Source organism: Delphinapterus leucas, chromosome 14 (genome assembly GCF_059928025.1).
Source record: "Delphinapterus leucas isolate spDelLeu-1000000601 "Yukka" chromosome 14, BTC_Dleu_Yukka2, whole genome shotgun sequence".
NCBI lineage: Eukaryota > Metazoa > Chordata > Mammalia > Artiodactyla > Monodontidae > Delphinapterus > Delphinapterus leucas.
This window is the reverse complement of record NC_143142.1, coordinates 75,785,706-75,929,884: the sequence shown is the minus strand read 5'-3', so window position 1 is coordinate 75,929,884 and position 144,179 is coordinate 75,785,706. Positions and strand designations below refer to the sequence as shown.

Sequence of the window (144,179 nt, the reverse complement as noted above, 5' to 3'; positions counted from 1 at the left end):
GCTGGATAGGAGGATGAGCAATGCTACATTGCAAAGGGTCGAGCATACTGGGCTGGAAGGAATTCATGGCCATTAAATAATTTACCACACATTAGCACCAGGCATAATGATTAGCATATGTGGGGGTGGATTTCTGTTGTGACAGGATTGGTTCTCGTAGTTGTCAACATTTTGACATCATGTCTCTGATAACCTGAAGTCCTTTGCCCAGCCCAGCCCAGCCAACTGGTCAGCCTAATGCATTGTCATTTGAGAAAATGCTCTAGCCTGAGTCTGGACTTGCTGGGGAATAGAGCTGGCTCCAGCTCTCCTGACATGGGTGGCACTTTCTATATCTCACACTGCTGATTTGAATTCAAACGCTTGATCTCCTTAGGGCTCATTAGGATTGGCTGTCTCAGACTTCCCTGGTGGCGCAGTGGTTAAGAATCTGCCTGCCAATGCAGGGGACACGGGTTCGAGCCCTGGTCTGGGAAGATCCCACATGCTGCGGAGCAAGTAAGCCCGTGCGCCACAACTACTGAGCCTGTGCTCTAAGAGAGCCCATGAGCCACAACTACTGAATCCCACGTGCCTTAGAGCCCATGTTCCACAACAAGAGAAGCCACCACAGTGAGAAGCCTGTGCACCGCTGTGAAGAGTAGCCCCCGCTCGCCGCAGCTAGAGAAAGCCCGCACGCAGCAAAGACCCAACACAGCCAAAAATAAATAAATTAATTAATTTAAAAAAAAAAAAAAAAGAATTGGTTGTCTCTGGGCGTTACCCATTCAGCATTTTGTCTGTGTTCAAAATTTCAGCTTAAGAGGAACTCTCCAAATTGCACAGACTTGATGGGGTTTCTTCTTTCAACAGCCTTCTGTCACTGGTTTTGTGTTTTGCTAAGAAGGAAGCTTGATTCCCCTCCTTTCATATAATAAAGCGTAGGATTTTCCCTATGGGTCTTAGAGCAACAGAAGCAAAATTGTTATGAGATCAGATATTTGAGGATTCATGTAAGAGTTTTTTGAGCTAAAACTATGCTGAGAAAAGAGATTCCAATCAACACAAATTGATTTTCTAGGGAAAAATTGTTCATATTTTTCTCTTCCTTTTTTGTGTTTTGACTATAGATTTAACTCACGCCACATGGGGCAGGACATGCTTTGATTCTGTCTAATGCAAGTCTTGTTGGGAACAGAAAATAAAGTTGGATACTAAAAAGGTGTCAATACTCTAATGGATGAGAAATGAATAAGTTCTTCTGGTGCAGTTACCATGTCTTATTCATCTTTATGCCTGCTGAGATGACAAGCCCAGTCACTTGTACATGGTAAATGATTGATAAAGGTTTACTGAGTTGAATTATTACAGACAGGTGGATCTTGGGATCTGATGTGTGCTCTTAATCTTTTGAGATGATTGTCAAGGACAAGCATGAGACTTTTGGGGGAATGTGTATTCATTCTTACTTTTAGCTGTATTCCTGAAGGTTTGCACATGGTTATTTATTCAACATGGGATAAAATCCAAGGACATAGTTCATTTATCTTCTGCTTTATTTAAATTAGACTTAAGGAAATCTTACTCAGCTTACTCCATTACTGATAAATAACTAACATACTCAGAAAAGGGACTTAGGTACTGGGGCAGGGAAGGGCTAATTCAAACCAGGTAGACAGATTTCTTTTTGGCTGTGCAGCATGTGGGACCTCAGTTCCCAACCAGGGATTGAACCTGCGCCCCTGCATTGGAAGCACACAGTCTTAACCACTGGACCGCCAGGGAAGTCCCAAACCAGGTAGACTTCTAATATCTTAGTGGGTACCAAGTACTGCAAGCACTTTACATTAGCAATTATGGAGTAAGTTTTAAATATAGCTCTGTCTTGAAGGAGTGAGCTGGCCAGATCAGTGATTGGTTGTTTCTGTAACTCTTATAAGAATTAACTTTTCCCCATTAAACTTATGGCCAGCAAACAACACTGCTTCCTATAAAACTGGAAACAGTGCTAGTGACGGTCATCCTTGAGTAAATATGTAGCAACATGAAGTGGATGATGCAGACTGGAAGCTAGTGGTCACTTCTCCACGCAAGATTTATTTTCATTGTTTTTAGGTGAGAAAATAGATGTGAAGATTTCTCAGACAAATCCGGTTTATTGGAAATACAAATAATTGCTCCCTTTGGTGTACTCGGAAGTGCAGCAGTGGTTGCTTGATAGATCATGAGCTGACATTACATTTCCAGGATGGAGTGCTGGCCTTTACGGGAGCCTCAGAGGAAAAGGAGGCTGAGATTGAATAAGGCTGCAAAAGAACTCACTGCTGAGACTCTCACCTTTGTATATAAATTTTAGGACCTTTAATAACATGAAATGGTCTGTGTACATTAAAATTTCACATGAGACATTTGCTAGCTGTTAGACAACCAGGTGAGTAAGGATAAAGAGATGAAAAACACAAGTTAATGTATTTTACAGTTTATGAGTTGATGTGAGGCATAGAAGATGCTGCAATTTGCTTTGAAGATCATTCTTTGTGACTCTATCCCCTGCTTTGACTTTATGCATACAAATGCATGTACAGTTTTCAAAAATGAATCCCATGTTTATAGCTCTGTCTATTTAGGTTTCTTTTTTCCAAGACCCCTTCCATTTAGAGGAAAATGGACAAGGCACAGAGAACCTTGCTGTGGAGGCACAGGTGGGAGAGTCAGGGTTCCTGTGGAAGGGAGCTGGGGGGAGAGGAACGATCCTGAAATAAAGAGGGCAAGGAGAAAGTGGGGGTGGGTTGCAAAGAGATGGGAAAGCATGATCAGGTGTGAGGTCAAGTTCAAGGTATGAGGCCAGGCTACCTGGGTTTTCATATATCCCAATCACTCTTTTTTTTTTTTTTTTTTTTTGCGGTACGCTGGCCTCTCGCTGTTGTGGCCTCTCCCGTTGCGGAGCACAGGCTCCGGTTGCGCAGGCTCAGCGGCCATGGCTCACGGGCCCAGCCGCTCCGCAGCATGTGGGATCTTCCCGGACCGGGGCACGAACCCGTGTCCCCTGCATCGGCAGGCAGACTCTCAACCACTGCGCCACCAGGGAAGCCCTCCCAATCACTCTTGATCCTGGGTGCAGCAAGAGGACATTCTTTCTGAAGCTCTTCCTCTGGAATTTTTGGGCAAATGCAGATCTCCAACATATTTGTCTCTGCACCTGGAATCTGTCCTTTGAGTCTACCTGTGGGCAAGGCAGGTTGCTTGGACAAGTCTAGAATAATCCATGATCAAGGTCAATCTATGTATTTCTGTCAGGGCAACAGATTTATTTCATTTGTTCTGGTAGATGAGAGAAGAAGGAAAAAAATCCCATTTTAATGCAGATGCATACGTAAAAAGTTGTACTTGAAGCAGGAAGCGATTCCCAAGAACAGCAAAGCCCAGTTAGACCTTTGTGCATTTCTTTTTTATTTTCTAACAATCCTGAGCGTTCTTTTAAAGAGAAGAAGGTAATTACTTAACTAATTCAGAATGATCAGAGAAAGTAATTCTAGGAATAATAATAATATCTAACATCTGATCAGTGCTAATATGGGCCAGGCACTGATCTAAGATGTTAAGTCTTGACTCCTCTACACGGACCTATAAAACCGGGAGGTATAAATAGAGACCAAAAAGGCAGGTAACTGGGCAGTTCTGTTTTCTGCTTCCTTTTTTTTTTTTTAATGTTTTTTGGAGAATCTTTTCCAAAAATCTGAAAACATACAGTTCCCTTGGGAGAGGTCCCGGCAAGGTCTAAATGGCACTCCTTTTTATGAACCTTATAAAACACAGCACTTACTATATTAGCTGATGTAGTGAACCTGCCAAATTTGCACTCATGTGCCAGAACATTTACCAGCAACCCCTTAATTACTAATAACAACGCCTCCGGGTTTGTAAGCATCCTGAAGCTCACTTGCTCTGCCTCTTTCTTGTCCTTGTTTTGTTATCTCCATTCTCTACTAAGTGAGACAGAGATTTTCTTTTTTCTTGCATTTGGAAGGGATGATGTTTGGGTGGGGTGGGACCCAAAAGAGACAAGAAAAAGAAGGAGAAGGAGAGGACTCCACCAGTGTGGGAGCACCAGAAATTGTGGGCATTTAAGCTAAACAGGCAGAGTCAAGTGGTCATATATGAGGAGAGCCTGAGCTGCATTTGGGATGACTTTGGGGGCCTTTACATGTGAGGCTGATTTGTATATTAGCTTCCTATTGCTGCTGTAAAAAATTACTATAATCTTAGTGGCTTAAAACAACACAGTCTTATTCTTTTTACAGTTCTGGAGAATGGAGGTCTGAAATGAGTCCTATGGGACTAAAATCAAGGTGCTGGCGGGGCTGGTTACTTCTAGAGACTCCAGGGAAGAATTCGTTCCTTGCCTCTTCTTTGACTTGCACATCTAATCTTCTCTCCTCGTATACTCTATAGAAATGTGAGGGTTAAATTGTTCTACTGTTTAGAAGTGTGTACCCTCAGTTACATAGTTCTCACGTACAAACCTTAATCACAGAATTACTAATCTTAGGAAAATCTTCCCACTTTCTTTGGGAATACTAACAGCTGTGAGTCACCAGAAAGATGGCCAGGAAAGAGGAGGTGGCTGGGTCCCTGGGCTCAACATTCACTGGCACATCGGTTATCTCTGTCCAGCAGATGAGCCAAGGCATCCTTCAGACAGGAAACAGGATGTTGGTGGGTGGCCCCGAGGAGTGCACAGACTCTGAAGCAGGAAAATTACAGAACAATGTGGAAGCAATCCAGTAAGGGAGTTTCTGTGATCAGGGCCACAGCAGCACCAAGAGGTAAAGACTAGTTTCTTCATGCTGCCAACCTATCCCACTACTGTCACCAGCCACGTTCTAACTTGCAGGCTATACTTACTGCCTCTTTTACTGCATTGTTTAGCTCTTGAAAGCTGGCTTCCATCACCACCACTTTACTGAGATGTTCACTCATCCGCTTTCACAAATGGTCCCAGCTTCCTTAAAAGCATGGAATGCCAATCGCTTACTCCTTTGAGATTAATTGTTACGGGCTGAATGTTGTCTCCCCAAATGATATGTGAAGTCCTAACCTCCAGTACCTATGAATGTGACCTTATATAGAAATAGGGTCTTTGCAGATGTAATCAAGTTAAGGTAAGATCATTAGGTTGGACCCTGATCCAATATGACTAATGTCCTTACAAGAAAAGAAACAGAGACACAGAGGGAGAAGATAGCTATGTGACGATGGAGGTAAGATAGGACGAATGCTGCTGCGAGCCAAGGAACACCAGAGATTGATGACAACCACCAGAAGCAACAAGAGGCAAGGAAGGAGTCTTTCCCACAGGTTTCACTGCTGTTCAGGGAGACACTGCTTTGGGAAATGTCCCTGGAGCTCTCCTTACTTGCTCCAAGTATTAAATCCTTTCTTCTCTTGATCTTTGGCTTGGTTGTGTCTATTGGCTCAACACCCATCAAGAGGTGAACCCAGTTTTCAGGTAATAGAGGGAGACACCTTACAAATGGAGACTTCCTTTAAAAATGTAAATTTGTATGTTTTGTCTTCAGAGCTTCTCTTGTGTCTATTGATTATTAAATAATCAGCTCACAATAATCCTTATGCTAAAGAGGCATATTTTGGAGTGACATGTTCTGGTCTCCTACTGTTCTCCTTGTGCATCTGAACATATTGATTGGCTCCACCAGATACAACTATAATATGCTCTTGATTGTTCAGATTAGAAGGGCATCAACAGACATTTAAACACAAAGGAAAATGACCATTTGAAGTGAGCTTGGTTAACATTTGGGGAAAATCTGTCAAAATTTGCAGATTTCCCCCTGTTTTATGTAGGCTCAGGAGTGTCCACTCATAATATTTGGGGATATCCTGACCTTAATCCACCAGGGTGAAACTGAGCAGGACCCTGTGAGGTCCTCTGGGCTACAAATCCTGTCCATCTCCCATTTCCTGTTTGTAGGAAATAGGCTTCTTTCAGCCTCTTAGACTTTCCCTGAGTTCCAAAGGGCAGATTAAAACGGTTGCCAATCAGGGAAGGGAGGGATTTCAGAAACAATAGTGCAGCCTTGTGGCAGGGTCCCGGTTCCTCCTGAAGGAATATTCATAACAATACCTTTGAGCTCTTCTGCAGGAACTAAGGCCCTCACCCAGGTGGAGGCTGGTAACTTCAGGCTGACCACAGGATTCCTGAAACACCACCCTGTTCCCTCCCCACCAACCAATCAGAAGAAAGTCACACACCCTGCAGCCCTCACCCCAAATTTTGCCTATAGAAACGTTTCAGTTTGTTTGACCTCCCTGTGCATCGGGCACAGGAACTTGTGTTCGGTAACAAGGGTACTGAAGGGGAACAGGATTTGCCACCCCAAAATATGCCTCTTTGGCATAAAGATTATTTGGGGCTGTTATTTTTTAAAAAACAGCAGACTCAGGAAAAGCTCTGAAAATTGAGTAGAAATTACCCTTTTGTGGGAGACATTTACATTTACAAGAAAATCTCCACATGTAGGGGTGTCTCTCCATACCACGAGGAGAAGGGTGACTAAATCCCTAGCAACTCTTATCCACTGAGAAGGCAAAGACTTTGATTTGCATAACAACCATGACCTTGTTACTTGTTACCATCCTATTCCTGGTCACCTCCCATTAAGAGGACTTCCTCTACCCCTCAACATCTTTTTTTGTCATTTGCTAAGGATGGTATTTAAGCTCCTGGCCTGGGCCATTTCAGGGACACACTCAGTTTTGTATACAGGCATACAGAAGGTATACTAAACTTATGTTTGTTTTTCTCCTGTTAATCTTTCTTTTATTGCAGGGACATCTCCACCAAAAACCTAGAAGGGTAGAGGGGAAATTATTTTTCCTCCCCTGCAGTACCTTCTGCCACTTCATTTTTTTTTTTTTTTGACTTTTGTAACTGAAATACATACTTTATTTTGCGGAAGCTAATTGCTTAATCTCCAGTCCTTCAGCCTTTAAAACATGTTTTTCTCCATCAAGAATATGGTACCCCAAATAGCTCCCTTTGACATTTGGACTATTTTGAGTTAAAGGCCATTAAGAAACAGTAGACGCAGGGAAAGCTCTAAAAACAGGCATAATTTACTTATCCTTTTGTAAAGCCTCCCCATCCTGCACCCGGGGGAGAAGGACTTTTAACATATCTTCAGTGGAGAAAGTACCTACTTAAGTCTGCATAACACATCCCACTAAGCAACCCTTGTTGACAGTACTTTTACTTGTCACCTACCCATAGCTTGCCTCTCCCACCTAGAAGTCCCAAACCCCTTTTCCTTTGTTTAGCCTAGGATGGTATATAAACCTCAGTCATCTGGCTGTACCATTTCTTTGTGAAATCCCATGCAAATGTATACACATAGTTAAATGTGTTGTTTTTTTTTTCTCTTGTTAATCTGTCTTTTATTTTACTATTATTATTATTTTTTTGGCTAAGCTGCAGGGCTTGCAGCTTCTTAATTCCCCAACCAGGGATTGAACCCACACCCTTGGCAGCAAAAGCACAGAGTGCTAACCACTGGACCGCCAGGGAATTTCCAATCTGTCTTTTAACAGTTTTGTCCCAGCCTATGAACCTAAGATGGGTAGAGAAAAAAAATAAGATTTTTTCCTTCCCCACAAAACTACCCAAAGCTGCTTGATTTTTCACTCTCTCCACCTCTCTCCCCTCTGTCTTGCACACCAGACTGCCAGCAAGTGAGCCTGGAGGTGAAGCAGCTGGGATTCTCCAGTTAAAGTGTTGCTGAGCATGAGAAGGGGCTGTGAAGAGGCAGGGCACAGTGCCCACCAGGAGGCTGGGAGCTCTAGAACCCAGATGTCCTGGGAAATGAAGGAGAAATAATAGGCCGCTCACACTTGCAGCCAACCAGCCTGGGTGGTATTCTTTGAAGGAAAGCACTCAAAAATCCCTCCTGGGGCCAGACCAGTTTGACAAACTGGAGATTTGGGTGGCCTGTCTGCTCTTTGGGGGCAACCTTGGGAAGCTGAAGAAATCAAATCAAGGCCTCAGACCCTTTGAAGAGTTGCTTCTTCACAACTCTCATAATATTCATGCAAATGCTGATTAAAAAATTCGATTATGTAACATTAAAAATGTCACAATGATCTTCCTTTGATAACAGCTTCAATTGGGGTGACATATCAACCTGTGATAGAGTCGATAGGAAGGATTTTGTCCCTGTTTCTGAAGTAAAAACGGGTATAATCTAAATGTACCACCTACTTGTTTCTTAGTATAATGAATTTTATTTTAAATGTAAATTGGATGTGTTTATAATAAGAGCCACTCGTTTATGTATGTTTTCTGCTAAAGCAAATAAATGCAACATTGCCACTGTTTTCTTTGTATTTTTTGTCAGAATGTTTCAGGTTTAGATTTCTCACCCCAGGGGAACAGGGGTGTGTGTACAGGGACATTTGACAAAATTGGTTTGCAAAATTAGATGAGTGTGCTTCCGAACACGGGAAAGTTTCCCATGTTTTTTCTTGTTGTGAATTGGGAAGCCTATGTTTCTGAGCCTGGGCAAACCTCCACTTTGCCAAATGAAAACACACACAGGCACACAGATAAACACAATTTTTTAAAAAGTTAAAAGAAAAACAACAGGAAGGCCAGAAGCAATCTAATTTCAGTAATATTTTCAGTAAATTAATGGCTCGTGTTTGTGGCAGCAGACGCTTGGAAAAGATTGAGCTGACAGATGGGCACAAATAAAGCCACGGGAGAACTGGGAAGGATGATAAATATTATCTGCAGGCCATTTTTATCCCCCTTGTTAATTAACCATCCTGCTCTTCTACAACAGCTACTCTTATTTTTCTCTTTGCTGTGAAATTCTTTCATTTCATATTGCTTTCTTTCAAACGTTCTCATATTTCCCTCCTGTGTTTTTTTTTCTATACCAAACCTACTTCGATTTTCAATCCTGTGTTCTTTCCACTTTTCCTACAGTGAGGTTTTTGCAGGGGAGAAAGCAAGGACATTTCCTTTACCTCTTGTCAGCTTCCTAAGTATTTTCTTGCTATTACTGTCCAACAACTTTCCAGCCCCAGGGAATACAAATTCCTTCCCTTTTCTATAAATTGTTGTGTGCTGCTCTCACTACCCATCGCTAAAAATACAGCACGGCGTTATTGGTCTCTCTCTCTTGTTTCCTCTTAGAAGAATTTTACAAACGAATTAGTTCTGCCCTGTTTCTTTTAATGGTTTATGTTTTCTGATGTCCAGTTTGGCAGCCGGGCAGGGTGATTTAGCTGAAAGAACATGGGCTTTGGAAACCGCCAGCCCTTGGTTCATATTCTGGTTTTGTCTCTTACTGACTGGATGACCTTGGGTAAGTTCTTTAGTCCTTCTGAGCCAGTGTCTTCATTCCAGTAATGATTTCCACCATCTGAGTTTGCTGATGGGTCTCAGGGAGACATGGTACATATATCATCCAGCACCTCCTTTCACTTCTTTGATAGCAGAATGCTGGAAGGATATGGCAGTCAAGGGGGCTTTAGGTCAATTATGACTTTCTCTTCTGCAGAGTTAATATCTTCTTCTTTTCCTTCCACAAAAAAGATAAAGTTTCTGAATCAAACGAGACCTTGCTGTTTTTTGAAAAGCTTTAACTGGGTTCAATTCCTTAAAAGGAATCTTCTTTGGCCATAGGAGACTGGATTTGTGGTCACATGGTTCAGCAGATATCTGGTATACCTCCCCCGGCATCCTTACTCTCCTCTTTTATTTCAGCTCTCCAGGGGCTCTGGGAAAGGCGTTAGAGAGAACAGAAGATAATGCTGGGATTCTCCTTTCTGTGCAGCAGCTCAGGAGTGGTGGAAGGTCAAAGAGCTATAATGAAACTCACTGAGGAGTTGTCTAATTTGAATAATTCAGATTTCAAATAACTATCACTTCCTTAGAGACACCTTACCTGATCATATGATCAAAAGTAATTTCCTCAGTCACTCTCTAGTCATCATTCTGCTTTATCATCATCACAGCACCCAGCACTATCTGAAATTACTTGCTAATTTATACGTTTACCCATCTGTCTATGTGTTTTGTTTATTTCCTCCACTGAAATGTTAACTCTATGACAGCTAGAAACCTACTTATCTTACTTTCTGTTATAGCCTGGTTGCTTGCAGCAGTGTGTGACGAAACTAGGCACCCAATAAATATTTGTTACACAAATACAGTAGTTAGGCTACAGATATCACTAAAATGTTGGAAATCATCCTGACAGCTATCAGTGAATGAATGTAGCAAAAGATCCTGTTTAGGCTGGGCTTAGTTAATCTTAAGCTGGTTTGTTTATTGTCTGCAGGTGGAGTGGGTGTGGCAAGGCAGTTCTTATTAGATGTTAACTGCACCCTAGCTTAGCACAGTGATATACCCAACTGTGACATGACTCTCCAGAAAGAACCAGGCAGCAGTTAAAAAAAGTTTTATTTATTTCATGGAGCAGCGATTGACACACTGATCATTCCTCCCTATTAAAACACCTTCTGGGACTTCCCTGGTGGCACAGTGATTAAGAATTCACCTGCCAATGCAGGGGACATGGGTTTGATCCCTGGTCTGGGAAGATCCCACATGCCACGGAGCAACTAAGCCCATGAGCCACAACTACTGAGCCTGCGCTCTAGAGCCCGCGAGCCATAACTACTGAAGCCCGTGCCCTCTAGGGCCTGTGCTCCGCAACAAGAGAAGCCTGCGCACCGCAACGAAGAGTAGCCCCCGCTCGCTGCAACTAGAGAAAGTCCACGCACAACAACAAAGACCCAACGCAGCCAAAAAAAAAAAACATGTTCTGAGCTCCTCTTCTAGAATACTGTTCTCTCTTTACTCTACATAACTTACCAGCACCCCATTTCGATATCCTCTGCTGGTTTTCTTCATCTCCCCCCACTTGAATCTCTTCTCTATCAACATTCATTTTCAGGTGATCCATCTAGTCATATAACCTCAAATACTTTCCTATTTCAACAACCCTCAATTTTATATCTTCAGCCCAGACATTTGAATTCCATACAAGTATTTCCAAATACTCCTGCGATAGCTCCACTTGGAGCTGGAGGTCGATTGCATTAATATCCACACCCTTTGTCATGTGACTTTACACTTTCTCTCACTTAAGAGGCAAGGTCCATACACTAATATGTATAAAATGGGTAACTAATAAGAACCTGATGTATAAAAAAATAAATTAAATAAAATTCAAAAAAAACCAAAAAAGAGTCAAGGTGTATTCTTCCTGCCACCCCTGCTGAACCTGGGCTTAGCCATGTCACTTGCTTTGCCAGACGAATGAGGCAGAATTCATGGTGTGTAAGTTCCAAGCCTACCCCTCAAGAGTACATGTGTCTCTTGGGCTTCGCCACTGCCATGAGAAGTACAAGGCCAGGTTAGCCCTCTGGTCCCAAGAGGAGGATGAAGGGCTTAGAGCATAGCTTCCCAGCTAAGAGGCCTCAACCAAGCCAGACAAGAGCAGATGCCCAGCTTACCTGTAGACAGGAAACTTGCAGACAGGTAATGAGTGAACCCAGCTGACATTAGATGTATGCAGCCTAAAGCAGCTAATCCTCATTAACCACCAGTACTATAATAAATGACTTTAATCCATTGAGGTTTTTAAAAAAAATAATTTTAGATATAATTTGTGTAGTAAAATTGCCTATTCTTTTGTTTTGTTTTGTTTTGAACAAGTAATTTATTCATGCTGGGCCTCAGTTTCCTCATCTGGTTTTTTAAAATTTACTTATTTATTTTATTTTTGGCTGTGTTGGGTCTTTGTTGCTGTGTGCGGGCTTTCTCTAGTTGTGGAGAGCAGGGGCTACTCTTCGTTGCAGTGCGTGGGCTTCTCATTGCGGTGGCTTCTCTTCTTGCAGAGGATGGGCTCTAAGTGCTAGGGCTTCAGTAGTTGTGTCACGCAGGCTCAGTAGTTGCAGCACATGGGCTTAGTTGCTCCGTGGCATGTGGGATCTTCCCGGACTAGGGCTCGAACCCATGTCCCCTGCATTGGCTGGTGGATTCTTAACCACTGTGCCACCAGGGAAGTCCCCAAATTACCTATATTTAAAGGTATAAGTCAATGAGTCTGAGTATACATTGTATATATATTGTCTCACCATACACTGTATAATGAGACTATATATACATTGGTGATCAAAAATGTCCATTTCTTAAGGGCAAGGATGTTACTTTGTTACTGTTGGATCTTCAGGGCTTGAAAATGAGGTAAATCAAGATGGAGTATTAATAAGTATATAGCAAACTACTTAATTTTAGAATTTTAAAATCAATATTGTAATTTTTGATAAACAGAGAAATTCTGAATGTTCTCTACACTTGGAGAATAATATGTTTAAAATGTTAATTTTCTGGAACAGTTCAAATGTTCAGTAATAGAGGAGAACATCCGAATGTTGGGTTAGAAAGCAGCAATTACAACTGCTTTTTGAGCATGACATGATATACTGATATATAAATATGCTCTGGAATGCTTTTTTTGAAGTGGAATAAAAAATGGTACATGTAATATTAGTAATGGAAAATATAAAAGCAACAGAAAAAGGAGGGGGAAAAACATGCCACAATTTTAGAAAGCTTACTTCTTAGCAGTGGAATAATGAAATTATTTATCTTTTTCTTCATGCTCTGGAATTTTTCACATTTTCTATAAGTTTATTTTAAAATAAGCTAGTATATCTCCAGTTCTAGTGGTAACTACATATTTGTTCTTCCATTTAAGAAAGAATGCTAAGTTTTTTCCAAACCATGTAAGGCCCCTAATACCTAGATTGGCATGCTTCCCTCTGTTGAGAATGACTGTAATTAGCTCACTTGCTATTTACAACCACCCAAGGAGAGGAGCCGGATGGAGATTAAAGCCATCACTTGCTGATACTGAAGCTTGGGCTCAGAGGGAGGGACCTAAACCCCCTCAGTTGGACAGCAGCGACTGAAACACAGACCAGGGCAGAATCAAACACAGACTATGCTTTACCCTAAATCCATACCCCTTTTGAGAGACGTAGGAGGAGAAAGGTGCTGGGAGTGAACCTGCATTTTGAGTGATCTTTATTCTGTGGTGAGCATGAGCCCTGCAATTCCTGCCTCGTAGACGCGATAGAGATGAAATCCTTCCTAAATGACGGTGTGTCTCTTCTATCTCTTGAGTCTGTACATTAGCCACCATGGACTTTGATGAAACATCCTTTTCCCAGTTCCCTCTACTACCCCCTGGGGAGGAAGCCCTAGGGGGTATGTACACTTGAGAGCATCAATGTAAAAATCCCAATAAAATCTTAATTCAGGTACAAAGATAAAAATACATCAATCATGCCAAATTAAAAAAAAATGTCAAGAATCATGTAATTTAATTGCTGATGAGCAAAAGGAATATTGTAAACCTGTCTACAGTTTTATAACATGGTTGCCACTTTAGCTGGTAAACAGAAATATCAACCTGGCTTTGCAGGAGTCTCTAAACCATGCTGTTGTTTACATGCAATGGGACTCCTGCAAGTGATTTTTTTTTTTTTACTATTATGCTATTATTTTAGCATTCGCTGTTATTATCATGTAAACTATTTTTAGGACCTATAACAGTGTCACTCAAGTATTCATAAAATAATGATGTTAAGTGCTCACGCTGAACAGTGCGTCCCCATATCAATAACTTTTGAGGGGAAGATGCCAAGAGGAAGAGCAAACAACTATGATGAAACATGGTGCAGTTGATATGGGAGACAACTCTGTGGAATATTAGATATAACGCTGGGGACAGGAAAAGCGGCTTTAAAGTACAAATACGTTACAACTTGTAAATGTGCTCTGAGAATACATCTGTCTTATTTTATGTTTATTCCCTTGAGAAAATCTTTCTTGAATTATGCAAGGTCTTGTAAGATGCATCCTTTGTATGAAATAAGACCTCCTCACACTTTTATAACCAGAAATAATCCAACTTTTAAAAAAACGTGCTGCTGGCACTTAAATAAACAAGTTCCAGGTTGTCCTTTTAATAGGAAAACTGCAGTTTTAGATTATATAATCCATCAGTTTGAATTGCTTAAAAGTGCTTAGCAAAGCCCCATGTACAAATAGGTGTAAAGGAAACTTTTTTGGTGATAAGAATCGGGTAGTTAATATTTTCAAAGCATTTTGCTCAGACATGTGAAGAGCTAAATTAATTTCCTTGAAATGCCTAGAAGAATGCATAGTTATTAATCTAATTCAGCTTCCTATTAATGCAAAACTCACTGAAATGTTACAGTGTAATGGTCAGCTGTCGAGATGATTTATGTCATTTATTATTTTTAAAAGGAGGGATGTTTTGCATTTTTTTTATTTCCATGTGATAACCTCGGCAGAATGAAATCCCATTTCTAGTTTCCACAGTGCAATAAAAACAGGTTTGGCTTTTCAAGTTCAGCTGTGTGATTTGTGTGTGTAGTTTCAATTTGTGACGTGTCAGCCAATGAACAGCTGATTTAATAACAGTTAAGAACCTCCACTACACAGGAATGACTGAAGTGATGTTTCCTGAGATCAATAGTATTGCTGGTTTTACCAAGGAAATAAATCATTTTACCACAAGGTTGCCAAAAGGCAAGGGTTGTTTTTGATCAATGACACAAACCTATGCAGCCTTTGGAAAGACCATGAGATCTTAGACTATCAATCAAATCAACTTTAATTAAATCTCATTTAATGGACTACTGCCTAATAGAAAGAACATTTAAAAGAAAGTCATAGAGTTTCCCTGGTGGCGCAGTGGTTGAGAGTCCGCCTGCCGATGCAGGGGACACGGGTTCGTGCCCCGGTCCGGGAAGCCGTGAGCCATGGCCTCTGAGCCTGCGCGTCCGGAGCCTGTGCTCCGCAACGGGAGAGACCACAGCAGTGAGAGGCCCGCATACCGCAAAAAAAAAAAAAAAAAAAGATAGCAGTTGTCTGGGTCGTATTCTCATTTGAGGCTCCAGTGACTGCACACCAATATTTAGTAAATATTTGTCGAATGACTGAATATGAGTGAACAATAGGACACTGGGTTAGAAGAAATCTAGTTTAGGCACCTTAGGGGTAGAAGGCACGGAAAAGTAAACGCCTAGCAAACCAGTTTTTAAAATATTATGGTTAAGATTAATTTCCTCTCCTTTATTCTTGATCCTTTTTCTACTACCTTTATTTAGACAGAAAGTGAAATGAGAACAAATGTACCAAATCATTGTTTCGTATCTGATCATTAATTATCATTTATCCAAAACATTAGCACTGTAATTTAGCTTCAGAATGACTATCATGATAGCAAATCAGGAAATGTATCTATAATAATAACTTTACTTTCCTTCCAAGTTCATTAATTTTAAAATAACTGATATACATTCATATGTTAACATTTTTAAAAAAAGATATCCAGGGAAAAGTTAACCTGGCTCTCACCCCTGTGTTCTAGTTCCCACGCTGCAATCCCTAGATATAACCACAATTCCCAGTTTCCTATGCAGTCTCCTAGTTTATCCCTACACAAAAACATATGTAGTTATTGTTTTTTAAAAATACAAACAATATATTATTTTCATTGTTGCATATAATTGCATATAATTCTCATTGTTCTTTGTCTTACTCTTTTATTTAAGATACAATTTAGAGATTATTCCATTTTACTGAATACAGAGCTGCCCCATTTCTTTAACAGCTGGGAATTATTCTATTGTAACACCTATGATAGCTTGATCTTTTCTCTATTGATACATATTTAAGTGGTTTCCAATTATTGCAATTACAAATAATATCATTTTATACATGGGAAAGTATAACTGTAGGATAAAGATCTAGAAGGGGAATGGTTACATCAAAGAGTATATGGATTTGTAATTTTGACAGACAATGCCAAATTGCTTTTCTTGAAGGTTGTACCATCTCCACCCTTACCTGTAATTGCTGGTCCTCAGTGACAATTCCCATTATTGGTATGAATGTTGCTATCTTCTTCGAGCTTCTCCAATAGTGTGTTATTAAACTTTTTATAATTTGCCAATCTTTTAGGTGAAAAAAACAATCTCACTGTCATTTTAATTTGCATTTCTCTCTCTATGGGGGAGGTTGAACATCTCTTCCTAGGTTTAAGAGTCATTTGCATTTCTTTTGCTGGGAACTGTTTGCTCTTATCCTTTCCCCGTTTCCCTATTAGGCTCTTTTTCTAGTTATTGTTCATTTGTTAGAGTTTTTACATATTAAAAAAAATTAGTGAAAATTATTATTGCTGACAGTGGCTGGCTAGAGTTAAGGCTGCTGAAAAAAATTCATCAAATTACACTATAAGAACTTAAAATTCATGTCATTTTCCTGTTTCTAAAATGAAGATGTATTTAGAAACATACTTATTTCTAACAGTGAAGACGTATTTTCAAACCTACAGTAATATTCAGATTCTCTAAACAGTAACTGATAAATACGGTTAGTGTTAGTGCCTAAACGTGCAATTTACAAATACTGAGTGTTCAAGGACATCTTAGATTATCTAGTTCTGTCCTCCCAGTTAATAGGTAAAAAAACGAAAGGCAAGAAAACTTGGTCCTTTGGCTGCAACTAACAAGAAGCCTCAAGAAACCTCAGACTCACTTGCACGGTAGAAAACGTATTGGCTCCTTTTAAAGGAAGACCAGAGTCAGTGCAGGTTTTAGGGATGACTGATCCATCCAGCTCAACAGCATCATCAGGGACTCAGGTTATTTCCCATCAAAGGGTTATTGCCAATAGCAATCCAGGTACTGTTTCATTGTCCTCCAACATCAGAGAGAACGGCTGCTTCTGTAAAGTCTCTTAGAAGAACGAGAACAAACCTTACAAGAAGTCCACTACAAACTTCTTCTCATATCTCACTGGCCCTTTCTAAGCCACATGATCCCACTGAACCAATCATTGGCAAGGGGATCTCTCAGGCTTGGACCAATCAGGACTACCCCTGAGGGGGGGTCGGGGGTGGGGTGGGGTGGGGGTCAGATTAGCTTCCAGTGAGACGGGTGGGCTGTTAGGGAGGGACTGGGTGCCCAAACCAGATCAGGAGTCTAAGTTATGTGTAATGTCATGTAAAATGGCATTACTGAATGTCTCATCGTTGTTTTAATTTACAGGTAGCAAACACACACACACACACACACACACACAATAAAGATTCACTTGAAATCTGTATGTCAGTGTTCTCCAGAGAAACAGAATCAAAAGTGTGTACAAACACACATAGACACACACACACAAAAGGAATTATTTTAAGAAATTGGCTCCGCTGTGACACTCAGCAAGACTGAAATCTGTAGGGCAGAGACCAGCATGCTGCAAACAAAGGTAAGAGTTGGTATTTCTGTCTTGAGACAGAATTCCTTCACCAATAAACCTTAGTATTTGTTCTTAAGACCTTCAACTGATTGGATGAGGTGCACTCACGTTATCCAGGGTAATCCCCTTTACTTAAGTCAGCTGATTGTAAATCTTAATTACATCTACAAAATATTTTCACAGCAGCATCTAGGCTAGTGTTTGACCAAACTCCTGGGCACCATAGCTAAGCAAAGCTGACACATAAAATAAACTGTCACATAATCTTTATTCTCCAATCTTGTTTTCCTCAATGTTTTTAGCTCAAATCTCCTTGGAGTGAGTGATGTTGATATGATTTCAGAGACATAAACCTTACAGCAAAGGTGTGACCACCGTAGAAACTACAGGAATCATTGTTTTTCATACTAGCCCACAGCATCTGTGGATATATCCCCGCAAATAGATGGACTCCGCCCAATTTTACAGATGAGAACAATGTCCCACTTACACTCTGATTCAGATTTCTCCTATAGTGTTCTGCTGTGTGGAGGGGACCGGAAGAAGGTTTTTCTTTCGTGTCTGCAGTAATACTAACGCAATCCATGATCCAGCAAGAGCGCCAAACATCAGGACCCAGGCTCAGAAAGATAAGGGAAAAGAAATCAGGATTCGAAACATTTAACTGTGTGTTCTATCTAATAAACCACTCATCCGATGATGATGGTGGTGGTGATGGCAATCCACTCCGTTGACAGCTCCTGTGACTATGTACAGTACTTTTTGGGCATGCGGCTAGACAAATATTCTGGAGCAAGGTATGGGATTTTAGCCCAAGCATCTCTCAGACTATTCAAGATCTATTTTGAGTGTTACTGTGTAGTTATTAGATTGTTTTAAAAATCTTTTTCATAATCAGAGATTTCTCTCCCTTTCTGAGAAGGGGATAATTTTAGCAAGCTGGTAATTCTTGTTTTTACATGCTGTGATAGCTCTTGTTCATCTCAGAGTTTAGGAAAGTTTAGGCTGTTTCTACCCAAAGAACCACTCCAATCCAGTGGCTTAACCAGAAATCATGGAATTAGTTAGTACTCTTAGGAGGCGAAAACAAGCAAACCAAAAAACCAGTCCTCCATTAATTCTAATGGAGAGTTTTGAGTGAAAGGCTCCTGACTGGCTCTCAGTGCTTCATCCTGTCTTATCTTAGAACTTTCATTCTAATTCACTGGAGACAAATAATACAGGGTGGTGGTGCATGGGTATGTTTACAGGAGGGTGTGGAGAGAACAAAGGGACTTTGGGGCACAGCCAAGTTAGTGCAGTTTGGGAATTCTTGCCTGGTGCAGAGCCAGCCCTAATAGTTTCCTTCCTTCATGTATTTTAACAATTAATTGTTAAAACAAAAATAAATAAAGGTGACTGTTTTCCCTCGCTGGTCGTGTCTCAGATCTGGAAGCCCCTTTATTCTCCTTTATTGGGCCCCCTTAGCACCGCACTGGATGTCTCCCTGGGAAGGGACAAGGTCCTGCTATGTCAATTGGTTATCAATCACCCTATTTTATTTTTCTATTTTTAATTTAAAAATTCATTCGTTCATTCATGTTTTGGCCGTGCTGCACAGGCCTGCGGGGTCTTATTTCCCCAACCAGGGATTGAACCCACGCCCTCCCCAGCGAAAGCGCGGAGCCCTAACCACTGGACGGCCAGGGAATTCCCTATCACCCTATTTTAAGCCTGGAATGGGGGAGACGCTGCTGACAGGGCCAGAGACATTATTTCCACCTCCTGATGAATCTGAGCCTTTGTCTCTTCAATGGAAAATCTTCCAAAAATACTCCCTGAGAATTTTCTAGGCATTATTGTCCTCATAGCATGCATTGCTGATGGGAGACTAATTGTTTTTGAACATCTATCCTGGCTTGTCTGAAAGAGATAAAATGTTGGAAGTTGGGCGTGCTGTGACCCCGTCTTCCAGGCTCCCCACCTGCTGGTGCAGTGCTTCTAGGCTGCAGGTGTTGGAAGCACAGCCCGCGTCCGCAGGACGTAGCTGGGAGGCGGGGCGGTGCCGACCACAGTGAAGAGACCACGGAGGGGGAGAAGCGCCCTCCTGTGGCCGAAAGTAAGACTGCCCGCAGAGAGAGGCGCGCCCACGGCGCGCGGAGGAAATGTTTTCTCTGCAAATGCCCTTTCCTGCGGATGGAAACAAGGCAAACCCAACCTTCAGCCTCTGCTGCTCTACCACCTTGACTTCCTCTTTCTCAGATAGGAGAATGATGGACGCTGGGGAAGGAAAAGAAAAAGCTAAGGATTTTTCCTGTTTCGGCTTTTGTCCCCCTTCTCCCCACTCTACCTCCTCCCAGCCCACTGGCTGACCCAGACCTTCTCTGGATACCACTCTCCCCTGTTTCGCCTCCTTGTCTGTCATAAGTGTTATTTCATTTTGCCTCTCAATGAAGTAAGTGGTTCATTTACCTGCCTCCTCTTCCAGATGGTATTTCCTAGAGGGCACAGGTCACATCCTAGTTATGCATGCATGGGGCATTGCATACTCCATACAGTATGTGCTGAAAATAGGCTCGTAGCACATCGAATGGAAGAAAGGAATTTCTTGGTTATCTGGGGAGAGTCCTGTATGATTGTCTGATTGCAAGTTAGGGTTGTCAGTCGTGGTGAGCCAAGAGCACAGGCTGATTTTAAATGTTGGTTCTACCAACTCCCTCAGTGGACTTAGTTTTACACAACGTCCTAGCTCATGTGGTTTCATTTGAAACATTCCTCTTGCCTTCGAAACAGCTGAGTGAATTAGATGGGGTGAATGTGACTATCCTTATTTTTATTTTTTTAAATTTTATTTATTTATTGGCTGTACCATGTGGCTTGCGGGATCTTGGTTCCCGGACCAGGGATTGAACCCAGGCCTTCGGCAGTGAGACCACGGAGTCCTAACCACTGGACCACCAGGGTACAATCCTTATTTTTAGATAAGAAAAATGTTCAGAAAGTGCAAGTGACTTGCCCAAGGTTGTCTGGACAGTGAGTCACAGCTCAGACTTGGCCCTCTTGCCTCTCTGCCCAGAGCTCTGACATTCTTCATCAGGCTACCTTTCAGGGCTCATGCCATCTGGGTAAGTAAATGACCTCCACGTTCTCACCCAGGGTCCTCAGTGAGTTGGGGTAGCTATCTTTCCCCATCACATTTGGTCCTATCCCCAGCGGGCTGGTGACTCATTGAACATATGACATCGGGCAAGTCATTAACCTGTACCTACATTTCAGTTCCTTCATCCTGAAAATAAAGATGACAATAGAGGCTAGCTGCCTCAAATGGTGTGAAGATTAATGAGACCATGCAGGGAAGTGCCCTAAGCTTCTGGGATGAAAGGCTTAGCAGAGGTACAAAGTCTAATTATGATTTCTTAACAGTTTCAAAGGAGCCTCTGGGAAGGCTAGTTCTTCCTTCTAAATTTAGAGAGGATGCCTATGTGCGGTGGAGGCCCTTTACTTGTAGTCCCAGCAGTCTGCTTGTGCTGGTCTTGAGGGCTCTGCTCTGATCCAGCAGCTCTACCCTTGATCCAAGGTCTACCCTTGGATCTCATCAACAATGGATGCTAGAGGCCTCCAAAGGCACTGCCCCCATCTTCCATGCGCATAGGAAGGAACAGGAGAAATCTATACATCAGATGGGCATCTTTAACTTTAGGTAATCCGGACACAGCCTTAGTCTAAGGGAAGGCACGTAGTTAGTATAGATCAACAAGGCTATAAGAAGTCTGCTGGGACATTTCAGGAAAGGTTTTTCCTCCCTGGTAAGAGGAAGGTCCAGAAGAGAACCTGTCCTAGCCCTGTCTTCGGCTTCCTGCCCTTGAACCAGTGCAAGATCTGATCCTTGGAGCTACTGCTGCCATCTTGCAACCTGAGAATTGTAGCAATATTGACCTTGGCAGCACTGAGTCACTGAGGCAACATGGGAGTTCTTATTTGTGAGAAAAAGAAATCTTTGCTTAGGTCACTGTTAGTACACCTTTCTGTTACTTAGGGACATAGACTCCTAAATGACACATGGCCATATCCACCACGATGTGGGCCAGGATGAGGGGGTAGTTGTGGATCTCTGACCTGAAACGTTACTGTAGAGGTTTTGGAACACTGGATTTTACACGGATAATCTTTGGCTTTGCTCACTTTATACCCTGTTTTGATTTCCTGCTGGCCATTCTCTCCCCCAGCTCCTCTCAAATGCTCTATCCTGAATGCGGAAATAAAATCAGCGTGAGAGCCAGCTTCCAAAGAGTGGGGAGGTGAGCTTTGTCTCTGCTCTTTCCCAGCCAGATATCCAGAGCCCCTCACGGCCCTGACTCCCTACCCTGTTCTCACCTGTGTCTATGCCTCCTGGTCCAGGCATGCCCTCCCTCATGCAAACCCCTCTCTCTCTCTTTTTTTTTGGTTGCGCCGAGTGGCTTCTGGGATCTTTGTTCCCCAGCAGGGATCGAACCTGGGCCCTTGACAGTGAAAGCACAGAGTCCTAACCAGTGGACCACCAGGGAATTCTCCAAATCCCTCTCTTTCATGTCCTAGTTCTTCAGAGCCATAATTGGGGGTGGCGTAGTGTGTCACCTTCACCCGTGGCACCAACATTTTCACATAGTGGAGATGATTCTAGGCACAGTTGACCCTCTCACTGCCCTTTTCTGTTCTCTTCTTTCCTCTACTCATAAAACCTTTCAAGCATCTAGTGCTTTCTTGCTGTTCAGTGGGGTACCGCTCTTAACTCTAAGGGACTCAGTTGTCTTATTTCTGAAATAGGGAGCACAGTGTTCTGTCTGATCAGAGATTGAGGAATCTTTACTCTCTTTTGGGTGCTCTCTGGCTCTACATTCTGGATATATAGACCCAGGCACCATCAGAGCCCTTTTCTTCCTGGCTCTGCAAAAATTTCCATCACTTCTGTGCCCTCATCAATGCTGCAATGGAAAAAAAAAAAAGTCTTGATAAAGAGGGTTTATCTCCCTCAGGTTATTTGCATTTTGAGTAAGGACCTGTAGGGGAAATGCTGAGAAGTTAGAGACCTTTTCTGGAACCCAATGTGAACAGTCAACTACTTTATCTTTATGACCAGTCTCTTCCTGTTCCGGGTATAGGAAAATCCACGGGCTAGCTTTCAGTTGATTTTCCCTTGTTTCAGATTTATGGTGGATTAGGGCGCCCAGAATTAGCTAAGGCCTTCAACATTTCATGATTAGTGGTGGAAAGGAAATAATAAGATGAAATGCTCGTCTCAGGAAGCCGTAGAACTTTGAAAGCAAATACACATTTCCTAGCCACCTCTAGGGAAGGGGCCATCTTCCTGAGACCTGTAGGAAGCTAACAGATACTTTCAGATACTTAAAGGAATGATAAACCAGCTGAGCTAATTAAAACATCCCCCAAACAACACAACTCGGGAAGATTAATGCTAAAAGATTAATTTGTCTGTAAGGGATATGATTTCAAATGATAAAGTTGACTGAAGAAACTCGCAGGCATTAAGTATTTTGGGAGAAGACCTTCAGTTGGGTTCCTCTGTGTGTGAGACAGAAATCTGTGTTTTGGTTGCATTTTAATACAGTGAAACTTAGTCCTCACTAGATTGAAATTTGCTAGTTCTTAGGTAATTAGGGCTTTTTGCCAGCCAAAATGAGCAAATTGGCTTTGCCATATGCTTGGAAAGAAAGTCGAGTATATGTGGAAACCAGCAGATACCTTACCTTGGTGCCAACTCATTGAGGTAAATAGCAAATGAATAAATAGAAATTCTGTTGAGGGATGTGGTATGTGTACACAGTCATTGATGACACAGCTATAAGCACATGGAGTCTCACTTTTGCAGATTAATTTTTATTTTTGCTTCTTAAGTCTGGGGTTTCTTGTTTTGTCCTCATTGATTAATGATGGTCTATTACTTCAAACACCCCAAGTCTGGCTCTGGTCGTTGACTGTTCCATTGGTTGCTCTGATGTAATCATCGATGGGAATGACATTAATGGACCATGGCATAGTTGACACCAATGTATGGATGGTCTGATTGGCTACCAGAGTGACCCAGTTAATTGTCAGGTAATTGGCCATGAAGTGAGCCAACACTCACAGACTTAGTAATTCAGTTTTCCTAAATCACTGCTTAGTATGAGATGACAGGTGCAGAAAGAAAAGGAGTACTATCCAATGTTTGTCCTATACTTTTTAAAACAAATATAGTGGAGGCCTTGTTGTGGGCCAGGTGCTGTGCCAAGTTCTGAGAAGGTGTCAGAGGAGGGATTAGAAGATAAACAAGAGAGGGGATCTTCAAGATGGCAGAGGAATAAGACGTGGAGATCACCTTCCTCCCCACAAACACATCAGAAATACATCTACATGTGGAACAATGCCTACAGAACACCTACTGAACGCTGGCAGAAGACCTCAGACCTCCCAAAAGGCAAGAAACTCCCCACGTACCTGGGTAGGGCAAGAGAAAAAAGAAAAAACAGAGACAAAAGAATAGGGACGGGACCTTAACCTCAGGGAGGGAGCTGTGAAGTAGGAAAGGTTTCCACACACTAGGAAGCCCCTTCACTGGCAGAGACGGGGTGGGGGGGCGGCTGGCGGGAGGGGGAAGCTTCGGAGCCGCGGAGGAGAGCGCAGCAACAGGGGTGCGGGGGGCAAAGCGGAGAGATTCCCGCACAGAGGATCGGTGCCGACCAGCACTCACCAGTCCGAGAGGCTTGTCTGCTCACCCGCCGGGGCAGGCGGGGCTGGGAGCTGAGGCTTGGGCTTCGGAGGTCACACCCCAGGGAGAGGACTGGGGTTGGCTGCGTGAACACAGCCTGAAGGGGGTTAGTGCGCCACAGCTGGCCGGGAGGGAGTCCGGAAAAATGTGTGGACCTGCCCAAGAGGCATGAGACCATTGTTTTGGAGTGCACGAGGAGAGGGGATTCAGAGCACTGCCTAAATGAGTTCCAGAGAAGGGTGTGAGCCGCGTCTATCAGCGTGGACACCAGAGACGGGCATGAAATGCTAAGGCTGCTGCTGCAGCCACCAAGAAGCCTGTGTGCGAGCAATTACAGAAAGAAGAACAAAAAACCCCCAAAGTTAGCAGAAGGAAAGAAATCATAAAAATCAAATCCGAAATAAATGAAAAAGAAATGAAGGAAACGATAGCAAGGATCAATAAAACCAAAAGCTGGTTGTTTGAGAAGATAAACAAAATTGATAAACCATTAGCCAGACTCATTAAGAAAAAAAGGAAAACACTCAAATCAACAGACTTAGAAATGAAAAAGGAGAAGTAACAACTGACACTGCGGAAATACAAAGGATCATGATAGATTACTACAAGTAACTATATGCCAGTAAAATGGACAACCTGGAAGAAATGGACAAATTCTTAGAAAAGCTCAACCTTCCGAGACTGAACCAGGAAGAAATAGAAAATATAAACAGACCAATCAGAAGCACTGAAATTGAAACTGTGATTAAAAGTCTTCCAACAAACAAAAGCCCAGGATCAGATGGCTTCACAGGCGAATTCTATCAAACATTTAGAGAAGAACTAACACCTATCTTTCTCAAACTCTTCCAAAATATAGCAGAGGGAGGAACACTCCCAAACTCATTCTACGAGGCCACCATCACCCTGACACCAAATCCAGACAAAGATGTCACAGAAAAAAACACTACAGGCCAATATCACTGATGAACATAGATGCAAAAATCCTCAACAAAATACTAGCAAACAGAATCCAACAGCACATTAAAAGGATCATACAACATGATCAAGTGGGGTTTATCCCAGATATGCAAGGATTCTTCAATATACACAAATCAATCAATGTGATACACCATATTAACAAACTAAAGGAAAAAAACCATATGATCATCTCAATAGATGCAGAAAAAGCTTTTGACAAAATTCAACACCCATTTATGATAAAAACCCTCCAGACAGTAGGCATAGAGGGAAGCTTACCTCAACATAATAAAGGCCATATGTGACAAACGCACAGCCAACATCATTCTCAATGGTGAAAAACTGAAACCATTTCCTCTAAGATCAGGAACAAGACCAGGTTGCCAACTCTCACCACTATTATTCAACATAGTTTTGGAAGTTTTAGCCACAGCAGTCAGAGAAGAAAAAGGAATAAAAGGAATCCAAATCGGAAAAGAAGCAGTAAAACTGTCACTGTTTGCAGATGACATGATACTATGCATAGAGAATCCTAAAGATGCAACCAGAAAACTACTAGAGCTAATAAATGAATTTGGTAAAGTAGCAGGATACAAAATTAATGCACAGAAATCTCTTGCATTCCTGTACACTAATGATGAAAAATCTGAAACAGAAATTAAGGAAACACTCCCATTTAGCAGTGCAACATAAAGAATAAAATGCCTAGGAATAAACCTACCTAAGAAGACAAAAGACCTGTACGCAGAAAACTATAAGACACTGATGAAAGAAATTAAAAATGATACAGATGGAGAGATATACCATGTCCTTGGATTGGAAGAATCAACATTGTGAAAATGACTATACTACCCAAAGCAATCTACAGATTCAATGCAATTCCTATCAAACAACTGATGGCATTTTTCACAAAACTAGAACCAGAAATCTTAAAATTTGTATGGAGACACAAAAGACCTTGAATAGTTAAAGCAATCTTGAGAACAAAAAACAGAGCTGGAGGAATCAGGCTCCCTGATTTCAAGCAATACTACAAAGCTACAGTAATCAAGACAGTATGGTACTGGCATGAAAACAGAAGTGTAGATCAATGAAATGGGATAGAAAGCCCAGAGATAAACCCATGCTCATATGGTCACCTTATCTTTGGTAAGGGAGGCAAGAATATACAATGGAGAAAAGACAGCCTCTTCAATAAGTGGTGCTGGAAAAACAGGACAGCTACATGTAAAAGAATGAAATTAGAACACTCCCTAACACCATACACAAAAATAAACTCAAAATGGATTAAAGACCTAAATGTAAGGCCAGACACTATCAAACTTTTAGAGGAAAACACAGGCAGAACACTCTATGACATAAATCACAGCAAGATCCTTTTTGACCCACCTCCTAGAGAAATGGAAATAAAAACAAAAATAAACAAATGGGACCTAATGAAACTTAAAGGCTTTTGCACAGCAAAGGAAAACATAAAGAAGACGAAAAGACAACCCTCAGAATGGAGAAAATATTTGCAAATGAAGCAACTGACAAAGGATTAATCTCCAAAATATACAAGCAGCTCATGCAGCTCAGTATCAAAAACACAAACAACCCAATCCAAAAATGGGCAGAAAACCTAAATAGACATTTCTCCAAGGAAGATATACAGATTGCCAACAAACACATGAATGGATGCTCAACATCACTAGTCATTAGAGAAATGCAAATCAAAACTACAATGAGGTACCACCTCACACCAGTCAGAATGGCCATCATGAAAAAATCTACAAACAATAAATGCTGGAGAGGGCGTGGAGAAAAGGGAAACCTCTTGCACTGTTGGTGGGAATGTAAATTGGTACAGCCACTATGGAGAACAGTATGGAGCTTCCTCAAAACATTAAAAATAAATCTATCATAGGATACAGGAATTCCACTCCTGGGTATATATGTGAAGAAAACAAAAACACTAATTTGAAAAGATACCTGCACCCCAATATTCATAGTAGCGTTATTTATAATAGTCAAGACCTGGAAGCAACCTAAGTGTTCATCAACAGCTGAATGGATAAAGAAGATGTGATATATATAATGGAATATTACTCAGCCATAAAAAATAATGAAATTTTGCCATTTGCAACAACATGGATGGACCTGGAGGGTATTAGGCTTAGTGAAGTAAGTCAGACAGAGAAGGACAAATACTGTATATTTTCACTTATATGTGGAATAGAAAAAATAAAACAAACAAGTGAATATAAGAAAAAAGAAAAAGAGAGAGGGAGAAGATGAACAAGATATTGCTTCTGATCTTGGTAGGGATTATTTGGCTAAAGAAGAGTTTAGACCCTGTACCTATTTTATTCAACTCAGAAAGAGTCTCAGAAAGCACTGAGGTTTAAAATGCAGGAATGTGCAGGTCATCGTGTAAAGACACATGGTAAAAATGTCAGGCAGGCTGAGGAATGGTAGAAAGTATAGTTAAAAGTCACTGTAGTATTTTCTTAGTGTTGCCGTAACAAAGTACCAAAAACTGGGTGACATAAAACATCAGGACTTTAATCTTTCATAGTTCTGGAGGCCGGAAGTCCCAAATCAAGGTGGCAGCAGGGCTGGTTCCTTCTTGGGGGTCCAGAGGCAGTATCTGCTTGTGCTCATCTCCCAGCTTCCAGGAGTTGCCAACATCACTTGGCGTTCCTTGGCCTGTAGCTGTGTGATCCGATCTCTGCATCTGTTGTCACATGGCTACATTCCCTCTGTGCGTGTCCATCTATGGGCACAGTGCTGTTTTATTCTTTAATCTTGAAAATGTGTGCTGTTAATTTTGAGAAGAAATGGAAAAAAGATGAATTGGTCAACAAAATCCACTCTTACTCATGGTAAGAAACAACCAGGGCACATGTATTTTGGAGGAGGCATCCGTAGTCATCATGCATACCAGTCATACCAGTTGGTTAATTCCTCTTCTTAAGGGAAGTTAACAGTTTTTGTCATTGTCATGTTAGTCTGGATAGGCAAAATTATACTGTGGTAATAAGTAACTCCAAAATCTCAGTGATTTAACACTGTGAAAGTTGGTGTGTCTGTCCTGTGACAGCTCTCATTTCAGCTCAGGCTACAGGCCAGCAGGAGGACCCTACTTAATACGGTCACTCACACCTAGGCAGAAAGAGGTTCCATTTGGCACAGACTTCAAAGATCACTGCAGCAGGAAGGGGCAAGGAACCGGCAAATCCCACACTGGCTGTTACTCCTGCTTATGTTTCCTTAGCTCAGTGCAGTCACGTGGTCGGATACAACCGTAACCTGATGGAGAAGTTCAGACCCATGTGTACCTAGACGGAGGGTAATTGGAATATTTGTGACCTGCCCCAATGTATACCACATTGAGATGCACATTTCTTCAGCTCCAGAGTTATTACCCGTTGATATTACCATTCTTTTCAGTTTGGGAGAGGGTGAATTCTCCCCTGCAGGATGGAACTTTGGCCAAACAACTGAATACAATGCTGAGCAAACTCTTAGAACGCGGCCATGTGTAATAATGCCATTCATAAGCAAAGACTTAGAACAGAACGATACAGGATGTATGGTCATCCCTTGAATAGTCTTATGATCAGTATTCAATAATTTAGGCTCCCAAGTGTGCTAGTTAATATAGAAGTTATAAAAATAATCTATCTACTAAACTTGCTATTTATCTAGTTTATCTATTTAGGCTTTATTAGAAAACTTGGCCAAGGATGACCAAGTAATAGAATTAATGTGAACCTCATGTAGATGATCACATTTCTCCTGTGTTGGCATTTTTTAATCTAGTTTACTTTTGGCTAGAGGGACCCTATAGAAGAGATTTCTGTCTATGCTGTTAAGTTCCTATTTCTGCAGCTTCAAGTGTCTTTTTGCTTTTTCTCTTTGAGATAAAATGAGAAGGTTCCATCATTTCCTTTTCCTTCAAAAGAAAGTGTTTAGTCAGGAGGGAAACAAACCAACTAGGATGATGCTAAAGGATGATCCCTAATCAAGTTATATTTTAATGGAGTTTGAAGATTTACTGATGGACTCAGTGAGGATGGCAGTGAAACGGAAAGAGAAAAAATAAGCTCTAGCCTTACATTTCAAGAAGTCAAAAATCTGCCTTTTTTTTTTTTTCTTCAAAATAAAAGGATTGCACTGGAGCAATTTCCACTTTTTCTGTTCTACATCTGCAACAAAAGAATAACTTTGAATAATGAACAGCCTACCTTCACAGTAGGAAACTAAGCTACGGAAAGGCTCTCAATAATGTACTTAATAATTATAAGTATGAGCAGGAACTGACCTTCCAAGATGGATATATTATTATTCACTTTACCTGCTCACTGTCACAGTGGATGCTGTCACCGAGACTGTGACTAAAAGCTCTGATCAAGACATCTCTGCCAAGTCCCATAAATAATCTGTTTGCCCATTGTGCCTGAGGTGTACATGGCATATGCTTAGATCCATGTGGGAATCTGGATGTGATAAGTGGCTTGGAGTTTACAGAGAATTTGTACCCAGTTTGTAGGTAAGGGACACACTGTAAATATGGCAGTGTGCCAGTGTTCTCCAGAAATAGCCTCCCGCTCCTTTGAGAGGAGATTAACCTGGGTTATGTAAGGTTCCTGATAATGAAGTCCTCTCCAATGATATCTATTTTTTAAAAATCTTCACATAATAGTGAAATACACATACTTTCTGGAAAGAACATAGGACTGAATTTCAAAAGCATGATCACTCCCTATTTCTCAGATGATGCTTGTCAGCTGTCCTTACCTGGTTTCACTGCCCACTTGAAGGCCAGTATTCAGTTCTCTAGGGTTTAATGTAGACGGGATATCAACAATCAATGGTGAAGGATTATGCAGAGCTCCTTACATGTTATAGCTCCCAGAGGAACCAATGGTATCAACATCTGAGGTGAGTGTTTCACAAATGGCTCTGTGTTCTTTTCTGGTTTTAGGTCTGTGCTCTGCTCATGTTTTCAACATGATCATTAGTGTAAAAGCACCTGGCACTGTGCCGGCATACAGTAGGTGCCCAATAGTTGGCCACGACCTTCTCCTTCCCTTTGCTTCAGCTCAGCAGCAGTGACGTCTGCCTGGAGCATGCTGATGAGGCCCTGAGTCCCCTCTTGGGTGTAACTAATATTCATCCTCAGGTAATGCCCTGCATTTAAGAATCTCATCTCACACCAACCATCATATAGTCCAATAGCCACAGTCCCAAGAAGTCATTGGCAAATGTAAAAATTTGAGGTTGATGAGGCCAGTCCTGGAGGTAAACACGGGGGCAGACTGTTGGTGCCCTGCCCTCCCCCAGTAGGCTAGTGAAGACTAGCAATTAGGATGAGTGAATTTCACTGCATATGGGCCTGGCAGGGAAACACAGAGGATTGTATCTGTTTCCCGGGGGCAGCAGGGGAATATCAAGTACAAGAGACAGAAGGAAACCACGCAGCCTGCTCTTTGAAGGTTCATTCTTTCACTCTGCTGTGCAGCTCTTCACTCGCAGAGTCATGCCAAGGGTACATATGCTCCGTATGGCGGGCGAGTGGGGGACACCTCTCTGAATGCTGTCCTTTTGCTGGGCTGCCTGAGGACCAATGGGCACTTAGCACCGTTTTCAGCAGCTCCTGCCTTCTCTGCTTTCTCTGTAACCTCTCTGCACCGCCCACATCAGTGGGGTCATATGAATGGAAGTGTCTCTTCTCAGCCATCTGGTGATTCATTCTTCCCTCCCCCTTGCCTGCAACTGTGAGAGCTGCTTGCAGGCTGCCAAGTCAGCTGGAGAGTTCTGCTGCTGCCTGAGACCTGCCAGAGAGCAGGGCATCTTCAGAGCCCTCTCCATACACTCCAACCATGTGCAAAGGCTGAGTCGAAATAAAAAAAGATCCTGCAAAACGAACACACTAATTAGTTAGTTAATTAATTAATAAGCAACCTGGTGTGTGGATGTGTTGTAGATCCAGCCAAAGTGACAAGGACATGTAAAGGGTTCATACTGAGTTATTTTTTATATTAAAATAGATCTTAAAAAATGTATTATATAAGGCTTCTATTGGTTTCCTAGGGCAGCCAGAACAAATTGGTTGGTTTAAAACAACAGAAAGGTATTCTCTCACACTTCTGGAGGCTAGAAGTCTGAACTCAAAGTGTGGGCAGGGTTGGTTCCTTCTGGAGGGAGAATTTGTCCCATGCCTCTCCCTAACTTTTGGTGGTCGCTGACAATCCTTAATACTCCTTGGCTCGTAGATGCATCTCTTCGATTGTCTGCCTCAGTTGTCACATGGCATTCTCCACTCTGTGTCTCTGCTTCTGTGTCTAAATTTCTCTCTTATAAAGACACCAATCATTGGTCCAGTATGACCTCAAGTCCATTTGATTACATCTGTAAACAAACATCCTATTTCCAAATAAGGTCACATTCACAGGTACTGGGGGTTAGGACCTGAACATATCTTTGTGGCAGACACAATTCAACTCACAACAAAGGCAATGCAGTAAAAAAATTGATAGCCTTTTTCAATAAATGGTTCTAGAACAATTGGATATCCATATGCCAAAAGAGAAAAGAAAAACAGAGCTTCAGTTCATACCTAAAAATCTACAAAAATAAATCCCAAATGAATTATAGACCTAATGTAAAACCTAAAACCACAAAAGTTCTAGAAAAAAAACATGGAAGAAAATATTTGTGACCTTGGGTAGGCAAAGATTTTTTTAGAAATGACACTGAAAGCACAATACAAGAGAACAAACTGATGAATTGGGATTTCATCAAAATAAAAAAACTCCTGCCCTTCAAAAGACATTGTCAAGGGAATGAAAAGACAAGCCACAGACTGGAATAAAAATCTTTACAAAGTCTGTACCTGATAAAGCTCATATCCAGGAAATAAAAAGAAATCTCAAAACTCAACAATAATGAAACAATTAAAAATGGGCAAATACCTCTGGGTACTCCACCAAAGAAGATATTTGGATAGCAAATAAACATGTGAAGAGATGCTCAGCATTATTAGTCATTAGGATATTACAAACTAAAACCACAGTGAGATACTACAACATTTCTATTACAATGACAAAAATGAAAAAAAAACAGCCCATACCAAGTATTGGTGAAGGTGAAGAGGAAATGGAACCCTCATATACTGCCGGTGGGAATTTGAAATGGTAAAAAGACTTTGGAAAATAGTTTGGCAGTTTAAAAAAACCAAAACAAGAACTGAAAACATATACCTACCATATGACTCCAGCCATTCCACTCCTAAGCATTTATTCAAGAGAAGAGAAAATATATGTCCATACAAAGACTCACATGCAAGTGTTCTTAGCAGCCTAACTTGTAACAGCCAAAAGCTGCAAACAATCAAAATGTCCATCAACATATGAGTTGTTATGGACTGAATTGTGTCCCCCTCCATGCCCCAAATTTATATGCTGAAGCCCTAACCTCTAATGTGACTGTATTTGGATTAAGGAAGTAATTAACTAAGGTTAAATGAGGTTACATGGCTGGGGCACTAATCTGATATGATTAGTGTCCTTATAAGAATGGACACCAGAGAGCTTACTTGCTCCTGCCACCATGTGGGGATACAATGAGAAAGTGGCCATTTGAAAACCAGGAAGCAAGTCCTCATTGGAATCTGACCATGCTGGTATCCTGATCTTGGGCTTCCAGCTTCCAGAACTAAGAGAATATAAATTTCTGTTATTTAGGCCGCCCAATATATGGTATTTTATTTTGGCAGCATAAGCAAACTAATACGTGAATGAATAAACAAATTGTGGTTTATCTACACAATGGAATACTGCTTATCAACAAAAAGCAATGAACTGTTGATATACACAGTGGCATGTATGATACTCAAACTAATAATGCTGAGTGAAAGAAGCCAGACCCCCTCCCCCATCCTCCACACACAAGAAAGAGTATACTCTGTATGATTACATTTATATAAAACTCTAGAAAATGTAAACAAATCTACAGTGATAGAAGGCACACTGGGGGTTGCTTGCAGTTGGGGGAGGTGGTTGGCAGGGATGGGTGAGAGGTATTACAGTAGGGTATGAGAAAACTCTTGAAGGTAACAGATATATTTACTGTCTTGAATGGGGTGATGGCTTCATGGGTGTATACATATGTCAAAACATTAAATAATATGCTTTACCTGCAGTTTATCATATATTAATTATACTTCAATAAAAATATATTGTGTGCCTTTTATATATCAGATATTTTGCTAAGTATTTTCATGAAATACTCATTTATTTCTGAAAGTAGTGCATGGTAGGGATAAAACTGAATTTTGGAGAATAATATACCTATAAAACAAGAATGTATTCTATAGAGAGGAGGGGGAATGGAAGAGAGAAAAGAAATGGTGAATGGAATCCAAAGTGATTCCTGGAATAGAGGAAGGAGGCAGAGTAGAAAAAAGGGAAAGACAAGATAGCTGATTGGGGACTTCCCTGGTGGCGCAGTGGTTAAGAATCCGCCTGCCAATGCAGGGGACACGGGTTCAAGCCCTGGTCCAGGAAGATCCCACATGCCGCAGAGCAACTAACCCCGTGCGCGACAACTACTGAGCCTGTGCTCTAGAGCTCGCGAGCCACAACTACTGAGCCCACGCACCACAACTACTGAAGCCCGTGCACCAACAGCCCGTGCTCCGCAACAAGAGAAGCCACCGCAGTGAGAAGCCCGTGCACCGCAACAAAGAGCAGCCCCCGCTCGCCACAACTAGAGAAAGCCTGCGTGCAACAATGAAGACCCAAAGCAGACAAAACAAAAACAGAAAAATAAAAAAAAGATTGTCGTTTTATACCACTAAGTTTAGTGTCTTTTTATGCAGCAATGGTGGTAAAACAGTTGATATGAAGAAGGGGAAGAAGTGGAAATAATAAAAGAAAAGCTAGTATCCAAACTTCCTGAAAAATAAGAAAAGACTCATAGGTAGTTTTACTAGCTTTTGGAAGTGTGTCCTCTCAGAGAAGTGGTCTAAGGTTTTCTGGGATGGAAAGTAGCCCTTGTCATCATGGGTACCAGGAAGGTGGCCTCAGCGGCTAAAATGTTGGAGTGGAAGAAACAGCCCCGTCATCAGTCATATGGAATCCTTACAAACCAAAAGTATGGACAAACAAATGGGGTAGGATTTGCCAGCTTCCCGTCCCAGGAGGAAAGATTTAAGAAAAATTGTGTTTTTGGTTGATGTTGTAGTTAATTACACATACTATAAATTAGTACTCACAATTTTTGCACAACATGAATCACAAGAGACAGATATGTCTCATTAGTAGGTCATTTTAAAAAGAAAATTCCTTGATCTAATTTTGTCCATTCCCTGTACCAGAACCTTGACCCTCAGGGTCAAGCAGAAGCCTCCCAAATCCAGGTATTTACACATAAAAATATCTTGAAAGTTCTTTATTATGAAGATGACAAATGGATTTGAGAATGAGTCCATCTGCGAAAAGAACTGCTTGCAAAGTGTATCCTGTGCTCATGTATTTCCAGCGCTAGAAAGGAAATACTGGGAATTTTGACATCAAGGTTTAGTTCTCGATCACTAGTAAACTAGTAACAATGCATAGTCAATGTGCCTGTACTGATTTTGGCTTGTTTGAATTCGTTATCAGGATTTATAGATTCTTTCTTGTGCAAACTACTCCCTTCTTTGCCTTTGCTATCTGCCATGTTGGGATATTCTGCTTTTATGGTTTAGAAAATTCATTGCTAATCTTTATCTTTGCTTGTGTTCTTGTTCAGAATACAGTTCCAGACAAAGTCTTATCAATTGATTTCCACAGATGTTCCTTTTCCCTCTAACATAAATTAAAGGCTAGCTGCCTTTAAATAAATGGCTGGATAATTTTACAGCTCTCTTTTTTAACCTGATCACACTGCATTCTGTCTGGTGGCAATGATGTTTTATTTTCAGATGAACCAGCATCTGTGGTAAACTGTGGCAGTGGAAAGGGAATTCTAAAACTCATCTGGAGGGAAGAGTCTCTATTAGCTTACAGTGTGAGTTGAAATGGATCTCCTATTCTGTGCTTCTCTCACACTTCCTGTATCACACCATTAAACATCTTCCCAGGGACCAGAAGCTCCAGGAGATTCTGCTTAATCACTTCATGCCCAGTATCATGGGGGGCCACATTTGCAGGATGTGGGGCAATGATAATCCCCTGTGGTTAGGATAACAGCTGTTCCCAGTTTTTAAAACAAGCAACACGGAGTGAGCTAGACAAAAAATTATCCTCAGGGCTAGTGACAGAAAAGAATGTTATAATGGTCAATTTGCCCACATTCACATAACTGGTATGTTGTAAATCCTAGCTTGGACTCAAGTTCATGTTTTTTCTTTTTCTTTGCTAAGTTTATTTATTTTTACATCATACTTTACCCTCAAAGAGCATGTATGAGAGCTGCCTTTCATGGAGGAAAGGGTTAGTATGCTGAAGGTTGAAGATGAGAACTTGCCTAGCTATTAGTGTACCACGTAATAAAGCGTGAAGCGCATCCTGCTGGTTCCCAGACATCCATTAGCCTTCTCACATGTTTCTGCCAAACTCTCCTTTTACTGGAAAAGAGATTCACAATACTATTCTACTGATGGGGTAGGCCCCAGTGCAATCTAATCTTTCTATATTTGAGAAAGCGTGACCATATACCAAAGGTTCTCAAAGCGTGGTCCCTGGACCAGCAGCATCAGCATCACCCAGGGACTTGTTAAAAATGCAAATCGCCCCAGATCAACTGAATTAGAAACTTTGTGGGTAAAGGCCCAACAAGCTATAGTTTAACAAGTGATTCTGTTCCAAGTGATTCTGACACACATTAAAATTTGAGAACCTTTAACCGAGACACTCAGAAAACTATTTTGTTCACAATTTGTTCCCAATGGTGAGGATAACTGTGTAAAATATCCTTTAATAATACGACGTCAAAGAAAGAGATCCCTTCCATCATGTACCCATTAAGCACTGATTAAGTACCCACTCTTAGCTACTGTGGGGAAAGGAAACATGAATAAAATATGGCCCCAGTGTTCTGTGAGCTCATCCAGTATTGACAAGATGTACATATTTTTGGTACATATTTGATTTGCCAACAGAACAGAGATGAAAGTAGCACAGTGGCCTGCTTCATTGGTGGCTGTGTGCAATACACTCTCACAAAACAAAAAAAATATGGGCTAAACTCACTATTGTATTGCTGGTGTTATCAAACCATCCTTTGCTCTTTTAAGGGATGGGGAAATGAAAAATATTCATGAAAAGCTTTACAGCTTTACAGTTTAAACCATACATTCATCTGATCAGTGACCGAAATAGAATGCACAGCCTCATACTTCTGTGCTGTTGTCTTTGTTTTATGAATGAGCCCCAGCCCCAAGAACCTGAGACTAGGTCAGGATCACGAAACCTTACCTGCTCAACAATTAAACACATGTGCAATAGACTTTCCCTTCTATTTAACTTTTATTAAAAGAGATGCTAAGGTACTGAGATGCAGTACATCATATTTATTACCAAAATTATTAACAAATATACAAAACTTATACATGTAATTTTCTTACATCCATTCTCTATAATACTGATTTGTGTTCAAGTAGGTTATCTACAGTATGTAAACATCCCTTGAATTGACCTCACACAGATTAGGAAAGCCCTCTAACCCATGCTTTTATCAGATACTTCTTTTTTTTGGCTTTCATTTGTAGAATCTAATCTTCACATTTGGCACATGGAAGAGACATCTACGGTGCAAAAGAGGCAGATTTTCTGGTTTCCTTCTGAATAATTTTGCAGGGGCACAGTTAAAGAGCTGAGAGAACAAGAGCACTCTTACTCCATGGAGGTGGATTTGTTGTAACGCCAACAACTCTTGGTTCAGCCATTAAACTTGAGCTTAAAGTCAATGCCTCTTCCTTCTCCCACCCCCCTGCCCCACCCCCCATGCAAGGTCAATTAGGCCTTAACCTTGTCTTAAAAGTATTAAAAGAAATTCCATCCATCCCAGAACAAGTAGGTTAATTTCACCAAGGAATAATTTTTCAGTGTTCTTTTATGGGGGTTGGTTTGTGCAGTGTGATAAGCCAGCAAAATTTTTAAATGGAGAAAAAAACATTATTAAAAATAAAAACAAAAAACGGATAGGAGAGTAGAACTTTCTATTTGCTTTCAACTGCCACCTCTGCAATGAAAAGCACAGCCTCTCTGAGGTGGCAAAATGACCAAGTGAAAGGCGGAGAAAAGTCAAGCCCGCCATACTTAACCTTGGACTCCACGCCTTTGAATACAGTATCACAAAAACTAAAAAAGAAGAAAAGGTCATTGGAGATTCTGCCCCCCTCTTCCTGTGTTTCCTTTTGATTATTTAACTTAATCTAACCAAGTAAAGCTGATTCAGAGAGAGCTCCGCTCGCCCGCTCCCCCCGGCAAACTCAGTCTCCAGCAGTCTTGCTCTTGCGGTTGGCGGCGCCTCTGCCGCGAAGCCTCCGCCCCAGAACGGCCGGGTTTGGCCGCGCGCCGGCCTCCCGGCTTCCGTCACCACAGGGGCGCGGGCCCCTCCGACGCCCCGTAGAGCTCCGCCAGCTTCCGGAAGCGGGGTCCCCAGTCCGTCAGGAAGTCGAAGCTCTGCTCCGAGTCTGAAGTGGCCGACTGCAGGGAGCTTAGAGACCCGGCGACTGAGCCGTCCCCCTCGAACATGTACGTTTGCAGGGAGTCGAAGGGCGCGGCCCACAGGTCCATGTCGGCCTCGTAGAGTTTGGCCAGGACGTAGCTGTGGACGGTGCTGTTGACGGCGCACGTCTGAGGCACGTAGCGGGAGAGGCTCTCGATCTCGGGCAGCATGTCCTGCCGCGTCTTGGAGGCGCCGCCCGCCTGCGCCTCCCGTGGGTTCCACATGGCTGCGATGTCGAAGGCCTCGGTGTCCTCCTCGCCACCGCCCTCGTCGTCGTAGCGCACGATGTTCTCGTGTATGTTCTCCTCGTCGTCGATGATGTATGGCTGCTTCCGGTGCCTCCGCATGGACAGGATGAGCAGCACCAGCACTGCCGGAAACACAGAGGACCGGGTGTTGGCGGAAGAGCCCCGGCCGTGTGGGCCGAGACCAGAGCTCTTGAGTAACACAGGTAGGGGAAGGGCTGTCTGGGAGGGGAGAGCAGGGGCAGTGTTTGGATATGTGACCTCACAGGGTCTACCCTCTTCTCACTCTTCCTGCACTGTTGGAGAGTCTGTGGGCGAGTGAACGCTACGTGACATGATTCCACGTGGTTTAAGTAGGAGTTGCATGTAGAGGCTCTGCACACACCTTATCGCTTTGAAATGTGTGTGCGTTTGTACACCGAGCCACCCAGTGTAACATCTCATTAACAGAGCACGAAGCCCTGTGGCCCCGTGGAGTATATGCTAAGGATCAGATCATGTTTTCTGACTGCGTAAGGACGAATACGTGTTTCTCCATTATAATGTGAAAACCTTACTGTATAGGTGGAATCCTGCTTTTTTACATTAGCCTCTCAATAGGGTCCTAGTTTGTAAATATACAGTGGACCCTGGAACAACATGGGTTTGAATTACTGGGGTCCACTTAGCTGTGGATTTTTAAAAATAAATACATACTGCAGGACTACTGCAGTTGGTTGCTGCAAATGCTGAACCCTGGATACTGAGGGCCGACTATAAGTTATTAACAACTTCAGGGCAGGTCTAAGCCCCTAACCCCACCCCACCATTGTTCAAGGGTCAATTGTGATCATATATTAATTAAATGAGTATAGACACATGTGTTAAATATGAGCCAAAGTCTTAGTCTTTCTATGTTTTCTCCAAAAAATAAGAGAGCATAAATGACCATCTTTGTCCAGTTAACTCAGATTCCTCAGAAAAGCCTTCCATTAGAAAGGAGGTTGTGACTTTCTAGATCTAAGGGTGTTCATGGAAGAGAGGGAATGAACAGTGACATTTTATGTAATTTCATCATGTTATCAAAGACGCACCACACTGTTAGATGTGCCCTTGCAGGTTTGGATGAAAGTTTATCCCAACGTTTTTTTTTTTTTTTTTCCCCCAGGATGTGTTCACTGGGGTTTAAAGGAGAGATGGAGGTAATCCCATTGAACCATTTATCTCTGTGAGTAAAAATGTTTTCCAGGAAGTGTGTTGAGATTTTGGCTGTAGAACTTTTTTTTTTTTTTTCTAGCATGCTTTGTTACAGCTGGTGAACGGTGACAGCTAGACAACGCTGCAAAATAAGAGCCCAGTTTATCCAAGGGGTGGGGGGGGGAATGGAGTACAGTCATATGCCCAGTAAGATTATGGACTAACTTAAAAAAATAACAATAATGGTTTTTTAAACTTGAATGTGGAATGTACTTTTTGTAAATTGCAGTGAATGATGTTAATACATGATATTTTCCTGAATAGCTCGGGTGACAAAATGCACACAAAGGAAACAGTTATATACTCTTGTATTTTATCTCTGTGCAAAAATGTAACTCATAGGCTAGAGGACTATGGGATTTCAGAGAAGTGGACTAATAGGACTTTGATGAAGTGGGGGCTTGAACTGGGCATTGGAGGTTGGGGTGTGATTTGGATGGATGCAGGGTGGAGAAATGGGATTCTGAGTGAACTTGCTGTGTTTGTGGGATTCAGTAAGGAGTTACTAAACTCAAATATTTTTTAGACATTATCTGAAGCAAAACGGAAACAAAGTAGAATATGACATGATTTCTGTTTTTACAGGCATGCAATCGAAGGATATAATAGACATTAATGATTAATATCAAACAGGTGGTGATAGGACTATCATAGAGCTGCAAGAGTTTTGCAGAGAATACAGAAGCAGGGCCAGTTAATTCTTCCTGGGGACCTGAGAAAACCTCCACACAGGTGACACTGGAGTGCTAGGTGTGGTATTTCAGAAAATGCTGGGAAGCAATATTAGAAAAGTCTTTGAGTTTGTACTGGAAAGAATTCTGGTGATATAGAATTAGGCAGTTTATAGAACTCTGAAAAAAATAAAGATTGCTATGTATCTTATTTTTAGGTAATCTTATTTAAATATCAAGTATTATATAACCCCCTGAAAATCAAGTTTTGGGAAAAATGATCCTATTCAGCTGAAGGGCTTCCCTGACAGAAGAGAATCAGTTCTAGGGATGTTTATTCTTTAGTATCTATAGGCACAGTGCATAGGGCCTATGAGGTTTTCTAGGAACTAGATACATATTTGAAACATGGAAAAAAATCCATAGTCAAAATTAATGTGTTAATATAATTATCCACAAAATGTAGTATTTCTTTGACAAATCAACTGCAGTTCAGTCTTACTCAGTTTTATGAATTATATTTAATGTGGGATGTACACTGTTAAAGTGAAAGTGCCTAAAACTCTGAGGATTTTATGACAGCTTTGCTCGGTTTAGGTGCTGAAAACTGTTTATTCTGCGCAATTCCAAAGGCAAGACATAATGGGTTTGGGAGGCACAAAATAAATCGCCCCTTGCACACCGCTTCTAACTTGAGAGCCTCTTTGTGCCAGCCTCTTTAAATCAGTCCCCCTGAAGTGGTGGCTTCTTCTACTGTTCGTGGGCTAGGGTGAACTCATAATGTAGACATTTCCAAAGATAGAAGTAAGGACAGCCAGACTGGAAGTTTCTCCTAGGAGCAAGTTTCTTCAAAGGCCTCTTTCAGGGTGTCCTGTTATGCACTCAAGGACTCCCAGTGCCACCTTATGGACACTCAGGGAATTGCAAGAGGTTTTATTTGTCAGTACAGAAAGGGACCAGAAGCCGTAACAATCCTCTCTGATCCAGGGATCCAAGGACTTTGAAAGGTTACTTCTTTATACTGTTCTTCCCTTCATGTAGCACTGAACTACATGAAGCATATTCCACAGACCTACTAGAAATTCAATCAAGCAACTGACGTTTTAGTTAGACCTTCTTTCTTTGGTCTGACTCAGTCTCTTGGTTTGGAGGTAAACCTGGGATCAGGGCTTAAATTCTAATTTTAATCCTCAAATCTTTACTTTTTTCCCTTACTAGGATTTCTTCCATATTGAATAATATTACTATCTACTAAGTCTGCTTTTCTCTAAGCAAAATAAGTATGCTGTGAATTATTTCAGTCAGAAGAGTTGGCAGATATGTACAGATAGTTTTTTGGTTTCAGGAATTGGTTTAGATGTTTTACTGTTTGTTTTGAGTGTGGATTTTGAGGATAATAGCATGAATGGCCTTAGTACAAGGGAGTTGGGAGCTGCTTTGCAGTATGACTTTAGATGAAGAGGAAAGGATCCCCTATCCCAGTAGTGCTCTCCCACTGGCCTGTCATCACATCTTTATTTCACAAGTAGAGGCAAACTGACCCTGGTTAGAGGCCACGGTACCCAGGGACGGGGGGTGCTAACGCCCCCAAACAGCTTACCCTCCCAGATATCCATGTGGTTCACTCTGCCACTTTTCAGATCTCTGCTCAGAGGTCCTCTTATCAGTGAGGTCCTCCCTGACCACCCTAGTTAAACTGGCACCCACCCCTGTCTCCTGTCCTCTCAGGACTCCCTGTCCCTCTTCCCTTCTCTGTAACACTTACCACATCCTGAATCTGGGGATGAACATTTGGGGGAAAGGCCGTACTGCTCAGATACAGGGATGTGCAATGCGGGGCCTGCCTGTGTTTCAGCCCTGGCTCTGCAACTGAGATTTGGCCTTGGGCCCGTCACTACCTCTTTGTGATTTAGCTACTACTTATCTGAAATGAGGGGGTTAGAAGAGGTGATCATCATAGCCTGTCCAAAATTATTATATAGGTTCTATGATGTCAAAATGAACTTGCCTTATTTTGAATTAAGCTCTGTGAAGGCTGGGGCATTTCTGTCTTATTAATCCCAGCACCTAGAAAGGCAGCCTGGCCTACAGTAGATGGTTGATAAATATATGTGCTTTCATTTGGCCACAGAGGCCATGAGTTCCTTGAAGGAGGGGACTGTCTCCAAGTTCTTTACTTTTTCCCAGCCTTACTCTCCCACCTTTTCAATAAGCATGGTGTGGAAAACCAGTTCTGGCCAGCTGTGTCAGTGTGATAACGGAATGGTATCTAAGTAAGCAGGACCCCACAGAATGGAGAGGAGCCACTTACTCACCTAAGAGGACAAAGATGCAGGCCAGGATGGCAATGAGGGCGCCGCGGCTCAGTCTGACTGGGAGCATGTAGGCTTCGGGGCTGCAGGACAGGACGTGGCCATTGTCGTCACAGCTGCACACCTGGATAGTCAGCGTGCCCGTGCTGCTCAGCACCGGCTGCCCATTGTCCGATATCAGGATGGGCAGGTAAAAGACACTCTGCTCCTGCTGCCGGAAGCCAGACCTCCTAGTTAGAATCCGGGCAGTGTTATCTGAAGAAGACAGGGGTTCCGGGATCAAAAAAGCAGAGAGAAGAGGAAAATGAAAGAACCAACAAGAGAATTAATTTTTTGGATTGAGGAAAGCAAGGGGGCAGGAACTGGGTGGGGAAGGAGAGAGAAGGGACAGCATGCCCTGGAGGCGGTTAGCTACAGCCACCGTTGGGTTTTTTGGGATCAGCAGTTGGATTCAGAAACCAAGATTTTTGCTTGCTTCTAGGGAAAACCCTGAGGCCTTTTTTGATAGTCTGTCTTACCCTTTGTGACAAAGTGTCCAGGGCAAACTGTCAGACTTCAGATCTAACTGAAATGTCCCTGGGGAAACTTGACGGAAATGAACAGTCACTGGCGACTTGTGGTCCCTGTTTGTTCTGGCTCAGCAGCTTTCCAAGGCCCTGTGCTGCTTTGTGCCCCCGGGAAAAGAATGCTGAGGAGCCCACGCGGCTGTGGCACATTGCTTATTTTTGCCACTTTGGCTGGAGTTCGAGTCTTCTGCTGTTTACTTTTATGCCTCTGAAATGCAGTCACCAACTCCTGTGCTTTCTGATGAACCTGCTCGTTTAGCAGAAGCTTATTTGAAATCCCCTAATCATGACACACCCTGCTGTTTCCCGCTAATTGTTGGTCTACGTTTAAGCAATTAATATGAATTTGGTGAACATTCAATACTCGTTTTTTCCCCCAGTTTTAAAGGGGATTAGCAAAATTGTTTGGTATGTTTCCACAAAGCTGATGTGTGTGTGTGTGTGTGTGTGTGTGTGTGTGTGTGTCTGTATTTATATTTGCCTAGTGTAATGTTTTGGGGTCTTTTTAAATCTATGTTCTCAAGTTTTCTTGAGTGGGTTTGACTTATAAATCAGATATATTTTCTGGAAAGCTGGTATCTTTTTCAGCAGAGGGAAAGTTTGAGAGATGTGGTAGGACGTATAATCAGTGACAAAGCTAACGTCATCAGTATGGAAGGTCCTCTGGATGTGTTTCACATTTCACAGGGAAGAGTCTAGAACTTCACAAAAAATTCTGAGAGTCTAGCCAAAGTAAACATTATTCAGACCAATATCAATATTTCTGGACATAATAAAGGATTATACTTTTCTACCCTCTTGAATTTGGGCATGTCTGTATCATTTGCTTTAGATGATGGAAATGAGCAAAACTGATTCGTGTCACTTCCGGACAGCAGCATGTATCAATAATAGCTGGTATGTTATTCTTGTGCTCTCTTGCCTTGTTGTAATATATGAAAGAACATTAGAGATGGAGAGCCAGGCAGCCTACACCTGGACAGCTATCCTTGGTCGCCAGACCCACAGTCAGCTTTATGTGAGCAAGAAATTAACTTTAGTTGCGTTAAGCCACTGAGATTTTGGTGTTGTTTTTTCCTGCAGCCTAACCTAGCCTATTCTGACGAATACATAATTCCTTAATTAACTTTTCCACCTCCTCCTCCCCCTGTTTTATCATGAGAGCAGTTGTTTTTTGAGTGCTTATGTGCAAGGTATTTAGACTTTACATGCAGTATCTCATTTAATCTTTACCACCATTTGGTGAGATAGTGATAATCTCACCCTTTTACAGTGAGAGTTAAGGCCTAGAGAGATTATGTAATTGGTTCAAAGTCACTAATTTAGTAGAAGAGCTGGGATTTGAACTCTGGTCTCTTGACTCCAAATACACACTCCTTCCATTGTGCTGTGTATCCGCTTACTTAGTTTTGTAACATTAATGTTGAAAATTATTCAGCTAATTGAAATCTCTTCCTACTTTGGTACAGGCCTTTTCCCTCTTATTTCCTTCTCAGTGGAGAAAGATAGCAGTTGGTTACCAGCCTGAAGATTATATTCATATTTCCACCTACCACACAATCCATCTTCTTTGCTGTTTTCCAGATTTAATAGCTAAGTACTAGTAATTTTGCTTCACAGTTTCAGTTTCGTTTTGTTTTTGTCAGAAGTAAAGTTTTTCTCGAACAGAAATCTTTTTTATTTTTCATTTTAATCAAGGGCAGTTCATCAGACTTTGAGAAAGCCGGAGAAGAGCTGAATTTCATATAAGTATTACATTATGCCTACTATGCATCATAGATTTCTTGATCTCAGAATTATTTAAGATTAAGAAAAAAAGATCAGAGCGTCACATTGCTGAGACTAGTCCTACAAAGGAGCTGGCAAAATTTAGCCACTTGCAAAATTTTGTTGAATATTATAACTGGAGCTTGAATAACCCATTTGGATATAGTATCCAGGGTGACACAAAAATTTTGTGTGTGTGTGTGTGTGTGTGTGTGGCTAAAACAGGAGGTCTCAACTTTCAGTCCCAATTTTAATACTTACTCTCTATTCCATGGGCCATTTACTTTCTTTCCTTATCTATCAGATGAGACAATGAGAATCATCAGAGGCATTAGTAACTTTCTTAAGACCTTAAAGGATTATTATAAATATCAAATAAAGCAAAGTATGGGAAAATGCGTGTGAAACTGTGAAGTATATGGACAATCCTTTTCACAATGCTTTGGGGATTAAGAAAGGCTTTACTTGAAATAGTGCACTGTTGTGTTCATAAATGAATATCATGTTTTGGGCACGGGAGTTGGAGGGCTTGACAGTAGATCCACCACATCAGATGTTGGTCAGGATTTTTTTTTTTTTTTTTTTTTACCGGTACACCGGCCTCTCACTGTTGTGGCCTCTCCCGTTGCGGAGCACAGGCTCCGGACGCGCAGGCTCAGCAGCCATGGCTCACAGGCCCAGCCGCTCCACGGAATGTGGCATCTTCCTGGACCGGGGCACGAACCTGTGTCCCCTGCGTCGGCAGGCGGACTCTCAACCACTGCGCCACCAGGGAAGCCCCTGGTCAGTTTTTTAATGAGCCTCAGTAAAGGATACTCGAGGGATAAATTGTCATGAGATTAAGAATTCATTCTTTCTATTGAAGATGTTCCAACTTCCGTTTTGAAAAAAACCTTCCAAGAGATGAGCCATTTCTTTTTATAGTCATCAGGTTCCAGGGGCCCATATTTTTAAGGTATTGGCCCCATGAATTGGTGCCCAAAGTCATTGTTAAGAAATTAGCAGCATTTTGCTGTGTATTGTTTCTGTATTGATTCAGACAAATATCAGAGTGGAGGAATAGAGTGACACTTAGCTGAAAATTTGAAGAAACAGTATAATGTATTATTTTTTTCCCCAGGATTTCTACTATGAAACCTATCCTAGGGAATTCCTTGGTGGTCCAATGGTTAGGACTCCATGCTTCCACTGCAGGGGCAGGGGCCCTGGGTTTGATCCCTGGTCTGGGAACTAAGATCCTGCAAGCCTTGTGGCACGGCCAAAAAAAAAAACCTATCCTGAAGGGTCTGAAACAACGTTTTGCAGGAAGGGTTTCCAAGTGAAGCAGATAAATGAATAATTCAAAATTTGACCCAGTAAAAAATATCAGGATATTTAATTGTAGCACTTCTGTTGTTATAATTTATATTACTCTTCCTTTCAGAATTATCATAGTGATTTGATGTAGATGATTAAACAGATGACTAAATGCTTTCCATTTAGAAGAAAACAGGTTTGATATTCTCTAGTTTTAATAGCAGAATATCATGTGGGGTGGATTTAATACTTTAAGTCCCAAACAATTGATTTTTGGACTAAGACTAGGTATGCCTAAATCATGACTTTTTGTTACCCTTTGTTTAGATTGTTCTAAAGTGACAGAACTTTAGAATTGGAATAAAAATGAGGCCACCACAGCCCAGAGAAGTGATGCCCTCCCTCTCCAAGGTCAGACAGCTAGTTGGTAGCAGAGTTAGCAACATAAGGGGTTCACTTGACAGATTTAAATTATTTTTTCACCTGCTCTGACCTTTCTCTGAAAATCTTCTGGCCAGAGTACAGAAGCCCCTCCTTTCCCCATCTGTGCCCAATGAAGAGTGTGCTAGGTCTGTGAACTCCTTAGCTGGTCTGAATGCTTTTTGGAATAGAGGGGTCTATAATTCCATTCTAGCAAAGATGTAGAGGGAAGCACTTTCTGGAATAGGGAACCCCACCTGACTCTTCTTTCTGAATCATTCCAAAATAATAAAGTGGTTTCAGTGCCAGAACTACTGGTTGTGTTCCTGTATTTGTCCTTTGCTCTTAAGTAACTCAAAAGTTACTTAGCCTTTGTCTCCCTTTTGTTCTGGGAGCTTTCACTGTTTCCCCCTTTGATCCTTGCTTAGAAGTGTTCAATCAGGATTTTCTCCTTGGGCCTCTTTCTATCAGCTTTCTCAGATTCTTCCTGTAGTTAAAGAACATACAAACATGGCTGCTCTCTGTGGGGATGAAGGAAGCCTGTGTGCCTCACACAGTGTCTGGCCCAGAGCCTGTGCTCAAATGTTTGAGTGAACTGACTGACCGAGGAGAAGTTTCAGAATCAGCAGAGGACGTTCTTTGTCTTTGATGTTCTGAAACAAAACTTTAAAAGACCATACAAATTAACATTAATGTCTTTCGTGCTGTTAAAGAGCAGGTGACCTCTGACACTGTTTGCATGGTATAGTAACCCAGAGTTTCCAGCCCACGTTGTAGAAAAGCATCGGTAGCCAGCTGATTACCTTGGTTGTCCCTTACGGTGAAGTTGGGGTTGTTAGCAGCCTCAGGAGCCAAGCTGTAGTAGAAGTGCTGGCCATTGCGTGGGTCATCTTGGTCCACTGCGCTCACTGTCTGGATCAGCTGAGGGAGGGACATGAAATCAGGTGAGTAAGAGTCAAAAGAAAAGCTTCAAGGGCAGGGGGGATCCCAAACCCTGAAATCCAGTAGTAGATTGTTTTACCTAATGAGGACATCCTGAAACTTCCCTCGGCAGTCTCTGTGCCATCACACAGTGCAGAATTGAATTTTGGTTTATTGTTGGGCCTGAGTGTGTTAACAGGCACACGGTAGATGATACCTAAATGCCTCAGATGTTAGACATCGACATAACACACTATTCTCACCCCAGGTCTGGCCCCTTTTAGGCAGTTGAAACAGAAGACTTTGAGTGAAATAATTCTGGGATGCCACAAGGTCCTGCCTGTTTCCCAGTCTTTTTTGTCCCCTCGCCTCACCTTCTTAGCCTCACATTTGGGTTAATATTTCATGGTCAGATTGCTATGTTTGAGAGGCCTCTATTTAAAAATGACCAGTACCTAGTGGGAAGTAAGCAGACACTACATTGATTGTGTCAGCTTAATGGAAAACAGATGTGAGGGGATGGGTCCCAGAGCAGTCACTCTTTGTTGGCAGGAAGGGGAGCTAGACAAAGTGTAGAGCACAAGACCCCCAGGGTGGGCTTTATAGAACAGACTGGAGTCAGAAGCAAGGCTTGGGGCTGAGGAGAGGAAGAGGTAGAGTGGCTTCCTCTTGAGCTCTTTGGCCAAGATTTTGCCTTTTCCATGTGTTTTTCAAAGTCATAAGTTACCATGAAGGTTATGAAGATCAGGATGGAAAAGTTCCTAAAGAAAGCAGTGAGAAATAACACAGTTGAAACACTGGCAGGCAGACTGGGGGCATATAGAACATGTGTCGAAGGGGTGGTCTCCTTCCTGTGTGTTTGCTCTCTCGCCAACCAACGGCACAGACTCCCCCCACCCCTCTCAGGCCTGGCCCTGTAGACACCACACTCCTGCTGTCAAAAGCTGGCTATTAACAGGGTAGAAAATGGAACATTCAGGGTCAGCTGGAGGGCTGAGGTGGGCTTACTTGGTCTTTCTTTCTTCATCTGTAAATTAAGGAGGTAATGCTACCCTCACAGTATGCGGAAGATTAAATAACAGAGGGGAAAGCTTCCAGCGAGGGGCCTGCTGGTAAACATGGTGTTACTCAGACCCCCTTCAGTGAAGGACTTAATACCTTCACCTGTCAGTCTCTTTGGCGGTTGCCTCAGTTGCTGAGAGCCACCTACCCACAGTCACCACATTCTTCCAGGACAATCCATATCCCGTGACTGATGCGATAGTATAAAGCCTGGCCATCCCATTTCAACTCAGGAGAACCCTAGTCCTAGAACTCTTTGAAGTCATCCAGGGCTGTTAGTGGGTCTGCACTGCAGCTGGACTTCTCCTTTTGCCCAGTCTTGCAGAAGTTCTTCCCTTCCAAGGGCATTGGCCCCAAGGGCATGCCTTAATAAACATCTTAGACCAGAACTCCATCTCATTTATGCCTCCTGGTGAACCCAGCTGGCAGCGGGGCTCTGTTGAATCTAAAGGTCGGAGGGATGGAGTTGCAATAAAGGAGAGGGATCAGGAGAGCACTGAAGATAAATCTGCCCCACAGTCCAGCCTGGCGTCAATGCTGCTCATACACAAGGGTCACCCCACTGCCCCATTCCTGCCGAGACAAATCCTGTACATTCCGTCTTGCGCATGGTGCCAAACACGTGATGACATGTTTCTTCATGAATGTTATAAATAGGTGATTATGTATAACTTGGAAAACAGAAAGTCATTTCAGAACATCTGACCTATGAAATTGTATATATGTATATTGGTGAGGTGGGGACCTGAGGCATATGATGGGTTGGTTACAGGGCTTTAAAGAATGGGTGAGCGATGATACAGGTCGGGAGCACCAGAGCCTGCTCTCCTGGCCTCCCCTCTCCTGGCAGGTCCAATTTCATCCTCAGCCCTACTTGCCATTCAAGATTCTGCTCAGCAGGTTTCACGCCGCCCTCAGCCTGCACCAAAGACGTCGTCTGATTTCTTTCTGGGCTTCGTTTCTCCCTAAGAGGAAAGCACACATCCCAACTCGGCAGATACAAAGCTAATGACAGTGTCTGACAAATCTAACACAAGGAGGCCTGATTCTTCATAAACCAGACATACCTACTGAGCTGCGTGCTTTTGAAAATCTTCAAAACATGTCCTAGAGCCAAAATCAAAGAGTAGGGTTTACGTATCTTGGGCTAAAGATGACAAATATGACAGACTATGATAGACTTGTGGCTCACAGTCTGAACTTGAAGTCACAGATAAACCATGCTTCAAAGGACTGTATAATAAATAGACAATTAGAAGATAAATGTAGAAATGGGAGGTGTGCTTGTGTGCCGCAAAAACAAGAGAGGTGGTAACATGCTATTAACCTGTCCTTCTGGACTTCCCTGGTGGTGCAGTGGTTAACAATCCTCTTGCCAGTGCAGGGGACACGGGTTCGAGCCCTGGTCCAGGAAGATCCCACATGCTGTGGAGCAACGAAGCCCGTGCGCCACAACTACTGAGCCGGCACTCTAGAGCCCATGAGCCACAACCTAGAGCCACAACCACTCTAGAGCCCATGAGCCACAACCCATGTGCCGTAACTAGTGAAGCCCGCGCGCCTAGAACCCATGCTCCGCAACAAGAGAAGCCTCTGCAATGAGAAGCCCGTGCACCGCAACGAAGAGTAGCCCCCGCTCACCGCAACTAGTGAAAGCCCACACACAGCAATGAAGACCGAACACAGCCAAAAATAAATAAATGAATAAATAAATAAATTTATATATATAAAAAAACCCTGTCCTTCTATTCTGAAGCCTGTTAAGAAAAGAAATGTTTCACTTTGGGGAATGAGGGGTTTAATTTATTGTGCTACTATTACTCTTTACATGACAGATTAAAAATTAGTTTCTTGTCATATTAAAATATAAAGTATTATGTTTGTCATATTATAATGATAGTCTTATATAGTATAAAACAAAAAATTATGTATGGTGTTTCTATAATATATAAGTAAATTGTCATGTTACAATAAAAAAATCATTAAAGTCCCAAATCCCTTCACTCAAATCTCAGCTACCTTAGCACAGTAACTATTGCTGTTTTTGCATCCTGCCTCCCAATTTTTGTTCACATGCAGATACAGTTTTACATAACTTCAAGCATGTACATGTAGTTTCTATACCTCCTTTCTTATAATAACACAGATCATTTCTTATGCTGGAAAGTCTTCTTTGTAACTTTATTAGCTGCATAATATTTCAGGTCTTTCTAGATTAGAAATTCAATAGATATGGAAGTAGAATTATCTTAGACTTGTTGAAAAAAAATTTAGGCATGCTATAGACCATTGCACTGGGTTTCAAGAATCAATGGATGAGATAATTTAGATGAGAAGGACTACAGGACACATTTTTTTTTCCCCTGGAACAAGGGAGTCACTTTTTCTTTGAGAAGAATGGTGAAGATGTGTTGAGTCAATCTTTGGTGAGTTCAGGAAGCTAATAAAAGTTTTGGTTGTATAGAGAGAGTCTGTGCAGTGGGATGTTGCAGGAGAGTGAGAGAAGTGGAAGCAAAAGCTGTGTTACAGTCGGAAAGCCTGAATTACCAAAGCGTGTTTCCTTGCCATGTGCACCCAACGTCCCCAAACCGGAATCCACAGGACCACAAAATATGCTCGGAGGAAATACATTAGGGAGGACTGAAGAGTCTTACAAAAGCAGGAGCAGAAGAGGAGAGATTGCCTGTGATCTGAGGTATGGAAGGCTGGGCACGGGGTGGGCAGCAGCCTGACACATACATTAATAACGTGGCCATTCCAAGCACAGTTTGGATGTTTTTCAGTTACACCACTTGGGATTTAGTCAACCCAGTATTCATTTAGGTTTAAAAGAAGACTTTAAAAAAATACACAAATATATCTGAAGATTATGAAACTAAAGCTGTTTCAAATAAGTAGAAATTTGTTCCTTCAGATGCCTTTCCTCTCAAAACTTTACATGACATGAGTGGTACTAAGAAAATGGATGTTTTAATTGAGGGAGGGGAGAGTAGAATTACCTAGGTAATTCTGGGTAACGAGATGTTCTGAGAATAGGGCAGGCAGTCTGTAAACTTGCTGCCAGAAGGAAGGGAGGTAGGAAGATATAAAAACTAAACTTTCCTTACTACAAACACTTTCAAGGATGACCGCTAAAATGAGAAAAAGACTCTCCTTTTTTCTCCTGATCTTCATCTCCATGGTCCCTCATTTCCAGGACCCAGAGCACATGTTACTGCAATTGGTTCCATACAGTTCAGTTACAAGGTGGGTGACTACCTGGCTTCACAGGTGAGTAAGCCACCTTGATTCACAACCTTGTTTAGATTATAAAATGTAATGGAGGCTCGAAATAGTTGTCTTAACAAATAAACTTGCAACATGATATACAGAAGTTGGGGACTCTCTTTTGTAAACTTAGTTTCTGGAGTCTTACATTTCTTTGTTGACAAATCTGGTTATCTGAAACAGTCGTTTCCACATGTTGGGGGTTAACCCAGGTGCACCCTCACAGGCTGCCTTACCTGCCCTGCTTTGGCATTCTCACAGACAAAAGCTTCATAGAATCTGGGGAACTTTGGAGCATTGTCATTCACATCTAAGACTTTGATTGTGACAGGAACGCTTCCAACCTGGGAAGGATTGTCTAAAAGCACACACAAAACAAACAAATACCAAAGGTGAGGAGGGTTCAGAAATGCAAGAAAGCAGCTCTTTGTTGGAATAGGTATTTACCTCCTCATTCTGGTTTTTGAAGGAATGGATAAAGTACATGGAAATAGCAACACAATGGTGCAAGGGTTGCCTATTAAGAGTGTGGCCAGAACATAAGCATGGGCAGGACGAGTTTTGTGTTGGAGAGTGTGTGTGATATCAGGAGGTTGAGGGGAGGGATGAGACTCGGGGTCGGGGGGAGCAGGTATCGCAAAATGAATCTTAAAAAGAGGTTTTGAATCTCTCACTTGGCTCATGCTTCAGATTCTAGAATTGAAGGCAGGTCGCACCCTGAGCTGTGAGAGTGGCACCAACAAGCTCTTTCCCCAGGAACTATACTCGGCATCCAGCTGCCATATCATTGAACTGTGTCTGTGAGCATTTGTGCTTTTTTTTTGCTCATCCGTTAGCAAGATGTGTCCTAATGTAATTGCTTCTTTGTTTTACAACATTTTGGCTTACAAAAGGTTTCATAGGAACGCTTTACTTTTGGATAGTGGGAAAACCTGTAATCAGTTCTTTGAATTACTGTTTCAGAAGGTTTCAAGTTATTCATGGGATTACAGATAACACTGCACATTTATTTCCACCTATGGACTAAGGGAGATAGTATAGGACACACCAAATCTGTATCTTTGTCTGGGGTAGGAGAAGTTACTCGTAGTCACTTATGGGGAAATATGTCCTTTTGGTCTGTCTTTTGCTTGGCGTTACCACACAAAGATAATTTCACAGCCCCACTAGTGCCCCTCCTGCCTTTTTCTGTTTTGGCCACCATCCCAAGAAGACAAAATAGAAATCATAAGACACAGAAATTATGCATAGTAAATAATTGCATTAAACCTCAGAATGCCCTGTTCTTTTGGTTCATTGTTTTTCTTCTCTCTCAAGAATGTCTATTCTGTGTTTTTCCCCTGAATATTTCTATTGCTTGGTTACCAAAAGTGCTGCCATATTTACATTTTTTTCATTGTAACTTGGTGTTGCTTGTTTATACAAGGAATAATGAAAAATTCAGGAAAACGTAAGAATAAATGTGATCCATAGTCCTACCACCAGCGAGCTCCATTATATGTTATGTATTATATTACATGTGTCCAAACTCTCCAATACACACACACACACACACACACACACATACATACACACACATGCACTGAAATTAAAGAAAATAAGAAAGTTGAATTTAGAGCTTTAATATTTTAGGGCAAGATTATCCTGTATCATTGAAATATACTTTGAAAGCATGGGTATTAATATCAACATGATAGTCTCATTTTACTGTGTGGCTGTACCATAATTTATTTAATCAAACTCCTATTATTAGACATTTAGGTAATTCCCCCCTATTTTAAAATAACAATGCAGTGGACATTTGGGTACATAAATCTTTGTTAATATTTATGATTATTTCCTTAAGATAATTATTAAAGGAGAATTCTTGAGAAAAAGAGTATGAATATATTGGGGGATCTTAATACAAAGATTAGTTACCAAATTGCTCTCATGAATGGCTGTACATACTTCTGCCAATATGTTAGTATTTGTCATTTCCCTTAATCTTTCTCATCACTAGGTGTTATGAAAAATATGCAGTGTAGTCGTATATAACCTAATTTGTGTTGAGATTATAATAAATATGTTAATTTAGTTTTTGTTAGTTTTCAATTTTATTTTTAAGTTTATGTTAATAAATCTGTCTTTTGTTGTAAGATGTCTGAAATTCTTAAATGCATGTATGTGTATATGTATGTGTGTAATAAGGGTGATACGCTATAAATGTTTCCTTTCATCCAGTAATAATATTTTATACTATTTGTGCATTCCTAATCTTATTAAAGATTGAAAGCCTCCTAGAGTTCTCAGGAATTTTCCCTTTTCTTCATATAGAGGTGTAGCTCTTTGATTTAAGGATGCTATTTTTTGTGCTGCTTTTGCATGTTTTATTTGTGTGTTTTTATCTGTAGCACAGGATTAGGTATATAGAAGATCCTCAATAAGTATTTGAATTAATACATTCATTCACTTGCGTAAACCAGGATTTCCATTCCTTTCCATAAAGAAGATAATTTTTGTTTCAACAAGCTCTAGAAACTTCCACTTTCTCCAGTGCTTCTATTTTGTCACTATATGGAGAGAAGTTTTTTTGTTTTACTTACTCATTTCCATAGCAAGGACAGTGATATTATGCCAAGAAAACTCTTCTCGGTCAAGGGGTCTCGCAGTCATTAGGGCACCTGTTGTAATGTCAACATAGAAGAACCTTCCAGGGTCACTGCTTCTGTCAATGGAATATCTGCAAAAACAGAGATTACACACATTGTTTTATTTGGATAAGCATTCTGTGGCATATTCCATAAGAGAACTGAGTGCATGCCATGTGAAACAGGATAGTTCTCAGTTATGGGCACTTGGAAGACTGCATTGCTGTTTTATCTGTCCAAAAACCCTCCCCGCCCCCCCAAGAGAAATCCCCAAACACAAAACAACAACAAACTATTACTGCTTTAATTTCCTCATTCATAAAATGAAATAAAACAGGGTACCAAAGAGTTAGGGTAGTTTTACGCTTTTTAAAGATCAATTTCAGCTATTTAAAGCTTAAAACTGCCCTAAGACTTTTGGGACACTATGAATGTCCGCCCCTACATATCTTTGTTCAAAAAAAATTTTATTCAAATAAGTCCAGAAACGATAAATTGGAACTGGAAAAGGTATAGTTACGTGGTTCTGGTTCCTGTAAGTTGTATCACCTATTGAGAAGGAAAGATTTGAATCAGGTCTTTTGTAAAGATACTAATGACCTGCTGTCAAACACACTAACGGTATTTGCTAGATGGGATGTCCTTACCTATGGAATGTTACTAGCAAGATGGACCAGGTCTGTCTAGGTTGCTTATTGTAAAGAAGCCTGGAATTTATGAATTTATTGGGCGCAGCGTGCTGGAAAATGTCATGTGAGCTATGTAATTAATGGGGTATAAAAAGCAGATGTTCCGTAATCAAAATGGCTCCTTCTGTTCAAGCATTGCACTTCATCCTTTGCTTACACTTTTCATATTCAGTGTGGACCAACATGCATCCTTATACAGGAAAAAGAAGGATAGTTACAGGCACCTACACCTGACAGTTTCAGACCTATCTAGGGAAAGAATGCTTAGCTCATATTTTGCTGTTGTTTATATCCTTTGAGTCCTTATTTACCTTGATACTGTGTAAGACCTGTAATTCCTGTTGAATCTGATTTGGCAGTCTGACCCTTTGTATTATCTCACCTAAGTTGTCTTACCTGGTGTCCATATTAGGAGATTCACTAAGTATGGAGGGAGTCTCAGGCATCTGTATGTTTAAAAACCTTCATAAGGGATTTTGATATGTAGCCATGATTGAGAACCATCCTTTAGAATCTTATGTAGTCCTTGGTAATGGCCAGTAGTTATGATCGCTGCTGTTTATTGAATACCAGGCATTTTATAGCTTCTTTTTAAAAAACATACATATATTTTTAACATCTTTATTGGAGTACAGTTGCTTCACAATGCTGTGCCAGCCTTTGCTGTACAACAAAGTGAATCAGCCATATGCATACATATATCCCCATATCCCCTCCCTCTTTTTTTTTACATCTTTATTGGAGTATAATTACTTTACAATGGCGTGTTAGTTTCTGCTTTATAACAAAGTGAATCAGCTATACATATACATATGTTCCCATATCTCTTCCCTCTTCCGTCTCCCTCCCTCCCACCCTCCCTATCCCACCCCTCTAGGTGGTCACAAAGCACCGAGCTGATCTCCCTGTGCTCTGCGGCTGCTTCCCACTAGCTATCTATTTTACATTTGGTATTGTATATATGTCCATGTCACTCTCTCACTTCGTCCCAGCTTCCCCTTCTACCTCCCCATGTCCTCAAGTCCATTCTCTACGTCTGCATCTTTATTCCTGTCCTGCTCCTAGGTTCTTTAGAACCATTTTTTTTTTTTTTTAGATTCCATGTATATGTGTTAGTGTATGGTATTTGTTTTTCTCTTTCTGACTTACTTCACTCTGTGTGACAGACTCTAGGTCCATCCACCTCACTACAGATAACTCAATTTTGTTGCTTTCTATGGCTGAGTACTATTCCATTGTATATATGTGTCACATCTTCTTTATCCATTCATCTGTCGATGGACACTTAGGTTGCTTCCATGTCCTGGTTATTGTAAATAGTGCTGCAGTGAACATTGTGGTACATGTCTCTTTTTGAATTATGGTTTTCTCAGGGTATATGCCCAGTAGTGGGATTACTGGGCCATACGGTAGTTCTATTTTTAGTTTTTAAGGAACCTCCATGCTGTGAGAGTGGCTATATCAATTTACATTCCCACCAACAGTGCAAGAGGGTTCCCTTTTCTCCACACCCTCTCCAGCATTTATTGTTTGTAGATTTTTTGATGCTAGCCATTCTGACTGGTGTGAGTTGATACCTCATTGTAATTTTGATTTGCATTTCTCTAATGATTAGTGATGTTGAGCATCCTTTCATGTGTTTGTTGGGAACCTGTATATCTTCTTTGGACAAATGTCTATTTAGGTGTTCTGCCCATTTTTGGATTGGGTTGTTTGTTTTTTTGATATTGAGCTGCATGAGCTGCTTGTATATTTTGGAGACTAATCCTTTGTCAGTTGCTTAATTTGCAAATATTTTCTCCCATTCAGAGGGTTGTCTTTTCGTTTATGCTTTCCTTTGATGTGCAAAAGCTTTTAAGTTTCGTTAGGTCCCATTTGTTTATTTTTGTTTTTATTTCCATTTCTCTAGGAGGTGGGTCAAAAAGGATCTTGCTGTGATTTATGTCATAGAGTGTTCTGCCTGTGTTTTCCTCTAAAAGTTTGATAGTGTCTGGCCTTACATTTAGGTCTTTAATCCATTTTGAGTTTATTTTTGTGTATGGTGTTAGGGAGTGTTCTAATTTCATTCTTTTACATGTAGCTGTCCTGTTTTCCCAGCACCACTTATTGAAGAGGTTGTCTTTTCTCCATTGTATATTCTTGCCTCCTTTATCAAAGATAAGGTGACCATATGAGCATGGGTTTATCTCTGGGCTTTCTATCCTGTTCCATTGATCTATATTTCTCTTTTTGTGCCAGTGCCATACTGTCTTGATTACTGTAGCTTTGTAGTACAGTCTGAAGTCCAGGAGTCTGATTCCTCCAGCTCTGTTTTTCTTTCTCAAAATTGCTTTGGCTATTTGGGGTCTTCTGTGTTTCCATACAAATTGTGCAATATTTTGTTCTAGTTCTGTGATAAATGCCATTGGTGGTTTGATAGGGATTGCACTGAATCTGTAGATTGCTTTGGGTAGTATAGTCGTTTTCACAATGTTGATTCTTCCAGTCCAAGAACATGGTATGTCTGTATCATCTTTACTTTCTTTCATCAGTGTCTTATACTTTCTGCATACAGGTCTTTTGTCTCCTTAGGTAGGTTTATTCCTAGGTATTTTATTCTTTTTGTTGCAGTGGTAAATGGGAAACGCTCCCATTTCTCTTTCAGATTTTTCATCATTAGCGTATAGGAATGCAAGAGACTTTCTGTGCATTAATTTTGCATCCTGCTACTTTACCAAATTCATTGATTAGCTCTAGTAGTTTTCTGGTAGCATCTTTAGGGTTCTCTATGTATAGTATCATGTCATCTGCAAACAGTGACAGTTTTACTGCTTCTTTTCCGATTTGGATTTTTCTTATTTTGTTTTCTTCTCTGATTGCTATGGCTAAAAATTCCAGAACTATGTTGAATAATCGTGATGGGAGGGGACAACCTTGTCTTATTCCTGATCTTAGTGGAAATGGTTTCAGTTTTTCACCATTGAGAATGATGTTGGCGTGGGTTTGTCACATATGGCCTTTATTATGTTGAGGTAAGTTCCCTCTTTGCCTACTTTCTGGAGGGTTTTTATCATAAATGGGTGTTGAATTTTGTCGAAAGCTTTTTCTGCATCTATTGAGATGATCATATGGTTTTTATCCTTTAGTTTGTTAATATGGTGTATCACACTGACTGATTTGCATATACTGAAGAATCCTTGCATTCCTGGGATAAACCCCACTTGTTCATGTGTATGATCCTTTTAATGTGCTGTTGGATTCTGTTTGCTAGTATTTTGTTGAGGATTTTTGCATCTGTGTTCATCAGTAATATTGGCCTGTAGTTTTCTTTTTTTGTGACATCCTTGTCTGGTTTCAGTATCAGGTGATGGTGGCCTCGTAGAATGAGTTTGGGAGTGTTCCTCCCTCTGCTATATTTAGGAAAAGTTTGGGAAAGATAGGCGTTAGCTCTTCTCTAAATGTTTGATAGAATTTGCCTGTGAAGCCATCTGGTTCTGGGCTTTTGTTGGAAGATTTTTAATCACAGAGCTTGTGATTGGTCTGTTTATATTTTCTATTTCTTCCTGGTTCAGTCTCAGACGGTTGTACTTTTCTAAGAATTTGTCCTTTTCTTCCAGGTTGTCCATTTTATTGTCATATAGTTGCTTGTAGAAATCTCTCATGTTTCTTTGTATTTCTGCAGTGTCAGTTGTTACTTCTTCTGTTTCATTCTATTGATTTGAGTCTTTTCCCTTTTTCCTTGACGAGTCTGGCTAACGGTTTATCAATTTTGTTTGCCTTCTCAAAGAACCAGCTTTTAGTTTTATTGTTCTTTGCTATCATTTCCTCCATTTCCTTTTCATTTATTTCTGATCTGATCTTTATGATTTCTTTCCTTCTGCTAACTTTGGGGTTTTTTTGTTCTTCTTTCTCCAGTTGCTTTAGGTGTCAGTTTAGGTTGTTTATTTGAGTTTTTTCTTGTTTCTTGAGATAGGATTGTATTGCTGTGAACTTCCATCTTAGAACTTCTTTTTCTGCATCCCATAGGTTTTGGGTCATCGTGTTTTCATGGTCATTTGTTTCTAGGTACTTTTTGATTTCCTCTTTGATTTCTTCAGTGATCTCTTGGTTATTCAGTAGTGTACTGTTTAGCCTCCAATGTGTTTGCATGTTTTACACTTTTTTTTCCTGTAATTGATATCTCCTCTTATAGCGTTGTGGTAAGAAAAGATACTTGATAGATTTAAATTTTCTTAAATTTCCCAAGGCTTGATTTGTGAAACAAGATATGATCTACCCTGGAGAACATCCCATGAGCACTTGAGAAGAAAGTGTATTCTGTTGTTTTTGGATGAAATGTCCTATAAATATCAATTAAATCCATCTTGTTTAATGTGTAATTTAAAACTTATGTTTCCTTATTTATTTTCATTTTGGATGATCTGTCCGTTGGTGAAAGTGGGGTGTTAAAATCCTCTACTATGACTGTATTACTGTCAATTTCCCCTTTTATGGCTGGTACCATTTGCCTTATGTATTGAGGTGCTCCTATGTAGGGTGCATAAATATTTACAGTTGTTATATCTTCTTCTTGGATCGATCCCTTGATCATTATGTGGTGTCCTGCTTTGTCTCTTGTAACAAACAATTTTTATTTTAAAGACTCTTTTGTCTGATATGAGAATTGCTACTCCAGCTTTCTTTTTATTTCCATTTGCATGGGATATCTTTTTCCAACTCCTCACTTTCAGTCTGTATGTGTCCCTGGCTCTGAAGTGGGTCTGTTGTAGACAGCATATATACGGGTCTTGTTTTTGTATCCATTCAGCCAGTCTGTGTCTTTTGGTTGGAGCATTTAATCCATTTACATTCAAGGTAATTATCGATATGTATGTTCCTTTTACCATTTTCTTAATTCTTAATTGTAGGCCTTTTCCTTCTCTTGTGTTTCCTGCCTAGAGAAGTTCCTTTAGCATTTGTTGTAAAGCTGGTTTGGTGGCGCAGAATTCTCTTAGCTTTTGCTTGTCTGTAAAGCTTTTAATTTCTCCGTCAAATCTGAATGAGATCCTTGCTGGGTAGAGTAATCTTGGTTGTAGGTTCTTCCCTTTCATCACTTTAAATATGTCCTGCCACTCCATTCTGGCTCGCAGAGTTTCTGCTGAAAGATCAGCTGTTAACCTCATGGGGATTCTTTTGTATGTTATTTGTTGCTTTTCCCTTGCTGCTTTTAATATTTTTTCTTTGTATTTAATGTTTGATAGTTTGATTAATATGTGTCTTGGCGTGGTTCTCCTTGGATTTATCCTGTATGGGACTCTCTGTGCTTCCTGGACTTGACTGACTATTTCCTTTCCCATCTTAGGGAAGTTTTCAACTATAATCTCTTCAAATATTTTCTCAGTCCCTTTCTTTTTCTCTTCTTCTTCTGGGATCCCTATAATTCGAATGCTGGTGTGTTTAATGTTGTCCCAGAGGTCTCTGAGACTGTCCTCAATTCTTTTCATTCTTTTTTCTTTATTCTGCTCTGCGATAGTTATTTCCACTATTTTATCTTCAGTTCACTTATCTGTTCTTCTGCCTCAGTTATTCTGCTATTGATTCCTTCTGGAGAGTTTTAAATTTCATTTATTGTGTCATTCATCATTGTGTGTTTGCTCTGTAGTTCTTCTACGTCCTTGTTAAACATTTCTTGTATTTTGTCCATTCTGTTTCCACGATTTTGGATCACCTTTACTGTCATTACTCTGAATTCTTTTTCAGGTATACTGCCTATTTCCTCTTCATTTGTTTGGTCTGGTGAGTTTTTACTTTGCTCCTTCATCTGCTATGTATTTCTCTGCCTTCTCATTTTGCTTAACTTACTGTCTTTGGGGTCTCCAGGTTTGTAGTTCCTGTTTTTTTGGTGTCTGCCCCCATTGGGTCAGGTTGGTTCAGTGGTTGTGTAGGCTTCCTGGTGGAGGGGACTGGTGCCTGTGTTCTGGTGGACGAGGCTGGGTCTTGTCTTTCTGGTCGGCAGGACCGTGTCCGGTGGTGTGTTTTGGGGTGTCTGTGAACTTACTATGATTTTAGACAGCCTCTGTGCTAATGGGTGGGGTTGTGTTCTTGTCTTGCTAGTTGTTTGGCATAGGGTATCCAGCACTGGAGCTTGCTGGTTGTGGAGTGGAGCTGGGTCTTAGCATTGAGACGGAGGTCTCTGGGAGAGCTCTCGCCATCGCCGATTGATAGTACATGGGGCTGGATGGTTTCTGGTGGCCCAGTATCCTGAACTCGGCTCTCCCACCTCCGAGGCTCAGGCCTGACACCTGGCCAGAGCACCAGGACCCTGTCAGCCACACAGCCAGGTATGTGCGGAGTTTCTTGCCTTTTGGGAAGTCTGAGGTCTTCTGCCAGTGTTCATTAGGTGTTCTGTAGAAGTTTTTCCACATGTAGATGTATTTTGATGTATTTGTGGGGAGGAAGGTGATCTCCATGTCTTACCCTCAGCCATCTTGAAGGTCCTCTTGGGTTTAAACTTGTAATCACATTAATTTGTTAGATCTCAGAGGGGAGTCACTGCATGCCATGCAGGGCCACAGAGGAAGGTCCAGGTTTTGGTTGGGTGGCAAAGACAGGAGCAAGAGGAGACTCTAGGCCAGAGTCTTTAATGGGGTTTCTGAACTTGAGTTTACTGGTAAATAGCGGAGAAACTGCAATTCTAGAAGGCACAATGTTGCAAGTTACAGGCCAGTCTGTGGAGAGTTCAGGATGGGCTGTATTTATCTATAGCTTCTTTTTAAATTCTACAGGATCTCTAGGATGTAGGTATTATCTCACCTAACAGGAAACTAGGACTTAGAGAAGTTAAGTCACTTTCATACAGTTACACAGCTAATAATTTGCAGCTAACAGTAAGATTTGAAACATACATGTATTTATATATAAACTATTGTATATATAATATACAGTAAATTATATATAAATGATTCTGTTTCTTATATATTATATATATATAAGCTGTTGTAACATATTGGGTTCTAAATTCCATTTAAAGTTGCCAGCGGTTGCAAACAAACCTATTTTCAAAACAGAAATAGAGTCACAGATGTAGAAAACAAACTTACGGTTATCAAGGACGAAGCGAGGGGGGAGGGAGGGATACATTGGGAGATTGGGATTGACATATACACACTACTATATATAAAATAGATAACTAATAAGAACCTACTGTATAGCACAGGGAACTCTATGCAATACTCTTTAATGACCTATATGGGAATAGAATCTAAAAGAGTGGATATATGTATATGTATAACTGATTCATTTTGCTGTAAACCTGAAACTAACACAACATTGTAAATCAACTATAATCCAGTAAAAATTAATTTAAAAAAAGTTGCCAGCGGAATTCCCTGGTGGTCCAGTGGTTAGGACTCCGGGCTTTCACTGCCGAGGGCCCAGGTTCAATCCCTGATCAGGGAACTAAGATCCCACAAGCTGCGCAGCATGGCCAAAAAAAAAAAAAGTTGCCAGCAATTGCAGTCTCTATCTTAAAGTTGTTGAAACTGGGAAATACTGCCCATTTGATGGGAGTAAGTAGTTTCTTTACTTTAGTGCATTGTTTTTCAATCTGAAATAAATATGGTGGGTTGTGACTAGTGTAGAAAGAACATGTATATGTATGCCAGACTGTATTCCAGTAAGGGTAAATATTGATGGTAAAACTTTTGTTTCAATATAAATAAATAAATAAATACACACACACACACACACACACACACACACACACACACACACACACAGAGTATATACCAGTATATGTATTATTTGGTAAAGTATTTTGTTTTGAGTATTTATTTTTTCCTGGAGAGATTCAGGATGACTGTTCAGAGAATTAGGAATTAAAGGGAAAGTTTACCACTAAAGGCTGGAGAAGTTGGAAACATTTCAGTTCTAACTCTCCAAGTGTTGGGAAATTTAAATAAGTAAAGTAATACTTCTCTGTTCCTGACCCTGTTACTGTAGCCAGGCACTGCTCTAAACATCTTACCTGTATTGACTCATATAATACCTACAATAAACCTATGAGGTAGGTACTATTTATCATCCCCATTTTACAGGTGAGAAAACTGGAGCATGGAAAGGTTAAGACATTTGCCCAAGGTTGCACGGCTGGGAATCAAACCTAGGCATATGGAATGTATGAGATTGCTTAAGGAAACAAAGCCTTAACTCTTTTTTGAAGATAGATTAAGCCATGATAGCCGACAGTTGACTATTTAATAAAGAATAAACACATGCCTACAAAGTTAATTTAAAATTAACTGGAGCTTTTTTTTTTTTAGGTATAATTAGTGATTTAGTTGTAAAGTTTACTGGCTATTTTAAGATTTGAATTTATCTTAGAAAAAAAATTCTGGTTGGCTCCTGACAGTCTTTTCTTTCAGCTCCCCAAACAGGAGAAAAGCCAGCCATTCAGCCCACAGAGCTGTAACCCTGATGGCAGCTCTCCAAGTTGTAGGCATAATGCTGAGGGGAGAGGCAGCCTGTGAAGAACCAGCTTCCTGCATTCAAACCTACAAGGCCGTAGCAAACGTCACAGATGGTAGGGGAGATGGAATGATGGAAATAACTGACAGAACCCACGACAGTACTGCCGCTGACACACTGAGAGGAAACGCTGCAGGCCTGCCTCAGAGAAGCCTCCCTCAAGTGGAATTCCTTTTCCATTTCCCAAGCGGGGCCTGAATTGAGGCAATGATAGCATTCATTACTCTGAATGGGACGCTGGGCCAATTTTCAGGACTCAAGAGAACAAATTTAAAGGCATAGATACAGATAGAAAATGAGGAAATTGGGACACACTAGTGAATTATGTAGGTGGTTTTCCTTTCTCTAATCATAATATTCTCATATGTATAGGCATAACATACACATACAAAACTGCCTTCAGCCAACAATAGCTGGTGTTCGTTGAGCTCCCTGCTTGTTTACTTGGCTGAGGACATTCTCTGAATTTAGGAGTGATTTTGGAGGTAGGGTGTCATGGACAGGCTCCCTAAATCCATACACACTCTCGGAAGGCACAGGGGGACAAGCTGTTTCCATACGAGCAGGAGCCTATTTCAGTTGCCTGATGGTTCAGTTTCCTGCTTGCTAGAAATTCCTTGAGCATTTATTAAAAATTTAGGTGATCCAAACATTGTAGTTTTCATGTACATATAACTAAGTCTGGAGACTTAGTTTTGGGCTTTGCTAATAAATGATGACCAGCTTATATGCCTGAACACACCATAAACTTTCTAGAAATGAGATTATAAAAGTCCTGATAATCTTTTTAAAAAGTTCAGTGACCTTTTATCCATAGCATTTGAACCTCAGGTGGTATGTTGTGTTTTGGGTGATTTAATATGAATTTTCTTTTTAGGAATGTGAACCTCATTTATTTGTAACAAAAATGCACAAGATAGACAAGTGGCATATGGCATATTCAAATTATTTTTAAAAGAAAATAACTTTTATAGTATAAATAAGGAGAAAACAAGCAATTTGGTGAAAGATAATGTAGGAAAGTACTTTCCAAATGGGTTTATTAAGTAATAGCCAGAGATTTGACTTCTAGTTGCTTTTCCTTCTCAGAATCCAGGACCCCTGGTGTTCTGCTTGGCTCCAGAGACCATTCTTTGTTCCTGTGGGACAGTACAAAGGGTCAGAGACTCTATCTCACAATATGAATTCTGTTCCTTCTTTCCAGCCGAAATGCAGAGGGACGATTATCTCTAGTTATGATAAGTGGAATTCTGCTTTATCCCCTGTGCCTGAACGCTTATCGTGTTACCTCCAGGCCTGTGGCTGTTGCCTTGTTCTTGCCAGTTTCTCTTTCAAGACCTAGAACCCTGCCCTAGAATAAGCCCAGTGGACCCTGCTCTATGCCTCCCGCCTATTCACTCTTGGATTCCTCCTGACTGGGATGTATTGGACTACACAGGCACCCTACTCTAGACCTCCCTGATGTTAATTGCATCAGTGCCATGCCAGCCAGCTGACAGTTTTCAGTGGCTCATCATCTGAAGCAGCATTTTCGGTTAGCCAGACAGGATTCCCTCATTTTGTATCCTCATTTTGCTCCATGCCAGCAGTGGATCTAGGCCTGCTGGTGTTTCTCCTTCCTTCCTAGGTATGTGTTGAGATAATGACTTTAGTCCTGAATAGTGCACATTCGCTCTAGGGGTGTGTGTGTGTGTGTGTGTGTGTGTGTGTGTGTGTGAATTTCCTTGTTTCTTGACTGCTTTCAGTCTCTTTTGCTTGTCATTTAGTAGTGTGACTCCTGACAAAATCATTTTTCCAATGCTTACCATGTAGGAGTCCAGAATCAGAATCTGGAAAGAAGATGTGGAAGCATCCACTGGATATTCTGATTGACTCTTTTAGAAATGAGATCTGATTTTTTTCAAACTGTGCTTGTTTTATATCAAACACTTTCCCTCCATAAAGTTTTATTGTCTAGAGTTTTTTCCCACAGTAGTGTCTCTGATATGAATAGATTAATCAGAAGATAGATATATTTTCTTGGCTTCTGATATAACTATAATATTTATATTACAAATATAAATTTATAATAGAATTGGTTTCATTTGTGTTGTTGTTTTGGGGATAATATTCCACTAACTTCTATTATACATTTAGAAAGCTTAAGGTTGAAATATCACTTCTATAAAATTGTTACAGCTCATAAAGATTAGTTTTCTTCTAAAAATCAAATATCAGAATTCAAGCAAAATAATTTTAGCCATTTTAACGCCTGAAAATGTAAAAAGTTTGCTAATTGGTTAGAGGAAGCAGATTTCCCCCAGTATAGTTAAACTCAGGAGAGACCCATCTTTATTAGACTGCAAAAGCGCATTTTCATTAAATACAAAATGGCACCAGGTGAGGAAAGTAACCGGCTGACAGAAAAGGCTTTTGATGAATCAGGGTGTGTTTAAAATGTGCTATCTGCACTAAAGCCCTAGATCCATTTGTGTAGCTTTCAACAATTAATGTGACAGATGGCCTCAAACAGCCTTGGAATCCTGATCTTTTGTGTCAAGCTTCAGAGGCTTGGCAGTTGCTCTGGAAGGTTGAAGTGTCAATCTGTCCACCAGCGGTTTGCACTTTGGTTCCATAGTCAACAGGAGATGGCCATGGCTATAAGAGCAGCTCTCTACCCCTCCTGAGGGCGAAGCATCTAGGTTGGAATCTTGATGTTCAAAACATACTTGGGAGAGGTTGTTATGTGGGCTTGCAATAGAAAGCCAGTCTACATGGCATCAAAGCTGTTGACAACAGTAGTAGTTCCTGTGTCTGTTCTTTGTATGGTATATGGAAATATGTGTTTATATATGTGTTTTCCATTTTTTAAAGTAAAAAAGTCAAAGGTTCATAAAACTTAAAAGAAAGTACGGTAATCACCTTTATATTCACCACTAAGATTCAACGACTTTTAATGTTTTGACATCTATGTATCTGTCTATTTGGCAATATCTGGGGACTTTTTAGATTGTTTCCACTCAGGGGGTGCTACTAGCATTTTGTAGGTAGAGGCTAGAGATGCTGCTAAGCATTGTACAATACATTGAACAGGCAGCCCCCTCAACAAAGAATTATCCACCCCCAAATGTCAGTAAGGCCACAATTGAGAACTGAGAGGTGTGTGTATGTGTGTTGCTGAACCAGCTGACAGTGAGTTGTAGACATAATGGCACTTCATTTCTAAATAACATGAAAAGTCCATGTTATTTAAGAAAAAAGAATTTAAAGAAATAGGAGAGTGTCCAGAGATGGAAGAAGCAGAGAAAAAGTGCTAGAAAATTAGATATTAGGGAAGATTCCAGGATATAAGGATAAGGTGAAATGTGTAGAAAAACCTGATTGAGTTGTTGGTCACATCTGGATCCTTGGCAGAAATGATCTGTATGGTTGTTCCAATTGCCACATCTTCAGGTACCTCCACAAAATAAAAGCCAGGTTCAAACACAGGGGGCTCATCCACATCTTCCACACTGATGTGCACTGTGGTTGTGTCCTGAAATGGGCCTAGGTTCAGAAAACGCATTTCTAGGTGAGGATTGGCTCCCTCCACTTTTAAGGTGTAGCTTTTCTTGGTTTCAAAACTCAGGGGCTGAAAGTAATGACAGGAAAATAGATTAGTTAGGAGCATATACGTCAGGGTTCTAAAGGATGGATGATACTGCTGGCTAGTGGGTAGATTCTCAAATGCATTAAAATGGTGGAAAAGAGGCAAGAGGAAAAATAAGGGAATTTTTTCTTTTGTTCCATGGTTCTCGGAACGCGGGCCTCTCACTGTTGTGGCCTCTCCCGTTGCGGAGCACAGGCTCCGGACGCGCAGGCTCAGCAGCCATGGCTCACGGGCCCAGCCGGTCCGCGGCATGTGGGATCTTCCCGGACCGGGGCACGAACCCGTGTCCCCTGCATCGGCAGGTGGACTCTCAACCACTGCGTCACCAGGGAAGCCCTGTTCCACGGTTCTTGGTCTTAATGCCACTTTCAACAATTTGGGTAAAGAAAGTAAGGAGGATGCTAAAGGAAGCCATTTTGCTGATGAAGAAAGCCACTGAACCCTGGGCAGGGCTGACTTAACTTGTCTACTCTTTAATCAGCATGGTCATCTTTAGAAATGCTTGTTCATTTGAAAAGGTGTCATGATAATTAAGAGAGAGTTTGAGTTCTGTTTCAGCATATCCATACAACTGAGGCCTAGGCTTTTCTGTTTTCTTTGAAAAAACCCAGTTCTTGAGTACAAAGGCAATAGTGATTTTATTCCAATAAACTATCAATAAACACCTCACAAGGGTTCTCAAAGCACTGTGTCAGATCAATATTTGTGTGTTTAGTTTATCATAGACAATCTTTTTTAAAAACCTAATCTAATACCTCATTTTGCAATGAAAGAAACTGAGACTCAGCAAGCTAGCAGACTGGCCTAAGCTGATGTGGTTACGCTGTGTCAGAGTAGAAATGCTGCTCTTGATCTGTAAATTCCTCATTCGAGGCTCACCCCCAAAAGTTTAACTTTGTCTAATAAAACCCCATGCCATAAAATATAACTTTTTTGGTGTTTCCTTTTTTGGATCTGTCTCTACCTTCAGAATGTTTTATGTCAAAATAAATACAGCACTTTAGGGCAGAAAGTGGACTTGAATGCCATCTCAAGAATAATCCATTTGTGTTTCTCTTTTTTAACTGACAAAAATGTATAAAAGTTTAAAGCAACACTTACCTCAAAATATCATTAATAATTTAAAAAATGATGGAAACTCAATTCTATAATTACAGAGGATAGTGAAGCAGTTACTAAAGCTTAAAAGTCACATGTCAACTTGGTGATGACAAGTTTTTCTAGCTAAACATTTCATTCATTTGTCCCTTTTTCATAAAATGTGCTGAATGTCAGCACATTTCATGTTAGAAAGAGGCATGTGTCTAAGCAACTGGTTTGGTTTTGAGAAACAAACAGCAGTAGGAATTGCTTTAACTGAATTTGTTATTTTCAAATTCTAACAAAAAGTTTTTTGTTTCTTTTGTTGCTGTTGTTGGTTTACCACTGGTCCTGTATTTACTTAGCACCATACTTTGTACTCTTCGTTTCATGGAGTCCATCGTTCCCATTTGAACGAAGTGGCCATTTCCACCAGCCGCCCTGTGTCCGTAGTTCTTAGTCAAAAGGCAGGGTTTTCATAAACAGGGAAATCTGCCACTCAGGTTTCTATAAATTTGAAGGAATAGGTTTACCAGTTTATTTTATTTATACTACTCTTTTAAGTCTAGACATTTATCTTTCCTGGTAAATTACACTGTATTCTTTTAGAATTCTTTCCTTATGTAGAAGTAACCCAGAGTGGACACTGATTGTTTATGTTAGGTTTGAGCTAGGCAAAATATGTTGTTCCTTTAATTTTAAGTCATTTTTCTAATTTGGTATGAATTTTGTAAAAATTAAGATGTAACTTACATACATTAAAATTCATCTTTTTTAGTGTAAATTTTTGTAGGTTTTGACAAATGTATACAATTATATATGTGTCTCCTATGATAATTAAGATATAGAACAGTTCCATCACCCCATTATGCCCTGATCAGTACCTCTTTGTGGTCAGGTCCCACCCCCCTGGCACCCATTGATCTATTTTGTGTCCCTTTTACAAGAATGTCATATAAATGCAGTCATTCAGTAGGTAGTCTTTTGAGTCTGGTTTCTTTCACTTAACATATGCATTTGAGATTCATTCATGTCATTGTGAATGTGGAGTTTGTCCCTTTTATTGTCAAGTAGTATTCCATTGTATGGATGTACCACAGTTTGTTTATCCATCCTCCACTGGAGGTACATTTGAGTTGTTTCCAATTTCTGATGGTTATGAATAAAGCTACTATGAACATTTGTATACAGGTTTTTGTGGGAACATAGGTTTTCATTTCACTTGGGTAAATACCTAGGAGGGGGATCATAGGATTATTTGGTAAGCATATTTTAAATGTTATAAGAAACTTCCAAACCAATTTTCAAAGTGGCTGTACCATTTTGCATTCCCACCAGGAATGTATGAGAGTTCTGGTTGCTCCACATCCTAGTCATTGTTTGGTTTTGTCAAGTTTTTCTGGTTTTAGCATCCTACTGGGTGTGAAATGGTTTCTCATTGTGGTTTTGATTTGCATTTCCCTAATGCCTAATGATGTTGAGCATCTTTATATCTTCTTAAAGAGTTCTTTATATATTTTATATTAAAGTCTTTTATCAGACAGGTGATTTGCAAATATTTTCTCCCAATCTCTGATTTATTTTTTTACTCTTTTATCAGTGAAGAAAAGAAACTCTTAAAGTCTCATTTATCACATTTTATTTTGTAGATTGGGATTTTGGTGTCATATCTAAAAAAATTACCTAATCAGGGTCACAAAGACTTTCTTCTCTGTTTTCTTCTAGAAATTTTATAGTTTTAGTTTTTCACATTTAGGTAAATCATCTATTTTGGGTTTATTTTTGTAGCTATGAATCAAGGCTCTTCATTATTTTTTTTTTTGTATACAGACATACAATTTTTCTAGCACTGTTGAAAGACTAGAGCGAGTTTTTAATTATTGTTAAAATTTCTTTTTAAATAAGTTACTCAGTGATTTTTATATTATTTAAGATTATTGTCTCCCTTAAATAATTTTATTATTTAAAATTTAAAGAAAACATTGCCTTAAATACCCTAAACTTTAAATTGCCCATAATTGATATGAGTTTGACATTTCTGTCTAGAAAAGTTTTTGTACTTGTTTTTACATATTTAAATAGTAAATCAAAGAGTAGTAATGTCTGAGAACCCAAGTTAAATTCAAGAAATTTCCTAGAGTTGGAGCACGTAAAAATGAAGTTATTATATCCTTGAAAATTGAGTAATGAAGATTATGTTACAAAATAGTAATGCAGTTCCCCTAAGCAGCATTAATCATTCCCTCTTCTTTTCCCATAGCACTTTGTCTTACTTCCGTTATGGCTCTTCTTATTTTGTATTATAAATATTTCTTTCTGTGTTGGTTGCCTTCATGATACTAAAGGGCAAAGATTATGATTTAGTCAGATTTTTATTCCCCAGTACCTAGGGAGGGCCTAAAACCCAAAAATGTTGTTACACTGAGTAGTGCAAAAGTTTTTCAGTGTATTAACATGTATTGATACTAGTTGAGTGATGATATATACAGACTTTACGTTGCCATATTTCAATGATTTAAAGATACACATTTTTTTGTATTTTGACATTTTGGAAATAGGGTTGCTTCTCCAATTGATAGCATCCTATAATTGCTGCAGGCCCAACGAGAGGTAGGATGTAGTTGTCACCATTTGTGCTAGCCAAACCTGGTCAAAGTCGTTCATGTACTTCGGTTGTGTTCTGCACTTGTTGGTAATACATGTGTTGAACTTTACTGCCTTCTAAAACGTCTTCAGAAAGATTGTATTATGATTCAACATTGAAACAAAAGTTGCTGTGTAGGTAAAATGGTATGGAAACAATAGCAGGGAATAAATCTGATATTAGTGAAACAAATATGTCTGTGTCTGCAAGGGCTTTTCCAGTAACTACAAAGGAATGAGAAAGCATTGTATCATTCAAATTAGCAGGAGGTTTTTGTGTGTGTGTGTGTGTGTGTGTGTGTGTGTGTGTTTTAAGTGATATATAAAACAGGGATGTGTCAGGGAGGACCTTCAAGATGGCAGAGGAGTAAGACGTGGAGATCACTTTCCTCCCCACAAATACATCAAAAATATATCTACATGTGGAACAACTCCTACAGAACACCTGCTGAATGCTGGCAGAAAACCTCAGACTTCCCAAAAGGCAAGAAACTCCCCATGTACCTTGGTAGGGCAAAAGAAGAAAGGAAAAACAGAGACCAAAGAATAGGGATGGGACCTGCACCTCTGGGAGGGAGCTGTGAAGGAGGAAAAGTCTGCACACACTAGGAAGCTCCTTCACTGGCGGAGATGGGGGGTGGGTGTGGAGGGAAGCTTTGGAGCCACAGAGGAGAGTGCAGCAACAGGGGTGCAGAGAGCAAAGCGGAGAGATTCCTGCACAGAGGATCAATGCTGACCAACACTCACCAGCCTGAGAGGCTTGGCTCCTCACCTGCCAGGGCGGGTGGGGGCTGGGAGCTGAGGCTCAGGCTTCAGAGGTCAGATCCCAGGGACAGGACTGGGGTTGGCTGCGTGGACACAGCCTGAAGGGGGCTAGTGCACCACAGCTAGCCGGGAGGAGTCTGGGAAAAAGTCTGGACCTGTTAAAGAGGCAAGAGACCATTGTTTTGGGGTGCGTGAGGAGAGGGGATTCAGAGCACCGCCTAAATGAGCTCCAGAGATGGGTGCGAGCCACGGCTATCAGCTTGGACCCCAGAGACGGGCATGGAATGCTAACGCTGCTGCTGCAGCCACCAAGAATCCTGTGTGCAAGCACAGGTCACTCTCCACACCTCCCCTCCTGGGAGCCTGTGCAACCCGCCACTGCCAGGGTCCCGTGATCCAGGGACAGCTTCCCCGCGAGAACACATGGTGTTCCTCAGGCTGTTGCAACATTTTGGCTTCTGCCGCTGCAGGCTCGCCCCACATTCCATACCTCTCCCTCCCCCTGGCCTGAGTGAGCCAGAGCCCCTGAATCAGCTACTCCTTTAACTCCCTCCTGTCTGGGTGAAGAACAGATGCCAGAGGGTGACCTACGTGCAGAGGTGGTGCCAAATCCAAAGTTGAACCCCAGGAGCTGTGGGAACAAAGATGAGAAAGGGAAATCTCTCTGTGCAGCCTCACGAGCAGCGCATTAAACCTCCACAGTCAACTTGATGTACCTGCATCTGTGGAATACCTGAATAGACAACGAATCATCCCAAAACTGAGGCGGTGGACTTTGGGAGCAACTGTAGACTTGGGGTTTGCTTTCTGCGTCTAATTTGTTTCTAGTTTTATGTTTACTTTAGTTTAGTATTTAGAGCTTATTATCACTGGTAGATTTATTTATTGATTTGGTGGCTCTCTTCCTTTTTTTTTTATATATATACATATATATTTTTTTCCCTTTTTCTCTTTTTGGGAGTGTGTATGTGTATACTTCTTTGTGTGATTTTGTCTGTATAGGTTTACTTTTACCATTTGTCCTAGGGTTCTATCTGTCCGTTTTTTATTAGTATAGTTTTTAGTGCTTGTTATCATTGGTGGATTTGTTTATTGTTTTGGTTGCTCTCTTCTTTTTTTTAAATTACATTTTATTTTAATAATATGTATTTAAAATTTTTTTATGTTAATTATTTTATTATTTTTCTTTCTTCGTTATTTTTTTCTTTTCTCCCTTTCTTCTGAGCTGTGTGGCAGACAGGGTCTTGGTGCTCTGGCCAGGTGTCAGGCCTGAGCCTCTGAGGTGGGAGAACCGAGTTCAGGACATTGGTTCACCAGAGACCTACTGGCCCCATATAATATCACTCGGTGAGAGGTCTCCTAGAGATCTCCATCTCAACGCTAAGACCCAGCTCCACTCAGTGACCAGCAAGCTCCAGTGCTGGACATCCTATGCCAAACAACTAGCAAGAGAGGAATACAACCCCACCCATTATCAGAGAGGCTGCCTAAAATCGTAGTAAGTTCACAGACACCCCAAAACATACCACCAGACATGGTCCTGCCCACCAGAAAGACAAGATTCAGCCTCATCCATCAGAACACAGGCACCAGTCCCCTCCACCGGGAAGCCTACACAACCCAGTGAAACAACCATACCCACTGGGGGCAGAACCCAAAACAATGGGAACTACAAACCTGCAGCCTGTGAAAAAGAGACCCCAAAGACAGTAAGTTAAGCAAAATGAGAAGACAGAGAAATACACAGCAGATGAAGGAGCAAGGTGAAAACCCACCAGACCAAAAAAATGAAAAGGAAATAGGCAGTCTACTTGAAAAAGAATTCAGAGTAATGATAGTAAAGATGATCCAAAATCTTGGAAATAGAATGGAGAAAATACAAGAAATGTTTAACAAGGACCTAGAAGAACTAAAGAGCAAACAAACTGATGAACAACACAATAAATGAAATTAAAAATTTTCTAGAAGGAATCAGTAGCAGAATAACTGAGGCAGAAGGACGGATAAGTGACCTGGAAGATAAGATAGTGGAGGGCTTCCCTGGTGGCACAGTGGTTGAGAGTCCGCCTGCCAGTGCAGGGGACACGGGTTCATGCCCCGATCCAGGAGGATCCCACATGCCACAGAGCGGCTGGGCCCGTGAGCCATGGCCTCTGGGCCTGCGCGTCCGGAGCCTGTGCTCCGCAATGGGGGAGGCCACAGCAGTGAGAGGCCAGCGTACCGCAAAAAAAAAAAAAAAAAAAAAGATAGTGGAAATAACTACCACAGAGCAGAGTAAAGAAAAACAAATGAAGAGAATTGAGGACAATCTCAGAGACCTCTGGGACAACATTAAATGCACCAACATTTGAATTATAGTGGTCCAGAAGAAGAGAAAAAGAAAGGGACTGAGAAAATATTTGAAGAGATTATAGTTGAAAACTTCCCTAATATGGGAAAAGAGATAGTCAATCAAGTCCAGGAAGTGCAGAGTCCCATAATGGATAAATCCAAGGAGAACCATGCCAAGACACATATTAATCAAACTATCAGAAATTAAATACAAATAAAAAATATTAAAAGCAGCAAGGGAAAAGCAACAAGTAACATACAAGGGAATCCCCATGAAGTTAACAGCTGATCTTCCAGCAGAAACTCGGCAAGCCGGAAAGGAGTGGCAGGACATATTTAAAGTGATGAAAGGGAAACACCTACAACCAAGATTACTCTACCTAGCAAGGATCTCATTCAGATTCGATGGAAAAATTAAAAGCTTTACAGACAAAGAGAATTCTGCGCCACCAAACCAGCTTTACAACAAATGCTGAAGGAACTTCTCTGGGAAGGAAACACAAGAGAAGGAAAAGACCTACAATAACAAACCCAAAACAATTAAGAAAATGGTAATAGGAACATACATATTGATAATTACCTTAAATGTAAATGGATTAAATGCTCCAACCAAAAGACATAGACTGGCTGAATGGATACAAAAACAAGACCCGTATATATGCTGTCTACAACAGACCCACTTCAAACCTAAAGACACATACAGACTGAAAGTAAGGGGATGGAAAAAGATATTGCATGCAAATGGAAATAAAAAGAAAGCTGGAGTAGCAATTCTCATATCAAACAAAATAGTCTTTAAAATAAAAATTGTTTGTTACAAGAGACAAAGCAGGACACCACATAATGATCAAGGGATCAATCCAAGAGGAAGATATAACAATTGTAAATATTTATGCACCCTACATAGGAGCACCTCAATACATAAGGCAAATGGTACCAGCCATAAAAGGGGAAATTGACAGTAATACAGTCATAGTAGGGGACTTTAACACTCCACTTTCACCAACGGACAGATCATCCAAAATGAAAATAAATAAGGAAACATAAGCTTTAAATTACACATTAAACAAGATGGATTTAATTGATATTTATAGGACATTTCATCCAAAAACAACAGAATACACTTTCTTCTCAAGTGCTCATGGAACATTCTCCAGGGTAGATCATATCTTGGTTCACAAATCAAGCCTTGGTAAATTTAAGAAAATTGAAATCATATTAAGTATCTTTTCTTACTGCAACGCTATAAGAGGAGATATCAATTACAGGAAAAAAAAGTGTAAAACATGCAAACACATTGGAGGCTAAACAGTACACTACTGAATAACCAAGAGATCACTGAAGAAATCAAAGAGGAAATCAAAAAATACCTAGAAACAAATGACCATGAAAACACAATGACCCCAAACCTATGGGACGCAGAAAAAGCAGTTCTAAGATGGAAGTTCACAGCAATACAATCCTATCTCAAGAAATAAGAAAAAAGCTCAAATAAACAACCTAAACTGACACCTAAAGCAATTGAAGAAGAACAAAAAAACCCCAAAGTTAGCAGAAGGAAAGAAATCATAAAGATCAGAACAGAAGTAAATGAAAAGGAAATGGAGGAAATGATAGCAACAATAAAACTAAAAGCTGGTTCTTTGAGAAGGTAAACAAAATTGATAAACCGTTAGCCATACTCATCAAGGAAAAAGGGAAAAGACTCAAATCAATAGAATGAAACAGAAGAAGTAACAACTGACACTGCAGAAATACAAAGGAACATGAGAGATTTCTACAAGCAACTATATGACAATAAAATGGACAACCTGGAAGAAAGGACAAATTCTTAGAAAAGCACAACCGTCTGAGACTGAACCAGGAAGAAATAGAAAATATAAACAGACCAATCACAAGCACTGAAATTGAAACTGTGATTAAAAATCTTCCAACAAAAAAAGCCCAGGACCAGATGGCTTCACAAGCAGATTCTATCAAACATTTAGAGAAGAGCTAACATCTATCCTTCTCAAACTCCTCCAAAATATAGTAGAGGGAGGAACACTCCCAAACTCATTCTATGAGGCCACCATCACCCTGATACCAAAACCAGAGAAAGATGTCACAAAAAAAGAAAACTACAGGCCCATACCACTGATGAACATAGATGCAAAAATTCTCAGCAAAATACTAGCAAACAGAATCCAACAGCACATTAAAAGTATCATACACCATGATCAAGTGGGGTTTATCCCAGGAATGCAAGGATTCTACAGTATATGCAAATCAGTCAGTGTAATACACTATATTAACAAATTGAAGAATAAAAACCATATGATCATCTCAATAGATGCAGAAAAAGCTTTTGACAAAATTCAACACCCATTTATGATAAAAATCCCTCCAGAAAGTAGGCATAGCGGAAACTTACTTCAACATAATAAAGACCATATATGACAAACCCATAGCCAACATCATTCTCAATGGTGAAAAACTGAAACCATTTCCACTAAAATCAGGAACAAGACAAGGTTGCCCACTTTCACCGCTGTTATTCAACATAGTTTTGGAGATTTTAGCCACAGCAATCAGAGAAGAAAAAGAAATAAAAGGAATCCAAATCAGAAAAGAAGAAGTAAAGCTGTCACTGTTTGCAGATGATGTGATACTATACATAGAGGATCCTAAAGATGCTACCAGAAAACTACTAGAGCTAATCAGTGAATTTGGTAAAGTAGCCGGATACAAAATTAATGCACAGAATTCTCTTGCATTCCTATACACTAATGATGAAAAATCTGAAAGAGAAATTAAGGAAACACTCCCATTTACCACTGCAACAAAAAGAATAAAACACCTAGGAATAAGCCTACCTAAGGAGACAAAATTCCTGTATGCAGAAAACTATAAGATACTGATGAAGGAAATTAAAGATGATACAGAAAGATGGAGAGATATACCATGTTCTTTGATTGGAAGAATCAGCACTGTGAAAATAACTATATTACCCAAAGCAATCTACATATTCAATGCAATCCGTATCAAACTACCAGTGGCATTTTTCACAGAACTGGAACAAAAAATTTTACAATTTGTATGGAAACACAAAAGACTCCTAATAGCCAAAGCAATCTTGAGAAAGAAAAATGGAGCTGGAGGAATCAGACTCCTGGAATTCAGACTATACTACAAAGTTACAGTAATCAAGACAGTATGTTACTGGCACAAAAACAGAAATATAGATCAGTGGAACAGGATAGAAAGCCCAGAGATAAACCCACGCACATATGGTCACCTTACCTTTGATAAAGGAGGCAAGAATATACAATGGAGAAAAGACAGCCTCTTCAATAAGTGGTGCTGGGAAAACAGGACAGCTACATGTAAAAGAATGAAATTAGAACACTCCCTAACACCATACACAAAACTAAACTCAAAGTGGATTAAAGACCTGTATGTAAGGCCAGACACTATAAAACTCTTAGAGGAAAACATAGGCAGAACACTCCATGACATAAATTACAGCAAGATCCTTTTTGACCCACCTCCTAGAGAAATGGAAATAAAAGTAAAAATATAAGTAAAAATAAATAGGACCTAATGAAACTTAAAAGCTTAAACTTAAAAGCAAAGGAAAGCATAAACAAGCCAAAAAGAGAACCCTTAGAATGGGAGAAAATATTTGCAAATGAAGCAACTGACAAAGGATTAATCTCCAAAATATACAAGCAGCTCATGCAGCTCAATATCAAAGAAAACAACCCAATCCAAAAATGAGCAGAAGACCTAAATAGACATTTGTTCAAAGAAGATAAACAGATTTCCAGTAAACACATGAAAGGATGCTGAACATGACTAATCATTAGAGAAATGCAAATCAAAACTACAGTGAGGTATCACCTCATACCAGTCAGAATGGCCATCATCAAAAAATCTATAAACAGTAAATCCTGGAGAGGGTGTGGAGAAATGGGAACCCTCTTGCACTGTTGGTGGGAATGTAAATTGATATAGCCACTATGGAGAACAGTATGGTGCTTCCTTAAAAAACTAAAAATAGAACTACCATACGACCCAGCAATCTTACTACTGGGAATATACCTGGAGAAAAGCACAATTCAAAAAGAGCCATGTACCACAGTGTTCATTGCAGCACTATTTACAATAACCAGGAGATGGAAGCAACCTAAGTGTCCGTCGACAGATGAATGGATAAAGAAGATGTGGCATGTATATACAATGGACTATTACTTTGCCATAAAAAAGAAATGAAATTGAGTTATTTGTAGTGAGGTGGATGGACCTAGAGTCTTTCACACAGAGTGAAGAAAGTCAGAAAGAGAAAAACAAATACCATATGCTAACAGGTACACATGGAATCTACAAAAAAACCCAAGTGGTTCTGAAGAACCTAGGGGCAAGAGAGGAATGAAGATGCAGACGTAGAGAATGGACTTGGGGACATGGGGAGGGGGAAGGGTAAGCTGGGACAAAGTGAGAGAGGGGCATGGACATACATACACTACCAAATGTAAAATAGATAGCTAGTGGGAAGCAGCCGCATAGCACAGGGAGATCAGCTGGGTGCATTGTGACCACCTAGAGGGGTGGGATAGGGAGATTGGGAGGGAGACACAAGAGGGAGGGTATATGGGGATATATGTATACGTATAGCCTATTCACTTTGTTATATAGCAGAAACTAATACACCATTGCAAAGCAATTATACTCCAATAAAGATGTTAAAAAAATTAAAAATAAAACAGTGATGAGAATTCATGGCACCTTAGGTTTGATGAAATTCAAGTTTTCTGCTTTGTGCCCTGCCTAAGGGGAGAGTGGACTTGAAACAATTGTTTATGGTATGCTGGAAGATGGAAGACATGCTGAAGACGTAAGATCATGCTCATATAGAATAAAGAACATTCTGAAAATTGTATGTTTCAAGTTATCTTTGAAAAGCATTTAAATTAAGAGACTGAAAATCAATTGATTGATTACTTAAAAGCCAAAAAAGACCCAAAGTACTGGGTAGTAATCAGTGTGGTTTTATGAAGACCCAATTCTATCAATTCAACTTGATTTCTCTTTTTGAAAAAGTGTGTGCTTTTTTAGACAAATAATAGGCCTAAGGGAAATAAATCAAAAGCAGAACATTTCTTTCAATTTTACATGACATTATCAATGACAAAGTAGGAGGATGGGTGTGGATCAAGCATCTGAGTGAATGTTGTTCCAAAGGTATAGATTGAGCAGTCAATAGCCTCTAAAGTATTTATTGTACTTGACTTGTCCATCTACTCAACTTATTGACCTCTCTTTTAATTCCATTTTCTGGCACCTCATAGGTTCAGAAGAGAAATCCAAATGACCTTGGCAAAGTTGATACATGTTTTGATTAAACATGGATATAGTTTTAGCAATGACAGTGAAAGACAGTGTTCTGTCTTACGAGGCTTAATCTTTTTTCCTGGTAAGGGAGCTGGAGAAACGACATTTTGAGGTTCCTTTCAGATACAGTCTGTGGCCATACCACCCTAACCAATCTCATCATATACAAAATTATAATAGTTAATATTTTTTAAATTAATGGCTTATAGTAAGGTCTAAGATATATTCTAATAATTTGACATAAATTAATATTATTTTATTATTTAGAATTATATACTATTTAAGATATAAAATAAAATTTAAAATATATTGAGAACCTCAAAAGCTCTTCTTCTGATTGCTTAATTCTTTAAAGATAATTTTTGCATTAAAGAGATAATAATTATCCCAAACTCTGAGCTTTTACCTCGTTTATAGTTACCAGTCATGGTAGGCAATGTATTATTAATTTTTAGCTTGAGGCATGCCACATAATAGGGGAGTGTTCTTAATCTTATGTCATACAACAACTTGGTATTATTATTCTAGTCACCTTTTATAAAGTATTATTAGTTCTCAAAGAATATGAGTAAAATAAACTGCAATATTTAAATTACATCCAGATTTATATGATGGTTCCAAAGCCAGTGTCAGCATTTTGCACTGTTTTGAGGTCATTGTGTGCTGGTTATAAAGATTTCTGGTTGGAGGAATGCTGGATATATCTGTTCTTTTGCTGTACGTGATTGCACCTTAAATAAATAAGGACAAACATGTGAACTCTTCCCTTCTTCCTTTCTAAAGCAGTGTTAATTCAGCTCTATGGAACAGCATAGAGTAAAGTTATTATTGACACATTAACTTGTGCCACATTCTAAGTTATGACTTTGTTGCTTTTGTCAAGGTCATCAATGACCTCCCTGTTCTTAAAATCTGTGATTAATTTTCAGTGTTTTAATATGACCTTTAGCAGCACTTATCACAGCAGCACTTACAGCAGTCACTCTCTTCTCTTGGAAACAGCTTCTTTACACCTTCCAGGACACCACACTCTCCTGATCTTCCTTCTGCCTCCCTGGGCTCTCCTCCTCAGTCTCCTTGCTTGTTTTTGCTCTCCCTGACCTCGTCACGTTGGGCTGCCACAGGATTTATTTCAGTGCCCTCTTCTCCATCTGTGCTGGATCCCTTGGAATATTATTATTTTTTATTTGCTTTAAGTACCATTTATGACTCTCAAATTTTCAGTCCAGAACTCTTCTCCAAATTCCAGACTCCTATAACCAACAACTGCTATACATCTCCACTTGGGTGTCTGATAGACATTGCAAACGTAACATGCTCAGAACTGAATGCCAGTATTTCCCCATATCACTTAGTGCCATCTCTATTCTTTTTGTTGCTCAACCGACTCCTCTTTTTCTTTCATATCTTCATCCAATCTGTTAGGAAATCCTGTTGGTTCTACTTTCAAAATATATTCAGATTCTGACCAGTTCTCACCACATCCATTCCCAATACCGTAGACCAAGCCATCATCATCTCTTACCTTGATTATTGCAATAGCCTCTCAGCTGGTCTCCCTGTTTCCATTCTTGCCCCCTTATGGCCTTTTCTCAACACAGCTTACACAGTAATTATTTCATAATAAAAGTCCAGTGATGTCACACATCTGTTAAAATCCTTCAGTCCTCCACTTTAGTCAGATTAAAACCCAAAGTCCTTAATCTGCCTACAAGGTCCTAACACAATCTGTCTCCCTTGTTACTTTTCTGACCTCATCTCCTTCTGGTCTCCCTCTCCAGCCTTATAAACCCCCTTGCTGTTCTTGAAACAAGCCAGGCAGAGTCCCACCTCAGGGTCGCTGCACTGGCTGTTCCTTTGTCTGGAACACTTTCCTCAGTATTTCCAGTCCATTCCCTTGTTTACAGGGCTGCCATTTATGGTTCTCACTGAAAGTCATTTACAGGGCTCCTCCGAGGGTTGTGCATTGTCAGCCTGCCCAGCTCTGTGCTGTGACTCTGCCCACTTCAAGTCTTTGCATAAATGTGACTTCTGTGTGAGGCCAGTCACAAGCATGCAATTAAATTTGAAGTCATGTTGGCTCTTCTGATCTTGCTTTGTTCTATTTTACACCCCCTCCCACATAGCACTTATCACTTTCTAATATACAACTTTATTGACTTACTTGCTTTTTTTTTTTTTTTTTTTTCTGCGATACGCGGGCCTGTCACTGTTGTGGCCTCTCCCGTTGTGGAGCACAGGCTCCGGACGCGCAGGCTCAGCGGCCATGGCTCACGGGCCTAGCTGCTCCGCGGCATGTGGGATCTTCCCGAACCGGGGCATGAACCCATGTCCCCTGCATCGGCAGGCGGACTCTCAACCACTGCGCCACCAGGGAAGCCCTACTTGCTATTTTTGATTGTCTTCTTCCCCTTACTAGAATGTAAACTTCAAGAGGGAAGAGGTTTTCAGTTGTTTTACTTACTCTACATTAAATGCCTAGAACAGTGCCTGGCACATAGGTAGGCACTCAACAAATCTTTGTTGAAGAAATAATTTAAGATATCTTGGGTTTTAAGTTGTATTTGAAATAGAGGAGAAGGAAGATGAAATCAATACTTTTTAAAATTAATGTATTTTATCAGATATATTTATTAGGATGTTAAAACTTCAATTATTTTTAGGTTTTATCTTTCAGCTGAGTATGTCCATATGTGCTTTATGCCACAGAATCGATAGCTTACATTCAGAAAACTTGTTAACATACTATGAAAACTTATTAACTTATTATAACTCCTTACTATGAAGGAGTTCCAAGTGGTAACATCACTCAGCAGGTGTGTTTGATAAAGGCTTTCCAAGCCTGATTAGCATCTTTAGGTCTTTAAGTAACAATTTAAAAATTCCTGCGTGTTATTTATTGATTAATAATAATAGTATAGCTTGCTTTATTGTTGTTTATGGTATACTATGGTAAAAATGAGGTTGTTCAAATGCAGATATTGGTTAAGTCATTAACATCATTAGGGAATTAAGCTACAGCAGTTTTTTAAAGTGGCTAAGTAGTTAGCTAGGAGAAGTGACATATTTATAATACATTTTTACCATGACTTGGTACCCTTTCTGTAAAATGATGACACAGCCGGTGTTTACATGTAAACAAAAGGAGTAAGAGGCTTTTTTCTTAATGATAGGAAAGTGTATCAGAGGATTTGAAGCAATACATATCAATAATATAACAGTCCTTACTAATATTTCATACACATTCAAAGCCTCCATTGAAATGATTTGGAAAAAGGAGTTGGATTACCTTCTTCACAGTTATGATGCCGACTTGGAAATTGGGATCTGTGTTAATGTCGAATGCATCTGCACCATCTCCATCCACAATAGTGTACTTCATCTCTGCATTAATTCCTTCATCCAAGTCCTTGGCAAACACCCTTCCCACAGTAGAGCTAACCGGAGCTGATTCCAACACACTCATCTGATAATGTTCTGTGAAGAAGAGTTAGAACATGCATTTTTTGTAATCTGTTACTACCAAAAAAAAGCCTTTTCAGTATCACATCATGTCCACCATGCTGTGCAAAACATCTTTTTCATGGTCCAAAAGTTAAAACTTGAGTTTTACAGGTGAAAAAACTGAGATCCAGAGAGTCTGAGTAAATGTTATTGGGTCATAGCCTGTACTGGATGTTTGATAAGTAGGTGCCAAAATACCTTGATCATAATCCTAGGAGTAGGACAGGACAAAAGCAAAAATATTTCTCATCTCAGTGAATCTACCTTCAGAGTGGTAGGAAGTATCAATACCTTGCTTTCCAATCTTTTCTTCCTAATGAACCATTTCCCCAAATGTTAATTACTTCTGAGAAAAATAGAAAAAACATTGTGGTCACAAAGTATGTATTTACTCTGTTCACGTTTCAAATGCCCACATTTTCCTTTGTAGCCTGGCCATCATGCTGAATGCCTGTCTCTATGACCACCTGCCCAAATTTAATGGAGAACCAGTGATCTACAAAGGAGGACCAGCCATGGAGAACAAACTCCACCAGCTTCAATCTGTCCATGCACCTGGGACTGCCCATTGGCAGCTTCTTCATGGACAGATCTCTGATGCTTCTTGTTCTCTTTTCCAGAATAGAATGCCCCAGAGTTCTCACATATGTAAGAATCTCAGAGCCAGTAATGTTCTCCTTTTCAACTTGATATCCTGAATTCACTAATTCAGTTCATTTTTGTCTCCAGGAAGTAGTATTTTCATTAACTTACCTTCTCTGGGGCTAAACTTTTTGACATTCTTCATTATTTTGTCAGTCATAATGTGAATGACTAAATATTAAATCAAACAGTCACATTTTCAATATGTACATGGCCTCTCTGCTTCTAATATGCATTGCAATCTGTGGGGATGTGAACCTGGGAAGTCTGGGATGTGATGGCTTGAGTCTCACAAAGATTTGGGGAGGCTGACAGCACCCAGCCAGCTCACAGCACCCTCCCCTGCACAGGAGGAGAAATGATGACTGTTCTTTGCCAGTGTGAGCCAGGAAATTGCTAATGTCTGTACTAAACTGGAGGCACTTGGATTTCATGATCTCTTTACATTCACTTCCAAAGTTGTTGATGGATTAGACTTTTCTATTGCAGAACACGTTTGGGAAAAACAAATAATTTTCTCCAGGAAAGCTGTATGTTCTGTGTTGAAACAAACATATAATTTCTACACATAATGCATTATATTAGAAATAAATAGTCTGAGGTTTTGACATTCCCTTATATTTGGTTCAATTAAAGGTGACTGAGCTTGTTCAATATAAAATAGTAGGTGTGTCATTGTGTTGACACCTAATCAGTTATGATAATATTTGTGAAAAAGAAGGAAAGTGGGATTCCTAGAATGAAGAATCAGAAGATTAATAATGCCTAAGAGTTTATCCAAGGTAGGTTATGGAATAATGAGATCATTTAAACTTAGTTTTAGCAAATAAGAGAAATAATTAATGGTGAGATAAAGAAAATTTTTTATAAGTCCAAAAATAATGACTATTTTACTTTTTTTTTTTTTTTTTTTGCGGTATGCAGGCCTCTCACTGTTGTGGCCTCTCCCATCGCGGAGCACAGGCTCCGGACGAGCAGGCTCAGCGGCCATGGCTCACGGGCCCAGCCGCTCCGCGGCATGTGGGATCTTCCCAGACCGGGGCCCGAACCCGTGTCCCCTGCATCGGCAGGCAGACTCTCAACCACTGCGCCACCAGGGAAGCCCAATAATGACTATTTTAGAGGAAGCAGAGATAATGTGTGAACAATGTTTAGAGACACAGAGATTACTTTTATACATTTCCATTTTGTCTTCTGTGCAACATAGTCTGTGTTTCCACTTTATTCTAGGTTCTTCATTATTTAAAAAAAATGACAACTCAAAATGTGTGCTTTAGAATGGTGTTAAGATGTTGCCTTGTGGGGCAGGACTAAAACCCCCAGTTATCACTGTATTGTGTTATGCTTCTGTGAAGCTGCCGTGTTTGGGGTGATATTGAGACAGGCTGGGACCTGGGCCCCTTTGCTGCAGGGCTGCAGTGCTTGCACCTGGACACACCTCTCCTCCAGCAACAAAAGGCGGAGAAGCTATATGAGACTAAAAATAACTGGGTGCATGCACAGTTGGGGCAAATTCTGGACAAAAGATACAAAGAGACCAAAAAACCCACTGCCACTTTTGAAGGGCCCAGAGCAAAAGCAGGGCACTGCGCCTGCCCCCTGCACACAACACCACCTAAGTGGTGGGCAGACCTCCCCAGCCACCCCTCTGTCCCGACCCCTGGACACACCCCTGCCCTCAACCCATATAAGGAGTGAGCTCGCCCCTGCGCAGGGAGCAAGCAAGGGAAACTGTTGTCCTCACTCGCCGCTGCTGCAGCGGGGTCCCCGGTAAAGCCTTGCGTGAATTTCTTGCCTGGCCTCTGATCAATTTCTATTGATTAAGGAGGCCAAGAGCCCTGGTAGGTAACAATACAACTTGCCTGCAATACGTCCAGATCTACATACTGTGAGCTGTGTAATAACTTCGTTCTTCCCTTTATGCCTCAGAGATACTGTCTAGTGTCAAATTACAAAGCCAAATAGGATCAAGGATGTTCAAGAATCTGTAGTCTACAGTGTGCACAGTGTGAGCCATTCATGAAGTAATAAAGATGGAACCCACAGGGGCAGCAAAGCAATTAAGAAGCCAATCCATATGGCATTTCATAAACTGTTTTCATGATGCACTACTATTCTGAATTGTAGAACCAATCAACTTAGTAACCTACTTATTTGTACCACTTGTGAAATATTTAATATACTGTCTTTTAGTTTCATGAAATCTCATGAGGACTTTATGGATACCAGTTGTATGTAAATATTTGAGTTCTCTTCCTCTGTTTACATAGATAAAATAGATGGCTTACTTGGTTTGACTGACTCAAAATGTAGCTATTCAGCTGATGGTCTGGTTTTTAGTTTAGTTGTTGTTGTTGTTTAACCTGATTCCCCCTGGTTAAGTCTTTCACCTGGAGTTGTGTCTGCTGCTCTCACTTCTCCAACTGCTCCCTTTTAGGCATCTCCTTCTCAAATTCACATCTCTGTTCCTGGGCTCCATTCCACAGTCATAGCTCTATATTCCACCTTCCTTAAGGACCTTCAATCTGATTGTCCTGCTGTCACTTCATATTCAAATTGGAATTTGTCTTCCTCCTTCCCTGCCACTAGTTCCATTATGTATCCTCTATTTCTATCAGTAGTACAATTCTTCTCCCTGTCACCCAGACTTAGAACATCACTGTCATCTTTGATTCCATCTTCCCTTAGCCAAGAAATCAAGAGACAGAAATCCAAGTTTTCTTATTTGCCCCATTCCACCCCTTCTGCTGTTTCCTTACATCCTTATCAGTTCAAATCTGGACCACTCTGAAAGCCTCCTAACAGACTCTCCTGCTTCTAGTCTCCACCCCTAGCAACCAGTGCTGTACATGGCTATCAAATTAGCCTTCCTTTATGTCTCTCACTTGCTCAAAAACTTTGCAGTTGACTTCCGTTAGAAATACAACAAATTTGAAACACTGAAGAGCAGGTCTTCATTTTAGGGATCTTTGAACATAAAATTACATTTGCAGCTTTATTTCTAGGTCTTTATATCCCATATCTAGAATGTTGCCCAAAGCAAATATTTTTTGAATGAATAACTTCCCCCTTCTGGAATGTTTTCTTTTCTTCCTATTTGAATCCTTTATATTCTTCAATCCCCTGCTGAGCTCTCATCCTTTTATTAAGCCTTTACTCATCTTGGTTTATTGTCAAGGCTTCATTCTACACTAACCAAGTAGCGCAGCAAATGCTGCTTCCTGGTTAACTTTTGATGAATATTGAGTATGTACTCCCCAAGTGGACTTTAAGCTTCACAGGGGCAGAGACTGGGTTTCAGTCATCTTGTGCCCCTCATGCCCGGGGCCCTTACAAAGCAAGTGCTTGGTACCTGCTTGTGAATTGATTGGTGAAGGTGGTCAGATGGGTCACTATGTTCACCTCCAGCTGTGGCTTACTTTCCCTGCATGCATTCTCAACAAGGGCAATATTGCCCCCTAGGGGGCAAAAATCGATTCTTGTTGGGGAGAGGTGAAAAAATCTTGGATACTTATTATATATTACAATGGTTTGTGGCTCTCTAAAGTTCAGCCCTACCCAACAAAGTCTTACTGCTTAATATTTAATTTTATGGGGAGTGGTCAGGGCATGGCAATCAAGAAAAAAAGAGTTTAAACACTGGTTTAGTGCTATGGGAAGTTAGTATCTAGAAGGGAAATAATTATGTGAGAATTGCATGATAAATGTCAGAAAGGAATCCATGAAAAATTGAACTCAAAGAGGGACTCAGACAGGCCTTTCTCTTTCACCTCTGTCACAGCTGCATCCCTCTGGCTTGAGACCTATACTCTCACTGGTTAGGTACTCACTCTGGGGAAAGCGGGGTGGGTTATCATTGACATCTGAGAGGGTGATGTTGACCGTTGTGGTCCCAGCTAATCCGCCAAGCTGCCCTCCCATGTCCTTGGCTTGGATAATCACTTCATAGTATTCTTTGGCTTCTCGGTCCATGTTCATGAGTGCTGTCCTAATTACACCTGCAGGATAGAAATGACTTTGTTTTTAAAAACAAAACCACAAGTTCCATTTTAAAGATTGAGTTCTAGGCTTCTCCTTGTGCATTGTTAATGGCTAGAGTTGAGATGCAAGTCACATCTTTTATTAAACTTGAGGTCAGAATCCCAGCGTCAAAAAAATGCTGTGCTTAAACAAAGGGTGAATAAATAACTATTCCAGCCGGCAGAGCTTCGTGGGCCCATTTCCTTTGGCAACATTACTGAGAAAGAACAGCAGGTGGCAGCAGTGCTTCTCTAACAGGCTGGGGGACTGGCAGTCTGAGACAGTTTCAGTCTGCTCTGTCTCACCAGACAAAACGGGCTTCGGGTCCGGAAAATAAAGGCTCATATGCCTGCAAATCTGTGATTTTAGATTATTCTCCTTTAGCTCTTTCTTTCAGCCCCTAGAGCCCTTGTAGTGTGAATGACTCTTCTTTAGGCAACTCGTTCCTAGTCTGCTTTCTCCTGCCTCCACAGTAATTGTAAGCAGGGTTGGAATTCAGATTTGCTTTTCCTTTTGTTATATGTTCATTCTGTTTTGTTAGGTTCTGCTTACCTCTGTGCTTCAGTGCATTCCGTGAGCTAAGACATGAAAGATGCTCTGTGAGTTGTTTATTTTTAACAGACATACAGGATGATCTCCCCCAGACCGTAGGTAGCAGCACTGCCGTATGATGATATGGTTTCAGTTAGGAAGAGGGGTCTAAGTCAAAATCCTGTGAAATGCGTTGTTTTGATCCTGCCAAGGATGTGTGGTAATGTTTTATATTCCTTTGAACACTTCAACTTCGAAAAGTTGACTTCTGTGCTCTCTAGGCAAAGATTAAAGGCTTGTTTACTTCAAGTTTACAACATGACCCTTGGCTAAGCAGACCTTTTGCATGCCAAGGGAAGGAACTGGGAACCACAAACCTGTCCCCATTTTACTCCTATAATGTATATATATTGCATTATAGTAACAACATTCTAAAGTGAAATATTTAGCATCTTCTTTTTTTAAATGGCCTATGGGCATGGCAATAACGATCTTTTCATGTATTTTTGACCTTAACACTATAGATGCTCCCTGGGAGCTGTCAAAATAATGTAAGGTTCCTCTTGGGATGTAAAGGACACATTACCGACTTCCTGTCTGTATTTTTCCTCCCTGTGGGCACCCCCTCACTCTCCCTCCCTCCATCTGTAGAATGGTTAAAGTTACTGTTTTATGGAAGTCCCTAACAGCAACCTTTTTTCTTTCCTCCTACTAATGTATACTCCCTCACTTTCTACTTTTATGATACAGTTTTCCAAATGCCTGGTTCCCCTGAGGACTTTTGGAAAAAAATTATATCAGGTTGCTAATAGAAATGTGTTTTTTCTATTTCCTGTAAAGGGATGACTTTGAGTGTTTGTCATTGACTTTACCTCTGTGGCTGTAAGTTTCTTTACTCAAGTTTTGTGTTAATTACTCTTCCGTCCTCAATTTTCCTGTATGTGAAATGGGAGTAACAGCACTTCCATATAATTCACTAGTTCGCAAGATTATTGGGAGGCTCAAATATGGTAATATTTATGAATGTATTTTAAAAGGGAGAAAGTCTGGCACAAGTGCAAGATAATAATCATAATAATTGCTCTGCCCAACTTGAAAGTATTAAAGGGAGTCCTTCATAGATAAAACATAAATTCTGTAGTCAAAGCTCTTGGGTAAAACTGAAAACAAAACAAAACAAAAATCCCAAAGCCAAATTGATTTGTTGATTGTTGACCTGTTCTTTTGTAGCACATTGCTCCTTACCTCCTTACCCACCCAGTTCTCTATGCTGTCCTCCCTGTTAGAGTGTCCCACTTAGCACCTCCTTTTTGGGGGGCCACATTCCATGCTCTGTGCTCTCTCCCCCCTCATCACATACATCCACTCATTCTGGCCTTGCTCTCTGCTTAGTACGGGGTGGCTCAGTGGGAAGAACATCAGACCACATGTCAGGGGACATCTCTACAACCAGAAGTACTTTGTTAGGTCTCCATTCCCAATTTCCTTATCCTTTAAGTGAAGAGTGATGGACTGAATTATTCCCCTGAGGTTCTTCCTAGTTTCAAAATCAATTATTCTAGTTCTGTAGTGAGCCCAGGTTAATATGCCAATCCTCTTAGATCTTCTTGGCGTTATAAAAGACCTTACTCCCTGGGAATAAATACAACCATGGTATTTTTGCAGGTTAGTGAGGAGGCATACTTTTGTGTAGGCAGTTCTTTGGGCCTCTCCAATCAGACTTTATCCACTGTCTATGCATTGTGCTGCTCTTACCCACCAGGGCAGTGCTAGTTTGGTCTCTTAATCCCAAAGCTTATAACAATCCTCTCTAGTTAATACATTCCCTGGAGAGTTCTTGAAAAGGAGAGTTGGGTCTGTCATAAATAGCAGTTACAAATCATTAGAGAATAAAATCAACCCCTCTGACTCAAGTATTACATCACATACCTGTTTTGGAGTCCACAGAAAAATATGGCTGGCCCTGGAGGATGCTGTACATTACCCGGGCACTGTTGCCATAGGTTGGGTCATCAGCATCTGTGGCTGTCACCTGGATAACAGAAGTTCCTGAGGGAGAGAGATGGTGGAAACCTATTCAATTTGAATTGCTAAAGGCTGAATGCAGTCCTGAATGGGCAGTTTTAAAGCATTTGCAAATGTTATGTCTGCTTCCCTGGGAGGGCCTCTTTCTAGGTCAGGTTTCCGTAACTGCTTGGTACAGAAGCACCTCTTCAGTGGGGATGGGAGTTACTTGTGTTTTAAATTCTTAGTAACTCGTAAGGACAACACAGTCTTTGGGCCCTTCATTCTTCTTTTTGATAGTACCAAAATGCTTCTCCCTTATGAATCAAATATTATCTATCTATCTATCTCTCATCTATATTTTGTTTTGCTTTTTAAGAACCGGGACTGAATAACAATACTAAGCTTAGTATTACTACTATTTTATACTATGGCTGTCTTCATTGTCTAAGTAGCTTGGTAGAGTTTTATGATCTGTGAACTGTTGTGCACGTTCTGTCCTTCTCCACGTTTAGACAGGAGGATCTTCTATAGTGGAACCGCTGTTTGTGAGAATCAGTGAATCTCCACCTTACCCACTGGTGACATTTCTGGCACAGTGGCGACATAAGGTCCATCCAGGAACTTGGGCTCATTGTCATTGATGTCTTGGATTTTAATGATGAACTCTGACTCTGGCTCCATTGGCCTGCCCGTCCGCCTGTCCAGGGCTTGAGCCCTTAAAGTGTACTGGGCCCTTTCCTCTCGGTCAAGCCTCTGAATGGCATGGATGTCTCCAGTGGTGTCGTCGATGGTAAACACGACACCTGCACCTTCTCCAGAGAGGATGTATTTGATGGATCCATCCCCCCGGTCCATGTCTGAATGAAGCTGAGGAAAAAAAGCACCGACATATGAACAGGTGTCAGAAATAAATAGATTTTTCAATATGGTCTAAATTTATGATTTCCTTTCAAACAGAAAGACTTTTTTTCACTCAGATGTTTAAAATGTCTACAGAGAACTAATACGCATTGAACATGATTATATCAAAGAGCAAATATAAGTTGATGAATAAGTAAAGTTTCTCCACATTCCATTCAGTATCCTTAACTTAGTACTGTTTTTGAAGTTCCTTTCCCTGAGAAGTATAGAAAACGGAGTTCTGGAAAGTGTAGGTCCCAACGTGTACAATAGGAGCAAGTCTAATAAGAAGGAGTCCAGCCTTTCCGTTTAATTTTTTTTTTTTAAGAAAAGGACAAGCTAAACATTTAAAAATTGTACAAGTGTTGATATAAATTAAGTTTTGGAATTTCAGAAACTTTATGACAATTCGAGTTGGCTGAGAAGCTGATGAAATAGCTAATAAATAGACCAGTGGCCACCATACTGGAAATACAAAATGACTTCCAGGGGCTCTTGAAATTCTCTGAATTCCGTAGTTTCACTCAGTGGGACTATGCTTGTTTATGTTTCAGGCATCAAAATGGAATTTTACTGCTGGTTATTATTCTTTGTATCAGTGTATCTCTCCTTTTGGTGGGACCAGTTCTTGGCCTCATAACTGAATCACTCAAATCTATATGTGGAAGGTTCTGTTAGGGACATGCTTTTATCTGTCCATCCAGCTATATTTCCTCCCAGATTACTTTGTAACGACTCTCGAAATGAGTCCAGGGGCACTATTTTCATATTAAGCCTAGAAATAAACTCCTGCACCCCTAATTATAGACAATGTATATAGATGGCAAGAACCCTGGAATTTTGTGCTATCTTATAATAGTCCTTCTCTAAGGGGGCAACAGAAAATTAGTTACACTTAGCTACCACCAGCTCTGTTGTTGCTGGGGTAGTTAGCACTTTGCATAGCTCAGTGATGAAGTCCATGAGATATAGTTTATAAAACAGACAGCCAGCGTTAGGGTTAGGCCAGAGAGGCAAGTATATCTGGCCTGAACACTGTCTGTATCAGTTATAAATTGAGTGCCCTTGACAAATTATTTAACGCTTATAACTCTCAAGTTCCTCATATTAAAAATGTAGAGGACAATGTTAATTCTTACTGTGAAGGTTTGTTGGGCTCATTAGAGATTAATGTATGTAAAGCACCTAGTACAGTGTCTTTCCCATAATAGGAAAGCTATAAATGGGGCCAATTACCATGATGATATACGTGCATAGAGAGAAGGGTATTAACATGCCCAGCTCTTCTGTACTCCCTTCAAACCTTCAGGAGTGTAGCAGAGACGGCAAAAAAACAACCTGTTGGCCTTTTTGTTATGCATAGCCCAATGGTAGAAGCTGGAGAAGGCTGCCTGAAGCATTGCTGGGACAGTGTTAGTCTGAGGATTAAATGGCACGGACACCAAGAAGACACCTGAAAGTGTATTCACAGCATCCTCAGACAAGGATGGGTTTGCAGGTTGTGGCTGGTTTTGAGCTGAATCTCAAATTGACTCACGGCCAAATCACACAGGCAGCGATTTTGCTGCTTAGAGGAATTCAGCTGTGTCTTATCTACAGAAGGGAAGTAAGAGAACAAAATTGACCGAAAAAATAGCTGTGGATTTTTTTCTACTTAAAGAATTCTATTTAGAATATAAAGTTCTCCCATTTTCTCATTCCATATACAGTATTATTATTTTTTATAAAGTTCTCCCATTTCCTCATTCCATAGACAGTATTATTATTTTTTTTATCGCAATCCACATCTTCTGTTTATGCAGTTAAAAAGGCAGAGGTGCCTAGCTCTTACTGTGTCGAGTAGAAAGCCACTTTATTTGGACCCAGCCACAAAGAAATGAAAATCCATTCCGTCTGGAACTGTGTTCCCAGGCAGAGGAATGGAATTGGGAGGAGGAGGACAGGGATCTAAGGATTAAAAAAAAAAAATGTATATATTTGTGTGTGTTTACATATATATGTCTATACATATATAAATATACATATACATATAAATACGTGTAGTTTTAAGGCATGTGGCATAGAACTTTCACTTAGGATGAAATAGGTTAATTCAGGGCATGGCAGATTATCCAGGGGAAAAAGAAAGAATAGAAGCTGACGTTAAAGAAAATTCCCAGGATTGTTTTGAGGTGTTCTATTTGTCATCTAAAAAGTTTTGTCCTATGAACCTTAAGAAAGTTAAGCATACTTGTGATCATCATAGGCCAAGTTTAAGTGCTCTGCCTATGGAGAGTACTTAATAAGTAACAGGAGGCTAGAAATTTTTGCTGCTGTAGAGAAGGTTCTGGTTCCTCAGGAGCTACTCGGCTGGCTGATGTCAGTGGAGTCTGGGCTGAACGTTGGATCTGTTATCTTTGTTTTTGTTTGTATTGAGAGAAGAATTGGAGGAACTCTCTAGACTGTGAGTTCCTTGAAGTAGGAACCACGTGGCTTTCATCTTAGTGTGAGTCCTCACGTGTAGCAAATGCTCAATAAAATTTTATTGAATGAGTGGTGTAGGGTGTAGTAGTAGGGTTAAAGCTTTTAGTGAAACCACGTTACCTTTGCCTTAAAAGAGCTGGCAAGCACCTTTCAGGTACCTTCTTTGTGTGTGTGTGCTTATGGGCAAGAAAGGGGGAGAGGAGGGGGGAAGGGAGGGGGGAAGGGAGGGGGGAAGGGAGGGGGGAGGACATCCACAGAGAAGCAGGAGGGCCTCCTATGAACAGGAGGAGTACCAGCTATGTAAAGGGCCAGGATCTGCTTACACAGAACTAGTTTCTGGGGACTATACAGTTGACCCTTGAACTACATGGATTTGAACCACGAGGGTGCACTTATATGTGGATTTTTTCAATAGTATGTGCTGCAAACAGTATTACACATGAATCTGTTGATGCAGAACCACGGATACAGAGTAAACGGTGATTATGGAGGAACCATGGATATAGACAGAGGGCCGACTCTAAAGTTAAAAATGTATTTTCCAGGGTGCGGTCGGGTGGTGCCCCTAACCCCCACGTTGCTCAAGGGTCACCTGAAATTGTATCAGTTCAGGACCTAGTCAGGGAACAGAGCCCACACCAGTCATTTTAGCAGAGAGAATTTAATATGAAGGATTGAAAAGGCAGAAAGGGAACATTGAGGTATCATAGGAGAGATAATAACTCCAGGAAACAGCTAGTGTCCCTCTGGCTGGGGGAGCAGAGGGCAGAAGTTGGGGCTCTTGGAATCTGGGCGTTTGGAGGAGGCTGGGCCAGAGACCTCTGAGAAGGGAGCGCTGCCCCGTCAGGCTGGAGCTTCAGGAGTTTAGAAGAGGTGCCCCCAGCGCCCACCTCCCACGGAACTGAGACTCAGACTTCTGAGAAGGCGACGCCATCCAGTGGTGCTGATATTTCTCAGCGGGTGTGATGAGGCTGGGGCTGGGAGTGTGGAAAGAATCCAGAAACTGGAATCAACTGCTGCAGGTAAAAGGAACAAGTCTCTTCTCCCTCCTCCTGCCTCTGGTTCTCCCTCTAGTGCATTCTACTCTCAGAACCCAGTGGGAGCTGGTTGGAAAAGGAGAAACTGTGGTTTGCAGAGTTCCAGCCCCAGCATCACGAAGTGGAGTACGGAAAGGTGAATACAGAGCTGAGACACTAGCTTAATAACCAGCACAGTACTGTGCATTTAATATTAGGTTTACCAGCCATAGAATACACATTTGGTTGTGAAAATTGAAAAGAAGAGATATTAACAGCTTTTCTCTAAGTCACTCAGCAAATTGGCACTGCAATAAAAATGTGTTTTATGTTTATCCATACTTAATTCAGCTAACACTGACTGAGCACCAGCTCTTTGGAGGAAGGTAAGGAGCTTCTGGAGTGGAGTTGACAGCACGTGGTTATGTACTTATACTAGACAGGCAGGTGGATATTCTACTTAACCTAACAATTCTTTAGTCTATAAGATCTTGAGCCAAAGGAGTAGTGAATGATGGGAAGTACATGAAGATCATGAAAAAATGTTAAACACAAGGGTGACTTTCACTCCTTTTGCTGTCTTTCATGGTGCCTCGTATAGTTTCAGGAATGCAGCAAGTGCTTACAGTTTGTGGTTAGACAGCTTCCATGTAGTTGTTAACCTCAGCATGACTTGGGACCACAGGTTCGTGCACAAGCACAAGCTCTCTGCATCCCCCTCTTTGCATATGTCAATATAATCTAGCTTTAACTCGACCCTGCCTTGTCCCTGGAAAGCCCAGTGTGGATTTTATAAGGCCATACCAATTACAGCTGATAATTGTTACCACACTCCTTTCTGAAATAAGCAAATACTCAGGCCAGCTCTCTAAACAGACATCTTCCAGAGCTCAAGGTGACAAGCTGAAATGCCCCTGGAAAAGAGGGAATGAAAGGTGGTTGGATTCTCTTTCAAAAGAAAGTAAAGGGGAAAAGTGCCTGGGTAAGTGAATACATAATTATCTTCTTCATGTGGAGGTGACATACCCAATTCAGGGTAAAAACTTTCATTGTTTGCTGGAGTGTTGGTTGGACAGGATGACTGTGGAGATGCGGAGGTATCCTGTGTCCTGGGTTGGGGTGATTAGGAAAGGGTGAGCACTAATCATGAGTACTAGAGGGTACTACACAGCTGTGTGCTCCCACCTTCAGGAAACAGGCTTGTTTACATTCCTGGTCTCACCGACACCATTGATGCTTCTGTGTATCTTTCAGGGCTAGGTCTAAAGTCATGGCCGTGTGCAGGGCAGTGTAAAAGAAAGCCCATGGCTTCGGTTTCAGATTTCCTGTTGCCTTCTGTGTAACTTTGGGCAAGGAACGTAACCTCTCTGAGCCTTGTTCCCTACTCTAATTATCAAAAAGTAGTGAATTATACTTACCTCGTAACCTTGTTATGATGATTAAGTGATCTGCTTTATGAGAATATGACTGACATACGGTACTGTGGTAGCCCAGAAACTTGTCAGATACTCTTGTCTTTCTGCATTTTTGTATGTCCAGTTCTGTGCTGGGTACTCAGTGTTAGGGAAATGTAGGGAAGGCCAGGGATGGCATCTCAGTTTCTATCTTTGGGAGGAGGGAGGAGGGCTCTAAACTGTACAAATACACAAAACAATTACCGAATACAAAAACATTTTCTTAAACCTATTTTAGCGGTAGCTATGTGTGTCTAGTTGGAAGAAATGTTTTACAAATATCAAGTTGCTAGAGATCTTTGGACTCTGAATAGGTGGGAGATGTATTCATGATGGAAAAGGCTTTTAAGCTGGGGACGGTTTAACGGACGGTTAAAACATAGGGATGACGAATCCACCCAGGGAATGAGTGTGGATAGGGAAGAGACCCAGGGCAAAGCTTACAGGACCACCAGTGGTTGGGGTCATGCAGAGCAAGAGGACCAGCAAAGAGGCTGAGAAGGAAGGAGGAAAAATGGGATTGTGAAGGTCATGAAGCTGAGAGAAGAATGTGAGTCGAGAAGGAGGGACTGGGCAGCAGTGTCCAAGGCTGCTGTTGGGTGGTTCCATAAAATGAAACCATTGGGTCTGGTGGTGGGGAGGTCCTTAGGAGCATTGAAAAGACAACTTTAGTGCAGAGTGAGGGCGGAAGTCAGATAACTGGGTTGAGAAGTGGGTGGGAGTTGAGGAAAGAGCTCATGTAGACAGCTCTTGAGAAGTTGTGGTTCTCTTATTACGTGGTTCTCCAAAGTCACTCTGGAAGCAGTTGGCAGAGCCGGGTTTTGAACCCACATATGTTTGACTCTGAAACCCACACTCTTAGCCTCTGTGCTAAACAAGTGTTTGTTATTTGAATGAATTATTTATTTTCTAATTAGTTCCTTGTTTCCCATTTTCTCTCATTTGGTTGCTTTTGCAAAGTGCTCTCTGATTAACATCCAAAATAAGTAAACACAGAAGAAAGCCTGGATTAAAAATGAAATGATGACAGATAAATCAAGGGAATTTGAGTATAAAGTTTATAAATATAGACATTGATTGTCTCCAACTATCCTGAAGCACAAGCTAGGATCTTCTGAAATGAATGTTTTATTCTTTTTATTTCCATTAAATTTAGGCCTCAGGCAATACCTGTGGAAATGCTTTGAAAAAAAAAAAAAGGCAAAAAACCCTCTACTCCTCCCTTTGCATTTCCCAGTTTATTTCTTCCCCATCCTTTTATTCCTGAGTCTGCTGCTGCCTCTGGGGGGACTTGAATGGTTCTTACAGGGTCCAAGGCTTTTCCTGCAAAAATCCAATTCCTAATATTTCCCACTCAGAACAGAGGCAAGAACAAGGAGAGGAATCTTTCCTTTCTGATCGGTATCTGACACAGCAAAAATTAGATTTCAACTAGCTGTCAAGTAACATACGTCTAGTTAAAATTGTTCTCAGGCCTTAGACTATACGAGCTTTCATAGTCAATTCATATTCTTATTCAATGTCAATATTCAGTATTCTGATCATTTATCTTTCTCTTTGGCAGTTCTTACCTTGCCGACATACAAAGGGTCAGTTCCAGTGTATTCTTCCAGAACAAAAAATTGGTTCCAAACCCAGCTCCTCTTTGTCCGAGAGTGTGACTGTGGCTTGTCTGACAGGAACGCTTCTAATTTGCCTGGCGGTGTTGGTGTGCCCGAGAGAACAGTGGTTGTAAGGTCCATCAATCCCCAGAAGTACAAGGACATGCCAAGTCCAAGCCAGCTCTTTGCATTGCTCATTCTACCAGAAGTCCACATGGGATTGCCAGGTTTTCAGAAAGTAAAGTTCAGGATGATAAAGCCACTGAACTTGAGTATTTTCCAAATAAAAAAGTAATGCAGTTTATTGAACACTTATACTTCCCAAATGAGGTCCTGATTCAAGTCAGTCTACTTGACGTTGACTTCCTGTCAAGTTAAGGAAAACACAGTGTGATGATGTCAAATTCTTTCTTGTGGGCTTATAGCAAGTTTTCAAGAAATGTTAGTAAATATTCATTTTTTCTACTCAACAAATTAAAGAGTCATAACACTGCTTTAGAAGTGTTTGAGTAATAAATAATATTTTGATAAAAAGAAGACAACTTATGTTGACATAGTCAATCCCAAACCTTTAAATATGGATTTCAGAAAGAAATAAAACTAGTGAATAAATTTCTTCTCACTGGTAACTAGAGGGCTATGCTGTATTATTGATTGGCTTGAATTAATAGTGTGCTCTTTGAAATATTTATAAGACAGTCTCCTACATTCTTAAAAATAGTATTCATTTCCAGAATTTACAGCTAATAACTAATATTTTCATTAGCCCAACTGCTTTCATTAGAAAACTAAAAGCAAAATCTAACTATTTTTTTTGCCACCCACAATTATACTTTGTCTGCTCCATGTTATTGATAATATTGGGACTCTTGGACTTCATTTATAAGCAGCCATGGATCGCTTCTGACTTTAATCATTCTCTGAGCTCATGGTGGAATTCGAGTTTCACACTCTACTGCTTCAGCTCTGAAGCACTGATAGTGGCTGCTAATGTAACCTTTCTAGGATTTGAAAGGTCAGTTAATCATTATATCATTCACAATAGACTTTAAAGTGCTATTAGTCACATGCTACCCTGGGCACGCTAAGAGAGTCTAGCCAACAATTTTTTTTTTCTGAGCTGAAAGACTCATTTAGGCAAAGGGATGCTGACTTCTACCCTGGGGACACCTTTTCATCAAACTTCTTTTGTTGCTATGAGGTCAGATTAGCTGGTGACCTCACTCCTGGGCTATGACCTCATCAACCTTTTCTTCCTTTACTTTGGCTGGATTTAATGAGGTGGCATAGCACTCAAGCCACTCTGTCAAAACAACTAGAATGTCTTCTGTGGGCTTAATACTTTCACTGTTAATGTGGAGAACTGCTGTCACCTTCTCATAACAAATGTGTTTATTTGGGGATTTCAGACCTATGCAACTAAGCAATGCTCCATTTCTACAAGCGGTTTAAAATGAATGCATTGCTGCTAACTCAATTACCACCTTCCACCTGTCATCATCAGAACTCGTTTTAGCTTCCTCTCAAATACTATTAAAATGAACAAAAGAATTAAAAAGATATAATCATTTCATACAATATGCCATTTCATTTCTGTATAAGAAGTCACTTCAGTGAGAGCTGATAAAGAGGAAAAAGCTATAGAATTTCTTTAACAGAATGGGAGGCTGTGCCTCTTATCAGTTAGAGCTCTAAAGGCAGATTGATTGTCAAGTAAAAGCAAGCCACCTGTGCCTTATTTGGGGTGATGTGTTTGTTAATAAAGAACAATGGTTTGCTAGAAGGGGGGTCACCAAGTATTAGCTGTTCCCTTTCTCTTTAGACTGATCGACAGACACCCAGCTCATGTTTCTCTGATCCCTGTCTAAGGGGAGACATTCTGGAAAAAGGAACCTTAACCCCGGAGATGAATTAATGAAAAAGATTGGTGAGAGTTAGCTATGCTGTTTTAGGGACCTAGAAGATGGACTAAAGGGCATTACCAAAAAAAAAAAAAAAAAGATATCGCCAGAATGAATACTGGGATTGGTAATCACAATGGGAATGTTCCATATGTTGTGAGACACAGACCTATCTGTAGTTTCCCCAAAGTTCACTAGACAAAGGGTCACTAGCCAGTTTGGCTCCTGGTTCTGCGTTCATCACCTCTGACTTGTTCACTTCTATGAATTTTTGTTCCTCATCTGTTAGGCAGTGAATGGTAGTTCTCCCACGTACTTCACGGGATGACCGTGAGGATCTGTTGGGATAACGTAAGTGAAAGTATTCCGTAAATGGCTTAAGGTGTCAACGGACATTTGAACAGCTACATAAGGAGCAATTACCTGGGTCATGTGTAAAAATGATGAAGCTGAGCCTGAAACATCTTGTGGGCACTTTTTGGACCAAAATTCTGAAAGAGCCTAATGTACGTATATTAGTTTACAGATCTCTGCATCAATGATAAATACTATTGGGTAGTAAATCTGGCCCAGCCCAATTCTGTAACAACCAAACTTTTTTTTTTTGTATGAGGAAACATCAAAGGACTATCTCTTCGAAAACTCTGTAGAATAGAGAAAATTCTCTTTTTGGGTCATACTTATCAAAGATAGAACTCAGATATATATACTCTAATGTATTTCCTTTAATGTCTGTGTTTCGTATGTGGACATTTTGTCTAAGCATTATTTTTGATGATTTTCTCTGTCTACTTTTGTCATCTTGCTTTTGGGTTCTAAGTGAGCAGGTGCATGTGTGTGTTGTGTGTGTGGAGGGGGTGCAAATGTCTCCTCTCCTCTTTCCACTGGGTAAATTTTCTGGAAAGAATGAGATTTGAGGAAATTTTGAGGACTTTTAAGACTGTCCCTTATATTCCCCCATCTCTTACAAACTAGACATGCATTCTTGCCAACTCAAACCTCCTATCTTTACCTATAAGTGTGATCTGAAGAGCTCAGGAAAAAAGAAGGCATTCTATGGAATCTTTGTGATGAATATTTTGTAGGCCGTTCAGTTGCCTCAGCTTTCATCTCTCTTTCCTGCCCACTTTGGCCTCCTATACACCAGTGCAAAGCCCTCACAGTCTTCCCTTTCACGGGACACGTACAAAAGTGGCTTTTGGATGTCTAGGACCTGTGGAGTCCTTGGTGATCCTGTGAAAGCTCTGGTGGTCCATGTGCCCCTTTCACATTCCCCCTGACACACCTGAAACTTCAAAGCCTGACGTGCCTATAAACTCTCTTCTGTGTTAAATAACTTGATAGCTACAGTTGATTAGAAAGCACTTTATTCCTGCTTTCTCATGGCAGAATGCATGGAAAATACCCCCTGCCAAACTTTTCAGAAAGTAAAATCTGGGTTATTCAATAGTTACATTATTCTTTCCCAATTAGAGCTATTTATACAAGTGAGGGGAAAATCAGTTCTGTCAAAAATACTAACCAGTCTGCAATTATTGTAAATAAAATGGTTGTCATATTCATTTTTTTTCCTATGGGATAAGAATAACGATGATGTGTTTGAAGGTAGGCTAATTGCTGTTGTTCTTATTAAGGAAGAGGCTAATATATGTATACATGTGTATATAGGTCTGCTTTGGAAGACCACATATGCCACACGAAGACTACATTAGTGGAAATTGACTTCTGTGTTAAATGAGTCTTTTAAAAGTTTTTTTCCTCCCATCCTGCCTGAAGAAAGTAAACAGCTTGGTAATGAACACAGTAGGAAGAACTTAAAGCTGTACATAAAATGTGCTCTCAGTGAATTGTTTATTTCTTTACTTAGATTTGTTGTGATATTTAAAATGTAGGGGGAAGGGACGGTTACTGCTTTCTCCTTGAAATGAACTGGGCTTTTATGGTCTCCCTCTGATTTCTTTCTTCATTATTCCAGTTTTCCTGAGCTTTCCATGGTCAATGGAAGATGTCATTTGAGCTTTACTACTCAGTAAAGCTCAAATGACATCTCTACAGAAGGAGAAAGTCAGTTGCCTCTGCTAGTGACTCCCCCTGTGAACAGTGGGGTGTTTTAATTTTCTGTTGTCGACTCACACACCTTTACAGAGGTAAATGGAGGCTGTGGTGCTGTGGTTTTAGGCAGCTAAACTTCTTATGCCATCACTTTTACTTTTACTTATAAAAAGAGTTTCAAAAATGTACTTAAAAAGAAAGACAAAACTTTGTGAAGATCCTAGGTATTAAAGTGAGATATGACTGTGTATCCGAGGTGCATCAACATTCAGTCAGAACACAGCTCAGTGTCACAACATTATCTCACCTCCCAATCAAGGGTCTGTCTTGAGAAATATGAATAAACACATTTTACTTCAGAGTCAAATCCTTCAGATTGGAGTATAGAATCCACAGAGAACAGGTGATCCCAGGTATAAATTGGAGTGAAAAATTCATATGCTGATGGTGTTTTTGACTATGTACAGTTCACAAACAACAAGATTCCCGTTGTGGAATCCCATGAAGAAAATATTTTCAGTGCTTCTGTAAACAAACTTTCAACATTCCTGGATCTGTATGTGTATGTCTGTGCTACTGACGAAAGCTTACCAGTGGGGCTCTGATTTGGAAATGGTGTATAGTATGGTTTTGTATGCTGGGAGATGAGATAGTTCCCTGACCTGAAGTCTTTTTCATTTACTACAGGTGTTCCATCTCACTTTTCAACTGGATAGTCATTAAGTGAGTAGAAGCTCCAATCCTCTTTTGTGGCCATCAACTCGCCAGTCTACCCAAAGCTAGCCATCTGTGGAGGTGACCAACTCTCAACAGAACCAGAAGAGGTTGTCCAGGTACCAGATTTCCTGGATTTGGGCTGTGCTCTCACTTCCATTCACCTACTCCACACCTTACCTGCCTCATGACACTGCCCCAAACTCCAAAGTTAACCTTTCTGAAATGGGATATATCATAAAATCATTATGTAGATTTAATATGGTCATATTTCCTCTCCCACCCCTCAAAGAAGCTGTTAATAAATTGATGGTGTGTCTAGAATTGAAGAATTATGCTATTACCTTTTTGTTTTTGAAAAAAAATCAAACAGAAGAACAGAATACTTAATTTCCATGAAGAGTTCTTAGGAAAGGTAGTCATCACTCTTGTTTATTCTAATTTTGATTATTTATTATTCTATGAGTTCCTGCTCCTCCAAGTTTCTCAAAAACTGTGGAAACCCTGAGCCTAAAGGTTCAGCTCTTATGGTGTTCATTCAAGCTGTTGTCAGTCTCTGAAATCCTCCCTTTCTCACCACTTGTTCTTTTTGCTCTCCTTCTCCTTCCCACCACAAAACTAGTTTAGGAGAGAGGGAGTGCTGTTCTAAGACATTGAAAAATGGAACTGTGAGGTTGATGTGGCTGAGGGGGAGGTATAGGGTAGCTCAAATGAAGATTTTAGGAACAATATATGGTCTTATATAAGGCTAGGGGTGTGTGAGTGTGTGTGTTTCCACATGTGGGTGAGAGGAATATAACAAAAAATGATAGAAAGCTTGAATTTTATGTAATTAAGAGCTGGCTTTGAAAACCTGATCAGTCCCATAATAAAACCTGCTTTGTGTATTCTGTATATACACTGACCCTCTAGATATAAATTCCCTAGCTTGGGTCACGAATAAAGGAATTTCCACTTCAGAAATCCTTTTGCTAGAGTTCATGCCCAATTCTTTGTTTTTCATTTTCTTTATAATCAATTTTTCCAGTTGAGGGTGTCCTGTCTTTCTTTCCATATCCTCCAAGAATGGCAAATAGATTCTTACTGATCCTTTCACACATACTTAGTATCTAGCAAATGTTTTAATCCTAAAGGAGTCAGGAGGTTTTTGACCTACTTTACCCTTCCTCCGGTTTTCACTTTTAATCAAGCTAATGAAACTACATTTCAGTCCATGGGCACTTTCTTTGACTACACTTAGACAAGAATGATCAATTTTGATTTTTCAGAGTTGTCTCACATGCTCATTAATTTCTAGTCTTATGCGACATTTATAATTATATTGAATTTGTGCTTGTTTATTACAAAAAAGCATGTGTTTTAAATGTAATTCTTTGGCTAAAATTCTTCTTTGATAAGAAGTTACATGTACACCTGAAACTATCACAGCATTGTTAATCAACTATACTTCAATACAAAATAAAAAGTTAAAAAAAAAAGAAGTTAGAAATAATCACTACTCAGCGTTTTCTCTTATAGCTTTGACTTTGTACAGAACTTTAGGCAGGTAGGACAATTCTGTAGTCTTCCCTGGACCATAAAGATTAATCCACAGGAGGAAGAGTTTGGGGGAAAAAGTTAAGTTTGCTATCTGAAATTAAGGCAATTTATTAATTTGATAAATACTTGAGCATCAAATATGTTTAATCAAAGAACGGTTCGTGAAGCCAAACAAAACTTCGTTTCAATTTTAGCCCTACCACTTCTCACCTGTGCGCTCTTGAGCAAGTGACTTAAGCTCTTTCAATCTCATTTCACCATCTAGAAACTGGAGATAATTATAGACTGTCATGGGGTGATGGTCAGAATTAAGGGAGAAAATATATATGAAGCTCTTAGCACGGTGTTTGGTAAAGCCCTGCGCTTGAAACATAGTGAGTAGGTGCTTCCCTACTTCAAGGAGTTTGCAGTTTAGTGAGGCAGATACTACCATTAATCCGAGAGTGGAAATAGTAGTAGGAGTAGGCTCAGGCATAGCACCCTTACTAGCAGTGGTGACGATCGTGCTGGAGCAGCAGCGGGAGTGACGGGAGCAATCACAGCAGAAGAACTAGCATATGGAGTGTTTACTCCGCGCCAGGCGGTGTTAAGTAACATACATTTTCTTTGTCATTTAATCTTTACAAGAATTCCATGGAAGGGTATTCTTTTCCCATTTTACAAAGAAACAAATGAATACTGGTGTGCTGGGGTCAGCTCCTTCCGGCTATCACTAAAGCCGGTTTGCACGTATCTTTCCAACTCCTTGAAATCAACCATGGTATGAATATTTGCACCACAGCCATTGACAAATGCCACATAGCGAGCCATGGGATGAACTGGAATTCTTCCTCAGGAGTGACTCTGTAGCACGTGCTTTGTACATGACTAACTATAACATGGATCTGTTTGTGATAAGGGCCCTAAGACCCATAAAAACAAAGTGCTACACCAGGTCGGAAGAGGGAGAAATGATTTCTATCAGGGAGGAAAATGTTTAAGGTAGCATATGAACTAGGCCTTGCAGGATAGAAAGGAGGGCATCCAAGTGAAAGAAAATGCAAGTGCAGAGATGTGGATGCAGGATGGAAAGGGCCTGTCTGGGGGAGAAAAATAATTTAATTTGCTTAGAGAATGAGGTCGATTCGGGAGGGTAATGAGAGGTAAGACAGGAAATACAGGCAAAACCCAGTAGCTAGGAGCTTTGAATATTGCTGGACTGGAGTGTTTGGAATATATTTAATTGTCCACAGTGAGCAATTAAAGGGTTTTAAGCATGTCAATGTACTTGTTCAAATCTCTGTTTAGCTGTGTTGCTGGAGGGGAGTGGAGAGGGATGAGGGACTCAGTTGAGAGTCTAGGGAAGCTGGTAAGGAGACCTTCAACCAGGGGTGGGGGCGGAGAAGGTCGGTGAGACATCTGAACTCCTGAGGCAGAGTCCCCAACACTTGCAAACTGACTAGATATGAAAGAAGTTGGGCGCGGGAAAACAACGACAAGGAAACTTCCATGCTTAGGTGATGGCAGGAAGTTGAGAGGAGGCACTAGTTAGAGGCAAGATAATAAATTTGATTTTAGACTTAGGGGTAAAAAATTCATTCTTCTATGCCTGATTATTTAAAGAGGCAAGAACTTCCCTTCTCTTTTTAGTCCAAAACTTCAAAGCAGCTTTGGGCATAAAGAATGTGAGCTCCTGCCTCTCCCTTGGAGCAATTATCGCCACTCCCCAAGCCCGCATGCTGAATCCAGGCTCGCCGGATGAGTTGGGGAGGGGGGGCGGGCTGGGGGCTGGGCCTGCTGTAAGTGGCTTCCTGAGGCCGACTTGAACTTCAACTTAACTAGTGACTTTTTTGACCTGTCAGTCCCCACATGTTATTCCTTTTACACAATACTGGCTCTCATATTGGAGTCGTGGGTATTTTATCTTTCATTCTTCTAATGCATAAAGGATGAACACAAAGACGACAACTGGATAATCTGTTAAAGGAAAAGAGAAACCCCTGGAAAACAAAACAAAACGAAGCAAAAGTCTCATTGATATTTATTATTTATTCTGTTAAAGGAAAAGAGAAACTTGTCTTCTAGTACATGCTTTCAAAAACAAAATCTCTCTTTGAAGGAATGGTGCATAATTGGAATCAGGACACCTTGGTAAGACTCTTTCCAGCTCTGCCATTCGATATGTGGCACATGGGTGTCTCCTTAACCTTTCTGAGTCTCAAATATGAGGATGATAATCTTATTTAAAGGAGTATCACAGATTATCATACCTATTGCTATAGATTAAGTTCTGTTTTTATTTATCTATTTTACTTCCTATATGTTTCCCTTTTTGTCTATCTTTTACTCAAAGCACCCTGTGCATTTCCCGTCTTGGCTTTACATTATTCAGTATTGTAATTGTTTACTTGTCTCTCTCTTCCCCATACTGTCAGCTCCTTGAAGACCCAGAGAATGTCTTTTATCCATGTATCCTTGATACCCAGTGTAGTATTTGGCGCATACTAGGTGCTTAATAAACATTAACTGAGTGCAAACGTATTTTTAAGCTATAAAAAGTATTTTACAGCTTGATATTATTCTTTCTAGGTCTTCAGGCTTTTGAGTTAATATTTTTCCATGCTGATTTTAATATCTGTTCTTACCAGTGGTATATTGAGTGGTGTGTAATTAGTATAAAGGCAACAGAAGTCAAGGAAACAGATTTTACAAATGATATTTTTGGACACCAAATGTAATAAACCTTTCCATGTCATAAGTGCTGTAGACACCAAATGTAATAAACCTTTCCATGTCATAAGTGCTGTAGACCTTGGCATCACTTGTTGTAATGTAAAGAATCCTTTGTAGAGATGCTTGGAAACCTTATGAGGGAATTGGGATTTGAAAAATTACAGTGGCCTAAAATTATGTAATATTTTTTAGTTGTTTACTTTAAGGGATAGGACCATGAAGTTATCTCTGGTGGTTTAGCTTTTTACTTCCTTAATTTCAGGGGAGGGGGGAAGGGGCTGATATGCGGTCTTTTTTCTCTAATTCTTTTCAGGGTCATCCTCCACCTGTTCCTTCACCGTTCCCCATCCGCTCTTCATTCATTGAAGAGTCAAATGGGAAAAAATAAACCTTGAAAGTTAGTAGAACACACAGAAAAACAAAACAAAAGATACTAAGAGAAGATGTAGGTGAATATTATTTTTACAATACCTTCCCCAAGTATTATCAAAGGTAGTGAAGGAAAATGTTGATAGGTTGAACTAAATAATTGTTAGAAATTGTTATATTTTTATGTATAAATATTAGGCAGCATGAGTGAGAAAACAAAGGCTTATTATCCTTAGCATATTAAGGAATCTTTATGTTCAGTGTTAAAAATGAGTTATTCCAATAGAATATTATCAAATGACAATAAGAGAAATTCATAAAAGAGGAAATAACATGACCTGTAATATATGATAAACATTTTACTTTCATAATTAGCTGAAGAATACAAGCCATTTTCAACCGATTAAGTTGAAAAACATTAAAAAATAAGCTGGCAATGTTTCTGAGAATGTGGGGAACTGCACATTCTCGTATACTTCAGACAGGATTGTAGGCTGACGACAGTTTTCTTGAAAGCAATTTTGCAATGTGTCATGTCTTTAAAATGAATATGCAATTGATCCTAAGGAAAGAATTATTATATATATTTTATTTGAATTTAAATGCATTTATATTTATTATAGTATTTTTATTATAGCAAAAACTAGACTAATCTTGATTTCCAACAACATGATTTAAAAAATTATGATATCCCATGCAAAGGGACACTATGTAACTCTGCCTTTGAAAGAAGATCAAGAATTGGTTTAAAAGCTGTCCTGAAAAACACCATTTATTATCAACTTCTTAACACATGTTGCCACACACCCTTCAATTGGAGAAACAAAATTTAGCCACTTCACAGTTTTATCAGAAAGGAAGAAATCTACTCTAGAAATACCTCAAATGAACTAATACAGTAAGTCAAGTTATGTTAGAATTAGCTGATCCTAGGCTGATGCTGTCCACTATCTATAGATCTCAATGAACTTTTGAGAAGGTAATTGTAGAAAGCATTGTCCCTAAGCCTGAGATTCAATATTCTCTCCTCCACCTTGGTACCACTTGTATCTTGGATCTCCCCAACAGACCATGACCGGCTGGGCATACACATATGATAAGAGTGGTTATTTGATCTGTAGGTTGCAGCAGCAACCTGTCTCTAATTATATAATAGTAATACAATCATGGGGCAGAGATTGGTTAAGTGTCCTCATTTTTCTGGGCTATTTTTATTCCCTGATTGCTCTTCAGTAGTGTTCTGTAGCTCAGTAACTGGAATCACCTTTCAAGCAAGTGTGTGAGGTGGTCTTCATTTGGACTCTGAATAGAGTCCCCCTGCCTCCCGAAAGCCTAGTCCCATTAGCCTCTGTTAGGATTGTTGAATATATACCCGAGTTTGTATTTTTCTTTATGGAGTTCTACCATGTTAACAAGTGATGTATAAAAAAAGATTCCCAAATGGCCCAAGACAAACTGGTCTAAAACTAGGCCCTTCCAAGCAAAGTCGGGTCATCCTGAAGTGACCAGCATTCTCAGGAGGGAGAATTGTTTTGCATCCAGGATCTTCTCAGTCCCTTCAGGCTCATCAGAATCCAGTCTAGTTTTAGCATGAAGGTCATTAGCTAGCTAGGCTCAGACCTGGATCAAGAGGCACAAATGTCTCATTCAGTGAGAAAAGGGGGATCCGATCCTCTGATCTTCAATCATCTGACGTTCGACTGGATTATTTTGGCACTACTTCCTGATTTCTGGCTAGCTATTGCTATGAAACAAATCACCTCAAAACGGGGTAGTTTAAAACAGCATTTTATTAGCTTTTGTGGTTTCTGTGGGTCAGGACTTTGGATGTGTGTTGGCTGGGTTGGTCTGGCGTGGCGTTTCTCAGGCCAGGGCTCCCACATGGGTGCTACTGCTCCCATTCTTAAAGGAGAAGCCACTTCCCCTTTCATGACCCAGCCTCGAAATCCTCTCAGCTTCACTTCTGCTGCATTCTGTTGGTTACGAGCCACTAGCAAGTCCACACACACAAAGGGAAGGGAATTAGACTCCACCTCTTAATGGGGGAGCGGCAAAGCTCCAGAAGAGCCCGTGGGATGGGAGCTATTATTGCGGCCGTTTTTAGGAAATGCAATCTGCTACACCTGGATTGTCATTAGGCCATTCAGGGCCATTGAGTTCAGAGTGGGAGAACTTTTGTAATCTCAGAATAGCAAAGGCAAGTTTTTGTATTTAGAAGGGGATTGGTGGTGGTGGGGATAATTATTCTTTGGTTTAAAAAACATATATAGAATATATTCTGTCCAAATGACCTAATTTCCATTTAGGAATGGAATATGTTGTACAGAGATGGGTGCATCTAAAGGAGGGAGCTCTATGTGAGCTGTACATACAAAACGTTTGATTATGTCTTACCCAGGCATAACAGATGAAAAGGTATGGTTCTGACTGTTCAGTACTGAGTGTCTGGAGAATTGTTACCAGTGGATCATTCTGAACTTTAGTGCATTGACAAGTGCTATTATATAGGAGTAAGTTCTGTATCAAGTGTTTAATATTCATTCATAATTTAAGGATATCTAAAGTCATGGTCACTGAGTACTGAGATTTTACCGAAGTGAACAAGTGAAAATGATGGTGATAAAGGATGTGGCTTGGCTTTCAACACGTGGCTCTTTTGGAGAGGTGTTAGAATATAAGCAGAGCAATGATGAATACAATAAAATCTAGTAACATCTGGAAATGAGAACTCATTGAACAAACATAAGATTGGTGGGTCTGGGCTTCCCTGGTGGTGCAGTGGTTGAGAGTCCGCCTGCCGATGCAGGGGACATGGGTTTGTGCCCCGGTCCAGGAAGATCCCACATGCCGCGGAGTGGCTAGGCCCGTGAGTCATGGCCACTGAGCCTGAGCATCTGGAGCCTGTGCTCCGCAACGGGAGAGGCCACAGCAGTGAGAGGCCCGCGTACCGCAAAAAAAAAAAAAGATTAGTGGGTCATTGTAGGTATTTCCTCCCAGTATGACTCCTAACGTTTTTCTTTGTTGAGTCTGTTGCTCTGTTTTTTTCTAACCTGGAGAACGAATGGCACTTCTAGCTATCCAAGTAGAAACTCAGAAGTCAGATTCCTTCTGTCCCCAACCCCCCATACCTGGTTACTTAGACCTGTCAAATTCTACCAATTCTACCTTCTAAGTCTTTCTCAAATCCATCTTTCCGCTCCATTCCTGCTGTACTTGCCATAATTCTAGTGTTTTAAATTTCATATTTTCACCACTGTGGCAGCCTCATAACTGATGTCCCTGTTCTAATCTGTTCTCTTATCAGCCAGAGGGATCTTACCAGGCCACTCACCTGTTAAAAGGTCTCTGATAGGTCCTCATTTCTTAACTGAACTCCTTGACAGGCACTTAAGGACCTACATGATCTGACTCCTATTACCATTCTAGGCTCATCTCCTGTCCCTGCTCCCCTCACTTTTTTGTCCATCAAAATAAACTACAGACTGTATGTTTGTTTGAACACTGTCATGCTTTTGCCCAGACATGAATGCCTTTCCCAGGCCCTTCTTTGCTTAGCAATCTCTCTTCCAGGGAGCATTTATTAATTACCAGACCTGCCTTTTGTGCCCTCATGCCACTCTGTCCATTCTGCCAGCACAGCCCCCATGGTCTGCTTTCCCCCCTAGCCTGTGAATTCTCTGAGGGTAGTGACTGTCACTTCTGTATCTTCAGAATTAGCACAGTGTCGGCACCAAACAGGAATATAATAAAACATGGAATAGAATTAAATAAAAAGTGAACAATGATTCAGCAATATAACATTCTCATTTCAAAAAGAATCTTGGCACTTGTATGGCAATATTAACAGAGTAGGATCCTCAGGAACCACCAGGTGGGACTGGGATCTTCCCCAGAGCTTTGTCAGTTTCCGAGAGCTACAACCCAAAGAGGATTGGGGAGTGAGATGGGAGCTTGAAGCAGGTACAGAGGAGTCATCAAGACCCTAAAGATGAAACCTACAGTATCCGAGGAAAGAAATCTTTAAGGCTGGAGGAGAAAAAGCCACGGTTCAGCTCGATAACGACATCCAAATTTTAAAAATTCATCTTCACTGAAGATAGGCATCTCCTAGGAATCAGGAGCAGGGAGCATGGCCTGAGTAGCAGAAGAGATTTAAACAAAGACAGAGTTTTCTGACAGTGAAGTTTAAACTGGGACAGTGTTTATGGAGATTAAGAAATCTGCCCTTTTTTGGGTGGGGGGCAGTGGGGAGCAGATAGGGGCAGGAGACTGCAGGGGAGAAGTTTCCCACTGACTTAAGTTTAGGTCTGCCGAAAGTTGGGGATGGAACCGAAGGGCCATAAAGTCTTTTACAAGTCCTTTAAGTCAATGATATTTTCAAATGCTGACTTTACATCATAGTAAGAACATTTCACTCATTTTTGCGTAGGAGAAATGTTGAATTTATAAGCATACCGTGAAAAGAATTTGTGGTCCTTCTCTAGAGAGCAATCAATCGATGATGATGCTTGATTCTAGCTATTTCTCCTTTTACTTGCTCTAAAATATCAGTAAAGAAAAGAATTTTAAAAAATGACCTGCTGATTGATCTCAGGTAACATTTGTGGCAAGATAGGATTGTTAGCTCTTCTGTCTGGAGAAATTGTGTGCCTCCCTTGCTTTTATGCTGACACTCTCCCCCCTTTCTGATATTTAAATACCATATAGGAGTGCCACAAAGATGTTCAGATGTTACCAGTGGAAACTGCATTAGCAGTTAAAATTCCTGTATATTCTTTTTCTATGTCAGTAAAGGAATTGGGTTTCTTTGGAATGGAAAATGCTCTTATGTATCTTTGTAAAATTTAATTTATTATTTTTCTCCTATAATCCCTTTCGTCTTTCCTATACAGTAAAGAATCATTGAAAGAAACCCATATAAACTCTACAAGTTTTTGTTCTTACACTTTAAGGCTAAGAATAGTTTAACGGGAAACAATGCATATGCTTTAATCCATGTTAAGGAAGCAGATTTTGCAAATGTTTTTCTTGAAAGTACTAAAAGTAAATGAAAGCTAAAGATAGAGAGTAGCAAGAAAGCCTTATTAATGGGAAACTCATTCTGATAAATCAAACTGATTCCAATCTTAATAGTCGATTTAAATAATGGAATTTGTTAATAGCATCAAATTAGGATTAAAGAAAGAGATAAAAATCTATTTCCACAAGTTGTTTCAAAACAAGGCATTCACTGGCTGATGCCATATTGTATCAATCTGATTATACAAAGTAAAGCATGCCCTGCAATAAAGTCCTTCTGGGAGATGTGTTTAACCAGATGCCTTTGATATTATTTGAGCAAAAGCTACTTTGGATTCAAAAGACTCAAAGAGAAAAATCTTTAGCTCCTGCAATCAACCTTAATCCATTGTGGATGCTTGTGCTCTGTATACACCCCATCCTAACCTACTCCCAAACATAAGCATGAGCTGACTGGCTGGGATTTCAGATTTGTCTTTTCAGAAGTCATGAACAGAAATTTGTTTTGCTTAGTAACCATGTTCCACACATAGTGTTCATTTCTAAGCTTATCAGAAATCAAGTTAAGATAAAGGTTTTCTGTTGGCAGGAATTTTAGTGGACACAAGTGACTACAAGTAACAGCCACCCAATAATAATTTAGAATTACCGTCTTAGCTAGCTTTGTTTGGCTCCCACAGGAGCTAAATCTACACATTCATTTCCCAAGACAATCTTTCTATGCCACAGACCAATTTTAAACCAAATTTTGTGACGATATGTCATAGAAATAACAGCCCACATGAAAAGTTTTATAACTTACTTTTCTCCTTCTTCCACGGAGTGCACTATTTTTGCATTTTCCTGAGCTTGTCACTTTAGTTGTGGAGTTCACTTCATGCTGCCAGCTCCCACTGTATGTCAGAACAACTTAAAGTGGTCCTCCCTTTGCCAGTTTGAAATTGGTCATTAAATTATAATCCGCTCTAAAGGAGGCCATCGGATGTAGGGAATTTAGTCCAGTAACTTTGAGGGGAGAAGGCTACACATGGCTAGGGCTTTTCATCCCCCTCTGCCAGTGCCACAGGGTCTGAGTCCATCTCTGGGGGGAGATAAGACCAGCCAGCTACCAAATTGCTGATGCAACCCAAAGCTACTTGGGAAGGGAGTGAGAACAAAAGGCGTCACTTATGTTAGGTGATTAGCGGCAAATGATGTATGGGGGTGGGAGGGAGTCTGGCGTTTACAAGAAAGGGGGGCTGGCAGTTGCCCTTGTCTAGATGGGGGAAGGACAAAGAATGCTATCCCTGAATATTTGAGGCCCTGGGGGATTTCTTAACAGAATCAAACGGCAAAAGACTGTTAGCAGCCTTGAACAGCAAGAGCTAAAGTTCTTTGGACATGTTGGCCTCACAGACAGCTGAAAATATCTGGTGGCAAATACCTATTAGCTACTTATGTATTTCAGAAACAGAAGATAATTGGAAGGCTAACAAATTGCACGTCTTTTCCACTTACCATTGCTTAGTGTTTCCAGTAAGTAAATGCAGTATCTCAGCTGAGCTGCTCTTTCAAATTATTGTTAATTAAATAATACTCCCTAGGAAATCTGTCATTACCGGCAGCCAGGAATGGGTTTGTTGAGTTTGCCTGAGGCTGTTAATGCTCTAACAATCGGGCTCTTAATTGCCATGAGAGTTCATTTCATTGGGGATTGTAGTTCACTTTTCCCAACAATTTTATGGTATATTTTATATCTTAAACTTTTCTTTTGGGTTTCTTTGTCTGGAGTTCCATAAGGCCAGAGGGATCATTCTCTAATGATTCATCCATTGAATTAGCCATCCTTCGTAATGGAAAAAGTGCCTGTTGTTATTGAATCTGTAATTTTTACCCTTGTCTTCCATTATGAGTAAAGAGAAGCAACTAATAACAGATTTTAAAATTAGCTTAATTTTCTCCTGTTCATTTCATTACTTATTCTTTGAGTTGTGTGACTTGCTGGAGAAATGATTTCTGGTATGTCATAGACGTAACTCTGACATTATTGCTTGTCAACTTTTCCTAGTAGACAGGAGTGTGGGACGGTAGAACAATTATCATTTGATATAGTCGAAAAGGGAAAAGATGAGGGCTTTTGGCCCCAGAGAGGAACATGTGCCATGGCCCAGAATTTAAAGTGACCTTATCTTCAAACATTTTCCTTCTATCCATGAGCAGAGAATAAGGACAAATATTAAGAAAAAGTCACTTTTTTTTTTTCAGTGTTATAAAAGCCTCCATATGCCATTTCAAATAGAAGTGCCATTTCAGCCTTTTCTTAAATGACCTCTTTTTCATCATAATGTAATATATTTTTTCACCTTTTGACTGGTACTTTGGTTTTTCAGTAAAGTTACATACTTGTTTCAGAAAAATTACGCTTTAGAATGCATCTTGGTGGTGTTTCATCTTAAGAGTTTCATTTGGTCGAATTAATGTGCACGTGTCCCTTAGTGAAGGGAAGAAGAGAGAGAGGAAGTAGAAGATAGAAGAGTCCAACCTCCAAGCATAACTTTCTTCAGTTTCATATTTCAGTATCATTATAGTAACCTTTGTCTGTAATAAAAGTGTAATTTAGCTGGATAGCAGTAAAACATATGTATCTACATTATATCAGTGATTTACTGTCTTGTGGTCAAAATAGTTGCCTTCCTTCCCTCTTAACCAAGTTCACGTTTTGTTGTCTGGTGTCACTTGATAATCTTTCATTCTCCTTTTTTTAAAAATTGGGTTCTTCTCTCTCTCTTTTTCCCATTAAGATGTGAATGGGCAGGCATCTCGGCCAATATGTCTATACATGGCTGAATACACTTGGAGAAAAGCAGGGTCTCCTTTTGTCTGGACCCTGGATGGCTGCGTGTCATTCCGCACCAGTGAGCAGGGGCTCCCTCACAGTAGGAACTTTGCAGTAAGTGCCAGAACAAATTGAGCTCAGGCTTACTGGTTCCTTTCTTTTTCAGTTGGAAAATGGAGGGAATGGGAGAACAAGGCCATTTTTGACCAATGACAATATAGTGTAGAAATAGATTGGATACAGCCAGTACCCAGTCGTGTTGCAGACGACAATCACGGGATACATCGTGTACAGGGATGATGAGATGCGCCCGCACGATCACGATCACCAGGCTAACCGAGCCTTATTCTCCCCACACGCCTGAGGATCCCGGTGTACACTGTCTGCATATACAGCAGTTAGCAGGGGGATTAGTGGAACTTACACACAGGTAGCCAGCAGCACAGGCAGCCAGCAGAGGTGAGCACACATACATGTGACTGTTTGGCACATGTGTTCTTTTTGCATCTGGTGAAGACCAGCAGAAGCAATACTCAAATTGTTTTCACCAGAGAGCAATGAGAAAAATGGTCTTTGGTAAGAAAGCTGAATACAGGGGAAAGAAAGCCATTTAAAAATCAATTACATTTTTTTCCTACACACTTTTTTAAAATCAGAACCTCTGTGAGTCATTTGACATATTTCATATATGCCATTGGCAGCGCATCTAGATCCCTCTCTGTGTTTGTTGTATATTTACATGTATATGTGACTATAGGATTTTATTAATCATTAATACCACATGCATGTAGGCAGCTGGAAACTATAATGTACATATGTAAATGCAAACAGTTGCAATAGCAGAGGTGATTTTCTCTCTTTTGTATATATTCACACTCCACAGGTTAATTCTAAATCTACAAAATGCCACAGGCTCACTTCCAGAAATCCTTCCATCTTAATGAGAGATCGTGTTGGGTTACATGTACAATCATGGCTGTGTACGGTGTTATCGCTACAGGGCGGTCGGGAGGCATGGCTCGACAAACTGGGCTGCCGGCCTGGTGTATCAGTACTGCTAGAGCAGCCAGACCGCCTGTTCATGCGACAGCCCAGCCTATATTTTCAAAATAGTATTATTTAAATAAACATTTGGAAGTGTGTGCGTGTGTGTGTGTGAATTCTCATTCAGCAGGGGTTAAGCTTTGCTCAGCTGCTTCCAAAGCAACTAGAGGTTAGACGAGATAGCGCTACGGCCAACTGAATGCCTTTCCATCTGCCCTCTGCTTTGCTGGGAAATAACCAGCCAGACCAACGGTTTTTGCTTTGTTTGGCTTTTTTTCCTTTTTTTTTTTTTCATTCTGATCTGAAGCAGAGGCTGACATGAAACAAACATGGCATTTCCTTTTGAAAATTGGATTCTGAGATTGGTTTCATCTTTCCAGAAGCACAGTGCTATTGCAGTTCTTTTCCAGTTTTGTGAATGTCATAAACAGTTGCATATAAAGCTCCAAATTTGGAGGCAGTTACCACATTAGGTTTTTTGCAATTTGTTGGGGGGAGGTGTTTGGGTGTTGGTGGACGTGAAGGGATATGTTGTAGTGGGAGGAATGGAAATGGTTTCCCCTGAACAGAAAGGGATGAAGAAAATGGAGGAAGAAATTCATAATAAAGAACGCATCTTTTATTAGCAATTTTAAAGGAGATACAGCAAAATATGAAGTCATGAAAATGTGGCTTCTTGAAGAACTTTATTAGCATCACCCACAAGCTGTAGTTTACAATAAATGGCCACAAGGGCCCCCACAGGTCATGGCCTGTGGCCAGCTCACTGCAATTGAAGCGACACTTACTGTAAGGAGAGTCCCCTGGACACAATGTATGAGGAATGGATGACACTACATTATCTAAGCCAGTCGTGCTGTAGCGGTTTGAAATTGGAAGACTTTTAATGGAGCAAGCAGGGGAAAAAAAAGATACTAGAGTTATGCAGACCATTAAAGGTCTCCTAGCAGAGAGAGACTAAGTATGCTTATGTTTAAAAGGAGAGGAAAGGAAAAGAAGATTCTTAGAAGAGAGCTACCATTATTCTTTAATATTGTGCCCTTCGTCTCCCCAAACACACTCACAGACCTACACTAGATATGAAGAGATTTCCCTCACTTATAACATCCTTATCATATCTTGATGTCTTGAATCTTTAGGGGATATAGGGAGGAAGAGCTTTTTTAGGATGAAATAAGGATTTGAGAATCCTGGCTACCAAGATTATCATTTCCGTTCTCCACACATGCAGTGAAAAGACGGGCTACGCAATTTTAACCTGATCTCACTTTGACCTTGTGATGGAATCATGGCTGCTCTCACAGATATCTGCAGTTGAGGCATATTGACTCAATAATGAGAGCAGTCACCAAGGAGGCCCTGTGCCAACTACAGAATCAAGTGCAGGCAACCTGACCTGCCGTGCAGCTGGATTTCCTGGGTCCTAAACTTAGTGCTACTGTTTATAGGCTTAAACTGAACTTCTTTGTGCTTCCCTTTTCACATCTGGGAAATGGAGCTGATAGTAGCTGGTTAATACATTTACTGCATAGTCAGTATACATGAAGCGCTGGGAACTGGGCCTCGGCCCACTGTCGGTGCTCCATAAATACTAGCTATTAGCACTAGTGAGAGGAACGCCATGGGCCATGGGATCAGAGCAGAATCAGGTTTAGATCCTACTTCTGTGCCTTTTTTTTTTTTTTTTGGTGCAAATTATTTAATCTCTCTGAGGCTCTGAGAGTTTTTTCCCCAATCCACAGAGTTGCATTGTTGCTCTAAGGATGAAATCATCTCATGTACACAGCAGGCAGAGCATAGTGTGGGGAACATAATAGGTGCTCATTAAAAGTTGAATTCTTTCCCAAAGTAGAAGAAACAATACACCTATGGTGTAAACTGTAATGTTAGCCTTTTCTCATAATCATTTGGATGTTTCCCTTCATTTCTGAGGGGGAATGAACCTTTGCAGCTTGGGATTTCACAGCAACTATTGACCAGCAGTGGTGATTTCCCTGAAGATGTTGAAGTTGCAAACCCTATGTTTGGTGGATAGTGGGAAATGGAAGCTTGCTAGTAAAAGGATGTAAAATTCCTCCTGGTTTGTTAAAAGGACACTATTCTTGACATATCTGGGGGGGTAAACAGACTGAAATGCTGCAAACATGCTTCTTCATTGTGATTATGTGGAAATTGTCAGATTCTCAAGAGGAGGGGAAGGAAAATTATGCTGCATAAGTCTTTCCAAATATAGAAAAAAATATGAAACATATTTTCCAATAAAATAATTTGCAAATAATTTTAATGATAGAATATGACTGGGGATATCTTAGCATCATGTCTCCCCGATGGCAGACTCATCCATTATGTATGTAGCATATTATTAGAAACTGTCCCAGACTTGTTTTGGGGCACCTGTGCAGTATATTTCTGTCTTGTCTGCGACATGCCCCCTCCCCCAAAGGATGGGTCCCCACAGCCTTATTTGTAACAGAGGACTCTGCCTCTCCGTTAGGCCAACACTGCCTGGAGTAGAGGCGGAGCCAGCTGCGTCAGGCTGGGCCAGGCAGGTTCTGTTTTCTGGCAGTGCGGACTTGGGATGTGCAAGGATGGCTGGGGTGCTCCGTCCTGCAGAGGCAGTGCAGAGGAGGTCGGATGGAGAGACACCTAAGGAGGGCAGGGGGAGAGAGGCTCTTCCCCCCAGCTCCTGTCCTTTGTCCCTCGAGAAACTAAGCTGAGCTTCCTGCCCTCGTATTCTGTGAGATACCAGTGTAACTGCACTGATTTCTCTCTTTTTCTTAAAACTAGCTTGAGGGAATTTTGGTTCCCTTGGACCAGAACTTTACCAGCAGGAGTCATATCTACGTCATGGAAGACTGGCTTCAAGTTGTGGATTCAGGGAAAAATCGTTTCAAGATTTTCACAGTTATTCCTCTCTCCTGACCCCTAGATTGTTTCAGACACCTTTATTAATAAGGTGAACTGCAGAAGGTAGAGTCATAACAAGAATGGCCTTGGAAGAAATGGCGGTAATGTCATGAGCTGCATATTCTGTAACGTTCTGTGACTGGAACATCATGTCATGGGAAGATTTATGAGTACTAATTTTTAAGGAAGTTCTCTGTGATAACAGCATTTAAGTGAAATAGTAAGTTTCTATTGTAAATGTTAGAAAATAAGCTTTGAACATTTGTGGATAACTAAGGTAGAATCCTTTCTTGTTTTGTAAGAAGGTGGTAGAGAATCACTCTCAGAATTACTTATCTATTGTAAATCCTGCATTTGTATTTATTTCAAAAAGTGATGGACTGCGTTTCAAACAGTGAAAAGAAGTTGTTTGCTTCTCCTCAGGCATATGGCTTCATTCAGCTTTATATTGTTTAGGTGACAAGTACACCTGCTCCCCAGGGCAGATCCCTGAATCTGAGTGGGTTCCTAAGGTTTTCTGTAGAATTAGAATGAGGATAGTTTTTCTTTGCCCTCACTAGTATCCACTTCTGTTTTCTGGATGCTTTGGTCTGCTATGCTGTTCAACCTTCTTGTTTCATTTCAATGTTAATTTTTAAAATGAGTTATTAAAATTCACCTGGTTTGACACAAAAATTCCAGACCATTAATTCATCCTGAAAATTAAGAATCATTTTATTTCCAAAATATGAACGTTTTAAAATGTTTTAGAAATCAAATGTCAATTTATTTTTGCAAACCTGGCAACTCTGACCAACTTCAGGATTCTTATTGCCAGTTCTGTTTTATTTTTTTCAATGTGATGGGAAATACGTATGTTACTAGCAAAAGGTCCATACAGTTAGAAGATGGCAATGGGACCATTCTTTGTAAGAAATGGCAGTTGTAATCACTGGATGCAAAGTTATGATTGACAGAGGCCAGGGGGCCAGAGGATGACTGGAGTTAATAGATTTGGTGCTGTTCTTTTTAGTAGCTGTAGGAATACGCATGTAGAAAGTAAAGAGTGCCAGTGCCTGTTGACACTGACCCTATTTTCAATTTCACTTAAAAAAAATATATCAGGGGATATTCGTGGGCAACCAGGCCAACTAGTTTCTTTCCAATGAGCTCTGTGTTGATCACGTTTGAAATATTTTCAAGGATTTACTTGGGAGTTGAAGTTGTTTGCTCTTAAAAGGCTTATTTTGAAATGATTGATTCCATTTGTGGATATTGTCATTTCCTGAAGCTAGTGATAAATCAAGATGTTGTTAAACAGTGATAAATACCGTTGAGGATTTTCCCAATATGTTCAATGGCTCCATAGATCTTTTTAGTAAGAATTTTCATGTCCAGAACAAGACAGAGGGTTCCAACTGATTTCACCACAACCTCAACTTTAACTTCAGCTCCGTGCTTGGTTCATTAATATCTGCTTTCAAGTTGGAGAGGTCTATTTTTCACCCTGATGCTAATGTTTCCTTCTAATCCCAGATATTGATCAATGGGTGTGGTTGCTTTCAGCTCCCTTGTGGCATCAAGTCACAGCCCACATTCATTCCCAGCCAGTGTTTTGATCAGGGGTTCTGTGGTGAGGATAGTTTTGACAGGCAACTGTCAGCTCCTGTAGCACACCCTGCCATGGCTGGTGTTCCTAGACTGCTTGGGTTGAACAGTGTGTGAGTTCAAAGCCTCCAGAAACAGATGGAAGGGGATATTCCTGGAGATTGCCTGGTCTTTGCTAGCAGTGTAACAAGGGAAAACGGAGGGAGTGTTGTGTGGAGGTGAGAGGAGGGAGGTTGGTGAGCAGCATCAGAGTTGAGGGGTGCCAATGGGTTAGAACAGGATGAACAATGAGGGAAGTGATAGCTCATGCTGCAGAACGTGAGCTTTTTTTTTTTTTTTTTACCTTGTTAAACCCCTAAACTGTTCTTCCCTCAGATGTTCTCTTGCATTTTTATTTTTTTTGAAAGTTAGGTACCAATGACCATGCTGCATAAGCAGAAAAACTCTGAGCTTACATAAAGCGTATAATGATGTTATCAATAAAATTTAAAAACAGAATTACCATAGTGGTACATATTTAATTACACACACACTTCTTACTGTGCTATATGGTAATAACAGCAAGCAAATCACATAAACAGGGTAGCTGATGTTACTTTTAATAGGGAAGGGAACTAATATTTATTGTTTCCCTAATACCTGCTGGGCTCCACGCTGGGTGCTTTACATATGTTATCTCATTTAATGTGTAGCTAAACAAGGCATTTCCAGGGTCCAATGTGGGTGAAGGAGGGAGAAGTTACACTTCCAGGCCCTTTGGAAGACCCAGGATTCTCTTTTCTTTGGCAGGGGCACACATTTTCCTGATGGTTCGGGGACCTTTGCCCTCTCCCAGGTTTGGGTGTGTGGACTTCCTGGGCCCTGGAATCTTAGCCGCACTTGGACACAGTGAGGACACAACTTGTCCCCTTGGTATCTGATTGATCTTGCCTTCAAGTTTTACTAAGGGCTGGGAGTTGACCCGGCAGCCTTCTTCTGATCCAGCTTCCAGATCAGAAGTTTGTTTGAATACAAGGAAGCAGAACCCAAAGCAACTCCTCCTTTAGTTTGAGGGAATATGAGTAGGAACCCTGCTGTAGCCCCAGCTCTGCTCCCTCCCCCTCCCTCATGAACAGCCACACAAAGGGAGAGGAAGATAGGCAAGGCTTGTGCTTTGAGAGGAGACCTCTCCGCCTTTACCCCTCTCTTGCCCTTCGAAACATGTTTATTGATAGTGCCTGACCTTTTTACTATTTAGACTATGGCTTTTTATCTTTTGGGATTAGGAAATTCTTTGAAAGTCTGATAACAATCTTGACTCCACTCCTCAGGAAAATGTACCAATATTTACACTTCAAGTGAAGACTGCTTGATTTAGAGATTCACACAAACCACTAAAGAAAACCTCTGGGAGGATGGGGAGGGTGGGTTAGGAGAGTGTATCAGCCATTTATTCTTTAGTAGGGTTATTTTATTCATTTGCTTACCTGAGATATGCCTAAGGAGGCAGGAGCTGATGAGAGAAGATGGACAGGTGGTAGTGTAAGAGATCATTTTGAAGTAAGGGACCTTGGGAGGCCCAACGGGGGAAGGTGGTGGGGATTATTTGTAGTGAAGGCCTTGGGGGACAGTCAGTCAGGGTGTACAGACTTGCAGTGTGGTCCATGGACAGCACATGGGCATCACCCAGGGGCTTGTTAGAAATGCAGGATTGCAGACCCCACCCCAGATGTACTCAATTGAATCTGCATTTTTGCAAGCTCCCACATTGAAGTTTGAGGAGCATGGGTGTATACTGAGGATACTAGGATAGGAGTGGGGAGCCGGGGTTGAGGTTAGAGGAAGCCAAGAACCAGGAGAGTGGTGCTGAGGATGCCCGTGAAGGTGCCTATGGGTGCGTGAGAGGAAGAGAAAAGGAGCCCAGACAGGAGGACAGGAAAGAGACAATGGAAAGGGCCCTTGAAGTGGTACTCCAAGGAGAAGGTGGGAAAGTTGTAAGTCTGGGAAGAAAATGATGTATTTAAATACAGGCACAGAATTGTAACAAAAAAAAGAGTTGTTTACTACAATATGTTAAATCATGAATGGTACATAACTTAGTGTGAATTATGTTTTCTAAACATTCAGCTGGTATCAAAGAATTGTCATGCTAAGTTGCTTATGATATTTATGGAGTAAATTATTTTAGGCAGGCTTCTATCTCTTCCCTTGGATGAATCTTTTGAACTTATTACTTTGTTTTCTTGAACCATAAGCCACCCAAGTAGATGGTTTACTTGAAAATCTCAAGGATCTTGAGTTATTAGGTCCTATTATTAGCAGCTATCATTGACATGCCCTAGATGCCCTTTCCTCTTTTCTAAGAGAACCTCTATCAAATACTTGTTGGGCACCTTACATTAATAACTGTTGCTTGGTTTCTAACCGTTCCTTTGTTTTTTCTGTATCAGAGAGAGAATAATACTATCATTTTGGTAATGTTACAGGTTATATTCCATCACTGAGAAAATGCTAGACACGTGTTACAGGTTGAATTGTGTGCCCTCCAAAAAAGATATGTTGAAAACCTAGCCCCTGGTACCTATGAAAGTGGCCTTATTTGGAAATAGGGTCTTTGCAGATATAATCAAGTTAAGATCAGGCCATTAGGGTGAGTCCTAATCCAGTATGACTGATATCCTAATAAGAAGAGGGGAAGACAGAGACGCAGTAGGAGGGTGGTCATGAGACGATGGACGTCGGAGTGATCCTGCGCCAAAGCCAAGGAGCTCCTGGGGCTGCCAGAAGCTGGAAGGCAAGGAAGGATCCTCCCCTGAAGGCTTGGAGGGAGCATGGCCCTGCCGAAATCCTGACTTTGGACTATAGTTTCCAGAACTGTAAGACAATAAATTTTTGTTGTTCTAAGCCACCTAGTTTACAGTACTTTGTTATGGCAGCCTAGGAAACTAATATACCATGCTTAGCTATTTTTCTATAGTTAGTTATCATTTTGATCCAATTTTGAATTTACTAGTTTTGTATACTCCTGTTTGAGATGGAATGGTCATTATAAAGAAACTTAAAACATTTTCTGAATTAATACTAAATTCACATCCCCTACCTGTATAGGCCGCTTGTATAATTTTTATGTAATCTGTATATACTATGGCTCAAATTTACCTTTTCACAAAATGCCAAAATTGCTTTTATATTATCTTATAAAAAGATATAAATAACAATGCGATATAATTCATTAGCACTTACTACCTGAGATAGTCTAAATAAGATTCTGATTCAAAAATACTGAAAGATATATTTAATCTTAAATCAGTAAATTGTTTAAAAATAAATGAAAAAAGTATTGAATTAGTGTTTGACATTAGTAGCTACTGATGTCTAGGATTTCTACTTATTGAAAACAAAATGGCAAAAACATAAGGAAAACACAACTGGCTAAGGAAAAAGGAAACTGCAAAACAGCTTATGTAATAAATACAACATATGGTCAAGGGATGTCAAAAATCTCAGATTTATTTTGAGACCAGAGTCAGCCTGATCCTGAGAAGTACCTTCGGGGAAGGATGGGGGACCTGCCATTCACTCCCATGGATGTCTTTCCTGAGCCGGAGGTCCAGGACTGTTAAAGTGCAAAGAGAGCAGCCGATTCTGAGACGCCGTTAGCTGTGTATGCGCGGCCTTTGCGGTGGTAGTTGCCCATTTATGTTAGAACTCCCTTGTCCTGCATGAGGTTTCTGTGATTAGCTCCTCCACTTAAATTGGTTGTGGTTTGGATCCTACTACAGCTCCCACTTCTTGTCATTTGCCTAAAGTCTGTTGTTTTGAACTCAATGCCAGGAAGACTGGTTACATATGTATCCAGAGGAGCCTCAGAAATGCCTCTGAGATGTGAATATTATTGCAGAATTACATCAAGGTCACTTGTATTTATTTTTTCCTGAACAGTTTCTTGACTTTAAAATGCCTTTGGAATTTCCAGCTCAAAATTCTTAATTCTTTTCAGTGAGCTCAGTCTCTATGTAAAACTTGCTTCCCGCCTGCCAAATTGAAAGCATCTGGATGGAATACTGAATTTAGGTCATTTTTCCCCCAATGTGTCCTTCTTTAGAAGAAAGGAAATCACATCCAATAACATCACACAGAGAAGAGGGTAAAATATTTCCAACAAGAGCTTTTTGTTTCGACCGTTGGTTGGAATTAAGGGTGTGACACTTTCTGTCTTCCCTATCTCTGCCTCTCCTACAACCAGATCTCAATGGTCGATTTGAATTTTTAAAAACTTACAACCTTTTACTTTCCATTATCTCTATAGCACCATTCTCTGCTAAGGGGAGTGACTAGAGTATTCCTACTTAATTCCTGAGGTTAATCAAGGCGGACTTTCCCATCTTCCCAGTGGAGGCTCTGGGAGAGGTATAGACAGGGCTTCTCCGACTTGAAAGTGCATAGGAATCCTCTGAGGGTCTTGTTACTGTGCAGATTTTATTAGGTCAGCCTGGGGTGGGGTCTGAGCTTTTGCATTTCTAAAAAGCTCCTAGTTGGTGTAAAGAGCTGCTAGTTGGTAAACCACATCTAGAGGGGCAAGGGGTGGCCCACTTTGGAAGTATCTAGCTTCAGACTCACTTTCTTGGCTCAGTCTCTCCCCTGTAACCATTTCTGGGCTTGATACATGTTGAGTGCATATAGGATTCAGCATTGAGTAATGTCTCCCACACATGGAGGTAATCTCACCATTTACCTTTCCCTTGATTCCATTTCTTTCCCCACTAATTGAGAGTTCAAAAATCAGTGCACACAGAAGCTTGCTATTACAGAGAAGCCATTTTTAACGGAGTAGAGAGAGGGCAAACAAGGAAAGATTTGTATCTACATTGAACCTATATTCTACCATCAAAGAATTCAGAATTTAATTTTACCAGAGGTGATAGTTTCTTTAGTATTTACTTAGCTTTAAGGTAAGTAATAGTCAGAATGATAACAGATTGAGGCATATTTAATTTTCAGGTTTCCAAGTGCTCTAAATTATAGAGATTATAATAATATGACCCAAGCTATTATATCCCCAGTGGCACTTAAGACTGATAGATATAATGTTACACTTAGGAGCTATCATGGTACAATTAACTAGATGGTATTAAAAAGAAGTTTCTTAAAACACTTAAAGTTGTAAAGCTATTCAGAAATAGATCTGTGCTTCTCAAGTAAATACAAACAAGCACTGCAGTCTTTTTAGTGGATAATACAAGAAATCAACAAGCCCAGTTCTAGCTTCCCACGGATGAGGTTTAAAGCAACAAATCTATGCTACTTTATGCAATTAACATAAAATATACTTAAATTTAGAAGATTTACTCTGTCATCACCTTCCCACACAACAAACACAAATCCTGGGCTAATTTGCATTCATTAATTCACATACAATTGCAGGGCTGACTTCTGCTCTCAGATGCTTAAGCACAGTCTACCTTCAAGTTAAGTTACTGCATACGGGCCCTTTAGCTTCTGTTCAGATCCTAAAGGAATCACAGGATGATACACACATTATGAGCCTTTCAGCGTGATTCCCTAACCCTGAGGGAGGCTATATTGATGTATGCAGAATCAAAGAGGTTTGAGGGGAACAATTTCTTGCCTATCTTCTGGCAGAGCTCGGACCCAGCTGCCTGGCTCTGAAAGGGAGGGGGATGTGATGGGCCTCATGGGAGAAGAGATACTTTCCAAGATGTCTCTTTGACAGGCTATCTTCCTGACCCTCCTGCCCCAACTAGTGCAGGAATGGGCCTAATAAACTGTGATTGAGGGCTAAATAAATCATGAAAAATTTAAGGTATTTTGGCTTTCTTTTTGGAAATGGGTATTTAGAATATTCCACTATTCTCCTTAACCAAGGAAAACCCTCTTCTGAGATAGAGTAAATATTGGTTCAATATAGTAACCACTTAGGGTAAACTAAAAGAGGATGGAGGAGCAAAGGAGGTTATAGAAGAGAGAAGGCACCAGACGGAGAGGGTCTCATACCAACAACAAGGCAGACAGAAGGAAGTAGTCATGGAGTAGATGCAGAGGCAGAGGAAATAGCAGAGCAGAAAAACACTTGTGTTTAAACACTTGGGATATGCTCTGTGTGTTTTAAGTGTTTGAAGGAAGTCTAGTTCCTTTGCTCGTAAAAGGAGTCAATTGAGGACCCAGATTGTTCACTGGAGAATCTGCATTTTAAAATCAGATATATCATACAGAAGAGGGGCAGCAGCGTTGTGACGCTGATCGGGAAATGGCAGTGGATTGTCATGGCAGTGGAGTCTCCAGGCCTGACTGGACAGAAAAGGGGGAGGGGCAAGGAGGCTGGAGAATCCTCAGCTTCCTCTGTTTTCAGTGTTGGTTTGGTTTGACTCTAGAAGGCACTCAATTCCTACCCAAATAGCTAGATCTTGTCGTGTGTCTACCAAACCATGTGGAGAACATAGAATACCTAGGCCGGGTCATGTTTTGTATTTGATGACCTGAAAGAAGGAAGGAAAAAATTTGAGCCTGTTACCATCAACTGTGCTAAAATTTATTATTTAGTAACCCCTTGGATCTCATACCTACCTAGGAGCAAATAAGAGGAATGGGGCTACCCAAACTATAGGTTAGAGGATTGAGGTTAGCAACTTACTGTGGAATGGTAAGTTGCCAGTCTGTGAGCTTATTAAGTGATAGAGTCATGGGAGTTTATTTTTTAGAACTCTGTAAGAGAAATTCTATAGTGAAGCTGGGTGCAGAATTTAAACTTATATGCCTTTGTTAAAACATTTTCAGTAACTTATTAAAAATTCTTTCTAAAAGGGGTGCTCATCATGGAGATAATGTTAACTGTTCAATTTATATAACAAATATTAATTTGAAGTAAAATTAAAGAGTCATTTTTTCAATGCGATTTAGCACAGAATTGTATGGTGGTTGTTCTTTATGGTAAATTATGTTTTTTTGTTTGCTTGTCTAACTCACGTTCTCATAATATCTTCACATTCCCACATTTGGCAAATAATTGTATGCTTGTGGAATCTCTTAGAAGATGACAGTGTGGTCAGAAAACATTATTAAGAGAACAATATGAACTTCCGGTGGTTTTATAATTAGCCATATTGAAGACACTCAAAACATGGAATAAATTAATCAAAAACCATGTCATCACAAGACGATTTAACCATGCATATTCACATTTGAAAAGAAGAGTTGACCTCTTTTCCAAAAAATAATTTCATTAATGGCTCCAGAACCTTTATCTTACCAACTGTCCCGTTAAAACTTTTACCCATCAATCATACTTTTCAATTAACTAAACTACAGACTTTATTTAGATTTTTCCAATTTTTCCATTAATGTCCGTCTTCTATTCCAGGATTCAATCCAGTATCCCACACTGCATTTAATTGTCATGTCTCTTTAATCTCCTTCAATCTGTGACAGTTTCCTGGGTCTTCTTTGTCTTTTGTGATATTGAACAATGATCTAGCCATCATTCTTGTTGGAAATGGTTTGCAACTATTCTTTTTAACTTGGTTTTTGGTGGAAGAGTTTTGCTGTAATTCTAAGTAGTGGTAAAATATCTGTGATAAATAATAATTTTAAAAAAAGAAAATATAAAAAATCCCATAGAGAAGGTACATAAAAACAATAATATAAAGTATGTAGAGTTTTGAAGACTAAAAATGTGTAGTGTAAATATGAAGACAATGATAAGAATCTAACAATGAATATAAAATAAGAGCTGAATGAAAGGAGGAGATGTTACTGGAATACCATGTGGTTGAAAGGGAGGTTGAAAGATTTTTTTAAGTTCATCTGGTGTAGCTGGGTGGAGTGAGAGAAGAGGTGAGTAGTATTTGCCCTTTTAGATACTAAATGCATTTTAAAACTATAATAATTCAATCTTTACGGTACTAAGGCCATAACACAGAAAGATCAATGAAACAGAACACAAATTTCAGAAATGGCCGACTACACACAGGAACTTAGAATACAATACATGTGGTATTTCAGCTTTTATAAAGAGAATGTTTCTCAAAATACAAACCCTAAACAGTAGTGTACCATTAAATGTTTAACAATCAGCTCTCTGAAAAAAATGTATGCAAATATATATACATATATGTAGATAAATGTTATATATTTTACTAATCTAGAGGATGCATAGCATACAATTTAAAAACTAAAAATCCATGATACTCTTTATTGTAAATAAATGTTATTCTGTATAGTCAATTGATTTTTTTTTCAGAATGCTTTTTTTGATTTTTTGTCTGATTTTGAATTTGTAGTCAGTATTCAGCCATGATTTGACAAGTGGAATTGCATCTCAGTCAGCTCTTTTCTCAATAAATGCATTGTCATTAAATCTGATATGTGGCTTATTAAACTTCTTCTCACCCCCATATAAATTATTAAACTAAAAACTCAGTTTCAACATTAAATCAAGCCCTGATTTATAGCACTTGCTGATTTCCATGGTGTAAATACTCCTATCATGACCAATTTTAAGCTACCAATGTCACTAAATGTGGAGTTGGGAAGAGATGTGGGGTAGCACACCACTATATGTTATTTCCACTATCCGCATGTGATAGTCATAACTGACTTCAAAAGCATAGATAATAGTAACATTTAGCAAAGTAACTAGGAATTAGTGTGCTTTGAGTATTTATTGCTTTTGTTTTAAATATAATTTATTGTAAGTTTATGTAATTTTTAAATAATGGCTACACTTTACAACTGATTCTCGAAATTCCTGAAAATTTGGCAGTTGACTTTCAGACGTTGTTGGGCTCTTAATCCTACACATTACTGTCTCTAAGACAGGACCACAAAGTAAAATATTTGAAACTAAAATATTTAGACTGTAAACAAAGTTTAAAAATAAGATACAGAAACAGAAAGTGGATTAATTACCTTTCTGGAGGGCAATTTAGCAATACATTACAAAATATAAGATTTACCAATTCTTTGATCAAGCCATTTCACTTTTCATTCATCCATTAATTCAACACATTTATTGAGTACCTATTATGTTACAGGAACTTCTAAGAATTAATTTTACAAGCATATAAAGATCTGTAAGATAGGAGATTTGCCACAATGTGTTTAATGGTAACAAAGCATTGAAAAAACATAAATGTTCATCAACAAGGGATTGGTTAAGTAAATGATGGTTCATTGATATAATGGAGTGAACATAAACATAAAGAATGAAGCTATAATGACAAAAGTCCATGAGGTAAATATAGAAAGAAATAGACTAATCTAAATAAACAAAAGGAAAAAGCAATCTAAAAGAAAAAAAAAAAGAATGACGCTATAGATCAGTGTCCATTGTATTGGAAATACGTTCATGGTACATTTTAAGAGCAAAAATCATCAGGTTTTAAAAATGTATAGGACTTCCCTGGTGGCGCAGTGGTTGAGAGTTCGCCTGCCGATGCAGGGGATACAGGTTCGTGCCCCACTCCGGGAGGATCCCACGTGCCGCGGAGCGGCTGGGCCCGTGGGCCATGGCCGCTGGGCCTGCGCATCCGGAGCCTGTGTTCCGCAACGGGAGAGGCCACAACAGTGAGAGGCCCGCATACCGCAAAAAAAAAAAAAAATTAACACTGAAACCCTTTCCTTTAAAAAGTGTTGTGATAAATACATCCAGATAAATACATCCATCTCATAAATGAAATGTTCTAGAAGAAAGACTTTAGACTTTGGACTAAAAGTCTTGTTTGGAGTTCATAGTACCATTCTTTATAGTTGAGTATCTATTTGAAAAATCCCATAATTAAAAGTAAAGTTAAAAAAAGAGAGGTTTGAATTTCGGTTTCATTTCTCTTTAGCTGTGTGACCTTGATTGAGATAACTTTTCCGCTCTGAGCCTCATTGTCCTTTCTCAGAGGTAGGATAGACTGTGTTCTTTACTCACTGGTGACTTTGAGCCAATTACTTAAATGTTCTGTTGTTTAGTTTCTCTGTCTGGGGGAATGATGGTAATAATGGAGATGATGGTAATAGTTGTACCTACCTCATAGAGTCATTGTATTAAATGAATTAAAATGTGTGCCTGGTATTTAACAAGTTTTGATTATTCTCATTATCTGCAGAATGGGATGATGATGATGACAATGATGCTAAAATACACCTGGAAGGTTTGTTGTGGGGATTAAATTAAATACTTAAATGAAATACTCACACCTAGTAAGTATTCACCAAATGCTAGTTGCATCTACATTGGAAGTAATGTAACAAAAACACACCCTGAATACTTTTTCTTCGAGAGAATAGCCAATGTAATTTATTTATCTCATGTCATATCTGGTAACTAGATAATAGAAGATTGAATGCAAGACTCTTGATTTTGATTCATTGAAGAAAATACCCTTTCTCTGTTCAATTATCCAATATATGTTCCTATTTCAAAATCTGGACTGTCATATTAAACAACACAAATATTTGTATATAATTTTATTTCCAGACATCTCTACTGGATCATTGTAATTCTTTATTATTCCATTAACTCAAAATAATTTGTACTGCCTCACTTGATATTCTCTGTAAATGGAGGCGATACAATTATGCTATTTTAAATAATTTAAAGTGCCATGTTCCTACCACCTATCCATTTGTATAGTATATTATTCTGTGTGCATGCCTATCGGATGCCAACACACTGCCTGGTCTTTTAGTACAGAGCCATTAACCATGTGAGGGTCAGAAATGATGTATGTGTTAATGATATATTTTAATTTAACACATGACAGCAAAGGAAGGCTGAGTGACACCTCATATTTAGTTACAAATAAGGGAAGAACTCATTGCTTAGGAGTGTTCAAGTCATAGGTGAATAGCAAAAGGTTTTTATTCCTTCCCTGACGGAATAAATTTATCTCCTTAAAAGTCACCTTTATACTTTCTACTTATCATCAGGAAGGCTGCATTCTGTATTTCAATTTTATGTGGACAAGACATTAGTTTTAAGTGAAAGACATTGTTCTGTGCTGGAATTAAATGAGGTCGTTATTGGTTTGAGTGCTAAAGATGTGTGAGGGGGGTTCAGGCTCATGTTTGGCTTTGATGAGGAAAGTGCTGTGTGAATATGGTTCTCTTGACTTCTTTGGCACTGAAAGCAAAGTATAAACGGGGCAATGAAGTTGAAAGCCATCAGTAGCCTCCCTAAGTATCTGGAGTCAGAGTGTACATCTGATATCAGATAGGGAATGTATGCAAGAACATATGGGTCCTTTCTCAGTCGAGAGATTGGTATGAGCACTTAGAATTGATTTTAGATAGAGGAACTCAAAGCGCATTAACTTCTGCTATTGAGAAAGGGACTTCAGAGGTCATATAGTTTAAACCAAAGTTTAATCCTTTCAAGAATAATGTCTGTCCACTTCTTTTTTTTTTTTTTTTTTTTGTAGTACGCGGGCCTCCCACTGCTGTGGCCTCTCCCGTTGTGGAGCACAGGCTCCGGACGCGCAGGCTTAGCGGCCATGGCTCACAGGCCCAGCCGCTCCGCGGCATGTGGGATCTTCCTGGACTGGGGCAAGAACCCGTGTCCCCTGCATCAGCAGGCGGACTCTCAACCACTGTGCCACCAGGGAAACCCTGTCCACTTCTTAAACACCCCCAGAAAGAGATTTAGCCACTCCTCCTGATACATAAATGTCATCAAATTGGCAGGATAGAGAGAAAGCTGGTGATTAGAACAGGATGAATATTTATATATTTACTATTATTATTTTAAATAAATGTATTTATTTATGGCTGCATTGGGTCTTTGTTGCTATGGGCAGGCTTTCTCTGGTTGCGGCAAGCAGGGGCCACTCTTTGCTGTGGTGCACAGACTTCTCATTGCCGTGGCCTCTCCCACTGTGGAGCACAGGTTCTAGGTGCATGGGCTTCAGTAGTTTGGCATGTGGGCTCAGTAGCTGTGGCTCACGGGCTCCAGAGCGCAGGCTCAGTAGTTGTGGCACACAGGCTCAGTTGCTTCGCGGCATGTGGGATCCCCCCGGACCAGGGCTCGAACCCGTGTCCCCTGCACTGGCAGGTGGACTCCCAACCACTGCGCCGCCAGGGAAGTCCCCAGGATGAATATTTAAAACAACCTTAACACATTCTATATCTGAGAGAAAATAAATGAGGTTTTGTTCAAATAAGGCCAAGAAGACCAATTCATCTCTACTCAAGGAAAGTTCAGGTGATTGTAGAGGAGCACAAGCTAATTATAATTAAATAGTGCCTCGTTCTACTTCCTGCGCCACCAGGGAAGTCCCCAGGATGAATATTTAAAACAACCTTAACACATTCTATATCTGAGAGAAAATAAATGAGGTTTTGTTCAAATAAGGCCAAGAAGACTAATTCAGCTCTACTCAGGGAAAGTTCAGGTGATTGTAGAGGAGCACAAGCTAATTATAATTAAATAGTGCCTCGTTCTACTTCCTGCCAGAGGCACACTTCCCGAAAGGGAACTTTATGTCATTTTCACTTTCTCACTTCCCGTTCACTGCAACCTAGTGATAGCTGGCTTTGGCTTCTCTGATCGATTGGAACGGCTTTTGAAACTCACCCAAGGTGTTCTTGCCCAGTCCACAGACACTTCAGGCTTCTGTTATTTGACCTCTCTGCTGTATTTGAGAGAGGAGGAGGTTCTTACAATTATTCTGAAATACACAGTTCCCCATTGTTCCCTTAACTGGTGTCATAGGGTGAGGGCTGGGCTTTCTATAGCCTCCCTTGTAAATCAAGGGAGGTTGAATTGTCCTAAACACATATCTAGTCTTCTTTTCCTTTTCCTTTTGATATTTAATGAGCATTAGGTCAAGCATTGTGTTCTGTGCTTTAACTGCCATCTGGTTTAACGCCCCACAATATCAATAGAAGGGAGGCAGCACCACCTTCATTTTGTAGATGAGAGAATTGAAATTCCTAGTGGTGAAGTACTTGTCCAGGGTTATGTAGCTCGTAAGTGGTGGAGCTTGGATTTAAACCAGCCTTGAGCCCTTGTCCAGTATAGCATAGCAGAGGACAGCTGAGAGGAGCGCTTCCGGGGCAGAAATTGGCGGCTCAGGGCATCTGTTGCAGTGACAGGAGTGAAGTATAAGTGCAGATGGTAGAGTGTTACTGGGATGAGCACATTGGGACTCAAAGAGTAGACTCGTGTGTGAGAGTCAGTAAAATGGCTTCAGACTGGCTTTGTAGGAAAGCAGAGAACCGTAAACTGAAGTCACGACGTGAACTTAGATTTAAACTTCTCTTTCCAAAGAGAATTGTTGGTTTAACTCATCACACTCATAATGACTAATTGTCTCTTCACTCCATGGATTTTGCTCACTTCTTTCATTGCTGTATTCTCAATCCATAATACAAAAGCAATTAATGATTTTATTAAATGTTACAAACCCCTTTCTTTCCTCTTGAAATTCTCTGACGTCTGTGCAACCACACCATCCAGGTTTTCCTTCCGACTCACTGGCTGCTCCTCATTAATCTCTTTATGTACTTTACTTTCTCTTTGACTTCCCAGGGTTTCTCAAGAATCTACCCTTAACATACATGGCAGTCTACCATACTTATATCTTAGGGGCTATAAACTCCATCCGATGGTGTTCGCTAACCTATATGTATTGCCTCCACAATCTCTAGTTCATTTTAAATTTCTCTTCTGAGCATAATAAGTTTATGTTCAACTATCTTCTAGCAAACTCTACTTTGGAGTCCCTGAGGCACCTCAAATTCAATAAGTCTAATATGCCGCAACTTAGCCCCCGTATTCAAACATTTGTGTCTCTCTGTAACCATTTTTATTCCAAAGGGAGGGTCTAGAGCTTTCATTAGATACTTCAAAATTTCCATGGCCCAAGAAAAGTTTAGAACTACTGCACATTCTTCCTAAGATAAAATGCTTTCCTGTGAATCATGATCCCAGTGGTTGGGGCAGATCCTGGTGTGCAGACAGAAATGTTGGCCATTGCAAGACTTCTTATCTCAATCTCTTGCTCCTTGTGGGGATAACATGATTATTTGGTCTACATATTTGGCAACTTGCTTTGCTGTGCTATCATTCATCATATAGCTTACACTCTGATCTGCTTTTAGGACTGGGCTTCCTGTCAGTTTGTTTCAGGCTACTGTGTTAAGGTGAAGTGAATTGAGGCAAGAACAAATATATCCCAGGATATAAAAATGGGAGAAATTTAAAGAAAGTCAGAATAGGCAACCATATATAATCATGCAGAAATGAGAGTGAGAAATGAGAATAGGTAATGATTAGGAGGTACTTGGTAATTTCTGAGTAAATAATTTGAGAGGAATTGTGGGAAAGACAGGCTACAAGTGATAAAAAGGGAATAGATAATGAAGAGAGTGTGAAGGTGCTAGAAAAGGCAGCAGTGAAATTCATATGACCATGGAACCCAAACTGAGAGATGAAGGACTTGAAGAATATGGAGAAAGGGATTAGAGTTTTTTTTTTCCTTTAACTTATTTATTTATTTATTTTCGGCTGTGTTGGGTCTTCGTTGCTGCGTGCGGGCTTTCTCTAGTTGTGGCGAGCGGGGGCTACTCTTCATTGCGGTGCGGGTGCTTCTCATTGCGGTGGCTTCTCTTGTTGTGGAGCACGGGCTTCAGGCATGCAGGCTTCAGTAGTTGTGGCGCACGGGCTCTAGAGTGCAGGCTTCAGGAGTTGTGGTGCATGGGCTTAGTTGCTCCACAGCATGTGGGATCTTCCTGGACCAGGGCTCGAACCCATGTCCCCTGCATTGGCAGGCGGATTCTTAACCACTGTGCCACCAGGGAAGTCCCAGATTAGAGTTTTTGATGGAGAAGGTCAAGTTCAGGAGCAAGGTAGTGAGAGAGGTGACAGCAGGACAGTGTTAAAGAAGGTGAGCACCAGAGAGGCAAAATCTTGCGTTTGATATTTTCTTCGGTGATACTGAGTAAGTTGATGTGTTTTTATTTTCATGGGTAGGTTAGCAGAATGGAGGTGAAACTGGTGAGAAATTGTGGGAGAAGTGTGTGTGGTAGTTTTTAACATTTTTGCAGATTATTTGATATTCTTCCCTTGAGATGTGGTCTAATACCCTTCCTCTTAAATATGAGCCAGGCTTTGTGACTTCTAACAAACAAAATGCAGTGAAATGATGCTATGTGGCTTCTGGGACTAGGTCATCAAAGGTGGTACAACTTCTGTCTGGCTCTCTTGTGGGATGCCTGTCTTTGGAACCCAGCTATTATGTTTTGAGGAAGCATAGGCCATGTGGAGAGATCCACATGGAGAGGCAACTAGGCCTATGACCCTCAGCCCAGGCTGAGCTCCCAGTCAAAATCCAGCACCTACTTGGCAGTCCTGGAAGTGAACCATTGGGAAGCAGATCCTCAAACCTTTGGTTGAACTACCCCAGCTGATGTCACATGTAGCAGAGAGGAGCCTTCCCTGCTGAGCCCTGCCTAACTTGCAGATTTGAGAGGAAAATACATGATGAATATTGTTTTATGCCATTAAATCTGGGTGGTTTATATGCAGTGCAAGAAAACTGGAATAGAGTTTTAGCAAGGCAGTCAACAGAGATGTTTCACTTTGGGTGATCTGAATTCAAATTTTTGACCACCAATGTGACTTGGAATAGGTTACTTAACGTTTCTGAGGCTCACTTTTCCTATCTTTAAAGTGAGAACGATTTAGACCTCGAGGGTTGTTTTGTGATTTAGAAATAATTGGTATAAAGCCAATGGCTGTTATGTAATAGTCATTCAGAAAATGGTAGCCATCCTTGTTATTGTTAGGGAAGCTTGGAAGGAGCTTGGGCTTTGAAGTCAGTTATATTTGTGTTTACCTTCTGGTTCTGTTGCTAACTGTATGATTTTGGGCAAGTAATATAGCTTCTCTGAATCATGCATCCTTCTTGTGTAAATGGAGGATGAAACCTACCTTGTAGGGTTGTTATAGATTGGAACCAGTGTCTATAAGACAGATTAGAAACAACATAGTGACTAGCACATGGTAGGCACTCAATAAATAGAAGACATCATAATTATAAATATAATAATGACTATTATAGCTCTGAAATTTTTTTGGCTACTGGCAGGAGTTGGGCAGACTAGAAAATTCTGAGCCAAGCATCAAAGCCTTTGAGGCAGTTGGAGGAAGGTTCTAGTAGAAGATGGTGATGAAGTTTTGGGAAGGTTGATATTAATAATTGATATGTTTCAAAATAAGGAACTTTTGAATGATGAGAGTAGAATAAAGACTTACAAAAAGCATTTAGAGTGACCCCTTTCTTCTGCTAGTACTGAGAATAGGAGGAAATAGGCTAAGGAGATTGGAAAAATAATCAGTTTCTAAGTATTAGAAAAGGCCACAAAACTCCAACATAATGGATCTGAAATTATGAGAGAACAAGGGAGATCAAGAGGCTGAAAGAAAAGTAGTATGATTGATAAGCAGGCTTAGTTTTAGGAATTTTAGTAAAGAAGAGGGAGATTTAAATCTCCATCATTCAACAAACTCATGGTCATAGCTCTGTTCTCTGCTCTAACATTAGCCACACACGTAGGCTTGCACAGGACTTGAGGTCATTCACTAGTCCTCTACCTTTGGGCTGAATCTCTCCTGAACTTCCTCAGACAGGTTAATCAGCTATGCACTAGGCACTGGTCTAGACACCCTATCCTTCTGGAGCTTGTAATCTACAGTGAGGCTGGGGCGGGGGTGGCAGTAATGAGGAGATAGACAATAAACAAGTGAACAAGTTCTACTAGAAAGAACATCCATAACATGCAATATATCTTGCCCAACTATGAGCCCCAAACTCTTAGGTGCCTGGGAGAGCACAGGTTTTGGGCATGCTGGGAGAAGGAAAAGAGTAATGGTTCTGGATGGCTGACGGGCTGCTTGCCCATATTGTATACTCGGAGCCACTGGAGTACAGGCAGGTCCTAATGCCCTGGCTTAGTCTGGGGCCTTCCGCAAGCAATTTTCCAGACCCTACTGGAGTTCTACCTCCTTTCCCCTTCCCATCCCTCACAGGGTACTGGGCTTCAAGGAGCCAAGGTACTGGTTCTCAATTCTGAGATAGCATCATGAGAAGGGCCCCTGAAAGTTCCTTTCTAGAGTAGTGCTCCTCAAAGTTTCATCCACAATGAGGTAAGGAACTTGTGCCAGAATATAAATCAGTGCCCTGTGTCTTTTGTAAGGAAAATCTCACTATGGAAAAGATGTCAGCTGAACTAAACAGTGTTTAGTGTTGGCTTCCTATCTTGCTGGAGATTGGAACAAATAATTTGTGAACAGGTGCCAATCTGTGAGCCACACTTTGAGAAGCACAGTTCTAAAGTGAATATTGCAAATTGGGGGTCCAAGTGGCTACATCTGTCCTGCAGATATATATATATATATATATATATATATATATATATAAAATTTTTTTTCCTTTGGCCTGCCACTGTTTTCAACATTTTTAAAATGGAAAGATTTCACATAAAATTTCCGATTTCTAAAACCTCTTAATCACGCCTTTATTTTGTGTCCCTTCATCATCAGATGTCTTGGGGGTTCCACATTCTTACGTGGCAGCAGTCAGATGGAACTGAGAAGTGACTGTCTCTTTTATATAGGGCATGGACCTTCAAGGAGCCCAGTGGGCCCGTTTAACCCACTTCGTGTATTTATGTTGTCTACCACTCCCTAGAGGCGTTTGATTTCATAACCCCTAAGAATCATGGGGTGGGGTCACTGAAACAGTCATGATTATAGCTCAGTCCTGGCAGGGAGAAGAACTAGGTTGGAGTGTGATTAAGAATGCCCCTCCTCTTCCTTTCTTTATTCTTCCATCCATTCATCTTCTCTTGTACCCTCTCCATCATAAAATTACTCAGAATTTATTGCACTGAGCCTGCTCAGTGTTGAGATTGGGAGAGAAAAGGTGATATGCATATGTTCTTTCATGCACAGCAAAGTCACAGTTCCAATCTGTTAAGCACTGTTTTTCTTGGAACCTGGGGAGCCATTAGATACATAGACCTGAGGGCAAATCGGCAAGGGGTAAGAGGGTGTCTCAGAGGCCAGCCCTGTATACCATTGCTAACTGCTCAGAGATGAATTACTACTAACCTTCTCAAGAGAGGAGGTTATATCAAAGTGCTGCTTTAGAAAGTGCCTTTTGGTTTTCTAATGGTTCAGCAATCTTCTTATTACAAAGATTCTCGTTTCACTGCTCCCTCTAATCCTTACAAATTTTACAAAATGGTGTTTGATCTGACGTCTCTGAAAGCACACAATAGTCTCTAGTTTCAGTCAGATTTCTTGATGCTATTTTTTCATCAGTTTAAAGCCTTGAATATATTTTCCTGTGCCTTATGAAATATATTAGTTAAAAGTAAAGATTATCAGTGAGTATTTGTGTTGCATACCACTTGATTTTGGGTAGCCCTTATTTAGCCAGACATGGGTAAAGTTCTGGAAAACCACTGTGATGTTCTAAGATAGATGCTCTACCTGGCAAATCCCCATGACCAGCACTTTGCTTGGTGCTTCCTGAGTTTTGTTTGCATTTTCTTTGTTTTTATTTGTTTACTTGATACAAAATATTATAAGATTTTATGGCTCCTGAAATGAGAGGAATGGGAGGAAAAAAATGGGTGGAGAGTCACCTCTTCCTCAATCTAAAGCCAGCTGAGTTTAGAATTTTAAGCAAGTCATGGTGGATGGGAGAACACAAAAACAGTACAGTTTGTAAACTCCACACAAACAGGAACCCTCATTGGAGATGGCTTAATAGAGAATGTGGAGTTGTGTACATAAAAGACTTCAAAATCACATTATAATCAATCTAGATCATATACCTTTGGGAATATAAGTGTATAAATGAACAATAAAGCATTCCCATTAAAATGTAAAATATTCTACAGAATAAACAGAATATGGGAATGTTGAAGGGACACACAATAAATGAGGAATCAAAGTTGGGTACTATTAAATGCTTAAAGGAAGGTGGCTTTGCCAAAGGTACTAGGTCCCATTGCTATCAGCATGACTGTATTTTATGGGCACAAAAATCGTTCAGTGTTTCTTTGTTTCACCATCTTCAGTGCAATATATGGAATACCTCTGTGTGCAAAGTTTATATTTATTGCTTATTTGGTTCACCTAATAAAAAGAAAAGACAGTTCCTGGATGAGCTCCAGCCTTTAATTTGGTTCTTTCTTAAGTTCTACCTTCCCTGTATCTATACTGTCTGCAATGTGACTGTAGCTCTTTCCTTAAGAGGTGGAGTCGGCTTCCTCTACTTTGAATCTGGGTTGCCTTGTGACCTGCTTTGGTCAGTAGAATGCAGCAGAAGTGACAGTGGCCTCAAGCAGAAGTTCAAAGTCTAGGCCTCAGGATACCTTGTGTGCTCAGAACAAGCCTAGTCTGCTAGAGGATGAGAGACCTTGTGAGGCAGAGCTGAATAAGTCCATCTGTCTCAGCCAGGCTCTCAGATATGTTGAAGAGTCTAGCCAAGATCAGAAAACGTTCCTAGCTGGCTTGAAGCTGACCAGAGAGGCATGAGTAAGTTTCATCAAACTCAGCTGAGATCAGAACTGTCCAGATGATTTTAGTGTTACTGGTAACAACGAGTGGTTGTTATTATAAGTCATATATTTTTTTGTTGCTTTGTTACACAGCATGACTGTGGCAATAGGTAACTGATACAGAGGGAGTGTATCAATCAGCTTTGGCTGCAGTAAAGCCATATAATGAACAACTCCCAAATCTTAATGGTTTACAATACTTATTTTTCTTTTTTATTTCCCTCATATCTGTTTCAGGCTGATGGTAGGGTTTAGGACTCTTGGATGTATCTATCATTCTGTGATCAGGGGCTATCCAGGACATGATTTCCTCATGACAGATTGCAGAAACACAAGAGTCAAGCCAACTTATGCAAGCAAATTTAAAGTCTTTGTTTGTATCATGCCCACTAACATTCTGTTGGGTAGAGGAAGTCACATAGCTAAGCCAGAAGTCAGTGTGGCAGTTTAGTTTACTGATACTGCTGGGCTCTGTGAAGTCACATGGCAAAGGAAGTGATGTGTAATCTTATTATAGGAAAGAAATGAAGAATTAGGAACAATAATTGACCACAGGGAGAATTATTCAGAAGGCAAAATGGGGAAACTGTTTTCTGAAATACTTGATGAAACTCATTAATGCAATAAAGAGTTTGCCCCAGTAAAAGCTAAAATAACCTATTAAAGACAGGTGACAGTTAATATACTAGTGTGACTGTAGAATTGTTTTTTTTTGGAAACAAATTATCTGGAATAGGAATATGTGAAAAATATTTTCATTTTTCTTGGTAAACTCACCTATTAGTTTCTCTTTATGTTCAGTACAGTTGGGGGTTATGTGATATTTCTCCTTCTCTTGGTTTTATAATTTTATCTACTCCACTTTTAAGTTTCCTTGGGTTTACAGTGTTGTAAAAATAGGAAAATATCTTTCTTCTGCTCTAAGAAATTGTGAAGCCAGCAAAAAGTCATATATATGGGTGTAGGCTAATATGCACTATAATTATTCAAATGCCTTTTAGATTGAACGGTAAAATGAATTGAAACAATGAAACAAGAATAAATTAATGCTACTATAGAAATGCAGGATTCTATCTTGTATATAACAGACTACACAGAAAAATGCTCTAAACACCCTATTATATATGGCATGTTGCACTCTTCTATGAGAGTTTCAGAATCTAGACTTTGCTTTTTGTGGTTGACTGTTACCATTGCTTCTTTCATTGATAGGTCTTACCTTGCATGCTGCCACTTTATTATTTAGGAAGTGTGACAGTCAGAAATCATTTTTCTTTGTTAAAAATGAATATATACCAGTATGCAGTGTCTATAACCATTTATCAGAAAAAATTGATTTGAAATAACATATTGAAAAAAATTGAAGTACTCTATGTGTTCTTGGCTGGTTTGCCCAAAAGACAGACCTCTGTCTGTCTTCCTGTGTCAAATATGTTGGGGTACCTGTGGCAGGAGCACATATGCTTGGGAGAGAGTCAGGGCCCTCTCCAGAACCATTCTCCACCTCCCCTGTCGTCTCTGAATCAGTCCCTCTCTTTTTCCTGCCCCTATCCACACACTTCATCACATATGATGCCAGGGAAGAAATCTGTTCTGTCCCTTGGGACCAATCAATGTCAGAGGAGTTGAGGGGAAAGAAAGCAAGAGAAACAGGCAGAAGTGCAATAAAGGGTAGAGAGCTAGTGCGGGAGAACAGTGCACAAGGAGTGGGTGGAAATAGAGACATAAGTGGGTTTGAATGTAGAAACAGTAGTGACCCGTCTTCTGAGCTGAAGTACACCTGTTGAGATACCATTGATCCCACTTTCTAGCTTCAAAATATTTATTCGTGGTCATCCACAGCACTTCACTCTACTGCCCAAGTCTTCTACACTTGGTTGGGGTATCTGAGCCAAATAAAATCAATTTAGGCAATTCTGCCTTGAGATTCTTTGTGTTTGATGTTTCATCCAGCCCAACCTGGAAACACCGTGCAGATAAAATGAATAGAGAATTCACTGAGGGGAAAAAAAGAGTAGTACAAGTAAATTCTACACTGAATATTTTTATGGATTCAGAGAATGCCAAAGCTGGGAAGGAACCTGGACATTATATTGTCCAAACTCTCATTTTATAACCAGAGAAGTACAGTGACTTGCTCCAGGTAATGTGAATGCCAGAGCCAATATCTGAACCCAGGCTTCTGACCCCGGGGTCAGTGCTCTTAACCTAGAACTTCCTTTCTGCATGGCCCCTTTGGACCATTTAACAATGATTTTTGTGCAAGGAGAAATCAGGGAAATGTGACAGTTACCTGCTATGGCATCAGTGGGGTTAATGAATCCTTTCAACATGCAGTCATTTTAGTGCGCCTCTTCAGCCCTTTATTTAACAATATTTAATGATGTCTGTTGTAAGTTCCGTGTATTATACAGTAAGCACACAGGGCCAATAATATTTTATGCATTCTCATCAAGAGTGGAATTGTAAGGGCCATAAATGGCCTGATGGAAGAGGATGATGAGCACGGCGGCTCACAGATCATGTTTCCTCAGCTGAAAGAGCTGAGTGACTGTGGACATGAATTCTTCCTGTCTGACAGGCCCACAGGGAGCCACCTGCCAATGGGGCAGAACATATGAAGACATCTACCATTTACATTTTGTTCTGCTCAAAGGATGTTGGTAGCAATGGAATGTTTGCCCTTGCTGCACATTAATTTTTACTGCTTGCATGTATTGAGTATGAATAGTAACTGTTGAACACTTACTGAGTGCAGGACACTGTGCTAGATACTTTTTAGTCACGTGTTCATTCATTGATTTCTATTAATGAATGAATTCATTCATTCAATCGGTCATTCAGCCTTCATTTATTGAGTGCCTACTCTGTGCCAGACCCCATTCTATTTCTTTTATATTCCTCACAATAACCTTAGGATGTGGATATACATGTTTACCCTTCATTTACAGCAAAGGAAACAGAGTAAGTAAAATGTCCCCAAGTCAAGCAGCATGTAGTATGTAAGTCAGGATTTAAACCCACAGGCAGGGTGTTTAATTCCTAGCTATACAGCCTCCGCACCATCAGAAAGTCCCTAGACATAACACGAAACAGGAAGAGCCTGATTATAATTTCCTTAGCGAAGGCTAGTCTTGGGTGTGAATAGAGTTAGTAGTTACTCATGTGATGCAATTTGTAATTCTTGGGAGAATCCCATGTTCCAAATAATTTCCACTTAATGCTGTAGTGCCTAAATCCCACAAGTAGAAGTGCTTTCTTTTAGTTCATTACACTGATGACTTCCAAGTGTAAATACAGCAGCTACCCCCAGTTCAGAATTTCTACTAAACTTAAAGCTGCATTTTTAGAAGCTTTCTAGATGTTTCACAGGCATCTCAAATTCAAGGTGTCTAAAACTGAACTTCATTAGTCATTGGGAAATGCAAATCAAAATCACAATGAGATAGGTTGCACTTCACACTCCCTAGGATGGTTAGAAAAAAAGACAGACAATAACAAGTGTTGATGAGAATATGGAGAAATTGGAGCCCTCGTACACTGCCGGTGGGAATGGAAAATAGTACAGCTTCTTTAGAAAGAGCATGTCATTTCCTCAAAAGATTTAACTCAACAGTTCCACTACTAGGCATATTCTTAGTAGAATTTAAAACATATTTCCTCATAAAAACTTTTACATGAATGTTCAAAAGGTGGAAACAACCCAAATGTTGGTCAACTGATGACTGGAAGAACAAAGTGTGGTATATCCATACAATGGAATGTTATTCAGTAGTAAGAAGGAATGAAGTACTGATATGTGCTACAACATGGATGAATCTTGAAAACACTGTGCTACAAAACACCACACGTTATATTATTCCATTTATTTAAAATCTCCAGAATAGGCAAATCTATAAGTACAGAAGGGAGATTAGTAGTTGCTTAGGGCTGGTGTAGGAGGTATGTGGAAATGGAGAGGCTAACGTGTGCAGGATTTCTTTTGGGAGTGTTTAAAATGTTCTAAAATTGATTGTGTCGACGGTTGCACTACTCCTGTGAATATGTTAAAAACCATTGGACTACCCACTTTAAACGGGTGAATTATATGACATGCAAATTATATCTCTATAAACCTGTTACATATATTTAAAAAAACATATTTTTACCTATTTTCTTGTTCTCGGGTAATGGCATCCCTCCTGCCTTCCCTGGCTGAACTGTGTGTTCTTTGCTAAGGAGAATCTGGACAGGATGAGACTCTTGGGAACCTGAGAGAAATGGGTGCATTGAAAGGAGGGAAGAGAGCAGGGTATGGGATAACGGGAGGTACTGAGGGCATCCTGCTATGTCACAGTTTTGTCTGAGGTTGGCCTGTTTGTAGTATATAGTGGCACCACAGGAGGCAGTATACTATAATGGGCAGAATGTCAGCTTTGCTCAAGGTCACAGAGAGAGGAAGTGATGGTGCCAGGCTGTGAACCCAACTTGGTGGCCTGCATAACTATCTTTCTCCTGCAAGCTTCTTAATTTTCTGATCTGTAGAAAAAGGATAGAAATACTTACTTCTAAGAATTGTGAAGATATAATGAGAATGCATATAAAGTTGTCTGGAATATGGTGAAAATGCTTTGTTTTTATATTATTATTTTGACTTTGAGTCCTGTCCTCAGACACTATCACAGTAAAAGGCTAAACATAGGAACTGTACTGTG

General features: G+C 40.4%; 1 protein-coding gene across 1 annotated transcript; it reads right to left on the bottom strand.

Moving 5' to 3' along the window:
• Nucleotides 1–37,609: 37,609 nt before the first annotated feature.
• Nucleotides 37,610–97,548, bottom strand: CDH20 (cadherin 20). Its single transcript, XM_022584352.3, has 11 exons — nucleotides 97,240–97,548; nucleotides 90,408–90,702; nucleotides 89,758–89,877; nucleotides 87,108–87,275; nucleotides 82,421–82,608; nucleotides 66,668–66,921; nucleotides 54,094–54,230; nucleotides 51,745–51,866; nucleotides 47,062–47,179; nucleotides 42,213–42,464; nucleotides 37,610–38,115 (listed from the first exon to the last, which is right to left on the bottom strand). The coding sequence occupies exons 1-11, from the start codon at nucleotides 97,483–97,485 to the stop codon at nucleotides 37,610–37,612; spliced, it is 2,406 nt and encodes an 801-aa protein (XP_022440060.1). The 5' UTR covers nucleotides 97,486–97,548.
• Nucleotides 97,549–144,179: the final 46,631 nt, after the last annotated feature.

What these genes read in the sequence shown, in the direction of transcription:
- CDH20 (XM_022584352.3), bottom strand. Translation starts at nt 97,485, where the DNA reads ATGTGGACTTCTGGTAGAATGAGCAATGCAAAGAGCTGGCTTGGACTT. An exon ending in GCCAGAAATGTCACCAGTGG is followed by an intron (nt 89,878 to 90,407) that starts GTAAGGTGGAGA and finishes TCTCTCCCTCAG; the next exon opens with GAACTTCTGTTATCCAGGTG. An exon ending in CTGCATCTTTGTCCTCTTAG is followed by an intron (nt 38,116 to 42,212) that starts GTGAGTAAGTGG and finishes TGTTTCCGGCAG; the next exon opens with TGCTGGTGCTGCTCATCCTG.